At 38.4% G+C, this 144,179-nt stretch overlaps 1 pseudogene across 1 annotated transcript; it reads left to right on the plus strand.

The window, feature by feature from the left end:
• The first annotated feature begins 40,800 nt into the window (after window positions 1-40,800).
• On the plus strand, window positions 40,801-41,434 carry LOC311615372 (large ribosomal subunit protein uL16-like; annotated as a pseudogene). The gene has a single exon. The product of its transcript is annotated as a large ribosomal subunit protein uL16-like (transcript).
• Window positions 41,435-144,179: the final 102,745 nt, after the last annotated feature.

Below are 144,179 nucleotides of genomic sequence, written 5' to 3' on the forward strand. Positions count from 1 at the left end.
AGTGGCTTCAAAGGAGAGGATGGTCAACATTTATTGGTAGTTAACGCATAAGAAAATACAGCCAAAAATATTTTGTCCAATCACCCATTGAACATAAAAAACATGGTTCTTATGGATTTAACAATTTTATGAAAAATGTTCAAAAATCCAGGGAACTTCTGGTTCATACATAACTTAGGTTTATAAGAAAGACAAAAATCACTTGTTTATTCCTCATTATTGTGCGGATAGGCTACAAAACAGACAAGCAAACAAAAAACTCAATAGTACTTGTATTTCCACTCTTGAAATGATTTCAAGCCCTAATTCTTAGATGGTTTTAGCTTTCACTTGATAAATATGTCTTTTAATAGTTTAAAAGACAAAATGGGTAGGCAGAGGCATTTTCTTCTACCTTCTCATTTTAACAAATCCCTATACATCCGTTAAGACACAGGCCAAATACTACTTTCAAGTAGCACATCTGAGAATTATTTTTCCCTCATTCCTTAATCTTTTGGACACACATTAGCTTTAAAGTTTATCATATTGTTCTACAATTTTTGGATATCTTGTTCATTAAACTGTAACCAACCTTGAAAGCTGGAATTGCTTATTAATCTCTGCGTGCCCACTCATTGGCGCATGGTAGGGAATTAATAATTCTTGTCTAGAGTGGAGGGGAAGGAGAAATCCTGTCATAAAATGCTTTAGGCCAGTAAAGTACTTTGGAAGACAACCACCATAAATAATTAAATATATAATACAAAATTCCTCAATTTTTATTTGATTATTCAATATAAAATATATTTTAAAATTGAACAGGAATGCTAAGAAAGAGGATTGAGCAAAAGACAATTAAAGACCATCTATTGCCAGGGTAAGAAGATTTTAAAAGAGTTGCTGTAAGATGTAAGGAGTGGCAAACTGATAATGACCAAAAGTTTTAGATGGGAACCATTTGAAACCACTATGGACAAGAAAGTACCTGAAAGGGATACAGATACATAATATTAAGTACCTAACAGGATGAGGATAAACACTGTGTAAATAATAAATTTATGTTTTATACTTTTTTTGCTAAATAATTTAACAATAAGAAAATTGGTTAACTGTAATAAATTGTGCTGGGAAATTTGGTCAGATAGATGCAAAAAAAAAAAAAAAAAAAAAAAAAAGAAACTAGACCACCAATTTATACCATACACAAAAACTCAAAATGGCTAAAGGACTTGAATGTAAGATGGGAAACCATAAAAATCCTACAAGACTTCATAGGCAGAAAAATTGCAGACATATGTCGTAGCAATATCTTTACAGACACAGATCCTAGGGCAAGAGAGACAAAGGAGAAAATAAACAAATGGGACTACCTCAAAATAAAAAGCTTCTGCAACAAACAATTACAAACTCCATTGCATGGGAGAACATATTTGCCAATGTTATCTCCAATAACGGTTTAATCTCCAACATTTACAGGGAACTCATACAACTTAACAAAAAGAAGATAAACAACCCAATCAAAAAATGGGCAAAGGATCTAAATAGACACTTTTTGAAAGAGGACATTCAGAAAGCCAAGAGATATGAAAACATGCTCAAAGTCTCTAATTATCAGAGAGATGAAAATCAAAACAATAATGAGGTACCACCTCACACCTGTCACAATGGCTATCATCAACAAATCAACGAACTATATAAGTGCTGGAGAGGATGCAGAAAAAAATGAACCCACCTTTACTGTTGGTGGGAATGCAAACTGTTGCAGCCACTGTGGAAAACAGTCTGGTGTTTCTTCAAAAATTTAAAAATGAAATTGCCATTTGAACCAGTGATCTTACTTCTAGGAATATAAAAAAAAAAAAAAAAAAAAATCAAAAGGGTATTTGAAGAAAATAATGACAGAAAAATTCCCCAACCTGGTGAAAGAAATAGACTTTCAAGTCCAGGAAGTGCAGAGAACTCCAAACAAGAGGAATCAAAATAGGACCACATCAAGACACATCATAATTAAAATGCCAAGGGCAAAAGACAAAGAGAATCTTAGAAGCAGCAAGAGAAAAACAGTTACCGTGTTTCCCTGAAAATAAAACATCCTCTGAAAATAAGACCTACTTACAGGTTTCCTTCTGAGTGAAATATAAGGCATCCCCCCGAAAATAAGCCACCACCACCCCCCCCCCCCTTGCTGGCTCTGTCTCAGAATGAAAATTAATTTACCGTAAACTGGTCGCTAGGGCCACCCCGACTGGCCTCTAGCAACCAGTAACGTTACTCGGAGTCCTGATGTCATTGCTGTGTGGAGGCGGAGCAGAGGTCGGAGTGAGTGGTGAGCATGGGGCAGGAGAGAGGAGGAGACTTTCGCAGATGAGTGTAGAAGAACAGGAGGATTAGAGTGGACAGGAAGTGGCGAAGGTGGTGAGTGCTGGTCTGTCTGAGGTGATACTACCTGATGCTCACGGCCATCCTCATGATGACTGAAGATTCTCAGTCAGTGGCAGACCCTGGCAGACTCAGATCCAGGCCCCAGCAAGCCCAGTGACAGTCCCCAGGCAGGCCCCAGGGGGTAAATGTCTGATAAAGAGGTAGGGGGGATGTCTGGTGAAGTGGCAGAGTATCAGAGGGGGCAATCAAAATGACACAGGAGGATCAAAAGGGGTTACTAAAATGGTAATCCCCACTCTGATTCTCCTGTACCATTTTGATTCCCCCCTCTGATCCCCCTGTGTCATTTTAAATGATTCCCCTCCCCCCACTTGATACCCCAATTCCTTTTTTTTACCCCTAGAAATGGTACTCCGTGGAGTACAAGAAAGGAATTGTGGAAGACTCTTGGGGCCAAAATCTTACTGCTTTCTGCAAAGAGAAGATGTTGAGTATCCGATTGGTCTAAAAGAGCAGAGTATGGTAACTTCTTTGAACAAGTGGGCAAGGGAAATGCTAAAAAGCACAAGTGTGGATCAGGTCGGCAACCATTATTTTCTGAGCTGGAAGACCTGATCTGTGAATGGGTTGTTGACAGGAGAGTAAAGGCTTTGGTTGTGAATAGGGCTCAGATTCAAGAATTTGCCCTTGCAATGGCACCACAGTTTGACATAGCCCCCAAAATCTTCAAAGCATCACAACACTGGCTGGATAATTTCCTTCAGGGAAGTGAACTGTCTTTAAGAAGATCTATAACATTGTTTAGGTTGGAAGATACTCAAGCTATTAAGTGAGCACTTGCATTCAAGTCCTTTATTGATGATGCTGACTTCTCTAAATACAACCTTTCCAACATGATTGCTATGGATGAAACTGCAGTGTTTATGGGCCAATCATCTCAAACAACAATTGAACAGCAGGGTGCCTCCTTAGTGTACATTCCCTCCACTGCTTATGAAAGTGCAGTGTTTCCTGTATTTTGGCAATTCGTCTGGATGGCACTAAAATCCCACCTTCAATCATTTCTAAGGGCAAGAAGGAAAAGATTGAACGTGTTTTGGGTGTTTTATTCTTGAAACTGAAAAAGCCTGTGCCACACAAGCAGTTATAAGCAAGTGGGTCGATTTAATGCTGCCACTTGTTATGCGAGGGAGCCAAAGAGGTCTGCTAGTCTGGGATGCAGCAAGCACTCACCATGCTAAAGACATGAAGACATTTCTTCATGAAAGAAAAATAGATCAGATAATGATTCCTGCAGGAATGACAGCCTATCTCCAGACTCTTGATATTGCAATAAACAAGCCATTCAAAGACAATTTGTGCATGGAAATTCATGACTATATTGAAAATAGAATGGAGAGAAATCAGCGTGGAAACTTTGTGAAACCTAAACTGCAAGAAGTTGTGACTTGGGTGAAGAATTCATGGGAGAAAATCACTGACAGTTGCATTGCAAATGCATTGCGAGCAGGCTACCTTGACAAGAAGTACTCATTTAAAGACAGTGCTATTGCTAAACATGAGAGATTTGGTCCACTGATTCTGAAAGAAATGGAGTCACAAGAAATTCACCAGGAAATTCAGGAATTGGATTGTTATTGAATAAATGTTCCAGAAGATGATGACATGATTGTCTTTGAAAAAATGAGTAAATTCTTGATACTGTAGGATTCACAGTTTGTCTGGTTTGTGTTGACAACTACCGTACTACCGTACCATATACAGGTAATAAATTTTCTTTATTTTCATTAACAATAAATGTGTACCGTATTCTTCTTCATGGAAAAATAATACATCCCCTGAAAATAAGACCTAGTGCATCTTTAGGAACAAAAATTAATATAAGATACTGTCTTCTTTTTTGGGGAAACAGGATAGTTACCTACATGCGAGTACTCATATGACTGTCAGCTGATTTCTCAACAGAAACTATGCAGGCCAGAAAGGAATGGCAAGAAATATACAAAGTGATGAACAGGAAGAACCTAAAACCAAGATTACTCTACCCAGCAAAGCTATCATTTAGAATTGAAGGTCAGATAAAGAGTTTCATATACAAGAAAAAGCTAAAGGAGTTCATCACTATCAAACCAGTATTATATGAAATGCTGAAGGGTATTCTTTTTAAAAAATATATTTTATTGATTTTTACAGAGAGGGAAGGAGAGGGATAGAGAATCAGAAACATCGATGAGAGAGAAACATAGATCAGCTGCCTGCTGCACACTCCCAATTTGGGATGTGCCTGAAACCAAGGTCCATGCCCTTGATCGGAATTGACCCTGGGACCATTCAGTCCACAGGCCGGTGCTCTATCCACTGAGCCAAACCGGTTAGGACTGAAGGGTATTCTTTAAGAAGAGGAAGAAGAAAAAGGTAAAGATAAAAAAAAATTATGAACAGCAAAGTGACAAAAAATACATATCTATCAACAAGTGAATCTAAAAATCAAATGAATAAAAAATCTGATGAACAGCATAAACTGGTGAATGTAATAGTATCAGGAGCAGAGAAAAGGAGTGGACTGACAAATATCAGGGGGAAGTGGGTTTCGGGGTGCAGGAAGAGACTGGACAAAAATCTTACATATATGGATGAGAACAGTGGGAAGGAGGGAAGGGCATAGACTGGGGTGATAACTGGGTGGAGGGTGCTAATGGGGGGAAAACAAGGAACATCTGTAATAATCTGAACAATAAAGAATTTTTAAAAAGATGCAAAAAAAGGCATAGGGTGGCTGAATAAAAAAGAAAACAAGACACATATATGTGAAAGAGATGAAACCATGTTGTCTAACTGATGTCTCCAATGGAAAGGATGGAGATGCCTTTTTAAAGAAAGTGGTTATATAAACATTGTATATTGAAGTGCTGCTAGCCATCTTGGGATCTTAAAATTCTATGTGCAAAATCTCCCAAGCTCCTTTCATAACTAGATATCTTAATTCAACCATATGTATTCCTATAACTCCATAGCCCCCATTTTCACACTGAGGCTTTGCTTAAACAGACTCAGAGAAACATATAAACATATAAACACACACACACACACACACACACACACACACACACATACAGATGCAGGCACCACCACCACCCTTTGCTGCTTTTAACATATAAATCTAAATAATTATACACTTACAAAGTGAGCATGTGTTATAACTTAAAGTGTTGAGCTGTATGTCTCTGAAAGATTGCCAAAGGGGTGGCAATCTCTGTCAGCAATCTAGTCAAAGTTTCTTTTATTACAAGAAAGAGAGACCAAATTAAGTCATTTCAAATTAAGGGAACAACCAAATTAGCTGATTACATTCATTGGAGTCTTACTATTTAAAATCAGTGCTTACTTTATGCACTCATTTAATTTCACAACCATATGAAGCAGGTGCTCTTATTCAATTAATTTTAGAGGTGAAGCAACTAAGGTGTGGGCAGATAAATAACTTTAATAAGGTTACAGTAAATGGAAGAGAAACCATTTAAGTTCAGTTGGTCTGAGGGTATCACAACCTCATAGGAATTAAAAGATGCAAAATAAAGTGCAACCAAGGTTCATGACATTTAAAAGGGATCAAAGCTATTTCTTTTTTTATACTTGAGGCCTGGTGCACAAAATGTGTACATGTAGGGGCAGAGAAGGTATGTCCATCAGCCCAACCTTCACCCCCTCCAATCTGGGACCACTCTCACAATTCAGGATTGCTGACTCCCAACAACTTGTCTGCCAGCCTGCTCATCCCCTAACCACTCCCCTGCCAACCTGATCAACACCTAACTGCTCCCCTGCTGGACTGATTGCCCCTAACTGCCCTCCCCTGCCAGCCTGGTCACCCCCAAGTGCTCTCCCCTGCAGACCTAGCCACCCCCAACTGTCCTCCCCTGCCAACTAGATTGCTTTCAACTTCCCTCCCTTGCAGACCTGGTTGCCCCTAATTGCCCTCCCCTGCTGGTCTGATCACCCCTAACTGCCCTCCCTTGCCTGCCTGGTTGCCCCTAACTTCCCTCCTCTGCAGTCCTGGTTCCCCCCAATTGCCCTCCTTTGCAGGTCTGATCGCCCGCAACAGCCCTCCCCTGCTGGCATCTTGTGGTGGCCATCTTTGACCACATGCGAGTGGCCATCTTTGTGTGTTAGAGTGATGGTCAATTTGCATATTAGCTCTTTATTATATAGGATGGCACAGATTTCACCCATTTTCCATGGAATATAATGTTTTCCCTAACTACCAAGATCATGTGAGTTTTTGTAACTCCATCCTGGGTTGAACAGTGTCCCACTGAAACCAATATCCACCCAGAACTGCGAATGTGAGCTTATTCAGAATAGGGTCTTTGCAGAGGTAAACAACTTAAGATGTGGTCATACTGGGTCAAGGAGGGTCCTAACATAATAACTAGTATCTGTAAAAGAGAAAAATTTGGACCTAAACATTTAGAGAGGGAAGTTGAGCATGTGAATATGGAGGCAGAGATTTGAATTATACTGCCACAGGCCATATCAGATGAAGCTATAGAGGCCTGGAAGGAGCCTAAGAGAAATAAGGGCCTTGCTGACATCATATCAGACTTCCAGCCTTCAGAACTGCGAGAGAATAAATTCTCATGATTTTAAGCCGCCTATTGTGTGGGACAATGCTGAGCAGCTATAAGAAACTAATATAGCCGCTAAAAATAAGGATTCATTTTAGAAAGCAGAGGCTGCTCATGGTAGGCTAATAACCGATTCCAAATATATCCATGTTCTAATTCCTGGGCCCTGTGAAAATTAACTTATTGGGGGAAAGGGGGGAGATATCTGCAGATAAAATTAAACTAAAAGCTTTACATAGTTGATTATTTTGAATTATCAGGGTGGGCCCTAATGCCATCTAAGTTTTCTTGTGAGAAAAAGGTTGGATACACAGAGAGAAGAGGGTCTGAGACAGAGGCAGAGGCTAGATCAATGCTCTCAGAAACAAGGTAGCCAGCAGCCCTCTAAAGCTTGGAGAGGAAAGGAACAGATCTCCTCCAGGGCATCTGGAGGAAGCATAACCATGCTCACACCTTGCTTTTGGGCTCCTTGTCACTAGAAACTGTGAGAGAATAAATTGTTGTTTGAAGCCACCGGATTTGGGGTAATTATTTACAGCAGCCACAGGAAACTGATATACTATGTTTCCAGCAAAATTATATGTCAATAGGAAATACGTAATCACAGGCCATTGGAAGAGCTTTAGGGCAGATGTCAGAGGGCTCCCCCTAGGTCATGCAGAGGCCTGGCGTGGGCATTAGAGTGTAGCCTAAGTTACAATGACCCCTTAATTCTAGAAGTGGTATTGTAGAAAATGAAGTGATTGTCAGCTGCAAATATTAATGCCATCACAACAGAGGGAGATAATTATAAGGGATTCTGCTGGAAGGACATACAAGTGAGAGAAAATAGATAGACTATGCAACAGTTAATTTCTACACAGGGGAGGATATTCAAAATACTTCATGAGTAGGAGCTATGGATACCACAAGTTAGAATAGATACTAACTAGTTCTAGAAAAATGATATGTAAATAATGGTGCATACCAGATAAATATTAACTTTCATGACAATCAATTTTAATTTAGTGGGAAATATACTATGACTTCTCCAGTTTATTATTTTGAGCAAGGCCACAAAAATTTTGCGTCAGCTTATACAGGGACTTCCCCTTGGTCAGGTGCTCTTCCTATTTTGTTAGAGTAAGCAGTAAATAGTTAACAGTCTATATATGTGAGAAATGCCCCTAAACTGAGTGTTGTACACATTTCTCAAATATAAACCATCTTTTATCAGTTCTAAGATGCCATCAATTTTAAGACATGCCATTATTTTTTGCAACACTAAGAAAAACAATTAATGCTACCCATTTAGCTATGATGAGACATTTATTGTAATATGTATTCCAAAATGGGAACTGCTACAAATTGATAGGTGCTTGTTGTAGAATCAAAAGGCAAAGGGGGAAAAGTATGATTTGTAGGCATATTTTCAATGTACATTTTGGCAATGAAAAAAATCAAATAAAAATACATTATTCTATTTTAATTTTATTTTAAGTCCTATTTATATAATCTATAATATAATAATAAAAGTATAATATGCTAATTAGACTACACATTCTTCCGGACATCCTCCTGGATGACCTTCTATGAAGCTGGGACTGCAAGGAAAGCCCGGGACCCAGGTGCCAGAGGGAAGCCAGTGCTGGCAACCAGGGGAAGGAAGGCCTGCTCTTGCACAAGTTTCGTGCATCTGGCCTCTAGTTATGAATGTAATAGCTCAGCGTTTTTCAACCGCTGTTCCGCGGCAACTAGTGTGCCGTAGGTGCAGACAAGACAAGAATTTTATAATTTTTCACTATTTTGTTTACTTAATATTTCATAATAAAGTAATTATAAAATAATTTCTTTGTGTTTATTTGATTCCTATTCAAGAGAATTACTTTATATATAGTCAATATAGGCACAGAGTCAAATTTTTTAACATTTTCTAATGGTGGTGTGCCTCGTGATTTTTTTCATGAAACAAGTGTGCCTTTGCCCAAAAAAGGTTGAAAAACACTGTAATAGCTTGTTGTTGAAACAACAGAAAATTAAAAGGAAGCAATCAAAATCATGCTATAGTTTCATGGGCACCATGGAAACTCATTTGAATGAAAGCAAGATCTGGGGGAAAATATGTTTCTTGTCAAACTAACTTTGTCTCATGAAAAGGTTTTTGAAAATCATATCAAGATTGTTGTTACTGTTGAAACCAGTTTGGCTCAGTGGATAGAGCATCAGCCTGTGGACTAAAAGGTCCCAGGTTCAATTCCGGTCAAGGGCATGTACATTGGTTGTGGGCACATCCCCAATGGGAGGTGTGCAGGAAACAGTTGATCGACGTTTCTCTCTCATCGATGTTTCTAGCTCTCTATCCCTTTGTCTCCCTTCCTCTCTGTTAAAAATCAATAAAATATATATTTTTTTTTAAAAAAAAATTGTTGTTACTTTCAGTTTTGCTTAATAAATTCTTCTTGACTCTTTTGATACTGTGTATTTTTATTTTTAATCAATAGTCTAATTCATAGCACATTTATATCATACATGAACTAGAGGCCTGATGCATGAAAATTTTTGCAAGAATGGGCCTTCCTTCCCCTGGCTGCCAGCACCACCTTTGCTCTGGCTGGAGCCACCTTTCTGCCTTCCCATGCTGCCCAGAGGCCTGGAGTGGCTGGAGCGGTGTGGAATGCCTGTGTTGTCACCATGGCTATGTCACAAGTGTCCCACCCTGTCCCTGGACACTTGACACCTGTGTATGCAAATTAGCATGCTATCTTTGTTGGGTTAATTTGCATACTCACTCCTGATTGGCTGGTGGGCATTGCGAAGGTACAGTCACTTTGTATCTTACTCTTTTATTAGTTTAGATGACTGGTTTTTGACTGCACTGGTCTTTCTGAAAGTATTTGCTAACTTGGCACAGACAGTTTTCACCAGAATTATTTCTACAAACTATATATTTCCCTTATCTCTGCTTAGCCTTGCTACAATTTTTAAAAATAAATTTATTAGTGAAATAATGTGTGTAGGACTTCTAATTCCATGTCTGTTATGTAGTACATGCTCAGAAAATGATGGTTAATATTGATATTATTAACAAAAATGTAGGATTTTAAGTAAGTTCTGCAAATTAGTGATATAGAAATAAATAAGACAGACCTGACTTGGCTTGTAAGTACATTATGTATTAATTGTGGAAACATGTACAAGCAACTATAACTTTATGAGTTTTCTTATATTTAAAGAAGACAAAAATTTTTTATAAATCTTGAGAAGTAGTATTAACTGAATTAAATATATGAAAATGCCTATAACAGTACTTAACAAAGTTAGCATTCAATATTAGGTTATGCCCCTTTCCTTCCTTTCTTGTTCATTCCGCTCTCTCACAGAGTAGCCTGCTAAGTTTTATAGCACACAAAATAACTTGACTCTAAGCACCATAAGGGTTGAGAGAAATTAATTGCTGTAATACAGTAAAAGGTACACTTGTCAGGACAAAGTAAAGTGAATGAATGAATGAGTCAATGAATGAATGAATGACTCACACTTGCTGCTTTTATTCCAAGTTTATGTCTTAGAGATAGATGGATGGAGAGGTTAGTCCAAGTGATGTACCTAGATATGTTAATTGTACATGGCTGCATGACAAATTACCCAACCATACTGGCTTTAAACAACAAACATTATTATGACAGTTTTTCTGGGTCAATAATTCCAGTGTTCTTTAGCTAGATACCTTTGGTTCAGTGTTTCTCATGAGATTGCAGCCACACTGTTGATCTTGGCTGTGATCTCCTTTAGAGTTGACTCGGTCGACTATTGCTAGCTCTTGGTCCCTTGCCATGAGATTAGACTTTGTACAAAACTGCTGCATGTTATGGCAGCTGGCTTTACCCAGAAAAAGTTCCAAGACACAGAGGAAGAAACTAGGTGGACTAATATAACAGAAATGTATTCTCTCATAGTTCTGTAAGCTGGAAATCTGAAAGCAAGGTTTTGGTGGGCCGTGTTTCTTCTTAAAGGCCCTGGAAAGGAATCCTTTTTGGCTTCTTCTTAGCTTCTGCGGGTTGCTGGCAATTCTTGGCAATCCTTGGCTTATAAATGCATCACTTCTAGTTCTGCCTCCATTTTTCTGAGTCTTTGTGTCCAAAATTTGTTCTTGTAAGGACACTGGTCATGGGATAAGGCCACCCTAATTCGGTATGGCCTCATTTTAACTTGATAATACCTACAAAATTTCTAAGTCACATTTCCAGGTTTTGGAGTGTAAGATATACATACATATATACACTGAGTGGCCAGATTATTATGATCTCTGAACATATAATAATTTGGCCACTCAGTGTATATATTAGAGGCCCAGTGCATGAATTTGTGCATGGGTGGGGTCCAGCCAGCTTGGCCAGGGGAAGGGAACATGGGTGGTTGGCTGGCCTGACTGCTGGTCAAACTCCTGGTCAAGGGGACAATTTGCATATTAGCCTTTTATTATATAGGATATACACTGAGTGGCCATATTATTATGTGTTCAGCATTCAGAGATCACAATAATCTGGCCACTTACATATAATTAGGGAGGGGGTGACAGATTTAATTTTTATCAGGTGTAATATGGACAATTTGGCATGTTAAAACCTCCTGGGTTCTTACTAAAATTATATATAAGTGTTGAATTTTGGCAAGAAATGTCTTCATAATCAATGTTCTTTCTTCATGAGTCTGCCTCCTGGGCATGAGACCAAGGGAAAAAGTGGAGATGACGATAAACCATGCAGTGGACTTCAGCTAGAAGCAAAAATGTCAGTTCACGGTGCTTTCCCCCACTTGTCAGTTACAATGAGCAGGAAACAGGACCACAGGTCTCTCATTAGGATCTGCAGAGACCAGTCAACAATTTCTGGCACACTCTTTCTTCATTCTTACATGGTTATAAAACACTGGAGACATTCATAGATATCCATAACAAGAGAAAGCAAACAGAAAAAATCATTGTACAGATGAGGAGATACAGCAGTTCAAAGGAGGGGAAGATTATGAAAATTCACAGTAAACAATTCCTTCTGATACAGATTTACACTAAAAAACAGGAGAAAAATTTAACAATTTATGATTAGTTCTTTAACCAAAATTATTAAAGAGCACTCATTTTGAGGGAAAATAAATCTGACATCAAAGAAATGCAAATGAAAATTTAAAAATTAAAAATGCATTAAAAGTATTATGGAATTACTTTTCCTAGGACAAATTTTGAGAATTTAAAGTAAAATAAAATGAGAGAAAAGGTGAGAGATATACAGATTTTATAAATACAAATCAATATTTTATAGGCCTTCCAGATTAATAGAAGAATTCTTTCCAGTAAAGTACAGAGTGTAAAAAAATTAATAAGTACCAATTAAATTAAGTAAATTGGTAAAAAATTTCCAATCTAGACTTTTTAAAATTTTAAGCTAAAAAAAGTGTCATGGATATATAATTAGAGTGGGACAGGCCTTTGTTCTTCATTGTCAAATAGTGTTCTATATTTCTATAAATTGATTTATCTATTTCAATTCAAATTTTCAAATTGTTATTTATATGCAAATCATTAGGGAAACAATATTTCCCAACAGAAGGTGCATAAAACATATCAACATTGGACCCTCTTGAGAAAATGTGATTTTTAGCCAACCAAAATAATAATCAACTAATTTAAGAGTTGGGAAATAGAATAGAGCAAAATTAATAGGAGCAAATAAAGTCAGTTATATGAAGAATAAATTATTAATATTCCCTTTTAGAAAATTGTGAAAATAGAATGTTATTTGAAAGACAAGTGCATAATTTGATATCAACAGTGATGCCATTTGTTAAGGGTTTATAATGGGTTAAATACTTTAATTACATAATCTCACATTACAATTTGGACCTAAAATCCAAGATGACTATAATAAAATAAAACAATTGTCAGTAGAGGTGGAAGAAGAAATGGAGAAATAAACATGTTATATTTCTTCCACACATATGACTAAGACAATAAATATGGTTTCATTCCTTGCTGTTGTCAATGTGGGATAAAGATCATATATACTAATACAAATACTTACATAGATTATATACATTCACATAAATATGTGTATATATGAAATATATGTGTGTGTAAAAAACAATTAGACTCATACATTCCAAGTCACAATTTTAGAAAAATGAGTAAAAAATCAATAGTTCTAAAGAGACAAAAATAAACAAAAGCCATTTTATTGATCCACATACTCTATGTAAATGACCATCCATTTTCAGGACTGCCCACAGACCTATCATTCTAGAAGCAAACACATATATTAGAAACTACATCAATAGAATATTAAGGAAACAGTGTACCCTCTCTTTTTCCTCAGAGGTATTTGGTTCCTGCTAAGATGTTTCATTGTCAGGTTTTTCTGTCCTTTATACCTCTGGTCCAGCCTAGAGCCATTGAAAAGTAAACGTTAGTTTTCACTAAATCGGGTTAAACTTCAGCATCCTGGAAAAATGACCCCTGACTAGATAATCTGTCTGAATGGGAATCAAATATTGAGCTATATCAAGCAATTTAAAAATCCATTCCTAAAACCCAACAGTGCAAAATCAAGGAGTCAAGCAAATAGAATCCAATTACTATAAACAAGTTATCATAAAATATATATAATTTTAATAGTGAACCAATCTATTTCTGGATAGAACTGCATTTAAATCATCTCTAAATGACTGATAACTCTAAACTATGTTGGGGATTTTATAATACACTCCAGTGTCCAGAAACTTTCATGTTAATTTGAAACTTTGAAATTATTTAGGTTGCATCTTAAAATATGATGCTGTCAGAGGAGCTGAAGAATGTCTAGCTATTATCTTCAAAGTCAAAGATCAACTCCAAATGAAGTTGTTTATTACTTTTTTCCTACAATAACCAATAGAGTTGAGTCTTATAGCCATCCTTATGGAAAATATTTTTTAGAATTAACCTTCCATTTATTTTTGTTGGTATTAGGTATATTTCTTACTATTGGCTTATTAAATCCTGCCTTCTTCAACCTCTGAGAATAATCCTAGGAGACTGAATAAAAGAGACAAGGTGAAGAGATGACCACTTGAGGTGGTACTATGTGAACACAGGGAAATGTGTGGACTTGGCAATCTGAGCCAAGAAGTGTGTGCTTTCTCACTGGACTCAGAGTAGAGCTACTATTCCTGTTCTTGTAATGAACTTTGAAATGGATGCCTCTTGACTTGAAATAGGAACTTAGTGGGAGCCCCCAAAAGGATAGAGCTTTGGAATGGGAAGAGATGTGTGTTGAAACTATTTGTGAAAAGTGATTAAAGTATTCAGAACCTCATGATATTACATAGATTGCAGTGAAATAAACCCAAATAGCAACTTAATGAATATTGTTGAAAAGCCAAGGTCCACCTATGAGAAAGTTATATAGGAGAATAAAAATGAATGGAAGGAAAAGTTAGGACTTCAAGAAGTAATTGCAAAATCAGTCTAATGAGTTCTTAAAAGTTCTGTTGTCTAGCATGTAGTGGGTCCTCATTACTGAACTATACATATATCCACAATCTGTGTGTCTGCAGTGGTTATCTGAAGATCTTATGGAAATTAATAAAGACCTTGTTGAAATGAAGTTGAGGCCAGAAGGGGGAGCTCTCATATCCTATGTTGATTTCAAAGCCCAATAGGAAGAATTCCCTTTGTAATAGCTCTCCCAACTTCCTCTTCTCTTCTGTTAAAAAGTATTTTCCCTCCTTTGTTTCTTGGAACTTGCATATGTTTTGCCTTTAGACCACATGGCCTGATTGTGATTCTTTGTTGTTCTTGCAAGAAGTCATTTTGCTGGAGAAATATCTATCTGCCTAGATCCCTAATAACTCCAAGGTTGGTGAGCTAGCAGGTGCAGTACCCACTGAAATACTGCTCCCTCACTTACTCAAGAGTTTGAGGGAAGTCTTTTCTCTGGATCTGAGCTCCTACTCTTATTGCATTCTGAAGCTATTATTAGAACCCCAAGACATTCTTGGTTTGACTCTCTGGAAGCTAAGGGACATCATCTTGTTGACACTTCTGTAAGGAATGCTGCCCTATGGGAACCAAGAGCAAATAAAGCCCTGTCATGATCCACAGGCACATTTTCCCAAATGGTAACTTAGAAAAACTGGGTGTAAAGCCCAACAATTGACCTCAGAAAAATAAAAACAAAATTGAAAATCCAACAATTATTGTTTTAACAAAAAAAAAAGCTGTTGTTTGGGGCAAATAACAGCCCATTTCTACTGGAGACTACAGTGCCTACTTCTACAATTGCACATGCATTAAATCGTTAGTCCACAGCTAAAATGATAAGTTAATTAATCAATATTGGTGGGGAAATATAATAAACCTAGGAAAGTGCCTACCACTTGTTGCATTAGTCAAAAATAGAATCCAGAGCCCTGGATGGTGCTTCTCAGTGATTAAGGCACCAGCTCATGCACCCAAGGGTTACAGGTTTGATTCTCAGTCAAATGCACACACCTGGATTTAATCAGCTGCCTGGTCAGGGCACAGGGCAAGTGCAGGAGGCAACCAACTGATATTTCTCTCTCCCCCTCCCTCTCCTTCCCTTTCTGCCTTTTAATCTTTCTAAAAAATATGGGGAAAATATCCTTTGGTAAGGATTAACAACAAAAACAAAAATGTACAATCCAAGGAAGTCTATTTGCACTGTCCTTGCACATTTTCAATTTACAAATCAACCATTTAATACAGCTTTCATTATATCATGGATATAAACATGTTTTACTTATGGTCTGTATGTAAGCAGACAGAATACTGCCTATTTTGTGGCTAACATGCTTTTGGAAAGTATTACCTCTACCTGGGGAAGTTTGCTTGAACTGCATAGTGAGAGGGGAACTCATTTTACTGGTCAGGTGCTTCAACAAGTCTGTGCTGTTTGACCAGTTTTATAACACTTTCACTGCACTTATCACCCTCAATCCCCAGGTTTAGTCATACACATTTACAGCATTATTGAGACTAAAATGGCAAAAATAATAGAGGCTCTCCAAATACTTTTGTCCAAAACATTGTTGTTCATATCTCTAAATCTTAGATTTAACCCCTTCTGAAATCATATATTGGCATGCTTTGAGATAGTCACAGGAAACCCAGTACATATGGATCCTGCCTCTTTTGATCCACAGCTGACAAAAGGATACATATCTCAATGTTGTAAAGACCTAATTGCTTCTATCAAAATTAACTATATTCTGGTAGAGCAATCTTTTTTCACAGTGTGCTCCAGGGAGATGAAGAACTTAAGCAACACACTTGTAATAGAGATTTTGTTTACTGAAAAAAGCACCTCCAGAAAGATTCTCTTTAACCTTATAGAAAAGGCTTCTATCAGATACTGCTAACCAACTCTTGTGCTGCCATACTCAATGAAATACACTCTTAGTTGTATGTGACACACATCTAACAATAGCACATTAAATCTAACTGCACCCACATACCACCTGGTAAGTTGAAGGTAAAGATTTCTCCAAAATTAAAGCAGATAGTATCTGGTGCAAAAGCTTACCCAAGATGCCAGGACCAGACATGCTGCAAGTTGTCTACCAAACTTTTGAAGCTGATTGTATGCTTCAGAGGATTTCCACTGTCTATGATTATTTATAATATACTAGAGGCCTGGTGCATGAAATTCATGTATGGGAAGATGTCCCTCATCCCAGCCTGCACTCTCTCCAATCTGGGACCCCTCAAGGGATGCCCAACTATCCATATAGGCCTGATGTCACCGGGACTGCTGGCTCCCAACCACTCACTGCCTGCCTGCCTAATTGCTGCTAATTGCTTCTGCCTGCCAGCCTTACCACCCCTAACCACTCCCCTGCCAGCCTGATCAATGCCTAACTGCTCCCTTTCTGGCCCAATTGCCCCTGATTGCCCCCCCTACAGAACTGGTTCCCCCTTAACTGCCCTTCCCTGAAGGCCTGATCCCCCCCCCCAACTGCTCTCCCCTGCTGGCCTGATTGCCCAAAAACTGCCCTTCCCTGCTGGCCATCTTGTGGTGGCCATCTTTGACCACATGGGGGCGGCCATCTTGTGTGTTGGAGTGATGGTCAATTTGCATATTATCTTTTTATTATTATTATTATTATATAGAATGGACTTTAGATAAAAAGTTGCTGTGAGTTCTTCCTTCTACCCCTCCTTGTTCCTCAAATATGATCACAATGGGTTTTCAATCTGTGCAATTTTCATTTGATGTGGGACAAAACACTGAGGAAAAACCATTCCTGGCATTGAGGAACAAAAAGCTGATGAAACCTGAAAAAACATGATTCTTAAACAACAATCCTCTCAGAAAAAGATCTTGATCAAAAGGGAGAAATATAAAAATAAATGAATAGAAATCTCATTTAATATAAAGTCGGGAGGCCTGAAGAGGGAACTTTTATGCCCTGTAGGGATCACAGCCCAACAGGGAGAGCTCTGTTTACTATAACTCTCCTAATTACCATTTCTATTCTATGAAAGAGTTCCCTCTTTGTTCTCCAGACTTGCACATTGTTTGCCATTAGCCAAAATGATCTGAATTATAATTTTTTATTATTTCTGAATAAACCTATTTTGTTGCAGAGATATCTTGTCTTTTATTTGTTTAAAGTCAACAATCCTTTCTCAGATATAAACAAATATGTAAATCATCACCCTGTAAATGTGCCAACCAGAGCCAAAGCACACCAGGTTAGTCCTGCTTATCCACATATCTTAGCAGTTCCCACACCACAGAGAGGTGTTTATGAAGAGGTACTCAAGAATGCAGATCTAACGACAACGACTTTAGAGCAGATCTCTATGATACTGTGTAAGGTTTTTTTTGTTTTGTTTTGTTTTTTTTTTTAGTAATTATTTCAATTTTAAAATACTCCAGAATAGTAGCTTGTATTAAAAAACAAACAAAAAAAAAAAAAACCTCTCCTAAAACAATTTATGTTTGCTTCAGAGAGACCTAGTTGGAGGAAACGTGAAGAGGGTCTGATCTGAGGCACAAAGTTTCTGGTAAATATCCAAGGGTCTGCACATGCACAGACTTGTTTGGAAAGGTCAAGGGACAATTAGGATCAGGAGCCTTTAGCTAACTCCCCTAAGTAGAAATTCTGATAAACAGGGCAGGCCACCTTCAGCCAACTTCCCTCTTTGGAATTTCCTCCTTACAGGCTTTCCAAATAAGTCTCCTGTGCTCCTCCATATATTTGTGTTGCATTATTTTTTTTTTTAAATTGTTGAGTAGTAGTAGTCCATTGTTTGAATATATCCAATTTGTTTATCAGTTTACCTGTTTGATGGCATCTGGATAGGAAACTATTTGGAGTTTTGGCAAACAACTCTTCTGTGAACTTTTAGGCACAAGTTATTGTGTGGACATATGGTTTTATTTTGAGTGAACAGATAAGAATGGAATGAGTGTATCATATGATAGGAAGATGTTTAACATTTTAAGAAACATTTAAACTTTTCCAGAGAGTTTGCACCATTTTACATTTTTGCTGGCATTGTATGAGAATTCTTCCACATCTTCATGACTGCTTGAAATGACTAGTCTTTTTAGTTTTAGCCATTTTTGTATGAGTGTAGTGGTATCTCATTTTGATTGTAGTTTGTGTTTCCTTAATAACTAATAATGTTGAGCATCTTTCATTTGCTTATTCACTATATATGGTCTTCATGTCATGTCTGTTCAAATGTTTTATTTAATTGTATTCTTCTTTTAGAGTTTTGAATTTTTTTTTATATATTCTGGTATCAAGTGTTTAATCAAAAATATATTTTATGGCTTTTTCTTCCTGTCTGTGGCAGGTCTTGCCATTCTCTTAACAGTGTCTAGCAGAGCAGATATTTCTAATTTTGATGAAGCCTAATTTATCAAATTATATTTTATAAACTGTGCTTTTGGTGTTTTTATTAAGAAAGCCATCCTAACCCAATGTCGCAAATATTTTCTTTTATAATTTTTATAGATCATTGTTTTATTTCGTTATGAAATCCATTCTTAGTTAATTAGCAATGTGGTATGAGATAGGAATTAAAGTTCATCTAATTTTTCTCCAGCTGGCCAATCTCTCACTGTTTATTGCAAAGACTATCTATCACCTTTCTACTAAATTGTGTCTGAATTTTTGTCAAAAATTAATTGATCATTTATGCTTAAATATATAGACTCTTTTTAAAATTTATCTTTATTATTGAAAGTACTAGCGACCTAATGCACAAATTCATGCACGAGTGGTGTCCCTTGGCCTGACCTGGGGGATCAGGCTGAAACCTGCTCTCCAACACCCCCTGAGGGGTCCTGGGTTGTGAGAGGGCACAGGCCAGGCCTAGGGATCCAACTGTGCACTACCAGGGCCAGGGAGGGAAGTGGGAAGTTGGCCAGCTGAAGAGGGATTGTGGGAGGGCTCCAGGGTGTGTCCAGCCCATCTTACTAAGTCCTGATCTCTTGGACCTCAGCTGCAAGCTAACCTACTGGTCAGATCGAGTGCCTCCTGGTGGTCAGTGCACATCATAGCGAGCAATTGACTGGCCTTAGCATACCATTAGCATATTATACTTTAATTGGTTGAATGGCTGACCAGTCGACTGGACACTTAGCATATTAAGCTTTTATTATATGGGATTGTAGATGTCCCATTTTTTCCCCATTGATCCCTTCTAGCTTGCATCTGCCCTCCACTCCAGGCCTTTACTATTATCTGTGTCCATGAGTTATACATATATGTTTATAAATTCATTGGTTGATCTCTTCCCCACCTACCCACACACCCACCCATGTCTTCCCTCTGAGATTTGACAGTCTGTTCCATGTTTCTATGTCTCTGGATCTATTTTGTTCAGCAGTTTATTCTATTCTTTAGATTACACATATGTGTGACATCATGTGATATTTTTCTTCCACTCAATGGTCTATTTCACTTATCAGTTCCATTTATCAGTCTGTCTGCTTTATGCCAATGCCATGTTTTGATTTTTTTGAGCTCTACAATAAGTCTTAAAATCAGGTTATGTTCATAGTTATCCCACCTTATTTTTCTTGTTCAAAGTTGTTTCAGCTATTCTAGGTCTTTTGTATTGCTATTTAACTTTTAAAATCATTTTCACTTTGTCCAAATGTCTGCTGAAATTTTCATTGAAATTATGTATGATACATAGATATATTTGTGGAGGACTGACATTTTAACAATAAAGTTATCTGATTTATAAACAGAATATTACCCTATTTATTTAGATAGCCTTTAATGTCTTTTTTTAAAATATATATTTTATTGTTTTTTTACAGAAAGGAAGGGAGAGGGATAGAGAGCTAGAAACATTAATGAGAGAGAAACATCCACCAGCTGCCTCCTGCACACCCTCCACCGTAGATATGCCCGCAACCAATGTACATGCCCTTGACCAGAATCAAACCTGGGACCCTTCAGTTCAGAGGCCAGCACACTATCGACTGAGCCAAACTGGTCTCAGTGCCTTTAATGCCTTTAAAAATAAATTTTGTGCCGAAGCTGGTTTGGCTCAGTGGTAGAGCGTCAGTCTGCAGACTGAAAGGTCTCGGGTTCGATTCCGGTCAAGGGCATGTACATTAGTTGCGGGCACATCCCCAGTGGGGGGTGTGCAGGAGGCAGCTGGTCGATGTTTCTCTCTCATCAACATTTCTAGCTCTCTATCTCTCTCCCTTCCTCTCTGCAAAAAATCAATAGAATATATTTTAAATAAATAAATAAATACATAAATAAATAAATAAATAAATTTTGTAGTTTTTAGTGGATGGTATGGTATTCCATATATTTGGACATTTTTATTTCTCAATATTTCATATTGTATGATATTTTGAAGGATATTTTCATTATTGTTTTGAGTTTGATGTTAGTATTGAGTAAAAGAATTATCCTATATAATAAAAGAGTAATATGCAAATTAACCATCACTCCACCACACCCACAAGCATGCTGACAAGCCAATGAGGAGCAAATATACAAATAAACCCAACCAAGATGGCTATGGCCACAGAGGGCTGGAGAAAGGCATGGCTTTCCCCAGTAATGGAGGAAGCCAAGCTTTCCACTTGCCTTTGCTGGCCTAAGCAGCCTGGGCTTAAGGCTACAAAGTTTCAATTAAAGATGATATATGAGTCCCAACAGCAAAAGGCTTGGCTTTGCTCCAGGCTACAAAGTTTCAACTGTAGAAGATAAATAAACCCAGATACCAGGGCCTCCACTTTAGTAGCCAGGGGGCTTGGTCAGCCTGCAAACCACCACAGGTCCCTCACCCAGGATGCCCCATTTCCCAAAGGAACCCCCACCCTGATCTGGCACACCCTTCAGGGCAAACCAGCTGGCCCCCACCGGTGCACCAGGCCTCTATCCTATTTAATAAAAGAGTAATATGCAAATTGACCATCACTCCAACACACAAGATGGTTGCCCTTATGTGGACACAAGGTGGCCATCAGGGGAGGGCAGTTGGGAGGGACCAAGCCTACAAGGGAGGGAAGTTGGGGGCAATCAAGACTGCAGGGGAGGGCAGTTAGGGGTGACTAAGCTGGCAGAGAAGGGAAGTTGGGGGTGACCAGGCTTATAGGGAAGGGAAGTTGGGAAGGACCCAGGCCTGCAGGGGAGAGCAGTTGGGGAGGAGGGAGGGATCAGGCCTGCAGGGGAGGGCAGTTAGGGGCAAACAGGCTGGCAGGGGAGCAGTTAGGCATCAATCAGACTGGCAGGAGAGTGTTTAGGGGCAATCAGGAAGGCAGGCAGGCTGCCTTTACTAGGCCTCAGTGGAAAGGACCAATTTACACATCAAGTCTTGTTTTTACTAGAACCTGTATCTGGGGAAGATTAACAAAAGTTCCAAGACACCCCCAAATACCTTTCACCTTCCTAGGCCTGCTTGTTAGGTTCAGTCAATGAAAGAACATCTGTTTGTACTAGAGTTTTATGATGTAGGTTCACAGTAAGTCACCAGGTAGGTAGAGTGTTGTTCACCAGATTGATAGAGATTCAAACTCGGGGCCAGTGGTGGGTCTGAGGCTACTCACTAAATGTCCTAAATGTCCCGGGGTATTCCAAGTCTAGTTACCACCCACTGGTTGCGCAGGAGGCAGCTGATCGATGTTCCTCTCTCATCGATGTTTCTAACTCTCTATCCTTCTCTCTTCTTCTCTGTAAAAAATCAATAAAATATATTTTTTTTTAAAAAGAACCTAATGCTTTCTCTCTGTATTTGTCAAATTCTGCTGATGTGTGGATATTGAAATGGGACACATGGTTTAATCACATGAACAGAAATAATTTGAATTGAAATGTTTCATCTCCAAAGTTATTTGAAATATAACATTTATGACTGTCTCTTGTTTAAATAATTTTTGGAGTGAAGACATGGATGACAGAAAGGGGCAGGGAAGGATTTTGGTCAAAACTTTTAGGAAAGTTCTCAACCAGTCATTGAGAAATGGTTCCTTGGTCTAAATACCCACCCCTCCTCAGAAGGAGAATTGAGTTGTCTATGAGGAAACACCTAAACTATAAAATAGAAAATTTCCATGTGTTTAATTCTGGTATAATGACATAATTTAAAAATAAGGCAAGTATTCACATATATAAATGTTTATTGAAAAAAAATCTCATATTAACAAAAAGATACAACTTACATACTTTAAAATAGGTTATTGGTCAAATTTATGCTGTTGGGTCCATTCAGTGGATAAATAGAATATTGTGTGACTTTTAATATTGATGTCATAGAATAATATTTAAAAGCACAGAAAATTATTCTTGTATGAAGTTAAATTAATAAATAATGATCAAAACCCTATCTTGACACAATTAGATAGTAAGAGATCTGGGCAATTCTTACAAAATTCTAATTAAATATTGAAATATAGCATAGTATTTTGCAGACCATCTATGAACAGTACACACTTCACAGGAACCTACCCCAATAAGTGTAGCCAACTGCAATGAAGAAATTAACATGTAAGTAATTAAATAGTTTATATAAGGGTTGTCTTAAACTCCCTGGGAAAGACAGAGCTGTGGAAGTAAAGGCTCTGCCTTCTTTAAGTGCTGCAGGTATATAAAATTACCATGTGACAACTATACCTCATTCTTGAATACAACATCCCTGGTGGAGAACCCTTTGAGCTAGGTAATGACACTAATATTAAAAAAATAACAATGAACAATTTTTTAAAAAATCACCAAATTATAAGCTGTCATAATCTATTGGTAGTGTGGTTTTAGGTTAATTTTATACTCAACTTTTGTATAATATACTTTAATTTTTTTAAATAATGAGTATGTATTATATTTATACTCAGTAAAATAAAAAAATGAATACTTATAATGAAAGAATATGATGACTCAGGCTAGCAGTGAACCCCAGCTCTGGTGCTTCCTGGCATAAATCTGTTATTTATTTATTTATTTATAACTATTTTATTGATTTTTTACAGAGAGGAAGAGAGAGGGATAGACAGTTAGAAACATTGATGAGAGAGAATTATTGATCAGCTGCCTCTTGCACACCCCCTGCTGGAGATGTGCCCTCAATCAAGGTACATGCCCTTGACTGGAATCAAACCTGGGACCTTTCAGTCTGCAGGCCAATGCTCTATCCACTGAGCCAAACCAGTTTCAGCTATTTTCTTTTTATAGTATATTTTATTAATTTTTTACAGAGAGGAAGGGAGAGAGATAGAGAGCCAGAAAAGTCGATGAGAGAGAAACATTGACCAGCCGCCTCCTGCATACCCCCTACTGGGGATGTGCCTGCAACCAATGTACATGCCCTTGACTGGAATCGAACCTGGGACCTTTCAGTCCGCAGACCTATGCTCTACCACTGAGCCAAACTGGTTTCGGCTCAGCTATTTTTAAAAAATCAATTTTAGAGAAAGAGGAAAGGAGAGGGGTAGAGAGATAGAAACATCAATAAGAGAGAAGCATTTATTGGTTGCCTCCTGCACTAGGGATCCGGCTGGCAACTCAGCCATGTGCCCTGACCAAGAATCAAACAAGTGACCTCTGGGTTCATAGGTCCATGCCCAACCACTGAGCAACACTGGCCAGGATAGGATAAATCTTTAGTCATGTTTATCTTTTTGTTTCTACTACCCCTGCTGAGAGGGTTTGCTATCTTCATCACTGCAGCTGCCCATCCCAGCAACATAGTCATCACTTTCTTTTTTCAGAAAAGACAGCAATCTCTGCAATGAAGTATGGTCCTTCTCACATGCATACCTGTCTTTTGCAACTTTTCTGAAAAGCTACCTCAAATAAACTTTGAAGCATGGATAAAGTATAACAATCTGTAATTAAAAGAATATCTGACTAGACACTCAGGGGACCTAATCAAGAGCAAGTGAATGCAGTCCTTCTACAAGCAAGTCCAGAGCTCCCATGGCCCAGCTGGTTATGCCGTGCAGGGAAGCAACCAAAGTTACACAGGGTATTTTCTGTTTTGGATATTAAAATGTATTCTGTTTTGTCATAATCTTGGAAGCTGTTAGGAAAATTCAGCCCTTGTCATCATTAATAAGTTTCTGGAAGGATCTCATTGTTAGGTGCAGTGTAGGTGAAGTATCAAATTCCACTGTGATTGAACAGAGGGGTGGGAGCTTCTCTTACTATCCTTTGCCCTACTCCAGTGTCTCTTATGCTTTAGAAATAAGAAAAAGGAATTTTCCTTTTTGACACAGTCTATTCAGGGCCTCACATTCCTGCAGGTGTAAAATATGAATAAATTTTAGTTCCTTTATTTTCTGTCAGACACAAACCTGGGATGTGCGTGGGGTGTCCTTGGCTACCTTGTTTTCCCTACCCTTCAGTTTCCCCTCATCAGTCAATCTTGCCTGCTTTTGCATTCCTGATCCCCAAAAAGGCCTCCATACCAGGCTTTTGAATGTGGTTGTATGAGGAAGAGGCTGGAGGAAAGGCAAGCATCTGTGATCAGTTTCTTAGCAGAGGTTATACATATTTTTTTTTTTTACCTTTCAATAATAACTTTATTTCATTATTTTTTAAATAAATCTTTATTGTTCATATTATTACAAATGTTCCTCATTTTTTCCCTTCCATTTCTCCCCTCCACCAGGTTCCCACCCCATCCTCTATCCTAGGGGTGTCGAACTCAATCAGAGAAGGGGCCAAAATCTAAAATCCAGCCTAAATCGCGGGCCAAATGGTTTACTGAACAGTCATAAACTGACAATGTCATAAACTGACAGTGGAGTGCAGTGATGACAGCGCGGTGCGGGCCACATTGCAAGGCCTGGCGGGCTGGATTTGGCCCCCGGGCCTTGTGTTTGACACATGTGCGGTCTATCCTATCCCCACCCCCCATTGTCCTCATCCATAGGTGCACAGTTTATGTTCAGTCTCTTCCCGCACCCCCCTCCACTTCCCTTTTCCCCAAGAATCGTCAGTTCACTCCCCTTCCATACCTCTGATTCTATTATATTCTCCAGTTAACATTATTCACCAGATTTTTTAATTCCCTTGGTTTTTAGATTCACTTATTGATAGTTACCAGTTTGTTTTTCATAATTTTTATCTTTATTTTCTTCCTCTTCCTAAAGAACGCCCTTCAGCAATTCATATAATTCTGGTTTGGTGGTAATGAACTCTTTTAGCTTTTTTTTTTTTATTTGTGAAGCTCTTTATCTGGCCTTTGATTCTGAGTGATAGCTTTGCTGGGTAGAGTATTTTTGGCTGTAGGTTCTTGCTATTCATCACCTTGAATATTTCTTGCCATTCCCATCTGGCCTGCATGGTTTCTGTTGAGAAATCAGCTGACAATCCTATGGGTGCTCCTTTATAGGTAACTACCTGCTTTTCTCTTGCTTCTTTTAATATGTATTCTCTCTTTGTCTTTTGTTCTTGGAATTTTAATTATAATATGTCTTGGTGTGGTCCTCTTTGGATTCCTTTTGTTTGGGGTTCTGTGTGCTTCCTGGACTTGTAAGTCTATGTCTTTCACCAGGTGGGGGAAGTTTTCTGTCACTATTTCTTTCAGTATGTTTTCGGTTTCTTGCTCTCTCTCTTCTTCTGGGACCCCCATATTTGATATTGGTTCACTTGAAGTTGTCCCAGAGGTTTCTTACATTATCTTCAACTTTCTGGATTCTCTTGTCTTCTTGCTTCTGCGAAGGAGTATCTTCTGGCTGTTTATGTTCCAAATCTTTGACTTGATTCTTGCTATTTTCCATTCTGTTTTTAGGACTCTATATAATATATATATATTTTTATTTCAGACAATGTATTCTTTATTTCTAGTTGATCCCTTTTCATATCTTCATAGGTCTCATTTATTTTATCAGCCTTTTCTAGGAAGTTTTTGAAAAACCTTATAACTGTGGTTTTGAACTCTATATCCAGTCACTTTTTGTCCTCCATTTCTTTTGTTTGTGATCTGTTTCCTTGTCTCGGCATTTTTGCTGCTTCCCTGAGTTGGTAGGGAGGCTTTGTGTGCTAAGGTGTCCTATATGATTCAGTGAGTCAGTCTCCCAGTTACCTGAGGTGGACACTCTTGGTGCCCCCTTTTGTTGACTGTGTGTATAGCCTCGTTGTAGTTAAGTCTTAATTGTTGTTGGTATCACTGGGAGGAACTGACCTCCAGGCCAATTGGCTGTGAGGATCAGCTGTGTCTATGCCAGGAGACAGCCTTATTCGAGTAGACTTGAAAAATTGCAAAAGCCTCTGTGCTCAGCTTGGATGGGGCAGAGTTTCAGGGTAGAGCCTACAGCCTTGGCTTCCTGTCAGCCCCACCCTAAGAGGCTCCTAAGTCTCAGTGTTCCTCAGTGTCCTTTGGTACTCACTGCAAGCACCTCTGAGAGAAAGGTACCCTTGAGTTTCACCCACTACCAAACAGTCTAGTCTCTCCCCCAATGAGCCCGGAACTGGGGTTCAGTGCAATTGGAAGTGGCGCTGGAAGTGGGGTTCAGAGCAGTCTGGAGCTTTTGTCTCCTTCCTGCTAGGGAAATCCAGACTGTCAACAGTCTGTCCTCTGCGCACAATGTGCACGCCTCCAGGACTGCCTTTCACCACTCCCCGGAGTTTTCGCCTTATAGCCCGGACTCCCTCTATATGAGCCTGGGTTCCCAGGGTCACACCCAAAACTGGGGTTCAGTGCTGTCGGAACTGGGATTCAGCACAGTCTGGAACTTTTATCTCCTTCCTGCTAGGGAACACCAGCCAGGTACTCAGCCGCCCCCTCCTCTCCGGCTCCTTTCTCTCCCTGCGCGCACCATGTCTCCGTACCTTAGGCTTTTACAGCTCCTCTGATTTTCTCTTTCCTTCTAGTTGTAGAATTTCCAGTCAGTCAACTTCCCTGTAGTTCTGGATAATGTACATTTTGTATTTTAGTTGTATTTTTTTGAAATTGTTGTGTGAGGCTGCACTTAGGCATTTACCTATGCCGCCATCTTGGTTTCTCTCTCCAAGGTCATACATATTGAAGTGGCAGAGATCCTGTGTAATTATTCTCTTTTCCTTTAAGCTCTATCCCTGTGCCTGTGCCTCAGTGAGCTGGTATTCTCTCCCCTTACACATTCATTTATTCTGCATGCTGCTCAAAATGCGCACACACCATTCATGAAAGCACCATCATTTCCCTGGAAATAAAACATTAAAAAGGGTCTTCCACTTCATCCACAGCTTAAATTCTTAATGATCATCTTCCTGCCTTACCATATCCATGTCTCTTTATACTTTATCTTCAAATGCACTCCATCTATGAATCATTCATCTTTTAGGATCATGTAGTAGGACAGCTTTGAAGATCAGATATTAGGATAGACATGAAACTGCTTTGAAAGTGACAAACAGCCCATATGGGTATGTTGCATTTGTATTGTAATTTTATAACTTTGAACACAATAAGGAATTCTCAGCTCACTCTCATCTACTACCTTTGGAAATTGACCTCCTCAAGAATGCTGGGAAGAGAAGGAGAAGATGGGAGAGGCTACCTCATGTTAAGCAAGGTGCAATCCAGTCCACCTCACAATCTTATAATATTAGCATGACTACCTTTTCTAATGAGGATGCTAGCATTCAGGATGGAGAGGCCAAAGTTGGAGAGTCAGGAAGTGGCAGAATGTGAAAGAGCATAATTCCTCACAGCTCCCACTAATTCTGGGCAGTGCTTTCCTAAGATACTGATAGTGCTGCTTCTGTGATCCCTCATTTTATGGATGTGTGCACATATGTTTACAGATGTTTCTCTGGGGTGCTAATTGACAACTTCCCTTTGCCTATTCTCTCACCAAAGCCCTTAGCCAAGTGTTTTTGTATCTGTGCTGACTGAAAAAAAGTATTGCTAATGTAGGAGCAGGAAAAAAACTCTTCCTCTACCCTCTTAGAGTTAGTGCCTGAGTCCAGTCAATCAAACTGAGAAAATACAAGAAAAAAACCACATGCTTGTTTATACATACAATTTACAGACACTCAAAGGAGCTTAGTGATCTATGGCTGACAGGGAAGGTTAGAATTTGGAGCTTATGTACATTTTAACAATGGGTAATAAGTGTGAAGTGACAAGGCAAAGGTAACCAGTATTTACTTTAGGTATTTGAGCTCTAAAGGTGGTAAGTTGTGGGGAGGTAAATATACGGGGAAACTACCCATATAAGAAACTACCTCATCTCCAAGAGGACAACAGGCTCATGTGATCATCTTTGTTTCAGTAGAGACTTACTGTAAAAATTGCTATTATAGACTACTCTTGGAAATTGACCAAAATTATGTTTTATGAATAATGTATTCAGATGTAACAAAGTAAATATTTTAACATTGTATGTCCCCACAAAGGACCTAAAATTCTAAAGTATATCACATGTAATTTTTTTTTTTGTGGTAAAATAACTTTTCAGATACCTTCATCTAGTTAATGTGACTTCTACAAATATATTCCATCTGTCTGGTATTTTATCTTGTACTTTACCTGTGACCCTCACCCCTTTAAAAAATCCAGTTATATTTTCTTTTTCTCTAAGGCTTAATTGAGAAATGCTTAGAGTAGAAGAAAGTGATTTGAATACTTACATAGAATGAACATGTATTTAAAAAGTCAATTACCGTATTTTTCGGACCATAAGACGCACTTTTTTTCCCCAGAAGTGGGGGGAAAAAGTCCCTGCGTCTTATGGTCCAAATATAGCCTACACATATACTGTAAAAAAAAAGTTTTTTTACTTGCCCGGCTCTGTGTGGTCTCTGTGTGCTTGCCCAGCTCTAAAATGGTTCTAAATGCTGCTGTTTACTTTACAGGGTTGATTACATGTGTTTATGACTGTGATGTTGGGTTTTAATGCACATAAAATATTTTAGGACACTATTTGTTTCAGAATCTTTTTTTCTTCATTTCCCTTCTCTAAAAACTGGTGCGTCTTATGGTCCGGTGCATCTTATGGTCCGAAAAATAAGGTATGCCGAAACCGGTTTGGCACTATGGATAGAGCGTCGGCCTGCGGACTGAAGGGTCCAGGGTTTGATTCCGGTCAAGGGCATGTACCTTGGTTGAAGGCACATCCCCAGTGGGGGATGTGCTGATCCATGTTTCTCTCTCATTGATATTTCTGGCTTTCTATCCCTCTCCCTTCCTCTCTGTAAAAAAATCAATAAAATATATTTTTTTAAAAAGTCAATTATATCAAGATCAACTAACCAGAATCTTCCATTAATAAGATTTTAACATATATTCTGCTTCTTTAAAGAAAATGATATTTTGTAAGAAATACAGATGAAATTGGATACAATGGGTCCGAGGTCACATGTCAGTAGTTGAGCCAAATTAAGCAGAAACAGGGTTGAATCATGTATGAGTGTATTCCAATAATGCTGGCAGTATGGGAGAGCAGCCTGTCATCCTGAAAATTCTGCTCTCCTACCTCCTACTAGCTGGCTGAATAGGCAGAAATATGGAAGAAAGGCTAGGTGGAAAGAGGGAGACAGGCAGGATAAAGGCTGCAGAGTCCATAGTCTGTGTGCTTCCTTCCAGGATCTTGAAGTCTGATAACAAGGTAGTTAATGTCTATAATGTCACAAAGAGCTCAGCCTTCTCCTAGGACCAGAGAATCGTCAACATTCCTGAGGCATACTCCCTGAGGAGGACAGGGTCCAGGAACAGCAACCAAATCAAAGCTCAAAGTGAGTCCTGTCCTTTGTCTGTTCTCAAAATTCATTTTCTTTTCTGAGCAATGGACCCCAAGGTATTTCTTATCTTTGTACAGCTCTGTTTTTCTTCTTGCAGCACATCCTCCAGTTTTCCAGGATCTGTAAAAAAAAAAACAACCCTCTTATCTATAGTTAATAAGGTGAATAATCACTAAACATCTATGGCCCTATTTCTATTAGGTGCCCTCCTCCCTTTCACTGAGGTTGGCATTAAGAAAAGGGAATTCAGGATGTGATATGAATTAATAGAAGCCCCTGGATATTTGCATCCTCCTGACCATTCCAAGATCACTGATGATGGCTAGAGTCATTTACTTACTTGTGTGTTTTCTTGACTGCAGCTGAGCTCCTTGCAGATTGGGTCATGGGTCAAGTCCCCGCACCATCAGCCGACAGCACAGTGCCTGGCTCCAAGTAGGTTTTAGGAAGAACTGATGGTAAAATGATGACCTAGAAGTCACATCTGATTCTCATTCATTAAAAAAAAAAAAAAAAAAAAAAGTCAATTCTGGTAGCACCATGTTAATTAAGGTAAGTAGAAACATCATCATAGGGGAAATTATAAGGAACATAACTACCAGTATATTGCTGTGGGATTTCCAGGGGTTAGTGGGGCCTGGTGTTCTCTGAAATCTTCCCTCATTAGAATAAAAGCTCTCAGGCATTTTCTACCCCCAGCACCAAGGATGGTATCTCCCCCTGGGGAAAACTTATGGCTCATTGTGGTAATGGATCTCAATGAACAATGAGGTGTGCCTGCATGTGTGCAGGGGGGCTCTCCTTCAGTAAAAGAAAGTGGTTAAATGCCTAAGGTCTGGATTTGAAATGCCTGGGACTAAATTTCTGCTCTACTAGCTTGTTCTATAGTTTTACTTAACCTTTCTGTGCCTGTTTGTCCATTGGACATTGGCAGATATGTTACAGGGCAGTGAAAACCTAGGAAAATTCCAGGCAGGAGAAATAGGGAAACTAAGACAAGAAAGTTAAAATAAGGCCAAACAGTGTGGGCAATCTGCAGCCAGCTTGTAACTAAAAAGTTCTTGTCTTCCCCAGCCAAAAACACCTGAAAGCAAATGGTTAAAAACCTCCTTAAGGAGAGAATGTGGGAAAGGAGGGGGGGAGATAGCAAGGGAAAAAGGACAGTTTTACTCCCTAAGCAGAGAAACCAGCAGTCTCAAGGCTTGGCAAGATAAAGTTGCCAGGTGCTTCTCATGAATTCTAGGAAGGCCACAGCAAAGTAATAAAAGGGACCTTGAGAATTAATCTTTTTTAAAAATATATATTTTATTGAATTTTTACAGAGAGGAAAGGAGAAGGAAAGAGTTAGAAACAGACATGAGAGAGAATCATCGATCAGCTGCCTCTTGCACACATGTCCCCACAACTAAGGTACATGGCCTTGACTGGAATCGAACCTGGGACCTTTCAGTCTGCAGGCTGAAGCTCTATCCACTGAGCAGTTAGAGCAAGAATTATTCTTTACCAAGCTATTCAGAAGATGGATTTTGAAGCCTATAGACAGCAGGGTATATAATGCTTCAGAACCCCACCCAACTTGCCCTCTGCACTTCAAAAGCCAGATGTATGGGTTTGTTTGCCTTCTTCAATAAAGATGCATGCTTTAATTGTTTTTAATTAATTGGCTTTTCACAACCCAGTCAAGGTCTCTCATATAAACTCATTTACATAAGAAGTCAAGGATCAAGGTTGGGGATGGCCCTCTTTCTCTGACTCAGGGGCTGTCAGATGACACCTCTCTGGTATCTGTGAGAGGTGCTGGTCACAGTAGCCATGGGTTGGTGTGCAGCTTAAAAGAGATAAAACCTCCCAAAGAGCCTAGCACACTGCCATGTGCATCCCCAGGGCTGTTGGCGTGGGCCTAGTTCATTTCCTCCTTCACTACCCTTGCTGATTGGGCCACCACCTCTGTGCAGCCATAAGTTTTGGGGGCAACAGGGTCTCAGGTGCTTCCATAGGCATATTGTTACTGAACGTCTGTTCACATTTCAGCGGGCTCCTTAGGCTGGATTCTCAAAAGTAGACTTACTGAGTTGAAAGTTAGTATCAGTTAAAAAACCCCTTTTTAAAAACTTTGCTCTAATGAGTCCTTCAACCAGAAACCCTTGTATTTCTACATCATTACTGTGCCATATACTTTCCCTTTCTCTGAGGTTGAGAGTATTCTACGTGGAAATGTGTAAAAATAAGGTCAAATCTAGACACAGAGTCCATTACAAACTCCTATACAGAGTGAGTGCGCAGACATGAGGCTGGGCAAGGGGCACAGGTGAAGGTGAGTGAGTGTTACGCCCAGACTTCGTGATCCCCAAGGACCACCAGGGAGCCAAGTCCGATGCAATAAACAAAAGAGCCTGTACCATGCTAGCAATGGGCTCCTCCCACTCACGCCAGCAGCATGGCTGAAGAGAGTGAATTTCTCCCAGTCCAGGGGTTTTGAGGGCTAGGGATAACTCCGCCCTGCGGGGCGGAGTTGGGAGCTCATCCTCGCCCCGCCCTGCCCTCTCATGAGCAGGTGTAGGCTGCACTGGGAGGTGACTGATGCCCTCCCATCTCTCACCTTGCATCTTCTCTGATCCAAGCCACTTTCTGACTCTAGGTGTTTTATTTTCTTTCTTAACTTTATAGTTGGAGCAATTCCTTCAAAGAGAGCTGAGTGTTTCTGCCCTGGAGTGAGACAAAACTCCTTGTTTCCTATGTTTAGATCAATAAAATAGGAAAAAATGATTTAATAACTATTGACCTTCTTTGTTGATGGCACAGATTATTTTCATCTTTCTGTACATTTGCAGCCATAGGGATATCAAAAATAAAAAGGGAATGGTAAAAACTATATTTTTATCTCACTAGAATCTCCCTGTTGCAATATTTCAAATATTTGCCTATCGAGAAAACGCACTAGTTCTTCATGAGAGGAATGAAGATTTATGTCTTGTCTTTGTTCTGTGCACACCAATCACAGCTCATGTCTTTAATGAGCTCCAGAGGTTAGACACTTCAAAAATGACTAGCTGAAGGCAACAGATGTTCTCTGAATCCAATCAAAGGGCAATCCAATCAGAGGAGTTTGGTGTTTTCCAAGTTTCCTCAGCCTACACTGAATTGATAGAATCATGTCTTTCCAAACCCAATAGGCCAGAATCCTTTAGCTCCCAAAGACAAATGCCTAGCGGAGCTGAACCATCCCTTCCTTTGACATTATGTGGCTAATTTATAAATCAGCAGCCCCTGAGTTGAAGGCCTGTTAGTAAAGTGTAATTGTTAGTGACTTTGAGGCCCCAGAACATAGCCCTCAGGATGAAATCCGCAGAAAGCCTTCTTTCATAATCAGAAGATGCCATCAGCTCCTTTTTTGCATCAATGGTTTGATAATCAAGCTTTTTGTTCCAAATAGTGCTCTCAGGAAGAAATGGGCTATCAATCATTTTGTTCACTCTCTCATCTGACACTTACTGGTTCCTTGAATATGCAGTTTCCATGAAAGGCCCTTTGTCAGACAAAGAGACAAGTTGCCTGGGGTTTCTGCCTTGCCCAGTAGTCCTAGATTGTGCTGTCAGTGCCTGACTGATGAAGGGCAGAATGGGGTGGATGGGAAAGGACTGAGTCTGCTTTGCATATTACAGGGGATCCCAGAGAAAGAACACACTGTGGGATATACTGGTGGAGGTGAGTTAGCAGTACAAGTTCCTCATATTTCAATGATATTTTTGGTGTCTTATTCATGCTTTCATTAAGTTGGACAGTTGTGAGCTAAATACACTATTTTTTTGTTATGCATAGCATATTTGACTTTAAGATTTACCGAGTCCAGTGTAGTTCAATGAATATTTATTGAGCATCTGCAAAATGCACACTGATCTTTAAACGTACAGACAGGAATTCAGTGATGATGAGAGCACAGAACACATTCTCAGGTATCCCTCAGCCTAGGCAGAGGGATAGATTAGTGTGCATGCAAATAACCAGAATCTGAGGCCGACGGTGACAATCCTCCTAAGAGGGAATGAAGATTTGGGAAGAAGTGACATCAGAGGCATCAGAAACCTTAATGAAGAATCTGGCATTTCAGACAGGATCAAGCAGGTGCTGCCAAGAACAGCATAGGCAAGGGAACAGGGTGGTGGGTGAAGTTTGTTTGAGAGTATGTAAAGAAATGGGTGGGAGACAAAGTTGGAAGGACTGACACTATCCACTCCTAGACTTACCATAAAGATCGGCAATTGAAACTGTATCAGTGAGAGAATATACAAACAGATCCGCAGAATAGAATGGAGAGCTCAGAAATAGACACCCATAAATATTGTCAACTGACCTTTAACAAGGGAACAAAGGCAATACAATGGAGCAAAGAAAGTCTTTTCAACAAATGGTCCTGGAACAACTGGACATTCACTTGCAAAAAAATCAGTCCAGACAAAGAGATTACATATTTCAGAAAAATCAACTCAAAAGGGACAACAGACCCAAAAGGAAAATGGAAAACTATAAAACTCATATTATAGAATATAGCATAGGAGAAAATCTAGAATGTTTGCATCTCTATTCATCAGAGATATTGGCCTGCATTTTCCTTTTCTTTGGCATTTTTGTCTAGTTTTGGGATTGGGGTAATGCTGGCCTGGTAAAATGAGTCTGGAAGAGTTCCATCTTCTTTCTTGCTGGAAGATTGGTGTTAATTCCTCTTTCAGTGTTTGGTAGACCAGGGAAGCAGTCTAGCCCTGGACTCTTGTTTGTGGGAGGTTTGATTACTTTTTAAATGTCCTAACGAGTCTTCAGTCTGTTCAATTTATCTATTAAACACAATTCCATCTTGGAATGTTGTATATTTCCAGGAATTTATCCATTTCCTCCAGGTTGTCTAATCTGTTAAGTGTAAAATTATTTATAGTAGTCTGTATTTCTGTGATATCAGTTGTAACATCTCCCCTTTCATTTGTAATTTTATAGAGTGCTCTCTTTTTTTCTCTTGGTGAGTCTAGGTAAAGATTGGTTATTTTAAATCTTTTCAAAGAACCAGGAAGAGTGTGAAGGCAGTGCCTGCTCCCTGAGGGCTCAGATCAGGATGAGTCAGCCTCTAGAAGGCTCTTGAATTAGAATCACACCCCTCAGGCCAGGATTGGTGATTAATTAAAAGGCTTTTGGGCCGGGACCGGTTTGGCTCAGTGGATAGAGCTTCTGCCTATGGACTGAAAGATCCCGGGTTCGATTCCGGGCAAGGGCATATACCTTGGTTGCGGGCACATCCCCAGTAGTGGGTGTGCAAGAGGCAGCAGATTGATGATTCTCTCTCATCGATGTTTCTAACTCTCTATCTCTCTCTTCCTCTCTGTGAAAAATCAATAAAATATCTTTAAAAAAAAAAAAAAAAAGGCTCTTGGGTCTGTTGCCTCTGGCTGTACCCCGGGGGTAGCAGCCCTTTAATAACTCTCTCCATTAGTTACAATACTGAAACCCTTGAGCACAAGCACCACTGGCTTTGCAGAGCCAGGCCATGTAGTGTCTCTGGCAGCAGCAGCAGCTGCAAAAATTAGGGTGCCAGATGAGTAAGGGCTCCTTTCTGGGACCAGGAACTCAAGCTTCCATAATCTCGAGAGCCAGGAGCTGGATCAAGAGCCTTCCTTCCCATCGGCTCCAAGTGCAACTGCAAAGACCAGGGCACCAGCTTGTGCAAAGCTCTCTTCCAGAGATTTCAGTGCTCCTGAGCGTGGCAAGAGGAGCAGCAGAGAAGGTGCCCATACGCCTCCATCTCTAGAGTGGTTCCAGCAGGCTCCCAGATGCGGGTGCTAAACTAGGTGCCTACCCAGGAGGCCTTTGCCTTCATAAAAAGCAGGTGAGTCTCCTTCGCTTTAAATCTGGTCCTATGGCTGCCTCTGAGGAGCACCCTGGGCCAGGTGAGTCTGAGCTGCAGGCACTTTAAGGGCAACTTCTCAGATCAGGAGAGGCTTCTCAGGGCCCTTCTATCTAGTGTGTTTTTCAAATTGGGATGCCCGATGCGGGGTTCCAACCCTCTGCTCCTCAGGGTCTGGTCAGGTTTTGAGTTCCTTCTCGATTTGGGGGCACTATACTAGGGGTAGTGTTTATGGGAAGATTGTGGCCCAGTCTTTTCTACTAGCTTTGATGTGGTTTCCTTCTTGTTTGTCCAACATGTAGTTGTCACTCGCCATCTTGAGTTTCTTTTCTTTTTTTCAACACAAATGTTCCTGTACTTGTGGACCAGGAACTTGTGTATCCTGGGAGGACCTTGTGTTGAGTGAGTGCAGGATCTTCCTGTGGCACCATCCAGAACTAGAACTCCACAAAGACTGTTTTTCGTTTTTTTGTGTTTTTTTTTTTTTAATTTATATTTTTTATTGATTTCAGAGAGGAAGGAAGAAGGAGAGAGATAGAAACATAAATGATGAGAGAGGATCATTGATTGGTATCTCTCTTTTTCCCTTCCCCTACCCCCTCATCCCCAACCCTCTTTGGGGATCTAGCCCACAACCCTAGCATGTGCCTTGACAGGGAATCAAACCTCTACCTCCTGGTTCATGGGTCATTTCTCAACCACTGAACCTCAATGGCAGGCCAAAAACTATTCTTATTTGAACGATGTGCAACTATATCAAGAAATACTATTTTTTTGTTGTTTTCATAGTTGTTTTTCCCTGAATGGATCAGATGGTGTTACTACTATCAGAAAACTCACAATTTCTACTTTAAAAATAAATCTAAAGTCCTATGTAGGATCCGATGCTCACTCCCTTTCCTGCCTCCTTTCTGAGGTGTCTCCCAACTGCAGAGTCTGGCTTTTAACCACCTCTCTTTTACCAACTTTGACTACACTGAACCCTTGCATAGGGCCATCATTTAGCCATCTGAAATGCTTTTTGCCAACAAACCCACTTTTCTACACTCTCAAAAAAAGACCTTTAAGGCATCATTCAAATGCCACTTTATCTGTGGAAATTTTTCTGAATGCTTCAAGAGAATCCAATGCCTTTTCCTCTGCGTTGTACCTCTGCTTACATGAATGTCATTTTCCTTGTGTATTGTGGATAGTTCTTTAAATGTATTTTTTTTCAAGGTGGGTTCTGGGTTTATTATTTATATTTCTTCCTGTGCTATCATGGGGTCTGGTGTAAACACATTACTCACACAGAAAATATCTGAATTGAAATAAAGTCATATGGCCATGGTTAACTTGCTTCTTCTTTCTTGATCTGCTGTAGTATTTGGCCTATATTTGGTTAAGGTTGCTGCCCTCCCACATACTTATAGAAGCAAGTACTCAGGAGAGCTCTGGCTGGAGAAAACCCTGCCTTACAGCAGATTCACCTTTCACCAATGGGATGACTGTGTCCCTTTGTTATTAATCACCAACTAATTATTTTCAATTCCTAACTCATTGTGAGTCAATTACTTTTCCTTAAACTTCAATCTCGCCTGCCTAGAAATCTCACTGCTGTTCATGCTGATCACTGACACACAAATATTTCCTACTTTCTACTTAGATTTTGAATCCTTTCTGCATCTTAGTTCTTATACATTTACTAGAGGCCTGGTGTATGAAATTCATACACAGTGTGTGTGTGTGTGTGTGGGCGCACGTCCCCGAGGCCAGCCTGCACCCTCTCCAATCTGGGACCCCTCAAGGGATGTCCTACTGCCTGTTTAGGCCTGATACCTCCAGACATCCCTCTTACAATCCAGGACTACTGGCTCCCAACTGCTCGCCTGCCTGCCTTCCTGATTGCCCCTAATTGCTTCTGCCTGCCAGCCTGATCATCCTTTAACCACTCCCCTGCCAGCCTGATAGCCACCTAACTGCTCCCCTGCTGGCCTGCTCAACCCTAACTGTCCTCTCCTGCCAGCCTAGTTGCCCCTAATTGTCCTCCCCTGCTGGCCCAATTGTCCCCAACTGCCCTCCTCCGTCAGCGTGGTCACCCATTACTTCCCTCCCCTGCAGGCCTGGTCACTCCCAACTGCCCTCCCTTTTAGGCCTGGTCCCTCCCAACTGCCCTTTCTTGCTAGCCATCTTGTGTCCACATGGGGGTGGCCATCTTGTGTTGGAGTGATGGTCAATTTGCATATTACTTTTTTATTATATAGGATACTTTCTCATTACTACATGCTTCTTCTAGTTTGAAAATGAAACTGGTCTCTCCAGAGTGACAGGAAAGCAAACTGGAAGGAAAGAAATTATAAACACATATATTTCCAATAGCAATATCAAAATATACACTTTTGGATGCTGTGAAAAAATATTTAGGCAAACACATATTTAAGAGGAAACTTTTTAACATATTTAAAAATGTATATTTTATAACATTAATACAGGTAAATATTTAGAGAATGTTGTTAAAATTTCTTTTCTAATTTGGATATTGTAATTTTTTTAGAAATAAAAGAAAGACAAAAAATAATTTTATGGACATGTACTTTCAAATGTCATCTGAGCAGAAGCTTGGATGTAGTCTTTCCCAAATCCCATGAAAATACTTGTTTAATATGTAAAGTAAAATTTTGTTTTTTCTTAAACAAAGTATAGGATATAAGATATATCCCCTGAGCATACAGTTGATGGTGAGTTTTGTAATTCTTTTCTTCCTTCCAGTTCAGAAATCATAGCTTTTATACAAACAGTAGTCAGTTGCTTCTTTATGAGTGGATGTTGGTGTCAGAATATTTTTCTTGTTCTCCTTACAGAAAACTAACCCTCATGACCCCACCTTTGCTGCTCCCCATGCTAAACTATTTCTGTATTCAGAAGACACAATCCAGGAAAACAATTGGGTTAGAGTTGTGCTAAGATTCTGATTTTGGAGAGTTATAATTTCAACATGCAAAACATAATATGGAGAAGTGGAGACAAATCAAAGAAGCCTGGTTGTATTGAGAACTGTAGATTTTGGAAAATTTATTGCACAAGATGTGACAGAACCAGTAGAGGACTTCAGGGAGATCCTTTAATCCCAACTAATGCAAGGTTAAAAATTATAGGCCTAACATTAGAATTTGGTCTAGACACTGGATATATATATATATATATATATATATATATATATATATATATCCTTGTTATCCAGCTGAAGATCTAGAGAGTGAGGCTAAGAATAATTAAAGCATTCTTAGCAGCACAAATCTCTTTCATTCACAAGAAAAAAATAGAAAATTATCATCTTGAAGACTCAAATGAAGATCAGACATCTGAAAATGACGTATCATGGCAAATAGACAACTTTGAAAAGTTATTTAGCAATTTAGTACCTTCAATATAAAGGGGGAAGAAGAAATGTCTTTAATAAAATAAGAACAGAATGTTAAGATGTTATATAAATTAGGAAAAGGTATATAAAGAAGAGTCTTCTAAATAATTGAGTGTAACTGAAAAGTATAATACATTATTTTACATTGGTTACAACAATCAGCACAAATGATGCCATTGAAAATTTAATCACTAACATGGTGAACATTGTTATGAAACCTTTCAAAGTACAGATGCAAAAAAGGATATGTGTGGACATCCATTTTGGAAGACAGAGTGGCAACTTCTAACAAAGCTAAGCAGAGTTAGCCACAGAATCCAGCAATGGTGCATCTAGAAATTACCAAATTTAGTTGAAATTTTATGGTCAAACAAAAATCTGCATTAAAATGTTTGTAGAAGTTTTATTCAAAATCACTACAGATGAATACAACCATAATGTCATTCAATAGATAACTTTTGTGGTGATTCCATACAATAGAATATTATTCAACAAAGAAATGAGCTATAAAGCCACAAGAAGATATAAGTGAATATTAAATGCATATTAGTAAAAGAAGCCAGTCTGAAAATATCCCATACTGTAGAATTCCAACTATATGATCTTCTGAAAACAATAATATCAACAAGACTATAGAGATAATGAAAAGATCAGTGGATGCTAAGGGTTTGAGGAGAGCAACTGAGGGTTGAATAAATAAAGCACAGACCATTTTTTTAGGGCTGTGAACTATTCAATATGATACTACAATGGTGGATACATGACATTATACATGTTTTTAAACCATAGAACTTATATAACAAAGAGAGAAGCTTAATGCCTACAGAGTAAAAAACAAAACTCACTTCCAGGAAGGAATTAAGACAGTGACAAAATAATCTAACTGCATTTATAAATGTGTGAAACACTCTCACTGAGTGAGATGGGAGAAATGCTATGGACCTGAGTAACTTTGGAAATAAGTGAAGCCTATGAGTAAAGGCAAAAGGAACTGCACAAAATACTGTATTGCAGTCGATAAAATTGTTTCCTCTGGGTATGTGTTAACAGTCCTGACACTGCTATATGTGTATACCAGAATTAGACAATTAATCAAATGAATATCAGGTGTTAAAAGACAGGTTTTGCACTCTTGGACTGGGAGTTTATGGATAAAGACAGGAGGTCAGAATGGACTGTGTGGTAGTAAATTAGAGTTGGAGGCAACAGTATGAAAACATGTTTAGCTTAAGGAGATATAGTACAGGTGGTAGCATATATAAATACAGTTGACTCTTGAACAACACAGAAGTTAGCAGTACCAGCCCTCCAGTTAAAAATCTGTATATAGCTTTCCCTTCTGCATGCCATTGAAGATCCTGGTGTTGCCCTGCAGGTATTACCTGTATTGTAAGAACAGCCATACCCAAAGTCTCCCTTCTGCCGAGGTGTCCCTGATACTAAGATCCTCATCTTTGACCAGGAGCAAAAGAAGGCAGAAGTGGATGAGTTTCCACTTTGTGGCCACATGATGTCAGATGAATATGAGCAGCTCTCCTCCAAAGCACTGAAACTGCCCATAATTGTGCTAACTACATGGTGGAAAGCTGTGGAAAAGATAGCTTTCACATCTGAGTAAGGCTACACCCTTCCACATCAGCAACATCAGCAAGATGTACTGTGCTGGCGCTGGCAGGCTCAACATAGGTATGTCAGGTGCCTCTCAAGGCCCCAGGGCACAGTGACCAGGGTCCACATTGGCCAAGTCATCATGTCCATTCACACCAAGCTGCAGAACAAGGAGCATGTGACTGAGGCCCTACAGAGAGCTAAATTCAATAGAAGGTCTGCAACTCCAAGAAGTGGGGCTTTACTAAGTTTAATGTGGATGAGTTTGAAGACACAGTGGCTGAAAAGTGGCTCATCCCAGATGTCTGTGAGATCAAATACATCCCTAATTATGGTTCCCTGGGCAAATGGTGGGTCCTTCAGACATGACAGTCTCCATGCTGCTCCCACCTTACACTCACCAATAAATCTTACCTCCTGTAAAAAAGAAAAAAAAAATCTGCATATAACTTTTGACTCCCTACAAACTTAATAGCTTACTGTTAACTGAAAACCTTAGTGATAACATACATAATTAACACATATTTTGCATGTTATGTATATTATCTACTGTTTTCTTATAATAAAGTTAGCCATAGTAAAGGAAATCATAAGAAAAAATACATTTTTAGAAAAAAAAATTCTCCTACAAGTGGACCTGTAAAATGCAATCCCTGTTTTCCAAGGATCACATATATTTGTGGATATGTGTATGTACATGATTAATCTGTACAGATGTATTTATTTAATCTGTCATATGTAAGGGCCCAAAATTCATTACATTCCACTAGCAAGTAGCACAACTAAGTGCCAAGATCTTGTTTTTTAATACCATTGTCCATTAAAAAGAATCATGGCTCTTTGGAGAAATGGCTGATTCTAGGACCAGGTGTGAAATAAACAGGATGAGTCAGGAGCACCCTGTAGTGTCAGAAAGTAACTGAGTACTTCACGTTCCTCCCCCAAATCCTACATTATTGGATAGTCTGTGTCAAAGAGACACAGGAACCAACATAAGGAGCTCCAAATGGTCAAAGCTAGAATAAACGAATAAACAGAGTGCAAAATAAAGTATTATTAAAATATAATCCAAAGTATTAAATAATACCCGAGTCTATACAGACATAAATTGTTAAATAAATAAATAAATAAATAAATAAAGGAGTAGAGAAAATTTTTCCTTATACTAAAACTCCAAATTATTTATGAAAATACTCCACTCTTAAAGAAGGAGAGCATAAATCCCCACTCCTTAACTGTGGGCTGCAAATATAAACTTCTTTCCAAAGAGTAAATTGTCGAAAGGAATAACTCAACAGTGTAATTTGCCAGGAAATCTTGAGAACTGCTGTCTCAATCAGGTTGTTTAGGTCACTGTCAACAGTGGTAAGTCATGCTGAACTGCTGTCTCAATCAGGTTGTTTACGTCACTGTCAACAGTGGTAAGTCATGCTGATTGCATGTATTTATTTAAAATAAATCTGTATTGTACAGATAATTATAATCGCTCCCCTCCTCCTCCATAGGTGTAAGATTTTTGTCCAATCTCTTCCAACACCCCCTACACCTCCTTTCCCCCAAGAATTGTCAGTCCATTCCCTTTCTATTCCCCTGATTCTATTATATTCACCAGTTTATTTTGTTCTTCAGATTTTGTATTCACTTGATTTTTAGATTCACTTGTTGATAGATATGTATTTGTTGTCACTTTGTTGTTCATAATTTTTATTTTTATCTTGTAATAAGCTCACTGTCTGAGGAGCCAATTTAGACCTAGAAGTGAGCTGTTGTCCCACTATCATCCTACTGAACAAAGTACTGGAAGCAGTCTTATTTCCCCATTGACCAGATGGGATCCATGCCATCTGAGCCCTTGGTAATCAGCCTACCAACCACTGATCTGGGATTACAGTGGTAATTCCATCTGCCAGGTGAATAGATAGGAGAAGGTGCCTTCTGAAACCAGTCTGTAAAGATTGGACACTGGAAGAAATGTTTAATTCCTCAAATGCACAGATGTGAATGCACTGCTACACAGAAAATAAAAATCAGGCAAATATGACAGAAGCAAAAAAAAAAATTAATAAAGATCTCATAGCTGACACCATAGAAATGGAGAATCGGTTTAAAAAATCTGGATAAAATTCAAGAGAATATAGATAAACAAGTAAATAAAATCAGTAAATAATGTAGGAACAAAATGAGAATTTTAATTTAAAGAAACAGGAATCCTGTAGCTGATGAATAACATTACAGAACTAGAAAATTTCATAGAGAGCTCCAGTAACAGACTTGATAATACGTCAAAAAGAAGCAGCAAACTTGAAGACAAATCAATTGAAAGAAGCCTGATGGAAAGCCATAAAAAGAAAAACAAATGAAGGAAGCCTATATGAATTATGAGGCATCATCAATCAAAAAGATATTTGCATTAAGAAAATCATAAAGAAAAAGAAAAATTATTTAAACATTTGCTTTATACAAAGGACTCTTTACAAAGCTATCAGCAGATTTTTTCTTCTTTTTTTTTTGTGTGTGGAAATCTTAAAGAACAAGAGGGAGTGAAATGACATATTCAAAAGTGTGGGGGTAAAATTTCCAAGAATACAGTACCCAGCAAAATTGAAATAAAGGAGAGATAAAGACAGTTCCAGAGAGACAAAAACTAAGGGAGTTTATCCCACTAGACCTGCCTTACAAAAAATTATAATGCAATTTCTTCAAATTGAAATAAAATAATTCTAAATAACAGTAAGAAAACATGTGTAAGTATAAAGCTCACTGTTAAAGGTAAATATATAGTCAAATTTAGAATACCTTAATGCTCTAATTGTGATAAGTAAGTCACTTATCTCTAGTATAAAAGTTAAAAAATATTGTTAAAAGTAACCATAGCTACAGTAATTTGTTAAAAACTTCACAATGTAAAAAGATATAAAGTTTGACACCAACAGCATATTTGTTGGAGAAATAAAATAGTGGTTTTGTATGCGATTTAAGGTAAGTTAGCAATTTAAAATAGACTGTTATATTTATAACATGTTTTAGGTAAACTTCACTGTAACTACAAAGATATAACCTATAGTAGTTATGAAAAAAAGAAAAGAATTAAAGCATAGTACTACAAACTAATAAAATACAGAGAAGAAAAGAAGAAGCAAAATAAATAAATAAAAAAACAGAAAACAATTAATGGAATGCTAATCATAAGTTGTTATGTATAAACAATTACTTTACACAGTTGGGCAAAATTCTCTAATCAAAAGTCACAAAGCGGTTGAATAGATAAAAGAAAAAGATCCAATAACGTACTTCCTACAAGAGACTTACTTTATCTTTAAGAACACACAGGTTGAAAGTGAAGGGATGGAAAAAAGATGTTCCATTCAAATGGTAAACTAAAGAGAGCAGAATGGCTATACTTATATCAGATAAGTAGACAGTAATGAAAATATCTCACAAATACAAATAAGGTTACTCACTACATAGATAAAAGAAGCTATTCATCAAAAGGATATAATAATTATAAACATATGAAACCAACAATGGATTACCTAAGTATTTTTATCCCCCCAGTTTTATTGAGAAATATAATTGACATAGAGTACTATATAGTTTAAGATATACTACACAATAATTTGAATTACATGTATTATGAAATAATTATCAGAATAAGTTTAGTTAATATCCAGAATCTCATATAAACACACACAAAAATGATTAAAAGATTATTTTTCTTACTAGAATGGGAATGTAAATTAATACAATCAATGAAAAATAGCATGGAAGTTCCACAAAAAAATCAAAATTAGACCTACCATATGATTAATCAAATATACTTCTTGATATATATACAAAATAAACAAATTCATCATCTTGGAAAAAAAATTGCATCCCATATTTATTGCAGCATTAGTTGCAACAACCAAGACATGGAAAAAATCTATGTGCCCATCAATGGATGAATAAATAAAGATGGTAAATGCATACACATATATGCAAAGGGATATTACTCAGCCATAAGGAAATCTGGAAACTAAGGAGAAAATAAACAAATGGGACTACATTAAAAAAAAACCAAAACAGCCGAAACCGGTTTGGCTCAGCTGTAGAGCGTCGGTTTGTGGACTGAAAGGTCCCAGGTTTGATTCCGGTCAAGGGCATGTACATTGGTTGCAGGCATATCCCCGGTAGGGGATGTGCAAGAGGCAGGGGATGTGCAAGAGGCAGGTGGTGGATGTTTCTCTCTCATAGACATTTCTAGCTCTCTAGCTCTCTCCCTTTCTCTCTGTAAAAAAAATCAATAAAATATATATTAAAACAAAAACAAAAACAAAAAAAAAACTTCTGCACAGCAAAATAAACCATCAAAAAAACAATAAGAAAGCCCACTGCATGGGAGAACATATTTACCAAGGTTATCTTCCATAAGGGTTTAATTTTCAAAATTTATAGGAAACTCATACAACTTAAAAAAAGGAAGATAAACAATCCAATCAAAAGTGGGCAAAGGACCTAAATAGACACTTTTTGAAAGAGGACACACAGAAGGCCAACAGACATACAAAAACAGGCCCAAATTCACTAATCATCCCAGACATGCAAATCAAAATGACAATGAGGTACCATCTCACACTTGTCAGAATGGCTATCACCAATAAATCACCATATGATGAGTGCTAGCAAGGATATGGAGAATAAGGAACCCTCGTGCACTGCTGATGGGAATGCAGACTGGTGCAGCCACTGTGAAAAACAGTATGGAGTATGCTTAAAAATTAAAAACGGAACTGCCATTTGACCCAGTGATCCCACTTTTAGGAATATATTGCAAGGAAACAGGAATACCAGCCATAAAGGACATAAGCACCTCTATGTTCATAGCAGCACAATTTACAATAGCTAAGATTTGGAAACAGCCTAAGTGCCCATCAGCAGATGAGTGGATTGAAAAAAACAGTGGTACATCTACACAATGGAATACTATGCTACTGTAAAAAAAAAGAAGAAACTCTTAAGATTTGCAAGAGCAGAGATGGACCTGGAGAGCACTATACTAAGCGAAATAAGCCAGTCAGAGAAAGATAAATATCACATGATCTCACTCATTTGTGAAATATAATGAACAACATAAACTGATGAACAAAAACAGATCCAGGAACAGAGAAACATCTACCAGAATGTCAAACCTCAGAGGGAACCAGGGGAGGAGAAAGACGGGTAAAAGGTCAAAGAACTAGTATGCATGCACATGAGCTTAACCAATGGACACAGACAATTGGTAGTATGAGGGCAAGTGCTGGGGGGTGGGGGTCACTGGGAAGAGGTATAAGGGAAAAATGAGTCTTATGTAATACTTTAAACAATAAAGAACAAAAATTAAAATAAAATACATATGCCCCCCCAAAAGAAGGAAGAAGAAGAAGAAGAAGAAGAAGAAGAAGAAGAAGAAGAAGAAGAAGAAGAAGAAGAAGAAGAAGAAGAGAGGAAATTATGACTTTTGCAACAACCAGGATGCAGGTTGAGGGCATTATGTTACATGAAATAAGTCAGATAGAGAAAAATAAATAATGTATAATATTACTTATGGATGAGATCTAAAAAAAAAAATATTAAACTCATAGAAATAGTAGAGTAGTGGTCACCAGTGGCTGGGAAAATATAAAATAAGTAGATATTGATTAAAGGATATAAATGTTCAGTTATAAGATGAATAAGCTTTGGAGCTCTAATATTCATTGTTGGTGACTATAGCTAATAATATTGTATTATATATTAGAAAGTTGCAAAGGAATAAATATTAAATGTTTTCACTACACTCACAAAAAAATGAGATAATGTGAGATGATGGACGTGTTAGCTAACCTTATTGTGTTCATCATTTCACTATATATGTATAAAGTTAAATTTGTACACCTTAAACTTACACAATATATATAAACTAGAGGCATGGTGCACAATATTTGTGCACTGGGAGGGTGTTTGTGGGTCTCTCAGCCCAGCCTACACCCTCTTCAATCTGGGACCCCTTGAGAGATGTCCGACTGCCCATTTAGTCGGGCCTAAATGGGCAGTTGGACATCCCTCTCACAATCCAGGACTGTGGCTCTCAAACGCTTGCCTGCCTGCTTCCCTGCCTGCCTGATTTCCCTTGCTTCTGTCTGCCAGTATGATCACCCCTAGTCACTCCCTTGCCAGCCTGATCAATGCCTAACTACTCCTCTGCTGGCCTGATTGCCCCTACATGTCCTCCCCTATTTGTCTAGTCATCCCTAAATGCTCTCCCCTGCTGGCCTGGTTGCCCCCAACTGCCCTTCTCTGCAGGCCTGGTCCCTCCGGCCCCAATTGTTCTCCTAAGCCATCCCGATTGCCCCTAACTGCCCTCCCTGCTAGCCTGGTCACCCCTATCTGCCTTCTCCTGCCACCCTGGTCGCCTCTAACTACCCTCCCCTGCAGGCCTGGTTGCCCCTAACTGTCCTCCCCTGTGGGCCTGGTTGCCCCTAACTGCCTTCCTCTGCTGACCTGGTTGCTCCCAACTGCCCTCCCCTGCCAGTCTGGTCACCCCTAACTGCCCTCCTCTGCAAGCCTGGTCCCCTCAAACTTTCCTCCCCTACAGGCTTGGGTTCCCTCCAACTGTCCTCCCCGGCAGGCCTGGTCACCCCCAACTCCCTTCCCCTACCAGCCTGGTCACCCCTAACTGCTTCCCTTGAAAGCTTGGTCCCTCCCAACTGCTCTCCCCTGCTGGCCATATATTGGTGGCCATCTTGTGTCCATATAGGGTGGCCATCTTTGATCACATGGGGGTGGCCATCTTGTCTATTGGAGTGACGGGCAATTTGCATATTATCTCCATTATATAGAATATGTCTCCATAAAGTTGGAACAATTTTAATAAGAAAATGTACACATGCATATTTACACATATATGGAAATAAAAGACTGAATGAAAATTTTCCAACATATTAAGAGTTTTATCTGGCTTACAAAATTTTCAATTTTTAAAAAAATGTTTAGATGTGCCGAAACCGGTTTGGCTTAGTGGTAGAGCATCGGTCTGCAGACTGAAAGGTCCCAGGTTTGATTCCGGTCAAGGGCATGTACATTGGTTGTGGGCACATCCCCAGTAGGGGGTGTGCAAGAGGCAGCTGGTCGATGTTTCTCTCATAGACATTTCTAGCTCTCTATCTCTCTCTCTTCCTCCTCTCTGTAAAATATCAATAAAATATATTTAAAAAAATAAAAATAAAAAATGTTTATATGTGTATTTGCAAAATTTTGAAAATAAGCATATATCCACATTCATTAAAAATTAAATTTTATTTTTGAAAAAGAAAACACCTTGAAATTTTGAGGGGAAAAAAAAAGGGTACTGCAAGAATTTATACTTAGCCAAAGTGGCTTTTTATCTGTAAAGCAAAAGAAAATTGTTTTCAGTTAGATATAGACTCATATTATTCACAACTCATGCGTGAAATATTGATTGAACCCTTACCCTGGCCAAGAGAGATGAGTAAGAAGCAATAACTGACAAATGGGAAAATTGTGCTATGAAAATATATCAATGCTTTCTTCTTTGATTCTTGGAATATACTTTTAGAAAATAGTATCAAATTTGTGTTTTATTCATATTATTATACATCATTAGATATTATCCTTAAGGTGACAACAAGTTAATGCTCTTATAATGACAATGAATAATGCCATTATAATGATGATCTACATTACTATTTTTTAAAATATATTTTATTGATTTTTTACTGAGGGATAAAGAGTTAGAAACATCAATGAGGGAGAATCAAAGATCAGCTGCCTCTTGCACATTCCCTACGGGGGATGTGCCCACAACCCAAGTACATGCCCTTGACTTGAATTGAACCTGGGACCTTTCAGTCTGCAGGCCGACGCTCTTTCCACTGAGCCAAACTGGTCTCGGCTGATCTACATTATTGATGAAGGATTTCTTAATGTCACAGAAAGCATTTTAAGTAAAATATCAAATTAACAGAAATAATGCATATTTATATACAGACTCAGATCTCACCATAATTATTTTTAAGTCTTTAAGAAATCCAAACACTATATGATCTCACTAATATGTGAAATCCAATGAACAAAACAAACTGATGACCAAAATAGAACCAGAGGCATGGATGCATGGAACAGATTGACAAATGTAAAAGGAAAGGGGGACAGGAGTGAGTGCATAAAATATGGTGAAGAGATTATTCAAAGTACATATACCTACCCTGTTTCCCCGAAAATAAGACAGTGTCTTATATTAATTTTTACTCCCAAAGATGCTCTAGGTCTTATTTTCAGAGGATGTCTTATTTTTCCATGAAGAAGAATACGGTACACATTTATTGTTAAATGAAAATAAAGGAAATTTATTACCTGTATATGGTACGGTAGTATGGTAGTTGTCAACACAAACCAGAAAAACTGTGAATCCTACAGTATGAAGAATTTACTAATTTATTCAATGACAATCATGCCATCATCTTCTGGAACATCATCATAACAATCCAATTCCTGAATTTCCTGGTGAATTTCTTGTGACTCCATTTCTTTCAGAATCAGTGGACCAAATCTCTCATGTCCCAGCAATAGCATTCTGAGACAGAGCCTAGGGGGGCCTTATTTTCGGGGGGATGCCTTATTGTTGGGAGCTGTGGAAAATTTTAGCCCCTGTAAATCAGGAAGCTCAAAACAGCCCACATCCTGGTTCTACTTCCTGTGTTTCAGCCAGTCAACCGTTGCCTGTTGAATCAGAGCCCGCGCCCACCAAGTTAGAACACAGCCCTAGCAGCCAGCCAATCCTGTGTTGCCAGATATCTTACCACCTTGTCACTCAGTGCCTAACTAATCATACACTGCCAAATACCCCGCCGCGTAGGCAACCCTGCCCCCCTTTGTTCCTGCTGTATATGTACGGATGTTCCAGAAATAAAATTTGAGGCTTGATCAGAACCCTGTCTTGCCTCCATTTCTCCGCATCTCCTGTCCTCCTTTCATCCTCCACAGGTTCTCCCTCTCCCCCCGTTGTTGTGCCCTGCGGGTCGGGGCACCTTATATCTTATATTTCACTCAGAAGGAAACCTGTAAGTAGGTCTTATTTTTGGAGGATGTCTAATTTTGGGGGAAACACGGTATGCATAGTCCATGGATACATAGACAACAGTGTGGTGAATGCTGGGGAAGGGGAAGCAGGGGCTGGGTGAGGTGGGAAATGGGGGTGGGAAATGGTTACATCTATTATAGTCTGTTGGATTGCAATATGCCAAAAATCATAAGCTGATAATCATTTTAGGATAGTCAAATATAGGTTCATGTACATGTTAGGTATTAAGCTAAACTGCTGTAACAAAGTGTGAATTCTGCATCCATTTGCAGCTAGGGTTCAGGTTCTATAAAAGGGCCATGCACAAATGAAGTCACTAGACAAGAAATATGAATTTAGAATGCATGGGGGGCGGGGTAGTCAGAAAACCCTTCTCTAGTGGAAAGACTTGATTGGGGCCTAAGCTCTGTTAGCTTTTATTCAATTTTAGAATACACATTGTGCCCTTAGTTAGGCAGGCAATCTGATAGCAGACAGACTATCTTAAAGGTCAGTAAATATTAGTAAAGATTTACTTTGAGACTATTAGGTCAGGAAATTACTTGAGCCACCATTGTCTACATTGAACAATAGATGCATAGCTTTTAGTCCTTGCTAAAGCTCAAGGTCTATCAGCCTTCTAAGTCCCCTGTTGCACTTTCATGATAATGTAGATAATGAATAGCTTCCAGCAACAAAGCAGCCAAAAATATAGTTGTTCAAACAAGACAGAAGAATATTTATTTCTCATATAATATTCTGGAGGCAGACAAATCGTTAAGAGTTGATAAGAGGCTGTGCTCTTAGAGCTCTTTCAGGAACCTTTGTTTTTCTCTACCACACCCTAAGTGTGCTTCTTGTCCATTTTTGACAATCTGTATTCTATCCCATAGTAAGTATGAAGAGAGAATAGGCTAAGTAGTTTCCTAATAAAAATATGATATAGTATATATCACTTTTAGTTGGATACCCTCACCTAGCTACAAGAGTTCCAAGGGAAGATTATCTCAAGCCTGGGTTCAGTACACCCTAATCCAACAGGGGTGTTCTGGTACTAACAATAGAACAGACAAAGAACACAGCATGGTAATTTAGCCATTGCTATTACCAGATAACTTCTCTCTTTTTCTTGATACTTTCCTATCATCTGAATTAAAAATGGGTAGGTATTCAATTTATGATTTTTTCAGGTACACACACACACACACACACACACACACACACACAACTAGGACAAAAAGTTTTCACCAGATTTAATCTGTTATCTTTTTTTTAAGATAATGTATTTTAGGGTATCGGCATCCTTCATAGATATTTCACTCTTTTAGTCAGATTTATGATTTGAATGCCAAGAGAGAACAATGAAATTAATTATCTAACAAAACACCTAATTTCAAAATAATTTCTCTAGAGCAATCTAAAACAGATTGCTGTTTTTATTCTACTTATTATAGTTTTAGAGCAGATATGCCTTCTTGAATGTATTATAGTTGTTAGTTTGAGTAGAAAATTAAGAATATATTTACTTAATTAAGCACAACTTAGCTGTAGCAGGAATTGGTTGAAATGCTCTAGGCACTAATGAGAAGTTATCTTGGTTTAGAAACTCCCATAGATAATCCATATTTGCTACACAAATTTTTTCTTTGGTCCCTGACCATATGCATTCTAATTAGATGGATAGAACACTTCTCCTGCTGTGGAATAAAGGAAATACCAAGGTCAATTGGGGGGAAAAAGAGACAGATGTACTATTATTTGTAATATTTTAAACAATAATAATAAAAAAAGAAATATCATGAAGTTCTCCAAAGAGTGTAAAAACTTCAAACTTATTTTTCCAATTATAGGCTTTGGCTTATACATCAAAACTTATGTTCATTTTGAAACAATTGAACCATCAATGAACTTTAAACTATTGCTAATTTCCAGAGGCATAAATGTTAAAGTGTTGAAAGTATTAAAAGTGAGCAATTTTTTGAAAAATTTATTAAATTGTATTTCTTAACTAATGACAATAAAATTGTGGCTGTTATTTATTGTAGTTGTCTATTTTAACTGACAAAGGCATATAATTCAATGACACATGAAAAACAAAGATAATTGATAAAATATGAAAGCTATTGAATGAAAACAATGGGACATGAATGGGATGATTTCATAACTGGTAGAAAATATTCATTTAGGGATAAGATAATTGTTCTGTCAGTCTAGAGCCTGTTAATTTAAGTCCACTTGGATATTTTGTTGCTATATTTTCCCTATAATTGTGGTAGCAACTTTTAAGTAAACAGAAATACTTAATAATTTTGATGTTAGAGGTCAATATTAGTAGTCACTTATGGGATAAAATTTTACCTCAAGCACAAAAGGAATGAATAATACAGGCATATTTGAAATACATAACCTATGTGAATTCATTTAATATAACAGTTCTCTGAAATACATACTATTATTATCTCCATTTTAGATTAAAAGATCACTTAAATTTCTTTAATCATTTTTCTGGGTTCATGGGTGTTTTAGAATAGTTAGAAGGGTGTGTGTGTGTGTGTGTTTGTGTGTGTGTGTGTGTGTGTTTGTGTGTGTGTGTGTGTTTGCTATAGAAGCTAGCAGAAAGTAGATCGTATAGAGAAGCAAATGATTGAAGGTACATGCCCAAGAAGTCAATTATAATCCCAAAGATGTGGTTGCATGCTTGTTGAAGAGCCTCTGGCAGAGGAGGTCAATGGTGTTCTTAACAGGCCAAGAATGAGCTTTGCCAAAAAAATGGAAGGTAATGCCTTCTGGGAAGGAAAGGTATTCTGAGAATAGTAATGAGGGAGGAAGAAAAAAAGAAGAAGGGCAATGCAAATGATCGTTCACATTGATTGGGTGGCTGCTGGGGGGTAGACACTATGCTTGGATTGCAGTGACCCTCTCCATGAGCAGAGAAGGACATGAGACAGAGATTGGATCCTGCTGAGGCCAATAAGAGCAGAACAGGGCTCCTACCCAGGTGTCCTGACCTTGGAATGAAAACTTGAACACATGAAGGTGCCAGTACATGGGAACGTGTTGACAAGCAACACCCAATTATGCAATTTTACTGCTCCTCAACTTATACATAATACCCACCTCAGGCTCCTCTCTGGTTTGCATTCTCTCTATAAATCCAATGTCCACTTATTATTTCCATAGGTTCCGTCATGGCACCTGGCATGCTGTGGTGCTCACCCACCCATCTGGAGGTCTTTTCTTATTTTCCTCTCTGCCTGTAAACACTCATGTATCTGCAAGGTTTGCTCTCTCACTTGATCTTAGCCTTCATCAGAAAGGCCTTCCTTCTTGTGTTTTGCAGAAGGCAACACTGGGAGATGAATTAGAAGGCAAATAGTTTTATTTGGTCCCAGAAAGTCTAGGTAGGGGAGGTGAGAAGTGAGGGAAAACAAGAAAGGGTATGTTGTCAAGCAAGCGGGCAGCTGGAGCTCCAGACACAGCATAAAGTTAGTCTGTCCTATGGGAGAGAGAGCTAAGTTATTTATTTACCACATCCCTATTGGGGCAATCCACTCTATCTATCATCTATCATGTATACATGTGTAAGTATACAGTGGTCATGAAGTACAGAATAGTACTGACTGAAAGTTCCTTAGATACAGCTGTTTTGGTTTAGAGGTGAGCAAATTGATACTGGAATGTTTTTATAATGCAATCAAGGTCTTGTTGCTAAAAAGACTCATACCAACACTAGAATCCAGATCACCTGTCTTCTAGAAGAGCATTTTTCTTACCACACACGGAGCCTTGCATGAACTGCTATATTTTGTATGAGCCACTTTCCTTTTGCATGGCTCTGATTAGAGGAGCTTTTTAAACATGTGTTCCTTCCTGAAGTGAACATATGAGCTTGAGCTATAGGATTACTCTTTTCATATGTGGAGGGAGACATCTGTGTGAAACTGAAGAACTGGTTCTGAGACACAAGATGATTTTCTAAATTCAGAGGCCTTGACTAGATGCTGAAGCAGCCTTTTCTTATGGCTCAGGGATCAAAAAGTTATGCAAATCAGGGAGCCATGTTCTTACTTCCACCCATCTGGACAGAGATTAAATCATAGCAATTTTCCCATAACCCTTATTTTAGCATGTGCTTTCTCACTTGACTTGAACTATTTCTACATGAGACCAATTCAGTTTGAGTGATTTTTCCCCAGTTAATGGACTTGACTTTTGCCTGGATTGATGGGCTAATTCTACACTTAGAATAAAAATATTTAAGAAGTTATTTTTGGAGGGGAAACATTGAAATAAATGTGTTATTATAGGGTGTTGAATTGAAGTCACCATATACATTGACTTTGCCCTTGTCTCCTGTAATCTAAACTCTTCCTTTTTAATACAAAACATGAGGAAAGATAAACCAACATGATAGTTGCAGAGTTTACAGAGATAGCTCTGTTTACAGAGATAAAATCACCAAATTTAAAGTATTCTGCCCAGATGGCAAATGCTATAACCTACACTCAGGGCTGAAAATGTGTCCTGAGTGTGTGCTGTCCTGGTTGTCCTAGGCATGCACTGTGTTTTTCTCCTTGTTATGTACAACAGCTCAAAAGCCATGGCCAGACTTAGTCTGCTAGAACATGAGCATAAAGGTTTAAATAGTCTCCAAAATTTACTTAATAGATTATTTCTATTTTTATACATTTATGTCTTGGGAAGAAGTCAGAGATTATAAAATTTCACTTAAGCAAAGGGACAGAAGTTTTCCAAAATCTGAGTGTGTGTGTTTCTGAAATATAGAATATGTGCTTTAGAGAAACACACACAGAGAGAGAGGGAGGGGAAAAAAAGGAGGGGAGAAAGGGAAGAAAGAGAAAAAGAGGGAGAGATTGGGGAATTGTTTCTGTTGGACTCTTGATTGATTAAACACACACACACACATAAAAACAACAACAAACAAAACACACACACAAACAAAACAAAACAAACAAACAAAACAACAACAACAGAGAAACAAAAACAAAAACAAAAACAAAACCGTCACCTTTCCTATCTGGGTCGGCTTCTTTAATTCCTCTCAGCTTACCTTGGGGATATTTGACTATTCTTTTAGTAAATCCTAGATTCAAATGTTTAGCTCATTATTTTACTTTTCAAATTCTCCTTTTTTCTAAGATAGGCATTAAAGATAATTTCTGTGTTCTCCTAAAAATATTCTTTAATTCTTGAGTCTGATCAGTTACCTCCAAATGCTCACACAGGTAGACTTGGATCCCTGCAGGACCTTCAGGTTCATTGAGACCAGTGAAGATTCTGACCACTAGGCAAACTTGGGTCACTTTGGTAATCCTGTCTCTGGCCTCACTGCTAGTGAACAATGGCCAGTCCTTCCTGATACTTTGGTTCTGTCACATAGGTACCTGCCCACAGAAATCAGACCCCTGGAACAGCAGAAGCAGCTGCCACTACAGGTTTGTCATGAGAGGGCAGGGCGGGGCGAGGATGAGCTCCCGACTCTGCCCCGCAGGGCGGAGTTATCCCTAGCCCTCACCCAACCAATCAGGGTTAGCCGAGGCAGTGACATCACCACCCACCGGAGTAAAACTCCTGGACTGAGCGAAATTCGCTCTCTCTTCCTCCATGCTGCCCACGTGAGTGGGAGGAGCCCATGCTAGCATGGAGAAGGCTCTTTTGTTTATTGCCTCCGACTCGGCTCCCTGGTGGTCCTTGGGGATCACGAAGTCTGGGCGTAACAGTCACATGAGGTCTTACAGGTGGTGCCCTGTGCAACTCTAGGGAGTGACAGGCACCTCATCACTTGCATAGATATCATATATTACTACAAGTCATTTTCAGCTTATGGGGAGTGAAATGTCCCAAAGAAGTGGTGCCCCTTTGAATTTGCACAGCATGTCCACCTGGACAGTCCACAGGCCTGCTTCCTTTGCTTGCACAAGAAAAATTCTGAAAGCTCATCCTTCCTGCTAGCTTCTAGTGGTCTTCAGCCAGCAGCCCTCATTCACACACAGGCCAATAGGGGGAGACCCTCTCATTCACTTCTTGCTCCCCTGCTCATGGCTTTAACTTTGTCTCTGCTATACATTCTCATACCAGACACATGCATGCACCACATGCACATGCATCACACATACATGCACATCCAAGTGCTGCAGTTGCCCCTCTGAATTACATGTAGATCATGCATGCTCCTACCAGCTTTGCTTGGTGATTACACCCTAAAGCTCCACCAGGCTGCCCATTTCCTTAATCCTCCTGCTGAAAAGGGCTCAGGTACACATTCCTTGATGCTGGGTCCTCTCCTCTACTTCTAGAAACTCTTGGGCCTCCACAATTATTCCTATTTCTAAAATATAGTTATAGACTGCATTACAGAGAGCAGTTTAAACAACAGTGTTCTGACACAGGGTAGTGGCCATTTTTCTACTTGAAATTTTCCACTTTTCCTGGTTCGGTTTGACTCCCATTATTTTAAAACCAGTCAGTAGAGGTGTCAGATTTGGCAAAATATGTAAAATGGACTTACGTGCTTTTATGATGAAAAAGCAGGTGTTTAGGTTTATTTTCCAGAAAATATTCAATAGCAGAGAATGTAAAAAAAAAAAAAAAAAAAAAGCCCCCATACAATAATGTAAATTAAAAAAATAAATAAATAACATGTTGCTTATGAAGACACTGTTCACAGAGTTGAATATTTTATATCTAAGTCATTTGCTGAGCCATGAGGTTGTGCGAGGTCAGTAAAATCCACTGACTTGTTGGGCTGTATCAATTCTGTCAGGGCCCTTTGAGATTCAAAATGAGGGTTCTGCTAAAAGTCACACACACACACACACACACACACACACACACACCAGAGAGTTGGGGAGCAACATAAAGGTTAATATCCATAGCTAATCCACTGGAGTCCTTAATGAAAAGAGATGTTTTGTCTTCTCATATTGTCAGCCACATCCTGAGAAGTATTGCATTGGATACATTTATGTGGTCTGTTTATCTATGCATTTCTATGACAACGATCCGCGTAGCACCGATATTCTCATTAATCCTCTCCACATCCCTGTTTGGGAGGCAAACCACCACCAACATAATCTCCATTCAATGGAGAGTGAAACTACCCTCATTTGTCAATACAAGGATGAAATGTTTAAAATCTCTATAAACAGAAACAGCATTGCATTAAAAGTTTGAGTGAAGACACTTGTTTTTGTTTACTGTGTTTCTCTCTATCTTTTTTTAGGGCTCCCCTTTGTGCCTTCATTCCTCTAAATCCAGTTTTCAGAGCCCCTTCTATTTTAAACAAAGATATAGAGAGACATTGCTCTGATTTTCTTTTCTTTTCTACTAGAGGCCCAGTGCAAGAAAATTCTGTGCAATGGGGGCGAGTGAGGTCCCTCAGCCCAGCCTTCCCCCTTTCACAGTCTAGGAGCCTTCAGAAGAATTCCACAGTCTGGCCTCCCTCTGTGGGAGGTGACCAGGCCAATCAGGGGAAGGCACCACCTCCATCACTCCCACTGTTGCTGCCACTGGCAGCTGCAGCAGCTTCCTGCCCTCAGCCCTCACAGCCACCATGGCTTTGCACAAAAGGATGTCTGGAAGACATCAGTCTATCCAGTCTAATTAGCATATTATCATTTTATTAGTATAGATGTTTGTCAGTAAGTAGGTGGGGGTGTCCCCCAGTGTTGCTGGACTTATGATAACATAACCTTTGCCAAGTTCAGGATGCACTTTATGATTGTGACCGGGTTCTTCACAGAGGCAATTTGTTTGACAGCATTACTTTTTCTTTTAGCATTTTTTAAAAGATTCTATGTATTTATGTTTTAATCCCTGCCTGGTTCAAAGATTTAACATTCACTCAATTGACATTGATCTCACTGAAAATGCTTTGCAGAGCCCTGTCCAGAAATGTCAAAGGCTTCCAGATGAATACAGACAGTGTTGGCTGGCCTTCATAGGGTGAGGGGATAGACAGCCTTTGACATGTGGAGGACATTGGGGACTACCCAAGAGCACAGAATAATTTTAGGTAAAGGGATACCTAGAATGAATAAGTATTTGGTGACACCATTACCAACTTGCTAGATGTATGCATTAGTTATCAGTACTGCTCAATCTATTTATTGAAATATTAAGTTAATGTCAATATTGTTTCAAATGTGGGAAGATTTAAGTTATCCAAAGAATATCTGTTCATAAGAGGTGGAGCTTTTTTTGAAAACAGTATTCCAGGAACTCATCCATTCACTTTCAACAAACAGTATTCTTATAACAATTAGATATGATGAGATGTGGTAGCACTTAGAGTGAGATTTTCCTACAATACTAGTATATAAAAATATGAACATTGTCGCTAAGTACACTGTTCTATGTTACTAGCATTAATAATGAGAAAAATAATAACAGACTAGCATAAACAGTTAAAATATCGTTTAGTGAGTTTAAATATGCCCCTAACTTAAAGCGATTGAAAGAACTTCAATCAAATTAGAAAATTATGATCATACCTTCAAGTGAAGAAGCCTCCATAAAGATACCAGATATAAAAGTCTTTAGTATTTAGAGAAAAAGAAGATTAATTTTTGTCTGTATTTGAGTCTCTATATTTCTTTGTGAAATTCTTTTTAAAAAATATATTTTATTGATATTCTACAGAGAGGAAGGGAGAGGGATAAAGAGTTAGAAACATCGATGAGAGAGAAACATCGATCAGTTGCCTCCTGCACACTCCCTACTGGGGATGTGCCCACAACCAAAGTACATGCTCTTGACCAGAATTGAACCTGGGAACCTTCAGTCCATAGGACAATGCTCTATATACTGAGTCAAACTGGTTAGGGCATGTGAAATTCCTAATTCTCTTAGTTACCCCCATCCCCCCAGGTGGGAAGCAAACATAAGTAATAATTATAATTTTAAAAGTGAAAAACAACATCCAAGAGAGTCCTCAAATCCCCAAGTCCTCCCTGGGCCTTCGGCAATGCGCTGCTCATGGGGGCTACTGCACTTGCACTTGGAGCCCCATCTTCCCCTTGTCTACCATTTGGTGCTTAGTTATGAACTGGTGCTTTTGCCTCTGCTGGTCCCTCTAAATGCTAGGCTGTCTATGCCCCAGGGCATCTCACCCAAAGCTGTTGAGATGGTTCTCAGAGAGGCAGGGAAGCACGTTCTTTCCACAGGACACTTTTTTCCAAACAGTGAGTTCAGTCTTGGCATGCTATTGTATTAGCTTCAGGAATTGGGAGCAAAACCCTCTAGGGAAGAGGTTTGAATCTTGGAGTTCCCTTCACCCATGATTAAAATGTATCTCAAGATAGAGCTGTAGTCTCTTACCTCAGAATAAGGAGCTGGATATTGTAGGAACCTTTCTCAGAGGCTGTGGAACTTGAGGATTTTCATTTCATCATTGGAAGTCTCCATTATAAATCTCAAATCTCCTCCATTGTTTGGCAAAAAAAAACAAACAAAAAAAACCCAACAAAAAACAAACAAAAAAAACCCCCACAACCAAATAGCTTCACTCAGAGTCTTGGTGATTATTTTGGACTGAATTGTCCTCTTCCCCATTTATAGGTTGCAGTCCTAATTCTCTATACCCCAGAATATAACTTATTTGAAAATAGGATCTTTGAAAGGGCAGGGCGGGGCGAGGATGAGCTCCCAACTCCGCCCCGCAGGGCGAAGTTATCCCTAGCCCTCACCCAACCAATCAGGGTCAGCCGAGGCAGTGACATCACCACCGACCAGGAGTAAAACCCCTGGGCTGGGCGAAATTCGCTCTCTTCCGCCATACTGCCAGCATGAGTGGGAGGAGCCCATGCTAGCATGGAGAAGGCTCTTTTGTTTATTGCATAGGACTCAGCTCCCTGGTGGTCCTTGGGGATCACGAAGTCTGGGCGTAACAATCTTTACAGATGTAACCAAATTACAATGAAGTATAGAGTGGGCCTTAATCCATTATGATTGGTGTCCTTACAAGAAGAGAAAGTTTAGACCCATTCATAGAGAGGAAAGACAATATGAAGTCATGGGGAGGAGTTTATAGAGAAGAAAGACAATATGAAGTCATGGGGAGGAGTTCTCTGCAAGCAAAAGAGAAAGGCCAAAACAGATTCTCCCTCACAGCCCTTGGAAGGAACAACATCTAGCCTCCAGACCTGTGAGGTAATAGATGGGTGTTTAAGCCACCCAGTCTGTGGTACTTTGTACGGTGGCCCAAGAAGACTAATAACATGGTCAACTAGGCCACACTAATTAGGATTCCAAATCCTTTATTTTCTTTATAAAAATCAAATATATTTGGATCTATGACAGCTTGTCTACATACTTGTTATTTAATACAGGCAGATGTGTAAGTTGATCATATCATCACCATACAAATGCTCTGAGAGTGATCCTGGTGCTGTCATAATTACTCTAAAAAAAAACAGAAGGACTGGATATTTTATAGGGAGCTCATGACAATGAAATAAAGATTCAGTGCCCTTTGTATTCTCCTTCTCATTTTCTTCATTAAAGAAACCAGGTCATTTGTCATTTTCCTTATGAAATTTTTTACAAGGAGGTTTTGCTATTTGCATCCCTGTGATGTTGTAAGTATATCCTTTTAACCCCTCATTTCCTTTTGACTGTTAGATTCTGGAGGCTTTATTCAGGTTCAATTAGTTTTGAAAGAACACCTCATTGGTAGTGCTTTGTACTTCCCATAGTGTGCCATCAGGAAGCACACAACATCCAGTCGTCTGTTCTCTTGTGATATTGAGGTTGAACAAAGGATTCATGTAGTGATGGCCTTACCAAGCCCTATAGAGTTCCATGAGCCTTAAGGGAATTGTTAACTGCTAATGAGTGTAATGTAGGACCCTTATTTTCCACTTAGATTTGTAAAATGATGACATTCAGCTCTTCCTTCTGTATTTATCAGTTGGACTTCTATTATAATGAAGAAATTTCTTAATCAGATATTTTGTTACTCTGCTGAACAGTTTAGAAGAAAGGCATAGGATGTTTATTCTTTCTCTTTATTTGCCAGTTTTCAGAATAAAGTAATGGCTAAATGACTTCCAGAGTTGACCAGAGTTTGGGTTTATTTACTTTCATTAGCATCTCATAAATTTTAACATACTTGATGTGCTTCAATTCACTGTTTTTAATATTCTAATTACCCTAGCTTGAGGCCAGTTAGAGCTCTTTCAAGTTGGCTCATGTGTGCTTGTAACTCCAGAATTTTTTATTGATGTCTGCTTTTAGTTACAAGATACTTTAGAAATAACTTGTATGTTTTCCGCCCCAGAAAGAAAATTTGTCCCAATGAGCCTTGTTTCTTTCCCCCCCCCTTTATTGCTTATTTATTTATTTATTTATTTATTTAAATTTCTTTATTGATTACGGTATCACATAATTGTCCTCATTCCCCCATTCCCATCCCAAAGCCCTCCCCACGTTTTCCCCCATCCCCTGTTGTCCTTGACCACTGGTTAGATTATGTGCATGCATACAAGTCCTTTGGTTGGTCTCTCCTCCTTTCCCCCACCCTCCCCTACCTTCCCTCTGAGGTTTGAAGGTCTGATCAATGCCTTGTTTCTTTTAATGGGAATCGCTATTTAGAGACAACAACATAAAAAGTAGGCTTTCTCCTTCTATCTGAGTTAATCATTGCTGCTGGGCCTTTCTAGTAGAGAGAGGTATAAAATGCATATTTTCAAAAGAAAATTATATAATGAGTTCTTAATGATTTCTCCAATTCAAATGTAACATTAGTATTTCTACATATCATTTTTTATTTTATATTAGGAGATTGTTGGCTCCTAATATCATTTACATAATTATTTATTTGCTTTATCCTATTATGTATAATAATTCAAATCAGCAATCTAATTTTATTCTTAATAATCCATTAGTGGTTGCATTTAATATATCATTGTCAGTTTATCTATCTTTAGATCTTTCTGTAATTTTACTAGATATTGTGATATTCCTCTCTATGGTTGTTGAATTAATTTACACCTCCATTACAAAATATTACAAAATATGAGCATAGTGTATACCCAAAGCTTTTTCTCAGAGTAAGACATGATTCACTTTTAGCTTTTAATCTGATTGAGGGAAAATTATATTTCAGTGTAGTTTCCCCTTTTTTTCTTGCTCACGCACAGACAGATTGCTGGTTGGTTTAATTCCTGATCAGGACACATGCCCAGGTTGTGGTTCAATCCCCAGATAGGATTCTCTCTCTCTTTCTCTCTCTTTCTCTCTCTCTCTAAAACTCAATGAAAACATATTTTTTAAAAAAATGCTTTTCTTTGTAAACATATATATTTCATTTTAATCATGTCAAACACTACTATGACAAAGGTCCATAGGTTAGGCCCTTGTCTATAGGTGTCTTGTTAACAGTTAGGACATTTTAGCAGGAGGATTCTGCCAAGGAAATGATTGTGAGTGGGGAAGGCTCTTCCATGGCAGTAAGTCAGTGCATTTTAAATTTCTCTTAAATTAATTTTTCTTAAATTAATTTTTCTCATAATGAGATAGATTGAATAGCTATCAACTTTTAAAGGCCATTTACATATCTTTTTTGTGTGAATTGTCTGTTCTTGACTATTTTTTTAATACATTTTTCTTCTACTTTTGTAGTTTTCTGGTACTTTTGGAAACTTTCTTAGGACTAGAAATACTCTTGTGATATGGCTTACAAAAATATTTTTCCATGTTTTATTTAGATACATTGTTTATTTTGTCCCCCCCACCCCCACCCCCCAGCTAAAAGTGTTTAAGTATTTGTTTATTTGTATTGGAGCAAAATGTATCCATTTTACTTCTGACTTGTTAGGATGGATATGAAACATTTTCCATTCCCAGGTTTTTAAGCGGTTCGTCCATATTTTTTTCTAATATATTTTATGCTATTACTTATTTGTTCATTAGTTTTTTAATTTAATTCTTGGAGGCATGTGGTTAATTATTCTGTTGTGTTTGAGGAACGAATCCAGTTTATTTCTTCCCTCATATAGATTTTCCTATTCCAAAATTTTCTTATTCAGTTCATCTTTTTTTCACTGAGGTAAGATGTAGCCTTTTTATATCATATTATAGAAACTTCCATGTGCAGTAGGATTTTTTTATTTTGTTCCTTTCTTTCTATTATTTATACTTTTAATTGGTATTTTCATATTATTTTTATGTCTAGTAGTATTAGCCTTCTCATTCAATGTTTTCCTTGTTACCCTTGCTTGTTTGCTTTTCCAAATTCTGTGTAATAAGATCAATGGATTTAACTTCAGAATAAAAATATATCTTATAGTATTTTTTCCTGGGTTTGTATAAATGTATGAATTAACTTACTGTCTTTTTCTTTATCTATGTCTCCCTCTCCTCTTCAGTGACCTTATAATTTTTTCATTAAAATTAGCATACATTCAATGGAAAATAATCAATTAATGCGGAAAATGTAAAACGAAAAGAATCCTCAATTTCCAGATAGAATAATTTAATTAAAACAATCTTTTTGTTCATCTTGTATATTACATTTTAAAAGTCAGTTATTTATTTTTTACTTGTAGTGGAGGAAAAAATAAACTGATATGAAACTGACAAAACTATTTCTTGATCAGTTGAAATGTTAATTTTATGTTATTTTTAAGATTAGAGGCAATGTTAAAATAATATTAAAATGTTAGAGTCATTTTGGAAAGAGTTTATCACTTGTATTACCCTTGATCTTAGCCAAAAGGCCGAGAAGAGATTGGAAAGAGTTTATCACTTGTAATGATGAAAAAATTAGCACTCTCATACTTCTTTCTTAATCCACTTCTTCTGCTTTTTATTTTTCTTGTTTGTTTTTTATTAGGTATAATATATATTTTATTTAATGTGTCAAGGTTTATAACATTTTATATATCCTATAAATAAGTACCTGCATTGTTTAATTTTAATTCAATATTCAAGTTGGTTCAGATATCTCCATTTAATTATTTTGAGTTCTCTATTTTGATTCATCTCCCAAATGGATATTGTCATGTAGCAGTTTTGAAAAAAAAGTACTCTGGGAGTCTATTGATTGAGGTTTTAATATTGGAGACTCTCTGATGTTTGCCTTTAATCTTAGACACATTGATTACTTACAAAGAAAGTGGGTCATGTTAATAGAAGACAGGTTCTATTGCAGAAACAAACTAACCTGAAAATCTCAGTGTGGCAAAGTATTTTTCCTGTTCCATGCAACCACTCCGAAGGTCAAGTCTGTGGAGTGCCCGCATTTAGTGCCTGTTACATTTTAATATGTGGTCACTAAGTTAGCCAGGGCAGGGGGTCAGAGAAATCGAAGACTTGACAATCACTCAATTGCCTGGACTCTAGGGTCACACACGTTTCTTTGTCTCTTGTCATTGAGCCAGAACTTGTCATTTGGCTTCAACCTAAGGGATCTGGGGAACACATAGCACATTTGGGCGTTACAAGTACCTAAACCTAGGAGTCAGTGTTAGCATTGCTCTTCTGACAACAATCTTGTCTTTCTCATGTACTTTATTTAATTTTATTTCTTATGTGGCTAAAAAGTTTTTCTTTATTTTTAAAATTCAGATCTTAGCAATAATAAATACTAAGTAATATTGTAATTTTCAATTTTCCCCATAGAGATTTTTAAAAAACCAAATTCAGATTTCTCCTATATTTTAATACATGTTTATTCTATTAGACATTTGAAAATTTCTGTTTCATATGTTGTTTCCTCAACACAAATTACCCTTTTACATCCTGTCATTTATTTTTACTTTTTTCATTTCCTTTCACCTGCTTTTTTCTTCTTTTGAAATCACAATAATCTTTCTTATTTTTTATTAGATTAAAATTCTGATGTCTCTAAATTATAATTAGTATTATAAAAACAAAAGTATAATTCTTTAAAACACTTTACAATCTGTTGTTGAATCAAATCTCCTATAAGCTTCAGTTTCATGATAATATGCCCTCACTAAATTCTTCTTGAACATGAACAACTCAAAGATGTATTTTTTCCTCATCTGTTTTTTTCAAATCAGAGTTTTGCTCTGTATTCTGTATATTGTTTTCCTCCCTTTCTCCCCTTTTCCCCCTTTTTTTCTTCCCTGTTTAGAATGTAAACAAATTTGCCAGGACATTTCTTTTCATCTTGATTAGGCACTAAAGCATGCTTCTCTAATTTAATGCATGCTAATTTATTGTTCTTCTTACAGGTATTTATGCAGACAGGCTATTTTCTATTTCACCCACTTTTTTTTTTTTGAGCTCTAAGCTGGGTGTTAGAGCTGAGTGTGGTTGTGGGGAGCTCAGATCAGATTATGACACTATTAGAGGAGTGGAATCTATAATTACTTCTGAGATGGTGTGCCAGGGTTTGTCTTATCAAGTGAGATATGTATTTAATTTTTAAATAGATATACCTATTAGCTTTGAGTCATTTCTTAAATCTAATAAATCCAAACAGCTTTGCTTCTGTAAGAGAGAATAATACCCTCTACTTACCTTCTTTTACCTATTTCTCATTGGCAGCATTTTCATTTCCCATATTAGGAATCTTTTTTTTTTTTTTAAGAGGGTACTCTCTAAATTCTTTATATTTACTTTAGGTTTCTTTATTAGATTTAAGATCAGTCATTGTTTTATGTGTTTTCTTAGCTGCCACTTTCACAAGTTTGCAGCAGGAGGCTGCGCTCCTTGTTTGCATGCTGCTGGCACCTGTTTTTTTTTTTTTTTTTTTTTTTTTTTAATATATTTTTTTACAGAGAGCAAGGGAGAGAGATAGAGAGCTAGAAACGTCGATGAGAGAGAAACATCAACCAGCTACAGGAGCCTGCACACCCCCCACCAAGGATGTGCCTGCAACCAAGGTACATGCCCTTGACTGGAATTGAACCCTGGACCTTTCAGTCCGCAGACCAAAGCTCTACCACTGAGCCAAACCGGTTTCGGCTGCTGGAACCTGTTTTAAAACATTATTGTGTTCTCAGTAAATGCTGGGGAGACAATTGGGTGTGGCTAGTGGATATAGATGAGTGGTGGTTAATTTGCATATTAGTACTCTTTTATTATATAGGATAACTTTGCCAAACTAAGAAAACTAAGAAAAAATTAAAAAGTAATTTTATAAAACTGACAAAAAATATCTAAACATCCATTTATCTGTAAGAGAAATTTAGTTTGTTTTTTGGTTAATCCTCACCTGAGGATATCTTTTCCCCATTGATTTTTTTTAGAGAGAGTGAAAGGGAGGTAGGAGGAGAGAGAGAGAGAAAGGTGAGAGCCACACCCACTGGCTGTCTCTCATATGTGACCTGACCTTTCAGTGCATAGGCATATGCTCCAACCACTGATAAATACTGTCCAGAGTGAGAAATTTAGTTTTTAATCAACAACTTTTCCAGAAGAAAAATTCCAGGAGAAGATTGTTTTTTCAATGCTGAAATCTACCAAATATTTTAGGAGATATAATACTAGTCTTATACAACTCTAACTGTGACTTGAGAAGAAATGAATATTTACCAATGCACTTTATGAAGCTGGTTCATATGTAATACAAATATCTCAATTAAATATTAGCACATTAAATTCAAATATAAATAGAACGGATTATGCATTATGACCAAATGTTGCTTACATCAGGAATGCAAAATTGGCTCAACATTTAAAAATAAATCAATATAATTCATCACACTATGTAATTAAGAAAAAACTCATATAATTAATCTCAACTGGTACAGAAAAGGCAGTTCATAAAATTCAAAACCCAACTATAAATTTTTTCAATTAATTGGAACATGAATAAAACTTAATTGGATAAATAACATTTATTAGAAACTTATAACCTATCATTTTTATTCATAAAATTGTTTCTCTCTTTTATCCACTCTCTATACCCTTTATCATTAATTAGTGATTCTTTTGTTCATTTGAGTTATTTCTCCCCTGATATCAGCTTTTTATTTATAAGACTTCATTTATTACCATGGCTTATTTTTATACTTTTTTTCTTTTACCTTTGAGTAAATTCTATATTATTTTTGTATATTGTTGTCCATATATGTATCTTTTTCTGAAAGAGATAATTTTATCTCCCTTGCTTTTATTAATAGAATATATATTTTATATTAATCATACAATTGATATTTTTTTATGTTTTCTTCCTTAGTTTTCTATCATGTGAGTCATTGAATATCTTCGTATAAAATGTGGTTGTGCATTTATCTTAGAAACTAGTAAGTTTTATATTTGGTATTGTGTTATTTTGTGTATCAGTTAGGGTTAACTTGCAAGAAATGCAAATGTATCTGGGTAAGGAGAATGGTCTAACATAAAGCATGAAAATTAATAAAATGGGTTGGAGGCGTTTGCTCTAAGCTGCGCAGGAATGATGCCCAGAACTGCCCCTCAACATTGGTTGATAACATTCACTGACAACTGTAACAAAAAGGAGAGCAGTGAGAACCGACCATTGTGAACCCTGATTAAAAGAGCACTTTGTCATCATTGGAAAGCAAGGAACAGGAAATAACTACTCTGACATATAGGAAGAAAGGAAGGAACACTGGGATGTTGCCCAGAAGACCTTAGTGTCTCCAAAACTACTCTTGCTAACCACAACTACCAAAATTCTTCCAACTCTTGAATGGGTGCTTCTACTTAGTGAACCGAACTTTAGGGAATTCAGGGAACTGTAGCTTGCAGCTGTCTTCTGCAGAGAGCACAGAGAGGAGTTGAAGTGGATGGTAATTATAGAGCCAGTGGATGGGTTGTTTTCCAACTGGTAATTAAATAATACTTACATGTCATATTTCCCCCAAATCCCCTAATTAATGTACATAATTTCTCTAGAGCTATACATTTAACCAGAATTATTTCATTCAGTTAGTTAGAGGTTTTACAACTAAATAATTTTATATAAGCATTCTGGCCTGAATTGTTAATACTGACTTCATTTCAAACTTATATTTCATAAGTATTTATTTAGTTGATATATTTAAATGTTATTATTTGATATTGCTTTAGTCTTGTGCTGATTCAGAGGAAAACTACACTCTCAACTATCCTGGTTTTTCCTCCCCATTATTGATTTTAATATATATAGTTTGAGTTATGTATTTTGTTAAAACAACTTACCTCAACTGCAAGACACACAAATCCCCCATGAGGCCAGGAGGTTTGAGGTGATCAAGCACCATTAGAAGTTGTTCTTGAAGCCCTTGGTTCCAAAGCACAGTGAGGAGAGCAGATTGTGGCTGCCAGTGCCTTAGCTTAATGACTCCAAGCACATTCTAAGTGCTAGTCCTTAATCACAAATAAAAGGGAAGAGAACTTTGCTTCAGGTTATCTGGAGTGTTGTAAGGATCTGCAGTATTTCAGGGGAAACGGCTGATTGGCACAAAAACAATTCAATGTTTTCCTCATACATTTTTGCTTAACTATACTGTGAAGCCTAAATTATATTAAAATGACTCAGAGAATCAGAGAAGGTTTCTGCAGGCAAGAAAATATCCTGTATAACTGAAAAATAAAAGGCTGTATTCTGTGTTACTCTTATGTTGTCTTAAAATATGTAAATTTAGGGAAAACTAAGTAGAAAGAATAAGAAAGTCAAAAGTCTATAATTTCTTTTGCATTTTCAGTAGAATCAATATTTCTGCTCTTGGTTGATAGAAAATTATTGATCATGACTCTTCTTTGGAGTGTTCTGTGAACTATCCAATGCTTAGTTAGCATTCACTAGTTTTATAAAAGCTCACTGATGACCCATGTTTCAAACACTTTCACAAATAAAGCTCAAAGCATAACTATTAAAAATCTCCAATTTGTGAATCATCCAATTCTTTAATCTCAGTAGGTATTGACTATGCCTTACACATGAATAATATTAAATTAAGAACATCAGACAATCTTTCTGCCTCTTTTAAGATTAATGTTGAATAGGATATGACTGAGGCTGCCCCAAGAACTGTTATTGGCCAGCAAGGGAGCTAAAATAATCAAATTTACTGCAGATATGTACATGATGCCAGAAGCATCATTTATATTTTACTATTTTTATTTTTTAAATGTATTTTATTGATTTTTCACAGAGAGAAAAGGAGAGGAATAGAGAGCTAGAAACATCGATCAGAGAGATACATCAACCAACTGCCTCCTGCACCCCCCCCCCCCAACCCGGGGCTGTGCCTGCAACCAATGTACATGCCATTGACTGGAGTTGAACCTAGGACCTTTCAGTCCGCAGACTGATGCTCTATCCACTGAGCCAAACCGGTTTTGGCTATCATCATTTATATTTTATAATAAAGATAATTAAGCTTGTGAGAAGAGAGTTAAAGTGCAAAGACTGGGTATGCTCCAGCTCCCTCAAAGCTAGTTATTCTCTTGGTGGAAGATCAAGATCTCTTATGACAAATTTTGAATTACAAGAGAGAACTCTATTACAGGTCATATTAATTATGTATTAAGTTACATTTGAACATAATCAAAAATTAACTGGATTGACTCTCAAAGAATCCTAAGAGATATTTTAGGATACAAGTCAGAGGAATGGGAAAGTATTTGTATTAAAGGGTAAGATGGGTTGGTTGAGGAAAGAGAAATATAAACCTGGAGGAGGGTTACATTCGGGTAAAACATAGCTTATTCTTGGAGGATGGTTTTTCAAAGATCAATACTATGCAATTTTTCCAGGATACATTTTTTCTGGAACAGATCTGACTCTTGGGAAGAATTGAGAAGGGGTGATGGTATGGTATCGTGCTATGGTCCTGTTGAAACCAAGTTTGACTAAAGACTATTGTTGATGAGTTTGCTACCCCTCTGCTGTCTTTAGTTTAGTTTGTAGTTCGTTTAGTTCAGGTCTAAAAGTATCCCTGAGCACTGCCCCCCTCCCCTCCCCTCCCCTCCCACACAAACACATGCCACTTGCACTGTGTGAACTGTGTGTGGGGCACACAGAAATGAAGATTCAATGGTCCACAGTCCGTTAACCAACTGTGAAGTCTGTTCACCATTCTGTAACATGGACAGATGGCTTCCCTCTCATGTGGTAAAGGGACAGGGATTTGCTCAGGGATCTAGGGAAGATTGGAATCCAGAGTGCCACTCTCTGCTGGGATGATGTGTCTTCTGTGCTTCTCTACTATCTGGAGTGCCCAGGGCATGACCTAAATGAGGCTTTTTCTGAAGAAAAAAAAATACACAGTTCAAGTATTTCAAGGGTAGCATGGGATGGTGGCTGGAAGCAAATACTGCTAAAGGCTACTGGTGAATCCATCTGAAAGTGGAAAGAGTTATCAGTAGCAGTCTTTGTTATCTAGCACTGGGAAGACCATTCTCCTATTTTTTTTTTTTTTTATCCATAACAGTTAAACGGAGAAGGGGATGAGGGAAGAGAAACCCTATCTCACTCAGGTCCAAAGTGAACACAATGAAAGCCTGTTTTAACCCTACCAGAACTTTAAAATATTTTATATTAATAAAACCATCTTATAATATTTACCAGTATTCTGTCTCTATATTATTATCACATGTGGAGGAATTTTTACTTTATTAAAAGACACAGTTTCTAAAATGTTAGTACTGAATCTAATGGTTTGTCCCTGCACACCTTCCTGTTACTCTCTAGCTAGCAAATACTAGTGGACTAATATAACACTATGGGATATGGTTTCTACATAGGCATCAATGTCTAGGCACATTAAAAGGCTTGATATATGGACATAGCTTTAGAAAATGTTTCTTGAATGACAGAATATTGAAAAATGAGGCTTCAGAGTGGAAACATGCTGCTTATCACAAAACTAATCATCTCATTTTAAATAATAATATAATCATGTTCTTTTAATTCATTTAGCTGATTATTAAAATGTTGCCTAATTATTTTTAAACTAGAGGCCTGGTGCATGAAATTCATGCACTTGGTTTGGGGTGCAGGTGCCTCAGTCTGGCCTGCACCCTCTAGCAGTCTGGGAGCCTTTGGGAGGATGTCTGACTGATGGCTTAGGCTCACTTATCAGGGGAACAGGCCTAAGCCAATAGTCAGGCATCCTTAGTGCTACTGTGGAGGCAAGAGAGGCTCCTTCCACTGCCGCTGGACTTGCCAGCCTTGAGCCCGGCACAGGGCTCTGGCTGAGTGGCACTCTCCTGCATTGAGGCTGCCCCCTGGTGGTCAATGTTCGTCATAGTAATTGGTCATTCTGCCTTTTGGTCGATTTGCATATTGGCCTTTTATTATATAAGATGTCAGATTAATATAGTTTAAACTGTGTTTTTATTCTTTTTTAAATTCTCACCAAAGGATTTCATTTTTTCTTTTTAGAGAAAGAGGAAAGAAATAAGAGAGAGAAAGAGAGAGAGAGAGAGAGAGAGAGAGAGAGAGAGAGAGAGAGAGAGAGAAAGACTTTGATGTGAGAAACATTGATAGGTCACCTCCCTGTGCTTCCTGACTGGGATCAAACTCACAACTTTTTGGTGTACAGGATGATGCTCCAACCAACTGAACCACTTGCCTAGGGCTGTGTTTTCATTATTTTCTTAAATTGGCAAGCAACATACACATGATAGTTGCTGTGATAACTACCCAATTGTGGGCACTGCTGGCACAGCACACACCTCAACTTTTTGCTTCATGGGCATAGTGGAACTGCAAAACTCACAATGCCATGTTCCCGAGTCACTCAAAATTCCACTTTTGAAACCAGGAAATTTACGGTGTGGAAACTGAGGTCTTATTCTACTTGAATCTGATGTTAGAATAAATGTATTTGAAACCAAAGGTTGAAAAACCATTTAGGAGATATTCTTTCTATTAGGATAATCTCTAAATATTATGTGACTAACATTCTTAATATCTGACATTGGACTAAACACAACTTCAGCATAGAGGAGCTGCTACAGAGTTGGTAAAGGATATGGGTTATTCCAATGAGATATTGAAATTTTAAGGAATTGTTTTTACTTCCCTGAGTAGTGTTCCTTTTAAAGGTGTGCAGAGCTACCTCATTGCTCTATTGCCAGGTAATTAATTGTTTTTGTCTATTAATTGTTACAAATATTTGTTGACTATCATTTATATGCAAGGCACTGGGCTAGTTACTAAGTACCCAGTGGTTAATAAAACACCAAGATCCCAGTGGTCATGTAGATAGTGCAATGGGCTAGGTAGACAATAAACAGAGAGATAAATATTTAATCATAAACTGTATGATTCTAATTGGGAATCATAAACAAGGCAGTGATAGAGTGTGTGTGTCTTGGGGGGGGGGAGCCCTCTCTTGCTTCACTGAGTCTTTTTTAAAAAAATAAATCTTTAATGTTCATATTATTATAAATGTTTCTCATTTTCCCCCCTCCATTTCTCCCCTCCACCAGGTTACCACCCCACCCTCTGCCCTTTCCTCACCCCCATTGTCCTCATCCATAGGTGCAGTTTATGTTCAGTCTCTTCCTGAACCCCCACTTCCCTTTTCCCCGAGAATCGTCAGTCCACTCCCCTTCCATACCTCTGATTCTATTATATTCACCAGTTAATATTGTTCAGCAGATTTTTTAATTCCCTTGGTTTTTAGTTTCACTTATTGATAGTTACATATTTGGTGTTCATATTTTTTATCTTTATTTTCTTCCTCTTCCTAAAGAACCCCCTTCAGCAATTCATATGATTCTGGTTTGGTGGTGATGAACTCCTTTGCTTTTTTTTTTTTGTGAAGCTCTTTATCTGGCCTTTGATTCTGAGTGATAGCTTTGCTGGGTAGAGTATTTTTGGCTGTAGGTTCTTGCCATTCACTGAGTCTTTATCTGTCTGCTCAGCTCTTCCCTGGAGAAAACATGCAGATTATACCCCAATAGTTCTGTGAAAGTCCCTTCTTTGTCTAACTCAGAGCTTTTCATAGGTCACTGACTACAAAAGCTAGTTTCTAGGTCCCAACCCAGACCAACAGAACTATAATCTCTGGGTGTGGGGTCCAGGCATAAATGGTTTTTTTTTTTGTTTGTTTTTGTTTTGTTTTGTTTTTTTAATCCTCAATTGGAGGGAGAACCAAGATGGTGGTATAGGTAAATACAATACCTATACTTGCTGCCTCTCACAACCCATCAAAACCACAACTAAAGGCAGAACAACTACCAACCAGAACTTTGGGAAAGCTGGCTGAGAGGAAGTACCACAACTAGAGAGGTGAAGAAAGTGCATTGAGGCTGGTAAGAGGTCTGGAGGCACAGAAAGTGCTGACACCTAGATGTGCTTTTTTTTTTTTTTTTTTTTTTTTAACCATACAAGCTCCTGCATACTTCGAACTCTAGTTCCAGGGAAGACTCTGGGGGACCCAGAAACATATGGGAAGAATCTGTACTGTATGGCAGTGGGACAGGAATGCAAAGACAACTTTCTCTAAGAGGTTCAATCATTGTCCCTGCACGGGGGCATGGGACACAGAAACCCGGAGGCCTCTCTGGTGCAGGGTGGACTGGCAGCCATTGCTGTTTACTCATCCCTGGAAGCCATTGCTATTTTCTCACCTCAGAGACTCTGCCCTTTCCAATTTACAACCCCACCCAAACAGTGTGAATTGGATTTTGCAAATTAATGGCCTATCCTTTCTCCTCCTAAAATCTATGAAACTGCAGCTGGGTCAGAGAGCCCCAGAGCTTCTGAAAGAAGGTCCAAGGCCTGGCAGCAGCAGCCTGCCTTACTTCACAGCTGTGCCTCATCTGGGCACTTCCAAAACCCCATACAAAGAGGAGGAATCTGCAGATCTTTCTATAGCTCCTACTGGGCAGCCCCAGACAGTGGCTAACCTTGAAACTCTATGGAGATCCAAGAGCCAGTGTACCCAGTGGTCAGAGTGAGACCATACCAGATTACAATTCATATCACATCCATAAGAGACACACTAAAGGGGAAGACTCAGTGAGCACCAAAGCCCCACTGAAACAAGTCCTGCCCCTAAGGGTGTCTCCTGCACAACATATCTTCCAGTGTAAACACAACTGGTCATCACAGCCAATTGGCTTGCAGGTCAATTCTTCCCAGTGATATCAACAGCAATCAAGGGTTAACTACAAAAAGACTGTGCAAACAGCCCACAAAGAGGTGACCAAGAGCATCCATCTCAGGTGACTGGGGAGGCTGAGCCACTGGGCACTATAGAACACCTACCACACAAGGCTACTCTATCAACTCAAGGAGAATTAGCTGCTGTCCAGTACATAGAAACAAACACAGGGAAGCAACCAAAATGCGAAGACAAACAAATCACAAATGAAAAAAATGGATGAAAGCAAAATACTGGATAAAGAGTTCAAATCCATGGTTATAAGGTTACTCAAGAATTTCTAGAAACCTCCAAGACATTTAGGGAGACCCTCAAGGATATGAAAAAGGACTAATCAGAAATTAAGCATACACTGAATGAAATAAAGAACAATATATAGACATCCAACAGCAGACTAGAGGATCCCAAGAATCAAGCAAAAAATTTGAAATATCAAGAAGCAAAAAACACCCAACTGGAAAAGAAAAAAGAATCCAAAAGTATAAAGATAGTTTAAGGAGCCTCTGGGACAACTTCAAGCATACCAACATCCAAATTATAGGGGTCCCAGAAGAAGAGAGATCTCACTGAGTCTGCCCCTTGAGCATATCTCAGAGATGTGAAGAGTTGTAATCTGGTAAAAGATATAAAAAAAATTTTTTTTTGAAGAAATAATGACAGAAAACTTACCCAACTAGGGAAAAAAATACACTTACAAGTCCAGGAACCCCAAACAAAAGGAATCCAAAGAGGACCACACCAAGACACATAGTAATTAAAATGCCAAGGGCAAAAGACAAAGATAGAATCTTAAAAGCAGCAAGAGAATAACAGTTACCTACAGGAGAGTGCCCATATGACTGTCAGCTGATTTCTCAACAGAAACTATGCAGGTCAGGAAGGAGTGGCAAGAAATATACAAAGTGATGAATAGCAAGAACCTACAACCAAAATTACGCAGCAAAGCTATCATTTAGAATTGAAGGTCAGATAAAGAGCTTCACAGACAAGAAGAAGCTAAAGGAGTTTATGACCATCCAATCAGTATTATATGTAATGCTGAAGGGTATTCTTTAAGAAGAGGAAGAAAAAGAAAAAGGTAAAGATAAAAATTATGAGCAACAAAGTGACGACAAATACATATCTATCAGCAAGTGAACCTAAAAATTAAATGAATAAAAAACCTGATGAGCAGAACAGACTAGTGAATGTAATAGAATTAGAGGCATGGAAAGGGAACAGATTGACAATTCTCAAGAGGAAGAGATTGGACAAAAAGCTTATATCTATGGATGAGATCAGTGGGAGAAGAGGTCATGATTGGAGTGAGAACTGGGTGGAGGGGGGCTATGGGAGGAAAAAGAGGAACATCTATAATAATTGGAACAATAAAGATTAAAAAAAAAAGACCCTCAATTGATTTTTTTTTTTAGGTAAGTGGAACATAATTTTAATTAGATTGTACATTTTCTTCCCACAAATTTTGCTTTGTATTAGGAAAGGGGGTTGTGATCCATGTCACTAGCAGACTTCCATCAGTGGTGCCACAGTAAGACCCTTCTGCTGGGTCCCTGCTAACAGGACCCCCTGCAGCACCAACCTCAGCCAGCTGTGCAGCCTAGGGCAGACCAGGCTTTCAGTCCTGCAGAAGCCAGTTGCTATGGCTTCTTTCTGGTTGTGACTAGGGTTTTTGGAGCAGGATGCAACCTAATTCACACCTTATCCCTGCTCATCAACCTGCTTCAGAAATAAGCAGGTAAATTATGCCAAGATAAGAAAAAATAGTGGACATCTGTAATACTTTCAGCAATAAAAATAAAATTTAAATATATATATTTACAACTGAAAAAACTCTTTCACCTCCCCAGATTTTCTACTGTTCTTATCACCACCTTTCTGTGTTTTTATTATCGTTAAATTAAACAAATAGTGCAGTGAAGGACTGGGGAGGGGAATCAGGGTGGGTTGGAAAGGAGTCAATGGAGAAAAAGGAGGGGGGAATCTATAATACTTCCAAAAATAAAGATAAATTATTTAAAAATAAACAAATTTCTTAGAATTACAATGTTTGAGCATTAAAACTATATTCAAAAATCAGTCCTTGCACTAATTTTTAAAATGTTCTAATGAGTAGAACATTTTAAAAAGCATTGAATTGCCCCTTTTCTTCTGAGAAAGCATGATGTACTACTCGGCCACTATTATCTGACTCATTACCCATAGTCCATTTCATATGCTACTTTCTCTGTGGAGTCTTCCTAGATCAAAGAAGCAAGAATAAAGCTGTTTTTCTCACTTAAACTCCTTAATCATGCAGTCTTTAAATCTTTAGGAACTCATTAAAAATAGCCTCTTACTGCAGATGTTCTTATAGGTATAGGACATTTCTTCTCCTCCCTATTCAACTGTAGGTTTATTGAGGGCATTCACCACTGTGGTTTTTGTTATTTTTATTTATTTATTTATTTATTTATTTATTTATTTATTTATTTATTTATTATGGCAAACAGGTATTTTTCAAATAAGTGACTCAATGGATAAGTTCATGGATTAAAATATTAATCTAAAATATAATACCACCTATGATCAATTATTTAAGCCAAATAAATTATATATTTCAGCAATGTACAAAAAAACCCCATAATAATTACTTATAAACTCATTATTACCAAAGTCTGCATATGATAATTCAACTAATATTATTAAGTAGTTACTATGTTCTAAGCACTGTGCTAGGATTGTAGAAAAAAACAAAAATAGAAATTATCCTTGATCTTAGGAAAGGTATAAATCATTGGGGTGGGGAATAAGACATTAATTAGGTTATCAAACAAAATAAATAATGACATCTATATAAATCACTTGGAAGGATTTTTTTTTCCTTTTTGAAATCTTACCAAATAGCATAATTGATGCAGCCTGCAAGTTGGGTTTCCCAGATTGCTTGATCAAGACCAGATGGGAGGGAAAGGCATTACAGAAAGAACAGCAGTTTCAAGTCTGTCAAGAAAGGGAGAGCAGGAAAGTAAAAGAAACTGAGAAAGTGCCAAATGTGACTTGGGGTCACTGTGAGAAGTGAATGAGAGGTGTGGATATGGAGGAGGCTGGTATATGACATGATCAGATGTGTATTTTGTGCAGGGCACTCCAGCTGTAATATTAAAAATGGATCTGTGGGCAAAACAAAACAATAAATGGATTGAAGGCAGTGTGTTGAGTTGGTGCAAAACACCCAGTCAGGAGAGCACTGTGGTTGAGAAATGATATGGTTTGGATTAAGCTGGTGGTGATGGAGAGGAGTGGATAGATTGAGTGATGTTAGGGAGAGTCCCAGGATATGAAGTGGGTTTTTAAACATGATATAATGAGTAGCAGGGAGGTTTCCAAGAAGCTTCCCAGGTTTCTGTCCCACTTGGCTGTTTGACATTCACTGAGAAAGGAAACACTGAACCAGAGACTAGATTTCAGGGGCCATGTGAAATATTAGCAGTCCAGTTTTGCACATTGTGACTATCAAGTTTAAGATATTACTTGTCTTTGTTGAACTTATTCTATTTACCTCATATAGTCACTGGTCTCTTAGAGAATGTAGAGAATGAATGAATGTGATGAATGTCCCATAGGTATTGAGCATTTAGGTTAGAGCTGATGCTCATTCTCAGTGCCCACACACCTTAGGTGTTTTCAGGAGGGCTGATAATCTTGACCAGGAAGATTCTAATCCTGTAGTAGAGAAAATAATGGCCCTGGATCTCTTAAGTATTAGTAAAGAGAAATTTGAGAGCATAGATAAATAATTGAATGTCATAAAATTGATCTGAGTGAATTGACTTTGATACAAGCAGATTTATGTGTGATTTCAGTGAAATTTGAACTTAAAAATCAGAGCTAGAAACAAGTAGTTTTTAAAGATAAATTTTAATAGGGCTATTGTCCCTTTAATAAGATGACAGGATAACTTTATGTCTTTTTACTACCCGTTCCAAACTTTTAAAGATCAACATACTTTAATCTTATATTTCAAATGATTTTAAGTTAATAAAACTTTAGCTCTTGACTAAGCTCTACATAAGTTATACCATTGAGAAGATAAATGTAGTCCTCCCATATGACATTCACACTGGGAAGGTGATGTCAGCCACTGACATTTTCCCATCTGATTTCTGGTTAAGGAAGAGTTTGACAGCAATGCTTCATAGTAGGGCATATCAATACTCCATTGACATAACTGGATAGATCTTCCAGATAAAAAAATCAACAAGGAAACAGCAATCCCAAATGACACATTAGATCATATAGAATTAATAAACATTTTCAGAATATTCCACCCTAAATCTATAGAAGATACAATATTCTCAAGTGTACATGTGACATTTTCAAAGATAGACCACATATTAGGACGCAAGCTAAAACTGCAAGTCCAAGAAGATTGAAATCATGTAAAGCATCTTCTCAGATCACAATAGCAAGAAATTAGAAATCAGCTACAATAAAAACACTCAACAGAATTCAACCACATGGAGCCTAAATAGCATGTTATAAAGATCAAAAAGGTTACCAAAGAGATCAAGGAAGAAATAAAAATCAACCTGGAAACAAAAGAAAATAAACACACAAAAACCCCAAATCTATGGAACACAGTGAAAGCAGTCTTGAGACGGAAGTTCATAGCATTATAGACCTACCTCAAGAAACAAGAAAAAATTTAATAAACTATCTAACTCTACAATTTTAAGAATTAGAAAGAGCGCAACTAGAAAAGCCCAGAGTAAGTTGAAGGAAGAAAATAATAAAGAGTGGAAATAAAATAATATAGAGACCAAAAACAAACAAACAAATAAACAACCAAAAAATCAAACCAACAATACAAAAGATCAATAAAACCAAAAGCTGGCTCATTGAAAATGTAAGCAAAGATTGATGAACCTCTAGCCAGACTCATCAAGAAACAAAGAGACAATACCAAAATAAACAAAATCAGAAATAAAAGAGGTGAAATAACAACTGACTCCACAAAACTACAAAGAATCATAAAATAACATATTATGAATGACTATATTTCAACAAACTGGACAACCTGTATGAAATGGACATATTCCTAGAAAAAGACAATATTCCAAAATTCAAACAAGAAGTATAAAAAAACCTAAATAGGCCAATAAGTACTCATGAAATTGAGGCAGTGATAATAATAATAAAAAAGAACAACTCCCAGCAAACAAAAGCCCTGGTGGAGATAGATTCACCTGGGAGTCTTACCAAACATTCAAAGAAAAATGAATACAAATTCTTCTCAAACTATTCCAAAAATCCAAGAGGAAGCAACACTTCCAAGCTCTTTTTATAGGCCAGCATTACCTAATTCCAAAGCCAGATAAAGATACTCCAAAGAAATAGAAATACGGGCCAATATTCCTAATGAACATAGGTGCTAAAACCCTCATCAAAATATTAGCAAATCGGATCCAGAAATATATTAAAAAGAGCATACACTATGACAAAGTGGGATTTATTCCAGGATTCAAGGCTGGTATAATATTTGCAAATCAATAAATGTGCTAATCACATAAGTAGATTAGGAAGACAAAAATTATATGATCATTACAATTGATGCAGAAAAAGCATTGAACAAAATCCAACATCATTTTTTTTTATTAAAACTCTCAGCAAAATCGGAATAGAGGGATCATATATCAACATAATATAGGTGATATCTGACAAACGTACAGCAAACATCATACTTAATGGGCAAAAATTAAAACAATTTTCCCTAAGAATATGAACAAGACAGGGATCTCCCCTTTCACCAGTGTTATTGAACATAGTACAGGAAGTCCTACTCATAATGATCAGACAAAAGAAAAAATGAAAGGCATCCAAACTGGAAAGAAGAAAGTAAAACTGTCATTATATCCTAATGACATTAAATTATACATAGGAAACCATAAAGACTCCATAAAAAAAAACCCTATTAAGGTACTAAGGAATAAACTTAACCAAGCAGGTAAAATACATTTATTCAGAAAACCTCAGGACAAATGAGAAAGAGGAAGAAATAAACAAGTGGAAGAATATACCGTGTTCATGGATTGGTAGAACCAACATCATTAAAATGTCCATAGTACCCAAAGCAATCTATAGATTCAATTCCTTTCCTATTAATATACCAATGTCATATATGACAGATGTAGAACAAACAATACATAAATTTATATAGAAGCATAAAAGATCCCCAAAATAGCTGCAGCAATCTTGAGAAAGAAGAACAATCCAATTTAAAAATGGTCGCCGAAACCGGTTTGGCTCAGTGGTAGAGCGTCGGCCTGCGGACTGAAAGGTCCCGGGTTCTATTCCGGTCAAGGGCATGTACATTGGTTGTGGGCACATCCCCGGTAGGGGGTGTGCAAGAGGCGGCTGGTCGATGTTTCCCTCTCATCGACGTTTCTAGCTCTCTATCTCTCGCCCTTCCTCTCTGTAAAAAATCAATAAAAAAAAAATGGTCAAAAACTAAATAATACTTCTCCAAAGGAGACATACAGAAGGCCAGAAGACATATGAAAAAAATGCTAAAAGTTACTAATCATCTAAGGGATGCAAATTAAAAGGACAAGGAAGTGACACCTCGCACCTATCAAAATGGTTATCATCAACAAATGTCAAGTGTTAGTGAGGATGTGGAGAAAAAGGAACCCTGTTCACTGCTGGCAGGAATGCAGACTTGTGCAGCCACTGTGGAAGAGTATGGAGTTTCCTCAAAAAATTAAAAATGGAACTGCCATTTAGTTTCATGTATTTGTGTGTTTTTCAGTTTTTTTCCTTGTAATTTATTTCTAGATCCATATTATTTTGTTCAGAGGAGCTGCTTGGTATGATTTAAATCTTTTTATTGATACTTGTTTTATTGATACTTGATATTTATTGATACTTGTTTTTTTAAAATATATTTTATTGGTTTTTTACAGTGAGGAAGGGAGAGAGATAGAGAGCTAGAAACGTCAATGAGAGAGAAATCAACCAGCTGCCTCTTGCACACCCCCCACCGGGGATGTGCCCGCAACCAACGTACATGCCCTTGACCGGAATCGAACCTGGGACCCTTCAGTCCGCAGATCGACGCTCTACCACTGAGCCAAACCGGTTTCGGCTATTGATACTTGTTTTATGTTTTAACATGTGTGTGGTCTATTCTAGAAAATGTTCCATATGCACTTGAGAAAGATTCCTATTCTACTGCTTTGGCATGAAATGATCTGAAGATATCAATTAAACACATCTGATTTAGTTTGCCATATAAGGTTGCTGTTTCCTTGTTGCTTTTCTGTCTGGAAGATCTATCAGTGATGTCAATGGGGTATCAAAATCCCATAGTATGACTGTATTACTTTTTTTTTTTTAATGTTTTAATTCTTTTATTGTCTAAAGTTTTACATGTCTTTTTTCCCTAATTGACCCCCTTTCTCCTGGGCAAGCCCACACTGCCCCAGTGTCTGTGTCCATTGATTATGCTAATATGCATGCATACAAGTCCTTTGGTTGCTCTCTAACTATACCTCCCACCCCACCATTTGTCTCTGGATCTATTCTTGTTCATCAAATTATGTTGATCATTACCGGTAATCCTACATGAGATCATGTGATATTTATCTTTCTCTGACTGGCTTATTTCACTTAGCATAATGTTTTCCACGTCCATCCATGCTGTTGCAAATGGGAAAAGTTCCTTCTTTTTTATAGCAGCATAGTATTCCCTTGTGTAGATATACCACTGTTTTTTAATCCACTCATCTGCTGATGGGCACTTAGGTTGTTCCCAAATCTTAGCTTGTAAATTGTGCTGCTATGAACATAGGGATACATATATCCTTTCTGATTGGTGTTTCTGGTTTCTTGGGATATGGTCCTAGAAGTGGAATTACTGCATCAAATGGAAGTTCCATTTTTAATTTTTGGAGTAATCTCTATACTGTCTTCCACAGTGGCTGCACCAGTCTGCATTCCCACCAGCAGTTCCTTTTTTTTGCACGAGGGTTCCTTTTTTCCCATATCCTCACCAGCACTTGTAGTTTGTTGATTTGTTGATGATAGCCATTCTGATAGGTGTGAGATGGTATCTCATTGTTGTTTTGATTTGCATCTCTTGGATGATTAATGACTTTGAGCATGTTTTCATGTCTCTAGGCCTTCTGTAAGTCCTCTTCCGAAAAGTGTCTATTTAGGTCCCTGGCTCATTTTTTTTTTTTTTTTTTTTTTTTTTTTTAGTGCAAAAAACTTGTTACTTTAATTTGAATATTGGAATTAGTTTGATATTTTTTTTTATAAATTTTTATTGTTCATATTATTACAAATGTTCCTTCCCCCCCCTTCTCACCCCACCCTCTGCCATTTCCCCACCCCCCATTGTCCTCATCCATAGGTGCACAGTTTATATTCAGTCTCTTCCCACATCCCCCTCTCCCCTTTTCCCCAAGAATCATCAGTTCACTCCCCTTCCATACCTCTGATTCTATTATATTCAACAGTTAATATTGTTCCTCAGATTTTTTTTTTAGTTTCCTTGGTTTTTAGATTCACTTGTTGATAGTTACGTATTTGTTGTTCATAATTTTTATCTTTATTTACTTTCTCTTCTGAAAGCACCCCCTTCAGCAATTCATATAATTCTGGTTTGGTGGTGATGAACTCCTTTAGCTTTTTTTTATTAGTGAAGCTCTTTATGTGACCTTCAAATCTGAGTGATAGCTTTGCTGGATAGATTATCTTTGGATGTAGGTTCTTGCTATTCATCACCTTGAATATTTCTTGCCATTCCCTTCTGGCCTGCATGGTTTCTGTTGAGAAATCAGCTGACAATCATATAGGTGCTCCTTTATAGGTAACTACCTGCTTAGCTCTTGCTGCTTTTAATATTCTCTCTTTGTCTTTTGCTCTTGGAATCTCAATTATGATTTGTCTTGGTGTGGTCCTCTTTGGATTCCTTTTATTTGGAGTTCTGTGTGATTCCTGGACTTGTAAGTCCAATTCTTTCACCAGGTGGGGGAAGTTTTCTGTCACTATTTCTTTCAGTATGTTTTCGATATCTTGCTCTCTCTCATCTTCTGGGACCCCCATAATTCTGATGTTGGATTGTTTGAAGTTGTCCCAGAGGTTTCTTACATTATCTTCAATTTTCTGGATTCTCTTGCCTTCTGCTTCTGCAGAGGAGTGTCTTCTGGCTCTTTATGTTCCAAATCTTTGACTTGATTCTTGCGATCTTCTATTCTGTTTTTAGGACTCTGTATAATATTTTTTATTTCAGACAATGTATTCTTTATTTCTTGTTGATCCCTTTTCATATCGTCATAGGTCTCATTTATTTTATCGGCCTTTTCTAGGAAACTCTTGAAAAACCTTATAAGTGTGGTTTTGAACTCTATATCCAGTCGCTTTTTGTCCTCCATTTCTTTCATTTGTGATCTATTTGATTTAGGCATTTTCGCAGGCAGCTTTCCTGATGGGGCAGGGTTTCAGGGTGGAGCCTACAGCCTTGGCTTCTGTCAGCCCCGCCCTATGCGATTCCTGAGACTCAGGGTCCTTCAGTACTTGTTGCAAGCACCTCTGAGAGAAAGGTGCCCTCGATTTCCGCCTGCTGCCAAACTGTCTATGCTCTCCCCCAATGAGTCCGGTATTGGGGTTCAGTTCAGTTGGTAGTGGGATTGGAGGTGGCATTCAGAGCAGTCTGGAGCCCCTGTCTCCTTTCCACCAGGGCAATCCTGCGGCACAGCTGGCTGGCCCTTCTCTGCGTGCAGTGTGCGCGCTGCCAGGACCTCTTTTCGCGCCTCTCTCCTGGGGTTCCGCCTTACAGCCCGGCTCCCTATGGATGAGCCTGGGTCCCCAGGGTCTGGCCTAGAATTGGGGTTCAGAGCAGTTGGAGCTGGGCCCAGCACAGTCGGAGCTTTTCTCTCCTTCCTGTTAGGGAACGGCAGCCAGGCACTCAGCCGCCCTCCTCTCCGGCTCTGTCCTCTCCGCGCGCCACGTGTCTCGGTACCTTAGGCTTTTACAGCTCCTCCATGCTTCCTTCTGGTTTTCTCCTTGCTTCTTGTTGTAGAATTTCCAGTCAGTTGACTTTCCTGTAGTTCTGGGTAATGTCCATTTTATATTTTAGTTGTATTTTATTGAAACTGTTGTGTGTGGCTGCGGCTAGTTGTCTACCCGAGCAGCCATCTTGGATTCTACCCCATATTACTTTTGATCTCTTCCTTTATGTTCATTAAGATAAGATATACTTTATATATTTAGGTGCTCCTATGTGAATAAATCTTTACAAGGGTTATATCTTATTGATGGATTTCTTTCTTTATCATTATGTAGTGTCCTTCTTTGTCTCTTATTATAGACTTTGTTTTAAAGGCTATTTTGTTAATATCAGTATTGCTGCTCAGCTTTTTTATTTCCCACTTCCATTTGCATGAACTATCCTTTTTCATTCCTTTACTTTTAGTCTGTTTATCTTTTATTCAAGGTAGGTTTCTTGAAGCACATATAAGGGTCTTATTTTCTTATCTATTTATCTATCTTATGTCTTTTGACTAGAGCATTTAAGCATTTAAATTTAAAGTAATTATTGTTAGGTGTGCATTTATTGCACTTTATTTTTTTTTAACTATGTTCCCATGTCCCATGTATTTTATTTTTTGTTTGTTTCTTTCTTCCTCCTCCTCCTCCTCCTCCTCCTCCTCCTCCTCCTCCTCCTCCTCCTCCTCCTCCTTCTTCTTCTTCTTCTTCTTCTTCTTCTTCTTCTTCTTCTTTTAAAGAAAACACTTTTACATTTCTTGTAATAATGGTTTATTGGTAACAAAGTCCCAAATAGCTTACCATTTACCACTAGATTGTAACTGACAAATAGTCAGGAACATGTCAACCTTGTTCACTATTACATACCTAGTGACTAGCACTCAAATGTTTAACATATATAGGCACCTACAGAATATTTTCTAAAATAAGTAATGCATAAAAGAGTAATTTGTTATTGATGGATTTTAGACCTCTTAGTTGCTATACCTATTTTCTGAACTTAGATAGACTCAGACAGTTACCATTCCCATTTCTTGAGCTTTTTGGTTCCTGTAGTGGGGAGAGAGTGTACTTGACTTTTGCTAATACTCCCACAGCCCTGTTTCCTTGCCCCTTAATGACTAAGCAATTGTCTTGCATGCCCATTGTCACCCTATAGATACATTTACAAGACTGAGGAATTGAATATAGATAACAATCAAGAGAAAGTTTATTACTCCCATATAGTTGTATTTGTTATTGTTGTACCTCAGGAAGCTACTATACTTGGCAATCCTCCAAAGTCCAATGCTTGGGCCTTTCACACCCTTGGCCTGGAGAGCTGCGTACTTTTTTTTTTTTTTTTTTTTTTTTTAAATAAGCCAGCTTGTTGGTACCTGATAAAGGTTATTGTTTTCTGTAAATAATGGAACTATTTTGATTATTAATCTTAATATAAAGAAAATACAAAAAATGTTTAAAAACTTCTAATACTTTGCTTAGTTATCCCAATAGTATTTAATTTATGTATGTTAGCAGATATTTATTTTGGCCTATTATGGCCTGTCCTGCTAGTGGAGGAGACTATTACCTGTATATGAGTTAAATTGGAGGCAAAATTGCTACTAGCAGTCATAGAAAATTAGCTGGTATGTGGGGGTGGGTTGAGCCACTAGAGGTATTGATAATGGTGATGTGGCAGTTTTAAAGATAAAAAACTAATTTCTACTACTAAATTTATTTAAATATTGAAAGCTTGATTTTATGGTACTATTTCAATAATATAAAATATTCTAGCATAGTTGAATCTTTGTACTCAGATAGATCTTACTAGACAGTGCACTGTAATAAATTAGACTCATTCTTTAGCATAATAACAAACATGATGTCTGATATTATAATGCAGTGTTGGAACAATGATATTTTGAACCATGCAGCCATTATTTATTTTCTGACAGTACACTATGTCCATGTCACAACTTTCCTGTGTATGGGCCATCATCACTCACTGCCACGGGCAGACACAGAACTTAAAATTATAAAGATGGAATGTCAATAGGATGACAAAAATGATAAATGTAATTGACAATGCCCTTCTTTCTGACAGAACTTCACTGAGACTCAAAATCTGAAAAGATATGGTAAGATTGAGTGAAAATTAAAATATTTTAATGTATGATTCTCTCCCAACTAAGGATTATGTGTTATTAAATATCTCAAATTCACACTTAAAATTTTAATGCGTATAATGAAAATGGGAGAATGTTTTGTTTATTCACAATTTCATGTGCATTTAGAATGCTCCACTTTTTGTCTTGTATAAATAATACTACTATAAACATTCATATACCAGTTTTTATAAGAACATACATTTTTAGAGGTATATGCTGTGGAATTGCTAGAATATATGGCATTAGGGATTGAATTGTATCCTCCCACCCTAGTTCATAAGTTGGAGTCCTAAACTTCTAGACTTCAAATATGACGTTATTTGGATGAGGATCACTGCAGGTGTAATTAGTTAAGATAAAGTCCTGCTGAAGTTGAGTGGACTCTGAATCTAAAGCACTAATGTCCAATAAAAAGGACAAATTTGAAGAGGTATAAGAACACCATGTTAACAAGAAGGCAATGATTGGTGATGCTTCAAACCAAGGAACACCAAAGGTTTTAACAAACCACCAGAAGCTAGGAGAGAGGACTGGAACAGATCATCCCTCAGGGGCCTCAGAAGAAACCAAGTCTGTGAATACTTTGATCTCAAACTTCTAGCCTCCAAAATTGGAGAGAATAAGATTCTGTTGTTTTAGTCATCCAGTTTGTGGTACATTCTTTTTTTTTTCTTTTTTAAAAAATATATTTTATTGATTTTTAACATCAATAAAATTGATGAGAGAGAATAGAGAGTTAGAAACATCAATGAGAGAGAATCATCGATCAGCTGCCTCCCCTACTGGGGATGTGCCTGTAACCAAGGTACATGCCCTTGACCACAATCAAACCTGGGACCTTGCAGTCCCCAGGCTGACGCTCTCTCCACTGAGCCAAACCAGTTTTGGCTTGTGGTACATTCTTAAACATAATGTAGGTCACTATTTATTTCTTCTATTAGACCTGTTAATATTTGCTTTATTTACTTAGGTCCTTCAATTTTGGGTGCCTATAATATTAACAAATGTTATTTCTATTTTTGGATTGGCCTCTTTAACATTATACTAGAGGTCTGGTGTATGAATTCATGCACCAGTAGGATCCCTTAGCCTGGCCTGTGGGATTGGACCAAAGCCAGCTCTCCGACATCCCCAAGAGGTCCCGGACTGTGAGAGAGTGCAGGCCAGCCCAAGGGACCTCACCGGTGCACAATCAGGACAGGGGAAGGATGTGGGAGGTTGGCCAGCCTGGGAGAGGCCACTGGGGGGCTCCAGGTTGTGTCCGGCCTGTCTCTCTCAATCTCAATCATGCAGACCCCAGCAGCAAGCTAACCTACTGGTTGGCGCAATTGTCCCATGGTGATCAGTGCCCATCATAGCGACTGGCCAACCGGTCAACTGCCTGCCCCCTGCTGGTCAGTACACATCATAGCAAGTGATTGAGCAACCTTAGCATATCATTAGCATATTATGTTTTGATTGGTTGAAAGGCCAACTGGACGCTTAGCATATTAGGCTTTTATTGGATAGGATAATAACTTTGACTTTTTATTTTACAGTGTTTGACATAAAATTGTTTTTTTGTTGGTTTGTTTGATATAAGCATAACTTGCCCTGCATTTTGTTTATTTGTTTTTAGTCTCCATTTACATGGAATAACCTTTTCCAACCATTCACTTTCAGTCTAAATGTATCCTTGAAGCTGAAGTCAATCTCTCATAGGCATCATCATTTGTGTTTTATTCATACAACCAGCCTGCCTTTTGATTGGAGAGTTTAAGCTATTTACATTAAAATTAATTGTTAATAGGTATGAAATTACTATTGCATTTTAATTTTTTTCTGGATAATTTGTAGGTGCTTTGTTATTTTATTTATCTCTTATTCAGAGAAGTTTTTAATGTTATGCTTTAATTCCTTTTTTCTTTATCTTTTATGTATCTACTATAGGATTTTGCTTTGTGGATATGTCCCATAACTTTTTTACCCATTCATCTATTTTTAAAATATATTTTATTGATTTTTTACAAAGATGAAGGGAGAGAAATAGAGAGCTAGAAACATCGATGAGAGAGAAACATCGACCAGCTGCCTCCAGCACACCCCCCATCGGAGATGTGCCCTCAACCAAGGTACATGCCCCTGACCCAGAATCAAACCTGGGACCGTTCAGTCCACAGGCCAAGGCTCTATCCACTGAGCCAAACAGGTTTTGGCCCACTCATCTATTGATGGGCACTTCAGATATTTCCAAATGTTAGCTATTATAAATAATGCTAATATGAACATAGGGGTGCATACTAGTATATCCTTTCTAATTGGAGTCAGGTTTTTTAGGATATATTTCCAGAAGTGATAATACTGGTTCAAACAGAAGTTCCATTTTTAAGTTTTTGAGGAAACTCCTTACTGTTTTCCATACTGACTGCACCAATATGCATTCCCACCAACAGTGAACTAATATTCTCTTTCTCCACATCCTTGTCAGCACTTGCTGTTTGTTGGTATATTGATCATTGCCATTCTGACATAAGTGATGAGATATCTCATTGTAGTTTTCATTTGTATTTATCTGATGATTAGTGACTTTGAGCATTTTTTCATATGTCTCTTGGCCATTTATATGTCCTCTTTGGAGAAGTATCTATTCAGGTCCTCTGTCCATTTTTGAATTGGATTGTTTGTCTCACATTTGTTGAGTTGTATGAGCACTTAACATATTTTGGAAATTAATATCTTAACAAATTTTCATTGCCAAATATGTTCTCCCATACAGTGGGTGCTCTATTCATTTTGATGTTGGTTTCTTTTGCTATGCAGAGCTTTTTATTTTGCTATAATCCTATTTGTTTATTTTTTTTCTTTTTTTGTATTGCCCTAGTAGATGTATTTGGCACAAATTATGCTATGTGAGATGTCTGAGATTTTATTTCCTATGATTTCTTCTACAATTTTTATAGTTTCATGGATTACATTTAAGTATTTTATCCATTTTGAGTTTATTCTTATATATGGTATAAATTGGTGGTCTATTTGCATGTGTCTGTACAGTTTTCCCAACATTTGTTGAAGAGACTGTCTTGACTCCATTGTATGTTCTGGCCTCTTTTTTTAAATATTAATTAAGCATAATGGTGTGGGTCAATTTCTGAGGGTCTCTATTCTGTTCCATTTGTCTATATGTCTGTGCTTGTGCCAGACATATAGCATGAGCTCACTAGCATGAGTTCCTCCAAGAAATAGAGACCCCCCAGGATATTTTTATAGCTTTTGTGATCCCAGGATATTTTGATGGATTTTGAGGATTTGTGATCCCTCCCAACCTTGTTCTTTCTCAAGATTACTGCAACTATTTGGGTTCTTTTATGATTCCATTGAAATTTTGGAGTAGGTATTCTAGTTCTATGAAATATGTCATTGGAATTTTAATAGGGATTATGTGGTATCTATAGATTGCTTTGGGTATTATGGACATTTTAATGATGTTAATTCCTTCAATTTATGAACATGATATACACTTCCATTTGTCTGTTCTTCCTGGGACTTACTCTGGTGAGACACTGTTCCTTTCTGGCCTTGGGAAAGAGGTCTGACAGGTTGAAGTCTCTAGTAGTCCAGTGGGCCCAGGCTCCTTAGCCCAGAGGCTGGGTCTGTCTTGAATCTCATGCCTTATTTGTCCCTGTTCTGAGATATAATCCCTTCCCCCACATAACTTGGCTGTGTGGGGATATCCTAGTGTTGATAAGGATGGTTTGATCAGACTCATGTGGTGGATGGTGCCAATAGCTTTAGGAGGGGGAGAAGGCAAGCCCTTCCTCTCTTTCTAATGCTTCAGTTCAGCCTGTTTTCTGGCACTTGCTCTCTGTCACCTTCAGGGGAACAGATTTCCTGCCCTAGGATGTTCTCCCTTGCCTCAAGTCACTGCAGACTAGGCCAGAAGCAGTTTTGCCTGTGGGAAAGAGGACACTTCCTCTCGTTTCCAGATGGGCAGAGCTGATCAGCCCTCCTGGTCCTACTGTCCAGTCCCCTTTCTGCTCACTAGTATGAGTTCCTCCAAGAAATAGAGACCCCTCAGATTCAATGTTAAGTGTGTCCTTCAAACCCCTCCAGTGTAGGCTAGCCCCGAGTTCTACTGCATGACCCTTTCAGTGGTCAGGAGGAGCTTCCCAGGCTGCACAATGGGGATTGGGGAGTGCTGGCCTACTCTATCCAGGGACTTCAGCCCCAGGCTTCCATTGCTGCACCCACTTCACGGTATCCACAGCCAGTGCCCTCGGGGCCTCCTTTCTCAGCCCCAGGCCCTCCGGTCTCACTCATGTATCTTTAGCCTCTTTAGTCTCCTCATGTTCTTAGTTCTCATAGTTCCAGGTAAGGAGAGGCTACATCCACATCCCAGCCTTGAGTGCAGTTCCTGCCCCTGAGCCCTGGTGGAGGAGCTGAGCAGCTAGACTCTAGGGAAGTGGTAGCAGCAGAGTATCAGTGGCAATGGGTGAGGACTGTAGGGGTGAGAGTGCTACCAGGTCAGTGGTAGTTGCAATTCAGTTGTAAAGGGTCCCTGTCCAGTGCATAGGGTGCGGCTAGGTGCATGCCAGGTGTGAGAAGGCCTTGCTTATGTCTGATGCAGGTATGTGGGGTCCCATCCATGTCTGCTTAGGCATGCAGTCTGGGTGGTGTCTGCGGCAGGCACCCAGGGTCTAAGTTGTGTTCTCAGGGTATACATGAGTTCAGTCCATGTCATCTAGACGTTGCTGTCCTCATAGCCTCCTCTCAAGAAGGACCTTGTAAATCCTTCAAGCTGGTGCCAAGCCAGAGCCAAACTCATGGAGTGGCAGAGGCAGTAACAGTGGCTCCTTGGCCAGGAGAGCCTGAATTGCAGTCCTCTGAGTCTTTTGGCACAGACTGCCTCACACACATGTAAATCCACACAATCAGCCTCTTACTCACACTCTCTCCCTTGCTCAGGTCCTGCCAGCTGCCATGTTGGAATTTAACTTTTTACTTATTTTTTAATGAGATTTTTCTATGTTTCTTTGTTCTGAGAGCTTTTAAAAAATATTTATTTATTTATTTATTTATTTATTTATTTATTTATTTATTTATTTATTTTAGGCTTAAGGCCTTTTTAAAAAAATATATTTCATTGATTTTTTTATAGAGAGGACGGGAGAGGAACAGAGAATCAGAAACATTGATGAGAGAGAAACATCCATCAGCCATCTCCTGCATACCTTCTATTGGGGATGTGCCCATAGCCACATTACATGCCTTTCACTGGAATCAAACCTGGGACCTTTCAGTCCACAGGCTGACCCAATCCAGTTAGGGCTATTTCTGAGAGCATTTTTAATCAACTGTGAAAGTATTCGGTGTCGTTAATCCTAAATTTCTTGTCAGGTAATTCCAATATCTGACTTATTCATCTTTACACTGGCCTCCCTGACTTCACAACAGCAGTGGAGCACTAGCTTCCAATGATGTCAGAACAGCAGTGAAGTTGCTGACTCCTGGTGATATCACACAGCAGTAGAGTCCTGGCTCCCAGTGATGTCACTACAACACACGTGGAGCACTAGCTCCCACTGCCAGTTTAGAAGCAGCTCTGCTGATACCTTCCCTTCCCAGCAAAATTGAGCACCTATCTGGACCCTTAGTATCTCCCAATGGGATGATAATTTGTACCTCTAAGTGATTTTTATAAAACACTAGAGGCCCTATGCATGAAGATTCATGAAAGAATGGGCCTTCCTTCCCCTTGCTGCTGGCAGCGCCTTTACTCTGGCTCAGAGCCACCTTTCTGCCTTCCCACACTGCCCAGAGGACTGGAATGGCTGGGGCAGTGTGGAACCCTGCATCATCGCCATTCCTCCATTGGCCGCTTGGCACCTGAGTATGCAAATTAACCCACCATCTTTGTGGGCATCAAAGATGGTACAGTCAATTTGCATCTTTCTATTTTATTAGTGTAGATGTCCTTGTTTGGCTGGTGTTGCTCAGTAGTTGAGTGAAAATCTATGAATCAAGAGACTGCAGTTCAATTCCCAGTCAGGCCACATGCTTGGGTTGTACACTCAATCCCCAGTAGGAGGCATGTGGGGGACAGCCAATTAATAATTCTTTCTCATCAATGATATTTCTGTATCTCCCTTTCTCTTCCTCTCTGAAAAATTTTAAAATATGTTTCTAATTATTTAAAAAAATAAGTGATCTATCTTTACCATTGTGTTCCTCCCAAAAAACCTACCAAGAAAAAAAGGGTTGTCTTTTTCTCTAATATTATCATTATAACATTTATAACACAGCATAATTTCTATCTTGAATATAGGGAAAATACACATGCATTTAAATGCTGAAAATTCAAAATCATCAATCTATGACTGAGATGTGACATTGGCAGAAGGAGGCAGAGGAAGGCAAACCTAAGAAGGCACCGCCCTGCCCAGGATAACCCGATAGTTCTCAGTCAGTACTTTCACCATGCAGCCAAGTTTGGCAGTATAAATCACTAGAGGGCCAGTACTGCTGTTTCTCATGCCCCTGGTTTTAAAGTAGAACATTCTCATGCTAAGTAAGTGTGCATCCCTGCTGCTGGATATCATTTCTTATTCTATGACTAGACTATTCAAAATAAATATTTGCAGCTCATGTGATCATAAAAAAATAAAATAAAATCTCAACTCCAATGAAGGCAAAAGAAGAAAAACATTAAAGTGCTGATCTATTTTTTTTTTAAGATTAAAACAAAATCATTGGTTTGAAATGAATTATTTGCTAATTAGGAATTTATTTTAAAATTAATAGTATCTAGTTAGATGACCACATATCTTTTTTAGATTGGATACACTCAATATTACATGACTGTATGGAACTTTACTAATTAATTGTCAACTAGTGCCAATAAATGCCCTTAACACACAGCACAAAATAAAATTACCAAAGCTAAGCATGGTTTGTTTCCTTAATACCAACTTGGAATCAACCAAAATACACACAGCCAAGACTTCATTTCCATCACATTAATTTGCTTTTACATGGTTTCATACAATCAGAAGGAGGATGGAGAAGAAAAAGAAACTATTTTATTCATAATATATAATAACAACTTTGAAAATTAAAGATTTAATGTATCAAGAAGAGCAAAGCAAAGAAAAGACAAATGAGTGAAGAATAGAGTCCCTAGCTTGTTTCATGTCTCTGGCCTTCACCAGACCTGAGAGAAATAGAATCAGTTATCCTGCCACCCCTGGACTGCAGCTTGATCTCCAGTATAAATGAACTCTCTGAGCCAGCGTCCATGAATCCAGACTCCGTTATCTTCCTGATTTGGTCCCCACCTGACTTTGACCTTACACACTTACTTCCCTTTCCCATCATTGTGGGTTTTTTTTTTCTTGTTTGTTTGTTTGTTTTTTGTTTGTTTGATTGTTTGTTTTGTGTGTGTGTTTTTTTCATATCCTCAAAGTGGAGATAATGGAGATTGTGCATTTCTTTTAGGGAAGTGCAGTGTGACCCTGTATAATGCAGGTGAGTTTGGAAGCAGGTTCTCCTATTTTGTAATGGGGCCATTAGTAAGGTAGGTTGTACTGAAGAGGCACCTTCCAGTGAGCTATTTATAAGGCATATTTTTAAAATGCAATCATATTTTGTTATTAACTCTCCTGATGTAATAAACATTTTATTCCTATAAGGAAAATAGACATTCTCCAGAGAAACATTTAGATTTTACTTATGGTTATTTGTTATGCACCAAAACTATGCCTCATAATATGTTAAAAATAGGCACAAACTTCATGAAATCTAACAACCAGTTTCACAATAATCATGTAGTTACTACATTCCCCCTGTCCCCCTTTTTTTTCTTTTTACAAATAAAGATTTGGGAGCTTAGAGTAGTTAAATGACTTCCTGAGGTAATAGATCTAAGAAATGGCTCCTTGGAGGCTGCAAATTGGGCCCTTTCCTGCATATTTCCTTTGTTGTAAACTCACTGAGAAAAGACAGGTACCTCACAACAGCCTCACAGCAGGTGGCATCCAGTAGCCTGGGCTGGCCTTGGCTGCATGTTTTCAGTCTCTCTCTGCCTGTGTACTGCTCTGTGGTGCTGACATTGTTTTCCCTCAGAGCTGTCACCTGGTCTTACAAATTGTTGTTGTTGTTGTTGTTTTTTAATCCTCACCCAAAGGACATGCTTTTTAAAGTGATTTAAAAGAGAGAAAAAGCCAGAGGGGGAGAGAAACATTGATTGGTTGCCTCCTGTACATACCCTGACCAAGGATTAAACCTGCAACTGGGGTATGTGCCTGACTGGGAATTGAATCCAAGGCCTTTTAGTGTGCAGGATGAGCTCCACCAGAGCCACACCAGCCAGGGCCAAATAGTATCTTTATCTAAGCATGTGTACCAGTTGCTGCATTAGATATTGGAAATAAAACACTTCCTGACAATAGGAGTCTAAGTAAGAAGATCTGCTGATGAACTAACAGTCCCTAGTGATTGCCAAAGTCACAGTGTAGAGACAAATGTAAAAGTCTTTATGTGGGAAGAGACAACTCCATAAGTCTTCATGGTCAGTACAGTTCATGATATTTATCAATATATCATTATAATGACATTTAACCATTTACCCTATAATCAAATTAATTATCTTTACTTATTTATAAGAAGATTAAATGATTACATGTATTGATTTGTGGAGGAGCTGCTAACCTATCCTGTTTTCATGGCTCTGCAGGAGTGCCATGGGGGGCCTACAAAACTAAAAATCCACTGCTCTGAAGATCTCTAAGTTTGAAAATTTAGATTCTGCAAAATTAAAGTTTTGTACATCAACTTACAATTTATAACCACATTTATATTGTTTTATATTAAGAAACAAAATAGCTTACCATTCTCCAGAAGAGCAAATCAAATGAATAATAGGCAAATGATACATTTAACAAACCTCCTCTTATCTTTTTCTTATCAATAGATGCTTCCTCTCCTCAACAATATGGAGCTGCAGACCAGTTGACTTCAAGATTTCCTGAAGTGATAACTCCCCCCTAATTCTCTGTATAAGAACATCTGATGCTTCCATTTATGATAATCAATAGTAGATATTACCAACTTTATCAAAATATCATTATAATGACATTTACCCTATAATCAAATTAATTAGCTTTACTTATTTATAAGAAGATAAAATGATTACATGTATTGATTTGTGGAGGAGCTGCTAACCTACCCTGACTTTCCTTTGTATTTGGCTTACTTTCCAAGTAGTACACACTTTTAAAATACAATTTTTGTCTGCTTCATCCTATGATTCCTCTTTAATGCCTATGTATTGATGACCTAGAAAAGAATATAAAGATTACAAGGGGAAGAATTAGGCATTTTAATATTGGAGCTCTCAAAGGGAGCCTGGACTCTGGGAGTAAGGGAGCCTGGACTCTGACTTCATTTCTCCTACAAATTAGTGACATGTACAGAGGCAGTCACTCCCACCCTGTGTCTCAGTTTTCTCATCTTGAAATTGAGAGGGCTGACCTATGTTAAATCTAAGATTCTTTCCAGTGCTAAATCTCCTACAGTTAATTTACATTGTTTCATCTATTTAATTGTCCATTATGTGTCTTCTTAAAAGACTGTCTCTAAGAGCTCAATTCAGTTTAAGTTAGACCTTAACAAGTTACTAAATGCAAAGGGAAAACAGTGGGAAATGAGATTTTGTTGTTACTAATGGACTCTTATAATCCCCTGGTGTGTGTGTGTGTGTGTGAGGGATATTGTTATTACTTGGATTTCTGCTGTTTCTTTAATATTTCAGAAGTATTTGTAAAGTTCTATTCTATTTTTTGGTTATATTATGCCTAAGAAGTTAATACATTTTCCTTTACATGCTAGTAGTATTTATCAACTTATTTGGAAATGCTTATTCAACCTACATTAATACCAAAATAAAGGGTGATGTACTCATATCTGGGAGGCATTTGTTTAGAAATTACAAATGCCTCCCAGATATGAATATAACCTGTATGCCAGACAAATCAGGTTAAAGTTAGCCAGGATGGAGCACATTGGAGCAAGGCTTTAGCCACTCAAAGCCTACTGCCAACACCAAAACCCAAAGAGCTTCCTACTTTACTGGAGTGCAGAGGCAACTGGGAATGTTTGACAGAGATTTAGGGCAGAATCCATCCCCTATGAGCTCACATTTCCCTATTCCAAATCCCTAAAGTCACACATACTTCAGAATTTAAAAATTTTCAAATTTTAGAAAGATAATACTCTATTTAATGAAACTCCCAAAATGGTTAGGGAAAGCTCTGCTTATTTAAACCTAGTGATATTTCTGCAATCTTATCTAATAAAGAGGGAATATGCACATTGACCATCACACCGTCACAAAGATGGCAGCACCCATAGCCACGAGATGGCAATGTCCACTCCCCTCAGCTCCACTGGAGTCTCACAGTCCTTTCTGCCCAGCCAGGGAGACAGTAGGTACACAGTGTGGCTGGACCCACCCTCAGCGCCATAGCTACCCAGGGCCAGCCCACGGTGCAGGCAAGCCTCAGGTAACCAGGTAACCAGGTAACCATGGCCGGCCGAGGCTTGCGCTGTCAGCAGTGGCAGCCACAGAGGTGTGATGGGGGTGTAGCCTTTCCCTGATAGCCAAGTCACCTCCCGCCCCTGAGGGCTCCTAGACTGTGAGAGGGGACAGGCCAGGCTGAGGGACCCACCAGTGCATGCATTTTCATGCACTGAGCCTCTAGTGTAGCATATAATAATTTACAAATAAATAGGGACTATAAAAAGCCTCACATCAATGTAGAGCAGGTTTTGCCATTAAATAGGTTTTCTGCAAACTCTTTTTATTTTTTTATTTTTTAATAAATCTTTATTGTTCATATTATTACAAATGTTCCTCATTTTTCACCCCCTCCATTGCTCCCCTTCACCAGGTTTCCCACCACAACCTTTGCCCTTTCCCCACCTCTTTTTGTCCAAATTATCCCTTTATATAGGGATGCCAGAATTATTGGATTAGGACCTATCCTAATGACATCATCTTGCCTTAATCATCTGCAAGGACCTTATGTTAAATTAAGGTGACATGGGATTTAGGACTTCAGCATGTCTTTCGAAAACTCTTTTTAACTAATAAATCTCCCAACATCTACTATTATTCAGCTTTTCTACTATGATAACTTAAAAATAACATCTCACAATTTCAAATTGCATTTCTTTAATTCAGATGGATTTGTGGATTTTATATTTTTTCTTTTTATTTTGAAATTAATATAGACTCACAAGAAGTTGGAAAACTAATACAGATTCTCATGAATTTTCACCTAGCCTCTTCCACAAATGACATCTACCCTGTTTCCCCGAAAATAAGACAGTGTCTTATATTAATTTTTGCTCCCAAAGATGCGCTAGGTCTTATTTTCAGGGGATGTCTTATTTTTCCATGAAGAAGAATATGGTACACATTTATTGTTAAGTGAAAATAAAGGAAATTTATTACCTGTATATGGTACGGTAGTATGGTAGTTGTCAACACAAACCAGACAAACTGTGAATCCTATAGTATCAAGAATTTACTCATTTATTCAATGATAATCATTTTTCATCCTCTGGAACATCATCATAACAATCCAATTCCTAAATTTCCTGGTGAATTTCTTGTGACTCCATTTCTTTCAGAATCAGTGCACCAAATCTCTCGTTTAGCCTAGGGGGGCCCTTATTTTCAGGGGATGCCTTATATTTCACTCAGAAGGAAACCTGTAAGTAGGTGTTATTTTCGGAGGATGTCTTATTTTTGGGGAAACACGATACTATAACTGAGTACAAGATCAAAACCAAAACACTGACACTGATAGAATATTGTTAACTGGACTTTAAATCCTATTTAGTTTTCTTCAGTTTTTACATATACTCTGTGTGTGTGTGTGTGTGTGTGTGTGTGTGTGTGTGTGTGTGTGTGGTGTTTGGCTGGGTAATTGCTCTCTGCAATTCAATTATAGATATAGCTCCCATGTATAGACTTGTATAATGACCACTACAATAGAGGTAGAGAAATGCAAAGAAACTCCCTCATACTACACCCACATCCATCCCTTTACCCCAGAAATCAAGAATCATTCTCCATCTCTCTGATTCTGCCATATGATATCACACAGTACATAACCTTTAGACATTGCTGTTTTTGTTTTTTTACTCAGCATAATGAATGGCCATATGTTGTATGATACAGCTGTACATATCGATACATCATTCACTCATCCCTTTTATTTCTGAATAATATTCAATTTAATTATTTTTTATATTAGATATTTATTTTTTTTGTGTGTGTTTGAATTGTCTATCCATAATTAGGCCTGTTTAAAAAAAAGGTGGTGTTTCCTTTTGTTGTAGTCTTTGTCTTCCATTATTCATTTTATTCATTTAGAATTTCCTTTGTAATGTAAACTGTATCAATCATTTGTTTTATTTGTTCTTGATTTTCAGTCCTCCAGTCTTACTCACAGAAAAGACTCCCATTCAGGAGTTGAAACATTAAAATTCTGCCTATAACTATTGTATCTGTGTTTCAGAAGTGAGGTAGGAATTCAGATACTTTGTGGCTCTTAAATTTTTATTTCATACAGAAATTCTGTGCAAACATTTGGTGTAACTTTAGTGTATATGTGCATTTGGAACTTGCACAATCAATACACCTTCTTTGCAGAAACATGGTTTATAAGCCCTAGGTTAATTATTACACTAAACTCCCTCAGCTGCTAAAAACTATTTTACTGCTGGTTCATAAAAAATTGCCCAGGATTTTAAATCTAGGAGAAAAATGGGAGTGTAGGGAGGTGAAGCTAGACTTCAGGAAAACATAGAAAGTGTTAACATGCAAAATACATGGTATAGGTTTCCAAAGAATGCAAGTTTATGAGATCCCAGTTATATTCCCAAGGTCAATATAGCTAAATCTATCATCCATTTTTTTAAACAATAAATTATCCCTAAGCTGAAGACTAGTAAGTAATGTGGATATTGGGAGGATATAGCATAAATAGAGCTTTCCTAGGGATGGCACTACACTCTCAACTGAGGACAGTAAGTTGCCCATCATTGTCTTCATGAAAGGGGCCAGCCTAGAGTGTCGTGACCACTCTGAGTGCCCCAGCAAAGACAAATATAGTCAGTTGTTTAGGTTCCAGCCTGGCATGGTGATAAGTGTCTGGTGATTTTTCTTAATGCTCTTTTCCTGTTAGCCATATAATCTTTCATGTCCAGGAAATATTTCTATAGGGAAGTTGCCAGCACATGCAAGAGCCAGTAACTGGGAGAGGAACCCTAAAGGGGTGTTGAGAGAACCACACACTATGAAAATTATGGCTAGCTCCATCCCACAAATAATTTCTGAAGACCCCTGAGAGTGTGTGTCTCTTAGAGTTGGAAGGCCACCTGAGTCCACTCTCCCTCTCTGCACAGGTTCCCTCTGTGGCACCTGTGCTGGTGCAGCCTGAAAGTATACACAGACTTTGAAATCAAGTAGTCTTGAGTGTAAATCCTACTTTACAACTTAATAGTTGTTTGATCTTGAATAACTTACTAAATTTCCTTCATCATAAAGTGGGGATAATGAAAGTGTATGTATTACAGCTTTCCTGAGCAGATTAGATTAGATGATTTAGGTAATGGACCTTGTGTAGTGCCAGGTGCATGCTACTAAATGCTGAGCAGCCATCATTATTATCTCTGGGGTTCAGACACCCCTCTTCTCCTGAGGCCATCTGAATAACTCAGGGATAAAATGCACTCAAGCTTCTGAATTCATTATCATCTTCTATGGAGTCCACAGTACAAGATTAATCTCCTCAAAGGTCAATTCATCCCCCCCCCCCCCCCGGACTATTAACTGAACCCACCATTTCAGAAACACGTTACAAAAAGCAAGCCTGCCCTGGGCCAAATGACAAGATAAAATAGACAATCTGAAAGGCTCTTTCCTCATAAGGTGTACCAGTGATAATGGCTTAATGTGGCTACCTTCCCATGTAACATATTTGCCAATTTAAAAAGAACCCTCAATGCCTATCCTTCAGGAGCAATTAACAATGTAGCTCCTGTGTCCAAGGGACACCATTTGGAAGGGGGTGAGAAATGTTGTTTTGTTGTTGTAATTTCCCTCAGATTATACAGGAATGTGCATTGCTATAGAGCAGTGTTTTCCAAAGCATACCCCCTGGGGGTAAGTGTTGCACTGGAGTTTGGAGTTTGGTGGGGATATGCACTGCACCATGCTTAGCTGTGCCTAATTCTACGTTCTCATGAGTACGAGGGGTACTCAGCGTTACAAAAATTATAGAAGGGGTACACATATGTCAAAAGTTTGTGAAACACTGCTATAGGGGATATCTGTTTGTGTGTGTTTGTCTGTGTGTGTGTGTGTGTGTGTGCGCACGGGCGCGCTGATTTTTCCCTTATATTGCAAGGGAATGAACTCATATTTTGGGGGGGAACTACACTTTAAAATTTGATAGAACCATCAAGCTCAAGGTTCTCCTCTTATTTCCAATTAGAATTCCCCTGACTGGTGACTAGACCAGTGGTGGGCATATGACCAGAGCTGATTCTGTTACTGTGTATCCATATGAGCCTAGGAATAGGGAGATTAATCTCCTTCTGGCCAGGTGAACTGGAGAATCATTTATGCAATCACCTGTAGAGCAAAGCAGAGTTGGAAGGTGTAATGAATGAGAGGCATATTTTTATGACAGCTTTTGAGCATCTAGATATAATGATGTCTGATGTAGCTAGGTATTGATTATTTCCATGACACAGTAACACCTTCTGCTTCCATATTCTTGGCATATATTTGTCCTTTCTTTAAGTAGGTTTTAGGAGGTTTATATTACAAACAACTAAAAGAATTTTAATTAATATAGCTGGATATAAATGGATATCTAGTTGAGGAGTGAAGAGCTATAAAAATTTACTACCGCTGTTGAACAGAGAACTTGCAATTTAAGCTATAATGATAATATGCCAATAGCATAAACAGACCTTATCAATGTATCACCACTGCACACAAACTCTCTGATAGTTATTCACTTTTTTATGACAATCATACAGCCTTCTTTGAATCAGACGAAGGACTCAGTTCCTTATGTCATTCTCCATTCAGTATCATTCAGGTGCATCTTCTTATTCTATCTATTTGTAATGTCACTTCCTGGCTTTATTCAGTTAATGTGAAATTTAAGACCTCAGGATTTGGAATTCTAAAAATTTATTTTACCATTTATCACTCACTACATTGGCCTTAAGCAAGTTCCAACACTATCTAAACTTCACTTTTTTTAAACAAAATAATTTGGGAAATATTAGTAATTACTGCATAATATTATAATATTCAAATTAAATAGTGAGTTAGTGTCTGGCCTATAGAACGTCTCGGTGACTATTAATTATTGTTATTGCTGTTTTTATCTGCATGTGATAGTATCTAGATAAATGTTTGTTGAATTAATAAACAAATATTTCCTTAGCTTTGAAAAATTCTTCATTACACATTTTCTCTGCTCTATGGAAAATTCCTTGTTTTATGGTCAACACAGTGAGTAGAATGTAAAACCAGTAAAACAGTTGTTGAGTTTGTAAATGTTATTATTTTATTTATAGGACTTGGGCAAGTTACTCACTTAATTGGACTCTCAGTTCCCTTGCCTGAACCTAGTGATAATGAGACTGCATACTCTTAAGGTTATTGAAAGGATAAAATAAAATTATTTAGTAGGTTGCATGAATTAATAACCTGTCAATCCTCCCTTTTTAGTGCCTGTTGCCTAGCATATACCAATATAGTAATCCTTGAGTAAGGAGATATTATTAATATTCTTTTAAATGTTGCTTATTGGCTTGCAAATAACAAAAGAAAGACAAAAAATAAGCAAAACTAGCTTCATTTGTCTGTGAGTATCTTGTATAAGCCTGATGTCTAATATGAAAACTATCTATCTTGGTTTACATGTAATGGGAAATAGAATAGCAGGGCTTTTACCAACAGTCACTGAAAAGATCAACTACTTTTCATGGCTGCTTGAAGTCACCAACTATCCACTTTTTGTTGAAGGGCTTTCCCCAAAACTGTGCTCCTATGTCTTCACTTTACTTTTTCCCAGCTATAAAATCATGCCAAATCTTCAGTCATTTCAAATCTTGAACACAGCAGCCACCTCTGCTCTAAGTGCTATGCTTTGTGCTTACACAGGAGAGAATCACCTAGCATGGTGTTCCTGTTACATCCATGGCATATAGGGGATCAGAATGAATGAACCCATCCATTCAAGGGCATTGCCTGGGTAACCTGGATCCCTCTGTCAAGGAAGGGCACATATTTAGCGTAGCCTATAGTCTATAACATCTGCAGTTTTTATGGAAAGTGTGACATAGGTATTAGGGCTAGGAAATCTTGGAGTAAAATTGCTCATACCATCTTTAAAAGGCTCAGGCCACATGCTTGATTTTCCAAGGAGTTGCTCATGAATATTCAAGTGATGGTACTTCATAAGAATACAGATAAGAATAGTCTCTACTTACTTGCATGTATGTGGTATTATGCTTTTATATTTTCAAACATGTGATGACATTAAAAGTGAATAAAATACTACAAACAAGTATATCTTTGTGACTAATAACGTATTTCTCATCTCAGTAAATAGGCAGTGTTGGTAATGATGAAGTCAATAAGGGTATTCCTTTTTCTTTTCTAAGAAGCACCAAGTTGTAGAGAAAACATCATGAGGGCTGTTCAATTTTCATAAATTTCTAACCCAATGTAGTCAAAATAAACAACATGGATAACTTGGAGATTTAATATTGGGAAATGAAAAACAAAGCATTGGATTTAAAAAAATAGATTTATTCATGCAAGTTTGTAAAGTTGGGATAGCATGAAATGTAGTAATTAAGAACATAAATATTAAAGTCAAATTACTTGGGTGTGAAATTCTACTCCATTGCTTTCTAGCTGTGTAGTTTATTTATCTTTCCACACATCAACTGTAAAATAAATGCAATAAAAGCAACTCTTCATAGTGATGCTGTGATACTGAGTTTATATAAGGTATCTATTATGGTAGCTGGCACTGAGAGCTTAATAAGTATTAGCTATTGTGATTTTGAATCAAGGATTTAATAGCCAATCCTTGATTATTATATGAAAAACAGGATTAGTATGCATGCATTGCTGAGGCTGATGGTAACTGAGATTAGACTCCATAGGTCAGTCTCATGAGCCTGGACAATAGTTTGTAATAGAATTATCACATGTATGGGAACAGTTTATGGCCTGTTTGTGAAATCATTATCTATATTCCTCAAGAGAAACCTATGCTCTACATGGTTTCACATTAGTCAGTTTAGCTCCATCTTCTGTGAAAGTAATTAGAACAAAGAGAACTGCAGGCAGTTTTTCAAATTTGTCTTTAACTTCTGTCACAGATAGTGACACACATTGATGGAGAACATTTTGGAAGAAGCACCATACGCTCACCACTGTTTGGGTTCATATGAACAGCTTATAGAAGCTTTCTCTGTGCTCATTTACTATCTATGTCTCTCTGTTGTCATTGCTAGTACCTCGCCTCTCTGCATTAACTTCAAATGATAGGTTTTTCTTAACTCATCTCTAAACAAAGCTTGAGATAACTACTATGTATGAGGTTTGATTTCACTCCAGTTTAGAATTAATAGTCTAATTTGTAGACTGCCTAGCTGAACAGAAACAATTTAAATGGCCATTTGGTTTGCTATGTGCCATGCCTACCATTTTCATGTATCCACCAACATTGACTACCAACTGGTGACAAAGGAACTTAAATCCTTTGTTTGCATCATTAAGGGAATCTCTAATAGCTTATCTCTCACATGGCCAAGTTGAGCAAGCCACATTTAGAGACCAAGGTTAAAAGATATTCTGCCCTGATGGGTTTGGCTCAGTGGATAGAGCATCAGCCTATGGACTCAAGGGTCCCGGGTTCAATTTCGGTCAAGGGTATGTACCTTGGTTGCAGGCACATCACCAATGGGGGGTGTGCTGGAGGTGGCTGGTTGATATTTCTCTCTCACTGATGTTTCTAACTCTCTCTCCCTCTCCCTTCCTCTCTGTAAAAATCAATAATATAGATAGGTAGATAATAGATAGATAGATGATGGGTAGATGATAGATAGATAGATAGATAGATAGATAGATAGATAGATAGATATTCTACTGCCCTTTAGCCCCTCCCTTAGGCTACCAAGATACAGTAGACATTTGGGCTCTGATGACCTTGAAATTAACCAAGTAACATGAGATCCTGGACAGTATTATCTTTCACTTTTGAGCAAACAGACTTTGGAAAACACAGAATATGAAGTATAGCTTTATCATTGCATAAAAGGCTGTCCATGTTTCCTTGCAATGCACCATTTCTGTTCTCAGAATATTTTTAGAGCCAGTGAGGGCTTTGGGGAAGGACAGACAGAGAGGGTTTCATGCAGTGCACTCTCAGCATCATTCTATTTCTGTTCTCTGGATGGAAGAGCTTCCAAGGTCAATGTCCCCCATCAGTCTTTTCTATAAAATGAAATTTCACAAAGAAAGAGAGAGAGACTTTAAAAAAAATTGAAAGTAAGAAGATAAAAGCAACTGTTAGGAAACAAAATGGTTTCCAAAAACTTCAGCTGGGGTCTGAAGCTGAGAAGTGCCCTTGCAGTGGATTGGATGTATAAACGAATCTCTCCATTGTGTCTTTCAACTGAATCTTTTTGAAACACACCTAAATGTCAAAAACAAAAATAAAAGTGAAAGCAAAAACAAATCGAAGTATATTGTAACTCCTTAGAAAAGTATTCTTGTTTTGAGATTGTTAAAGCAGCTTCCTGGAGTTATCCTCTCTCAAATCCTTCTCCCAACAAAAGAGAAAACAAAACAGTACACAAAATAAGGGAGCTGGATAAAGAGCTCCAGGGTCTTGCAGCAAACACCTCAGTGTTCAATCCTTTCAGTCTATTTTCCCAGTGCTTCAGCTGCTGAATTTCCTTCTTTAGAACCAGTAGCATTTTCATCTATCCTTTTATATTCCATGTACATGAGACTCCATTCATGTTCCCTTCTGTCCCTGGAACAGAGAATTCTATTCCTGTTCTCTTAACAATGAATGACACATCTTCTTTTCTGGTAACCAAAATAAAAAAAGATGACTTCTACTTTCTGAATTTCACAAATGATGAAACAGCATGTATCTAACCCTGTAAGAGAGACTTCAGAGACTAGAAGAGCTTCACATAAAGAACAGAAAGGAGATGCTGAGTTTGTGGAGGGGCCGCTGTTGTTTTGTGTATCAGTGGTTACCTTCAGCAGGATGATCCACAGCCCTGCTGCCAAGGCTGGGCCCTGCTTGAGTGTTGGCCTTAGAATCCTGTGTAGGGGAAGTCTCCACAAGATCTCTGCATGACAAGCAAAGGCAACGAGAACAAATGAAATACTTTGTTACTGGCACTTGCAATGTTATGAATTTTGAGCATCGGAGGTGGACCAAGAGCTTGCTGAGCATAGGGAATCCTCCTGATTAGATGAGGTCTCTTTTTAACTGGACCCTGACACAGTGCAGAGTAGAGAGACCACACTCTTGGCAATTTGGAGCACACTCAGAGGTACATCTCATCTAATGGGAACATAACTCAGCCTGTTATGGAATGAACTGGGACTGAAGGAAAACAAAGAAGAAAACACAACCCGCAGACTGCCAGGGCTTTTATGCACCTTTCTCTGCCCTGAGCAAGAGACTAGCGGCTTCCTCATGCTGGGCTTCTTGATGGAAAACTGCAAGTCTCTATCCTATCTAATAAAAGAGTAATATGCAAATTGACCATGCCTCTACTATAGCCACAAGCCATGCCCATCAGCCAATCAGGAGTGAGCATGGAAATTAGCCCAACCAAGATGGCTGTAGCCATGGAGTGAACAGGAGGCTTGGGTTTCCCTGGCAATGGAGTTAACCTCATGGGTGTCAAGTACGAAAATTGGGCCTGATATAACTATCTCCCTTTCAAAGGCTGGGTAATTTAATCCCACAGAATAAACCTCTAAGGTAAAATCATATTTTATGGCAAATTATAAATATCATTTTAGAGTTAATAATATTTAGTGGCTATTTTAGGGAACATTTTATAGTTCCCTCACATCTTCATGTCCCTTCACAGAAGTGGAAGCCTATCCTATCCACCCCATCACAAGGTAAATCTGGCTACTTTCACCTTGGTAACAATCAAATGACTCAAGCATTGTGTACTTGGAAAGTTTTAGAATATTGTTCCCTAATAAATGAATGGAATTTAGTTTTATTTTCTGAAATAAGTAAAGTATATGGAGTTACCCTGACAAAAAACACATACCCATTTTAAAATAATTGCCTCATTTTAAGACATCCTTGTAGAGACTATTAGAGCAATATAATTTTCATTTTATCACTTAATGAGCACATCTGAGCAATTACATAAAATGCTTAAATATAATTCCTTTTTCCAACAATTGGAAATAACCCTGTAAACTGTAGAATGTCAAACCCATTAAGCTTGAACATGGAAAGAAGTACAAGCATAATGCAAGATGCATGATTGTGGAGTGTATAATGACCCTATTAACTAGGAAAATAAACTATTCAACCATATGGAAACATTGTTTTTGCAACACAGTGTGAAGAATACCAAGTAATGATTTAGCACTATTGTACTAATACCACTTGGAAGTATATATGGCTATTTAGATTTCACAGTAAGCTGGGTCTCAGGATGAAAGGTGATTCTAAAACAACTTCCATTATTACCAGCATTAATGTTTATTGAGAACAGTGTTTGGATACATTTCATTGTGTGTTGCTGTGAACACAATTATTTTTAAATTGTAGGCTGTATCCATTTGTCACACTTAAATCTAATCCTACACTACTCAGTCCAATACTTTTGGAAATATTTAGAGGGTAATAATTACCTATTGCTTTATAAGATATGGGAATAAAACACATGAGCCTTAAATTAAGTGAACAACTTCAAAATCTGATACATCTTAATCAAAGGCAGACATATTATATAATATTCCATTATGTAAATGTGTAACTTTAGACAACCAGTTGGGGCACCAGAAAGTCTTTCTCATTGACCAAGATATTGTCTGGGGAGGTTCTTATATTGAGTGCATCAAAACCTGGAAAGATGAATGGATAGGACCAAAGCATGCCAAAAGCTAGGAAGATAATTGAATAAGGGGGGGAAAAGCCCTGTCTTCTCTATCCCTATAAGAACTGTGGGCTTTAGCAAAAAGGGAAGATGGTCTTTGAGTAGATTGCACCTACTTTCAATTTTATTTTACAACACAACACAGCATTCCCAAAAGAGTAATACTATTAATAAATTTGATGGGAAAAATTTTTCTTTTTCAGCATCATCTGTTGAATTGATGTAATCATCACTTAAATAGGTGTGAAAATCTCGATCGAGTATATCCAAAATTTCTTCATTTAATTTATGAATGTGCTCATTTTTAGGTAAAAGAATCACACATTTAGATATATTTTTAATATTATCTATAGATATACTATTTTCAAAGGTAGCTTCAATAATAGATTGATTACAAATCATTTCACAGAGTATTTTAATAATACCCATTCCTAAATAAAAATTGCTATCAAGTTTGCCATCTCCAAGTTTTACTAGCCATTTGCTATAGGCAGAATCCTCTGATCTCACATTTGTTTAAAAAGACAACTTTCTGAATCATCCCCAAACATTACAGTACTTTAAACTTGTTTGTACTATGGCCCATGTGGTACAATACTGAAACATTGTAAAAAATCCCCTCCGAGAAGGAAAACTTTCCTACCAAATGCAACATTCAAATTAATAATTTATCTTAGTAATCTGTCTATGGCATTTATAACATGACTGGATGCCATTGTGCATTCATCAATAATGAGAAGTTGGGCCTTTTTAATGGATTTAGCAACTTCACTCTTTATATTGAGTCTATAAATTGAAATTTTATTTAATGAAATTTATAATTTATATTGGTAATGAAAGGTTTTTCCATTCAGAAGTAAATTTACAGCAATTCCTGTAGATACTGTGGGTAAAATAGTACCATCACAACTTCTAATATAATGTATTAAAACTTTATAAAGATAGGTATTTCTACTACCACCTGGACCATCCAAGAAAAAGCATTTGTGGTGTACAGTTTGATCTTTGATGGCTGAAGTTATAGTCTGAAAGGCTGCCACTGGTTCATCATTCAGAGAATTTATCAAAACCTCTGCATGTTGTCGTGTGTAAGATTCATCACTTGTATTTGTATGCCTTAATAAAGGATAGTCCGGAAATTTGAAATGGAAACATTTCATTCCATAGAATGTGAATACCTCTTGAATTTCGTTAAGGGCATGCATTTCACAGTTCACACAGGCACCTGCTCTTCGGTGTAATTTCCAATAAAAATCTTCAATAAAATGAGATTTATTCTCATCCTATAATTTGTCTGCATCAAAAGGACATCCAAACACGCATATATATGCAAAAAGTTACCATAGTTGTTTGGTCATATTAAGGATGATTGCATCGCCAATCCTATTTTTTCAGATAGTGTCATTGATTAATAATTCTCAATGTTTAGAAGCTTTATAAAATGTATCATAAACTACACCTCCTACAGTTTGCAGGTCTGCAAAACTTATCACAGCACCTTTATCAAAGTCCAAATTAGTATCATTCTGGTTCTTTAAAGTGCATAGTGAACAGTCTACGTGCTACTTTATTCCAATCCTTTTGGAATTTTCTCCATAAAGAATTATTAAACACATAATGCTATGGAAGTTATCAATAATAATACCGGTAATTATGTGCATCAGAATCCTCTCTTTTCAATAAGAACCAAGCCTTCAAAGTCGAGTTATGTCTTTTGTAAGTATTTGACACTTTTAATCCATGTGCAGACTTCAACATTGATGACAGTTATATTTAAGGCACAAATACAGTTTATGAGGGACAATCCAAGTGTTATTGACAACTTTATTTCCAACAGACATGGTGCTACCAGATCTTCGTTTGTATTTGGGATATCCATCAGTATTTCCAATGGTTGTGTTTTGAAATTCTTTTGGATATCCCTTTGAACATTTTTCATTTCTCATACATGAACTATTTGGATTTTGTATTCCACATGGTCCACGTACCATATTTAATTTTACAATTTGAAAAAGTCAAGGACACTGGTCCTCACCTGAAATTTCTGCCTTAACTATATGGTCATGGTTGGAGTAGTCCTGTCAATTCCTCTCTGTGGCCAGAATCCACATGGTTTTAGAGTTGTTTCTGAAAATATACAAACATATTCTCGACCAAATTTAATAAAGAAATATTTTCTATAAATTTGACTTAGGATTCTTTTTCATTTTTTGCCCAAATAATTTTCCTCTTGCTTACTTTGACACCATGTGTGTTTTTCATGGGTGTCTTGTTGATAGCATTACAATTAATTTTCTAAAGTACACATTTTCTAGATGTAATTTACTTTCAGGATATTTTTTTCTTACATGATATTCTTCTACTTTCCCCCTTTTTTTGATTTAAATATTAGGATGCTTTTGAAAATTTTATAATGTAGGCTTGATAGCTTTTAAATTTTAATTTTTTGCACTATAATATGACTGCTTTAGGTTCATTTCCTGTTGTGAGATTTTTATCTTGAGATGAACTACTAATAAGACAGAAGAGAAGCAGTCCAGAGATGGAAGTTGCTGATGACGCCTTGCCATATAGCAGTCAGCAGCTGTGTATCACTGCAGGTTGCCCAGGACCAAACCAGAGAGGGTTGGACCTGCATTACTACCATTTGCCCACCATCCAGAACTGAAATATCATTGCTGACATGTACACATAAGGAACTGTTTGACATTGAAATTGGGTCTCAAAAGAACTGGTGGCCCAGAAAGAAGCTCACTACAGACTGATGCATATGCCTTTCAGCATAGTGATTATTGCTTGTCTCATTTTTTATTCTTATATTTCCAATAGGACATGATCTCACTCATCTAGGGGAAATGGCGAACAACATAGACTGATGAATAAGAACAGACCCATAGATAAGGATCCATGGGTCAGAATGTTGGACTTCAAAGAGAGGGTGGAGATAAAAGGGAGAGATCAACCAAATGACTTATGCGCACACATATGAGCCTAACCAGTGGTCAAGGACAATAGGGGGTGGGGACATAAGGGAGGGTAGGGGATTGGAATGGGGAGTTGAGGACAAATATGTGATACCTTAATCAATAAAGAAATTAATTACAAAATAAATAAATAAAATAGGATTGAACCTGTCACTCACAGAGAGATAAAATCCAAAATACTGTATTTGTGTGACTCATGTTCTTACATTTTGTCAAATATTATCATCAATTACACTGTTGTCTCTGAGTCTTAATGAAATATCCATTCCCCAGACTTTTTTTTTTTTTTTTTTTTTACCACGTAGAAAAAGAATAGGATGCATCATTGCATCTAATGTAGGAAACAGGATACTGATTTGTTTCGTTTTAGTGGCATTCAGATTATTGGGATCTGGTTTACAATGAATGAGCAAGTCCTTTTCAAAAGGAGGTTCTTCATCTTTGTTTCTGAATATGACAACAACTTTGATTACATGGGGCTAATTATATCACTTGGATCACTATTACAATCATATTTCATCGCCATTGTTACTTCCATGGGAGCAATACTTTCCATTGCTGCTTCAGATTGTGCTTTCTTTTCTACCTCATATAGCATCTTGTTTGATTTTTTAAATTTATTATTTCATTTATGAGTTTGCTGATATTGATCATGAGTCTTTCTGAGAAACATTGGTTTTTCTGGCATTGCTAATATTTTACTAATTGCTTCCGCTGAATCTAAAATATAGAGTTGAGCACACTTCTGAGAAACACCATCTGAAAGATGTAAAGTTTATGGTGATAAACTTGTCTGAGTATTCTAAAACAGTATGGCCCATATCGTGATGGTAATGTATTATTTGTACCCAATGAAGCAAAAGCAAAAGAACTATTTATGGAATGGATATTTTCCATGAAATTTTTATTGTCAGAAACTTTGTTTATAATTATTTTTTAAATATGCCAGTTATTCTGAAAAATGTATATAATTTTGAAAAACTTTACCCTTGCCACAACATCAAGTAAATTTTCCATCAGATGGTTTTTCATTAGAGAAATTTAGTAATAGGCAAAATTTTCATCTAACAGTCATTCCACCATAACTATGTTTGATAATTACATCCTCATTTACTTCATTTTTGCTGTAAAGGCAGTTCCTACCAGTATTGGTAGTACCTGTTGATGACTGTTCTTCAGATACATTCTGTCAATGACGCTGCTTTCTTTAGGCTGCAGAGGTATGTTGTGCCAATATTGGTTTTCAGATACATTCTGTCAACAATGCCAGATTCTTTCTGCTTCAGAGGTACATTGTGCCGATAGTTGGTCTTCAGGCTTATTCCCTCCTCCCTCCGGTCTGGGTCCAGAGTGAGGGTGAAACAGAAGTGGGGCTGACAGGATCTAGCAGCAATCTAACTTACCAGTTGGAAGGTCTACCCCCTGGTGGTCAGTGTGTGTCATAGCTCCTGGCCAGTTGTCCAGTTGCTTAGGCTTTTATATATATACCAGTGGCTCAGTGCACGAATTCCTGTATGAGGGGAGGGGGGGATGTCCCTCAACTCAGCCTGCACCCTCTGAAATCTGGGACCCCTCATGGATAGGGCCTAAACTAGCAGCCAGACATCCCTCTCACAATCCAAGACTGATGGCTCCCAACCACTAGCCTGCTTATCTGTCTAATTGTCCATAACCGTTCTGCTGGCCAGCCTGATCACCCCCTAACCACTCCTCTGCCAGCCTGATTGATGCCTAACTATTCCCCTGCTGGCCTGATTACCCCCAACTGCCCTCCCTCCCCTGCAGGCTCAGTCACCCCCAACTGCCCTCCCCTGCAGGCCTGGTCCCCCCAAATGCCCTCCCCTTCCACCTGGTCACCCCTAACTGCCTTAATCTGCAGGCCTGGCCCCTCCCAATAATCCTCCCTCCCCTGCAGGTCCAGTTGCCCCCAACTGCCCTCCCCTGTCAGCCCAGTTAACCCTAACGGCCCTCTGCTGCTGGCCTAATCACCCATAACTACCCTCCCCTGCTGGCCTGATCACCCACAACTACCCTCTCCTGCTGGCCATTTTGTGGCGGCCATCTTTGACCACATGGGGACAGCCATCTTGTGTGAGGGTGTGAAGGTCAATTTGCATATTACCTCTTTATTATATAGGACTGGAGGCTCGATGCACAAAATTTGTGCATGGTTGGAGGGATTCTTCAGCTCACCTGCCGCTTCTCCAATCCAGGACCACTCAGGGGTAGTCTGACTACCAGTTTAGGCACAATCTAGGACCGCTGGCTCCTAACCACTTACCTTCCTGCCTGTCTGATCACCCCTAACCACTCTGCCTGCCTGCCTGATGCCCCTAACTGCTCTCCCATGCTAAGCTGATTGCCCTAACTGTTCTCCCCTGGCAGCCTGATTGCCCCTAATTGCCTCTGCCTCGGCTCAACCACCGTAGTTTTGTTCAGAAGGCCATCCAGAAGGTTGTTTAGAAGATGTCTGGTCTAATTAGCATATTACCCTTTTATTAGCATAGATAGATACTTATAGTCAAATACAGACTATAGAGTGAAAAAATGTCTTTATCTTTCCTAATCTTTGTCTATGTTTTTTTTTAAATTTTTTATTATTATTTTTTTAATTTCAGAGAAGTAGGAGAGACTCAGAAACATCAATGATGAAAGAGAATCATTGATCGGCTGCCTCCTATATGCCCCACACTGAATTGAGCCCACAACCTAGGCATTTGACTTCTCCAGGAATCAAACTGAGACTTCCTGGTTCATAGGTCAATGCTCAACCACTGAGCAACACTGTCCAAACTCTTTGTCTTTCTTTTAATAACAATTCTGTTCACTTATATCTGCCGTTCTTTTAGCTTATGGAGATATTATCTGCTAAGTGGTATTATCTGTGACCTTGAAACTGTTTTCTGTTTGACATTAATTTTATGTCTCCTATTTTTTATAGCAATAGACATTCCTTTCTCTGCCTTGGGTTGGTCTATTTCAAATTTTATCTGCCATCAGTTTTTTTTTTAAAGATCATCAATGAACCCAGATGAAAAGTTTTAATAAACAGCCAAATAAAAAGTGATCTTTATCAGATTTTTATTTATTTATTTATTTTTTTACTTTAGAGAGAGAGGAAGGTACAAAGAAAGAGAAACATCGATTGGCCTCCTGCTACATGAAGGCTGACTAGGAATTGAACCCATGATCTTTTGGTGAATGGGCTGATGTTCCAATCAACTGAGCCACACCAGCCATTGTCACATTTTATATTTTGAATATATGCATTTAATATTATGTTTCATTATTGTAGGAGAAAAATAATATTGCCAAGTGCCCATGATATGTGATAGGGGAAACCCTGGTACACATTTGCCTCTTTGCAGTTCTCTACATTACTGAAAAGTACCATAAAGGCAAGAGTTTACCCTCCTAGAGAGACAGAAAACAGCACTCAGTGGGCAGCAATGCCATTTTTGGAATCACCATTGGTGTCATAGCTAATTGCCTTTCACACAAGGCAGTGCAGAGGAAAGCAGTTTCCCATTAGGTTTAGCAGGTGAGGTCACTATCATAGTAGATTAGCAGAGGTAACTCAAGGCCTTTCCCAGCCTTTAAGAATGGATCCACATAAACTACCTTGCAGATAACAACATTCTCTACTTTATATGCTTCCAGAGGACAGACAGGTCCACATTTCCTCAGGACAGTCGAAAAGATGAATTCATGATTTATCTTTATTGCCTATAGATAAAAACCTAGATATTATAGATTTATCTCTAAGGTACCATAGATTTCAAGGAGAGAAGTTACTTATTCCATTAAAAGCTAAGTTCTTTCTGCCCTCCAATCAATAACTGAAATTAAAGATGTTGGAATTTAGGCTACTCACAGCTGGAACAATAAGTAGATAAATTCAAATATACTACTGTAGTAGAGCCACAATTCGAATGTCATACACTTGATTTGTCTTGATTGGGTATAGGAAACAGGAAAATGCAGTAGTTATGTAGATACATAGCCAATTCCTTCTATGTGTTTAAAATGGTATTGGTTCCTGGGATGTCTTTTTCTTGACTTGTAAGTTGAACTATTAGCCATATATTACTTTTAACCCATTTCTTGTAAAAACAAAACAAAAAGGTGATACTAGGGTGGATCTGGTGAAAATTAATTAGATATTGGGCCCACTGGTTGATGTTATATAAAAGGCTGGTTTAGTTTTCCCCTCCCTGTACAAAATGTTCACAGAGCGCTGTCAGAATGCAGACTGTTTCCAAGGCATTTTCAAAAGTGAGACAAGGGCAGTACCTAGATTGATACATTAAAGTACTTGGGATTCTTGATTAGCCACTACTTCCCCCTGGGATGCCTGGAATTGTTCACATTTTATCTCAGAATAATCCAATTCAAAGCACTCAGTCTCTAGGAATCTCCTTAAACTGCTTTGGCTTCTGTCTTCCTGGTGTCCATCAGCTTTCTGTCTCACTATAAGTGGAATGAAGGGAATTTGGTACAAGCTATTTTTGAGTGGACAACAACTCTGGCAGTTCTTGATAAGCTGGATAATAAAAATAAAACTATCGAAAGTTCATTTTCTACTTTTAAAATAAAGAATAGAGCCTAGAGTAGAGTCAATATTTAATATTTTCAGTAGCTAAATAGATTGATGAATGCATTATTATTGTACAATTGATACTCTTTTATTCTTAAATGTTAGGTGTGGTTTTTTTGTTGTAGTTGTCGTGTCTCCCCCCCCCCCCCCGCCCCCCGTGGAATACTGTAATACTTGTTTAACTGTTCGGCTGCCACATAGAGATGACACTGAATGAGAGAGACAGACTCTGATTGCATATTATCCTATTTTAGAGGCCTGATGCATGAAGATTCATGCAAGAATGGGCCTTCCTTCCCTGGCTGCAGGCAGCACCTTCGCTCTGGCCCAGAGCTACCCTTATGCCTTCCCAAACTGCCCAGAGACCTGGAACCTCCTGTCCCACCCCCTACTGCTCAGCACCTACATATGCAAATTAACCCACCATCTTTGTTAACTTGCACACTCACACCTGATTGGCTGGTGGGCATCCCTAAGTTATGGTCAATTTTCATCTTACTCTTTTATTAGTGTAGATAATAAAAGGGTAATATGCAAATAGACCAAATGGTGGAACACCGAACAACCAAACTACTGGTCTCTAAAATGTGTGCTGTTCACCAGGGGGTGCACGCCAAGCATGGTATACATCGGCAACAGGTGGAAGAGTGCAGAACACGGCTGGGAGTTAGCTGCAGTGGAGCAGGTGAGTGAGGGTATCAGACCAAGGTGGCGCTGGTTGCTGTCATCAGGGTGAGCCTCTGGTGGTTACTGAAAATTCTTTGCTCCCATGCACCAAGGTCCCTCCTGGCACTCTCACCTGCTGCTGGCCCCAGCTCCACTCACATCCACTGTTGGCTCCAGAGCCAACATTTGCACCTACTACCGGCGTCTGACACTGGCCCTGATTGCTCAGTGCTGTCAGTGGGTGCGAGCAGCAGATGCCAGCCCTGATCACCCCTCAGGGCTTCTCCACCTCCTCTGCTCCTAATGGATGACTAGAGCATGCAGCCACCTCTCACACTTGCTGTCAGTGCCAATGCTGCCACTTGCACTGATTGCTGGTGTCAGTCCCACTAGCACCTGCAGCTGGTGCCTGGCACTGGCTCACTGGTGCCAGCTCCAATTGCTCCATGCCATCAGTGGGTGCAAGTGGGGCTGGCACTGTCAGTGAGTGGAAAAGGCAGCAGTGGGAACAGGGCTGCTGGAGGGAGAAGAAAGGGCCACGGCAGGAGGGGCTGGGCGGGAATGTAGAGGATGGTCCAAGACGCACCCTGTGTCCAGGACAGCCTTGCAGCCCATGGTTCCTATCGAGGTGCACAAATTTGTGAACTGGTTCCCTAGTTTAAGTAATAAAACATGTTCCGAGTAGGTCTCTGCAAAGTTTAAGTTGATGCTTTTGCAGAATTTGGTTTGGCTAGATGGATAGAGAATTTGTCTCTGGACGGAGGGGTCCCAGGTTCAATTCCGGTCAAGGGCATGTACCTTGGTTGCAGGCATATCCCCAATAAGGGGTGTGCAGGAAGCAGCTGATCGATGTTTCTCTCATTGATGTTTCTAACTCTCTATCTCTTGCCCTTCCTCTCTGAAAAAAATCAATAAAACATATTAAAAATTCTAACCCACTTACCTGATTTCTTTAAGACTTTAACAGTTTTTAATATTTTAAAAGAGAAAAAGATGGGCTGTCAAGGCTAAGAAATCACTAAAACACCTAATATATTTTCACTGGAGGAAGTTCTGGCAAGGTTGAACATGTGGTTTCTGTTTTCTTACTCCTTTTCTCTAGTTTTTTACTCCTGATTAACAGAGACTAAAAATTGAGAAACATTTACCCCTTGGTATGACAACTGCCTAACTCTGAGCCTTGCTTTCTATCACTCTCCCCCCCCCCCCCTCTTTACAGCAGTTATCCTAACTTCCTCATCTACTCACCAAGCCTAATCCCTTCTTCCTATCTTGCCAAATGCATCACATCCTAAGGAACCTGTCCTGCCCCACAGACTGACTCAGCCTGTCATCACAGCCATCCTAGCACAGTGTGTGTCCACTGCAAAAAAATAAAATTCTCTAAGATGTCCTTTTACATTTTTGTATCTGTGTGTGTATTGGGCAATTGTTTTCCCTACTAGGCTTCAATTATTATGAGCAAAGGGCAAGTTCTATTTTTCTAATCATTATTTTCCAGCTGCTCTATCACAATACCTGGCTCATTGCAGGCACTTAATAAATATTAATTGATTGAATAAAATGAATTAAGTAACATTTGAAAGAGGGATGTGGTGATCTCAAACATAGCAGGTCTGAAAAAGCCACGCAATGGCTTCAATAATAAATTGCTTATACAACAAGATTAGTTAGACATCTCCTTCTTTTCATATGCATCCATAGAAATGTTATAGAGAAGGAAAAGAAGGGGAGAGAAGAGAGGGGGTGAGGAAAAGGGAGGGGAGGGGAGAAGAGGTAGAGAGTCAACTTTGAGGGAGAGTTGACTAAATCAATACAGACTCAATATAAGTGTCCTCCTTTCCTCCTCACTCCACTAAGACTTTAGTTACTAAAACTGTCAGATAAAGAACATATATTACTAGTTATGAAATTATTGAATAAATAAAAGACACCATTTTAAGTAATGAACAGCCAGCATGAGACCATCAGAAAACACCATACAAATATAAAAAATTATTTTGGAGACTACAAAAGTATACCTGAGTATGAAGTATTCTTAACAGGCAGAGCCTGTCCCATATGCTCAGTGTTTTCCTTATTTAAGTGTATAGGCCCTCACCTGATAGAATTTTAGAACAAAAATATATCATATTCCTGCCCTACCCAGTTTAGCTCAGTGGATAGAGAATAGGCCTTCAGATTGAAGGGTCCCAGGTTCAATTCTGGTCAAGGGCATGTACCTTGGTTGGTGGCACATCCCCAGTAGGAGGTGTGCTGGAGGCAGATGATCAATGCTTCTCTCTCATAGATGTTTCTTACTCTCTATCTCTCTCCCTTTTTCTCTATAAAAATTAATAAAATATACTTTAAAAAATAAAATAAAATTTATCATATTCTGTGACCTGCCCCAAATTTCTGTCTCCCTAATTCTTTGGACATCTTCATTGAAATGTAAATGTGTTGTCTGTTAGGGTAAGACTCTCTGCCATTAAGTTAGGGCTCAGGAGAAGAAAGAAGGATCTGGAGCATGATATAGGCCACAAATCTAGCAACTTTGGCCACAAGTCTATTTTTACACATGTTGAGTGCCCTAGAATATTGTCCCTGTCTCTTCTCACCCATTAATATCCAGTTCTTCTCACTTGTTTAGTAGATTTTAAAGGTTTGTGTTTTTTGTTTGTTTGTTTGTTTGTCTGTTTTTTTCTGATGAAAGCTTTAACATATGGACCGTGCCATCCCTTTCAAAATTCTTTCTTTTTCTTGGATTCTATGGCACCCGTTTCTACTAAATGTTTTACTATTTCTCTGTCATTTTGCCTTTCCTTTCACTATCTATTTGTGTTGGAAACGGTTCACTTATTGTATTCAATTCAGTTTTATGTTGGTTTTCTACTATTCTAGATTTGTATGTTTTCCTGGACGACTTTATCTCTGGTTTTCCACACCCCCCACAACTGAATTTACAAATATATTTATGTCTACAAAATTTACTAATTTTCTTTTTCATCTTGAAGAAAAAGTTACCCTTCCATTTGTTTCAGATTGAGGTTTTCACATTCCTTCACCCCCCCTCAAATCACTCCCTCTGATCCTAATGATTATTTCCTTCTACTTCTATAACTTTATCTCTTACTCTTCCCTTCATCTCTCTCTCTCTCTCTCTCTCTCTCTCTCTCTCTCTCTCTCTCTCTCTCTCTTTCTCTCTCTCTCTCACACACACACACACACACACACACAGAGAGACACACAGACACACAGACACACAGAATTATAGTTTTTGATTACACACACACACACACACATATGTACATATATGTGTATATATATATGTGTGTGTATTACACTGCAACTCACCATTTATTCTATCATTACAATGAGACACCCATGCTCATTATTTTGCTTAAATTGTTCTGAGATCAACAGTGATACCCCAATCAATAAATCCAGTGGATAATTTTTACTCCTTATTACACTTTATGTTTACATAAAATTTGATTCTGTTGGCCACTTCTTTCCTGATGCTGGTTTTCTCTACTCTCAACTACCTGTTATATATGCCCAGGTCATTGGAGAACTGAGTAACTTAATAATTCTGAAATGGTTGATGGTTTGCTTTACCTCTCTTCCTTTGCCTTCTTCCTAACCTACATAACCCAACTTTTTTTCTGGACAATTTCTAACCAGGTGTCTGAAATCTTTATGTTTCAAAGGCAACTTATTCATTATTTGCATTTTACAACAGGAATGTAAATTTTCTGAGGACAAGTATCATATTTTTTAAATCTTACAGCGGATGTTTAGCCCATAGCTACAGTGCCTGATACAGGAGGACCTCAATATTTATTCGGTGAGTGAGTATAAATGAAAATGGGAACTCCCTACACTTATTATTAATGTTTTCTTTTGGGTTTGGGCATGAGTGGCTATGTTCCATATAAACATGGCATCTAGAGTCAGGGTCTGGAAAATATATAAAAGAAGGAAACTTCTGAACAGATAAAAGATGTCTAAAGAAAATTGACTATTCCTTTATGTATGGATTAAAACTAGAGATTCTTTCTTTCTTGGGACATTCAAGATATCCTGGGATCCTCTGCTTTTGTTTCCAGGATAGATATGAATAATACCACACTGGTAAATTCTTAATAACCCTCTTTGAAATTCAGAAGAGCCTTGATTTGTACCCTTATACATAGGAGAGTAATCCCTGCTTATCCAAGGGATTGTTTCTCCTTATTTGTTATCCATGTCCAACCATTGTCCAAAGAAATAAACAATTCATAAGTTTTCCATTAAGTCTATTTGGAGTAGCATAATGAAATCTCATGTCTTTTCTATGTCTCACCTAAGACATAAATCATCCCTTTGTCTAGCATGTCACACTGTATAAGCTACTTCCCTTTAGCCATTGCAGTTATCAGATGGACTATCTCACTGTCACAGTGCATGTGTTCAAGTGACCATTATTTTACTTAATGGCTCAAAAGCATAAGAATAGTGATGCTGAAAATTCAGATATGCCAAAGAGAAACCACAAACTCCCTCTATTTTACTATCAGCTATTATTGTAAATCTCTTACAGTGCTTAATTTATAAATTAAATTTTACCATAGGTATATATCTATAGGAAAAATATAGCGTATAGTATTTGTAGGCATCTACTGGGTGTCTTGAAATGTACCTCATGGATAAATATATAAATATCTTATCATGGCTGATTTAGGCTAATGATGTGATTTCAACTAGCTTCCTAAGTTCCAAAAAAATTAAATTTGTCTCTTTAAAATTGACTCTTGTGAGCTGGTACAAGCTGGCCCCAGCACACTACTAAATATATAAAGTATATACATAACTATAAATATACTTACTTTTTTAGTTCATAATATTTTTCTGATTTATCTGGAAGACAATATTATTATCTATAATAATAAAAACATAATATACTAATTAGACAGACAACTGAACGCCCTTCTGGACCAAGCTAGGGCTGTGAGGGCTGAGCCCCTTGCACAAATTTTGTGCATCAGGCCTCTAATTTATGTGTAATAAATTAGGAAATTAAAAGTCAGAGACTTTAAACACTTATAATATCAGAAAGGATGAATTTGGCAGCCAATAATAAAAATCCCTTACTTAAGTTGACTTAAAGAATTTAATATCTTCCATAATGGATAAACCAAGAGGAAAAATAGGTTTTCCAAGTATTTATATGACTCAGATGAATTTAAGAATCCTGCTTTGTTCCTCTATCTCCTCAGACTTTGTCAGTGTTGGTAAGACTTTTCACCTGCTTTTCTAGGCTGGTTTAGGCAACCCAACTAACTTTGACAATGTCCAGTACAAGGATGAAGACTATTCCTCCTGTCCCATGATTTAGGGTCAAAGGACCTTTCCCAGGAACTACCCCTATAAAATGACCTTATTTCTCATTGACCACAACTGAGTCACCCTACAAGGTTAGAACACTTAGGGAAAGAGGATGAAATATGTTGGCTGGGAGTGGATCACTCTTCTTTGAGATCCCTTGGAGAAAGATGCATATCCAAACACATTTGGTATTCTGTTAGAGAGGAATCATGGTTGGTGGATAAGAAGCTTACAGTGTCCATATACTAGTTGGTTGCAAAGTCATAATCTAGTTGGTTGCAAAGAAGGACCTAACTTCATAATCAAGCACCACCTTCCTAAACATAATATCTAGCTTCTTTATTTATTTTTTAATGTATTTTATTGATTTTTCACAGAGAGGAAGAGAGAGGGATAGAGAATTATAAACATCAATGAGAGAGAAACATCAATCGGCTGCCTCCTGCTCACACCCCACTGGGGATGTGCCTGCAACCAAGGTACATACTCTTGACTGGATTTGAGCCAGGGACCCTTCAATCTGAAGGCCAGTGCTCTATCCACTGAGCCAAACTGGTTTCAGTGATATCTAGCATTTTTTTCTTAATGTAAAAATTATTATATATTTCATTGAGCTCTATAATATTATACAATGCTCTTGTCTTTGTTTATAAATATTTTAAAATATATTTTATTGATTTTTTTACAGAGAGGAAGGGAGAGAGATAGAGAGCTAGAAATGTCGATGAGAGAGAAACATGGACCAGCTGCCTCTTGCACACCCCCTACCGAGGATGTGCCCGCAAGAAATGTACATGCCCTTGACCAGAATCTAACCTGGGACCCTTCAGTCCGCAGACCGATGCTCTACCACTGAGCCAAACCAGTTTCGGCTGTTTATAAATATTTTCAGTTATATAAATTGCTTACTACATTTCAGGTTCTAGGTGTAGGCATGTGCATGTGTGTATTTATTGTATGAGCGTCCTATCTAATAAAAGAGTAATATGCAAATTGACTATACCTCCACTACACATACAAGCCATACCCACAAGTCAATCAGTAGTGAGTACGCAAATTAACCCAACCAAGATGGCTGCAGCCACAGAGTAAACAGGAGGCTTGGGTTCCCTGGCAATGGAGGAAGCCAAGCTTCTTGCACACCCTGGTCAGCCCTGGAATCCACTCAAGACTACAAACTTTCAATTACAGAAGATAAATAAATCCCAACAAAAATGTTTGCTGCCATGGAGTGAGCAGAAGGCAATGGAGAAAGGCAATGTTCCTGCACACCCTGGCTGGCCCAGGGCTCCACTCAAGGCTACAAATCTTCAATTATAGAAGATAAATAAATCCCAGATGCCAGGACCTCCACTTGGGTCAGTGGGGGTATAGACAGTTTGAAAACCACCACAGGTCCTTTGCCCAGACTGCCCCATGCCTCAAGGGAACCCCCACCCTGATCCAGTACATTCTTCAGGGCAAACCAGCTGGCCCCCACCCATGCACCAAGGCCTCTATCCTATCGAATGAAAGAGTAATATGTAGATTGACCATCACTTTACACACAAGATGGCTGCCCCCATGTGGTCAAAGATGGCTGCCCCCATGTAGACACAAGATGGCCACCACAAGATGGCCAGCAGGGGAGGACAATTGGAAGGGATCAGGCCTACATGGGAGGGCAGTTGTGAGAGAACAGGCCTGCAAGGGAGGGCAGTTGGGGGTGATCAAGCCTGTAGGGGAGGGCTGTTAGGGGTGACCAGGCCAGCCGAAGAGGGAAGTTGGGGTCAACTGAGCCTGCAGGGAAGGGCAGTGGGAGAATATCAGTCTGACAGAAGAGCAGTTAGGCATCAATCAGGCTGTCAAGGGAGTGGTTAGGGGGTGATCAGGCTGGCAGGCAGAAGCGATTAGAGGCAATCAGGAATGCAGCAGGCAAGCAGTTGGGAGCCAGCAGTCCTGGATTGTCAGAGGGATGTCTGACTGTCCATTAGGATCAAGCTTAAACAGGCAGTCAGACATCCCTGGAGTTTGGAGAGGGTGCAGGCTTGGCTGAGGGACACACCACCCTATTCACAAATTTTGTGCAACAGGCCTCTAGTATTTATATATAGACTCTATGTAACTGAGTAGAAGACCTCTTACACTATCAATTTGTGCTCCATTATGTGAAAAAGAGTAAACACTATATATTTGAAAAATAAAACCAAATTTTCCAGGCTTCTCTTCCACAAGAATCTTTCAACTACGTCTCTCACACTTGCCAATATTATTCATCATTCAGTAGTTACAAACTTTAAAACTGGAACCCTAGATAAGAATTTTTTTGAAAAGTATCACAAGCAATAGATAAGAAGTTACAGCCCCAAATATCTCACAGCTATAAGTATAGAGCTCACTGCAGTGATTACTATAATGTGAAGTGTGGCAGAGTTACAGTTGCCATGGGAACCACAAATTTGATTTTGTGCAGTGTTGGGTGTACAATAATCTCAACTATAATACTGCCTTCACATTTTGTCTTTTTCATCTGCTATACATGTACTTAGATCCAAACTAGGACACCTGAACTAAAGACAGAAATGTTGGCTGCTTTATTTAGATATTTCCTTAATACCTCAGCAGTACCAGAGTGAATTTTAAAGGTGCATATATAAAAATTATTTTTTATCTTACTTCAAACATAATAGATGGGCCTCTTCTAACCAGCTTACACCGTCCCTTGGGATAAAAATTACATCCCCCAAGCTTTTGACCTATGTTTAAATGTTTGTATGGTTTGGTGCTATCCATGTAGATGACAGATTATTATTTTTTATCAATGTTATATTGGTTATATTGAATTTTCTAATAATTCTTTTATATACTATTTATATATAGGTTATCTCTTGGATTCAGCCTTTTAATAGGATTAAGCACATCTTATTACCTGATATGGAACACTTTAACTAATACTTGTGCTACTGCAGTTCTCTCCACCACTCTGCCTCTTCTATTATTCTTTTCTGTTTATTTGAGCTCTATGGAACACTGGGAACCCAAATAGCTATGACTTTAATTAAAAGAAAAATTGAATTGCTGTGGAAATGCATCCTGTTAGAGTCTAGATTTAGCCTTTACTCTCTATTATAGGTCTGTTTTGGCAAAGCAGGAAATGTTAGCTATATCATTAACTCTAGAAGCACACAAAATGTAACAAGTTTATTTGGCTGTAGTGAATTAGTATTGCTTTCATCTTTACTTTCCTTGTGAGAAGTCAACAGTAATTTCCTTCCACTACCATGTTTCCTCGAAAATAAGACATCCTCCGAAAATAAGACCTAGAGCAACTTTGGGAGAAAAAATTAATATAAGACACTGTCTTATTTTCAGGGAAACAGGGTACTTGCCATGGCTAATAGCAGAGGCTAATGTTATTGAGTTATTGGGTCCAAATCTCATTGTGGATAAGGAATTTTATAATTGTTTATAATAAACATGAATACTATGCTGTTTTACTTTGAAGACATCACATTGTCATAATAGTCTATTTCTTTTTATTTTTTTAAATTTTATTGATTATGGTATTACATAATTGTCCTCATCCCCCCATTCCCATCCCAAACCCCTCCCCACATATGCCCCCACCTCCCTGTTGTCCATGGCCACTGGCTAGGCCCACTTGCATGCACACAAGTCCTTTGGTTGATGTCTCCCCCTTATCCCCACCCTCCCCTACTTTCTCTCTGAGGTTTGAGAGTCTGATCGCTGCTTCTCTTTCTCTGGGTTTGTTTTTGTTCATCAGTTTATGTTGTTCATTATTTCCTCTAGATGTGTGAGATCATGTGATCCAAGAAATACCCTTGTAAGAACTGAAACTGAGACAAGCCATAATGGTTATGCTGAGAGGCCAATAAATCAATCTGTAGTGAGTTCCTTTCTGGGCCAACAGTTCTTTTGAGTCCCAATTTCAATGTCAAACAGTTCCTTATGCGTACATGTCAGTAATGATATTTCAGATCTAGTTGGTGGACAATGGTGGTGATGCAGATCTGACCATCTCTGGTTTGGACCTGGGCATCCTTCAGCAACACACAGCTGCTATCTGCTAGTATGGTGAGGCGTCATCAGCATATTCCATCTCTGAACTGTTTCTCTTCTATCTTCATAGCTGGATCACTTTTGTCTATTCCTCTCTGTTACAGGAATCCAGATGGTCTCAAGTTGTTTTCTGAAAATATACAAACATATTTTCTACCAGAAGTTAATGAAGGGATATTTTCTATAAATTTGACTTGGGATCCTTATTCTTTTTCTTTTTTTTCCCCAAATGATTTTCCTATAATTTGTTTTGACACCATGCCTGTATTTTCATGAGTATCTTGCTGTTAGCGTTTCTAATGAAGGTTAATTTCCTAAAGTAAAATTTTTTTAGATGTAATTTATTTGCAGGATATTTTTCCTTACATGATATTTCTTTAATGTAAATAGAAACAAATCTAAAAGTTATCACTCTCAACAGAGCTCTGGAGCTGTTAATTAAAACTGTACTTGATGGAAAGTGTGTGTGTGTTTTTTAAACAATTATGGAAATAAAAACATAGAAAAGAATACGTTAGTTATGTAGATGTCAGCTTGAATGAAAGATTAACATGTATTCTGACTATTTGCCTAGGTACAGGTAATTCAAAACATCAGAGACAAGAAGGCATGGTTAGAAAAACTCAGGAATATTGTAGTGATGAGATGATGGCCATCGCAAACTAGTGAAAGACAAGGGTGACATTCCTTGAGTCCACATGTCTACAGAACTACTTTTGGTATCAGTTGTCTACAACTGATGTGTGTAATTTACTGTATAATCTTCAGAAGCCAGTGAACCACAGTGTCAGCCCAAGGCTGTACAGTTGCCCAGTTCAATTGAGTGCTTTACTCTTCACAAAGGTGTTAGCATTTAAATGTATATATTAAGAGGGTAAAATAGGATTATTTTTGTCTACCAGTTGTAGCCTTGAATAATCCAGGAGGTCCCTGGGAGGAAACAGGATTTCCAACACTGTCCCTTTCCATGCTTCATTGTTAGAAGAGTTCTCACCCCAGGGCATCTCTGGGAGGCATTTTCAATCATGCATTGTGTCCCCTTAGAGGTGCCAAGAAATCTGAATCAAGTTCTCAGAGTTAAATCCTTCCTCCTTGTATTAGATACCACCTTTCAAGATTTTTCTAAAAAAGAAAAGAAAAAGAAATCCTTGGGTTTTTACTTTGAGATACACAAACTCATCTCCTTTACAAGGCTTTGCTAACCTAAAAGAGAAAATAACCTAAATGAGAGGCGGCATGTGTTTGCTTGAGTTAAAAGAAGATTAGCAATTGGGAGCCACGGATTCAGTAAAAAACCTAAATTATCTTCCAAATATGTGATAAAGCTAGAGGTTTTTATGAAAAAGGGAAGGAAAGTGGTTATATAAATAAAATAAAGAATTTCCATTGGTGTTAAGCTAAATTACTCCTTAGTTTAATGTCCAAATTATCAGTTGTGTGGTCAGGAGGCTAGCTCTCCTGTTAGCTTTCCAAACAGTGGTCTGTAGACAATATTGGTTTGGCCCAGTCCAAAGGTGATTTTTCCCAGTTCAGACATTATAATGGTTTAAGGAGTAAGTTACACAAGGCCATTCCTCTGGGATGGCAGCTTTGACTCCATTTTAAAATGGCTCCATTTATATCAAACTTCTCACCCTGGATAGAAGAATCCCTGACACTTAAGATGATGGGAGTATTTGTCACACTTATGTTTTCCAACTTTGGGGATTTCAGAAAGACTCTCATCTTGTTTATCCATGCAATCCATGTGATGCTTAACACAGTCTGGGTTTGAGTGATTAGGATCCCTCATTGGGTATTTTACCTTAAGGAAAGTGTCTCTGTTGCTAACCTTTCCACTCCATCATAATTCAGATGGCATATTGTACGTTTTTGCTCACATCCTCCTCTTATGTCATTGTGCAAATCCATCTGATCTCCAATCTTAGGATCATCTCCACATTCTCCATCCTTAGTCTTCATCTCATTCTCCTTTACAAATGGAGGGAAAATAATGGCTACCCCAGAAACTTGCTTTGGCCTTTACTTTAGATGATGTTGTTTTTCTGCTCCAATGCCCATGTCATGTCCCCATCTACTAAGCCCAATACTTAACAGAAGCATCCTGGTTATTAACCACTTTATTGCAGTGGTTTTCAAACTTCATGGTAAAGGTATCACATGGATAGCTTCTTTCATCAGCAGATGACTAGGCTACACTGAAGACCTACCTAATCCAGCTCTTGTGGTTAGGTCAACAAATCACATTTAAAAAAAAATAAAATAAAAATAAAAAATTGGGGTGGAATAGACAGATGGGTTCTGAGCCTTGTCCTGGAGCAGAAAGAAAGGAACAGCTGAAGTTTGTATGGGAAGTATTTGTTAGACAGTTAAAGGACAGTTAAACTCCAGGAGAAGGTGGGGGACTGATGGTAAGGGTTCCCCTGACAGGGCAGCCCCCACTGCAGCTGGGTTCCTTCTCAGAACAACTAGCTTGGATGCAGGATGCTTGGATCTTGAAGGAGAAAGTGGATGTAATTAATCGGAAGCTTGAAAAGTTACAACTGTGGTGACCACCGAACAGCTGCGAGCTCTAGAACACAGATCCACAATTGGCGCAAACATGCATTTTCAGAGGAGATCTACGCTCCAATAAGGAAAGGTCAGATTTAGTCTGGGATAAGGTGAGGTCTCTGGTCCCTGCAGGAGAGAGAAACACGTGCACTGTGAGAACTGGAGGATCAGAGAAGGTCTGTGCCTAGAAAAGTCCATGGCTGTTAGGGCTGGCATGATCTGTAAATGTGAAAAGGGGTCCTCAGAGCTGTTATCAAAAGGGATCTCTAAAAAGCAACCCATTTTGTTCTGATACAAAAGAAAAGCCTAAGTATTTTAAAAGTTAGCTGGCTGCTTGGACCCAAGGGGGAATGGTGGATATGCAGATGTGCCTGCAGCCCTGCTATTCACACACTTGGGCTTTTTCCTCTTCAAATCCTTATTTCAAATTGGTAAGTCCAATACATAGCATCACCAGTTGGGACACCCTGGGAGACTGCAGGGAAAGTTGTTTTTCTGGAACCTGGGAAGTGACTTTTGGAGAGCTGGTTCTGAGGCAGCCCATTTCCACAAACCAGTATTGAGTGCCACAGGGAAAGAAGGCTAGAGAGACCATATAGACCTGGAAGTCAATCCAGAAACACTGCCACCCAGGTGCTGAATCACAAGTTGACTCTTGTGTAATCAAAACTAACAGAATAGAAGAATTTAAGACACTGCCTGCTTAAAAATCAGAACTGGCTTACAACACTGAGGAGCAGTGGAATGCAGGGATCTGCTACACTGTTCTGACTGGGAAACAGGCATGCTAAACATAACATTAGAGAAAGTGAATGACCTTCACTACTGCACATTTTATTTTTTTAACTTTTTATTTTTATTGTTTTTTATTTTTATTTTCTTCATCTTTTAGTTAACTATTTTTTTCTTTTTTCCTCACTTGATTTTACATTTTTAATTATTACATTTTTATTTTCAATCAGTATTATTACTACTATTAAGTGTCATTTTATTTTCACTTTATTTTACTTTGGGATTAGTGTTCTACATTCTGTTTTCATCTTTCCTTTTGCATCATTTTACTCTATCTCAACTCTAACTTTATGCCATCACTCTCTTCTTAACCTATACCCTTTTGATGACCTGTTTCTCTTGCCATTTCCTGCTTTAGATTTTCCCTATTCTTTCTCTTTACTCCCTGTTAAAAAATTCACCCTGTATATCTAATTTCCAATCCCCTGCTCCAAGTCCATATACATGTCTCTCTCCTCTGTCTTAATTATCCAAAAAATTGTTTTTCTCTCTGTCCTTATGTTGTGGTTTGCTTGAATGTTGATTATATCGATATTTTATACTTTTTTGTGAGATTGTTTTGCTTATTATTTTTTTTAGTTGCTTTGTTTTTTGCTTCTCTTTTTTCCTTACATCACTTGATATTAGTTGTTGTTTGTAGTTTGTATTTATCTCCAGGTACTTGTTGCTGGAATTTGCTGGAATTAGTGGCTGTTCTATTGGAGTGTTATCCCCATATATATAGTTTGTTCCCCTTTTCATTCTTAGTCTCTTTTCTCTTTCACTTTTTTTTTCTTTTCCCAATTTCATTCTGACACTCTTTTTTTTTTTTAATTTTCTCTTCTTTTTTTCTCTCCTATTCTCTAATTTGCCTTTCTCTGGTGGTCACCTCTATTGGGGATAATCAATAGCATGAATACATTTCTGTTCTTGTGTTTTGTAGCTGGTTTGTTGTATTTTGTGCCTTTATATCAATGCAGGAGAGAGAGAACTACATAACCAGACATCCAGAGAAGAGAGACCATGGGGAGACAAAGTAACAGCCTGCATATGAAAGAAAAGCAGGCATTACCAGAAAAGAAAGTAAACAAATTAGAGGCTAACAACTTGTCAGAGAAAGAAGTCAGAAAAAAATTGAAACTGAGCAAGGAATAGAAAACTTGTTTGAAGAAATAATGACAGAAAACTTCCCTGATATAAGGAAGAAAAAAACCACACAAATCCAAGCTCACAGAGTCCCAAGCAAAATGAAACCCAAATACTGACTCCAAGGCACATTATAATTAAATTGGCAAACACCAATGACAAAATAAGAATATTAAAAGTGGCCAGAGACAGAAAGAATGAAAAAAGACCCCGAATAGCCACATCAATCCTGAGAAAGAATAAAGTAGAAGGGATCTCAATACCAGATACCAAGCTGTATTACAAAGCCACTGTTCTCAAAACAGCCTGGTACTGGCAAAATAACAGACATATAGACCAATGGAACAGAATAGAGAATCCAGATATGACCTGAACAACTATGCTTAATTAATATTTCACAAAGAAGGCATGAACATACCATGGGGCCAAGACAGTCTCTGTAATAAATGGTGTTGGGAAAATTGGATAGATACATGCAAAAAAAATGAAAATAGATCACCAACTTACACCATACACAAAAAAATAAACTCAAAATGGATACAGGACTTAGTCATAAGATGGGAAACCATAAAAATACTAGAGGAATCCACAGGCAACAATATCTCAAACATATGCCAAAAGAACTTCTTCACTGATATTGCTCTTATGGCAATGGAAGCTAAAGAGAAAATAAACAAATGGAACTATATGAAAATAAAAAACTTTTGCATAGCAATAGAAACCATCAACAAAACAATAAGAAACCGCACTGTATGGAAAAAAAACATATTTGCAAATGTAATCACTGATAATGGTTTAATCTCCAACATCTACAGGCAGCATATGCAATTTAATAAACGGAAGATAAATGATCAAATAAAAAAATGGGCAACAGACCTAAATAGAATCATTTTTTCTTTTTTATTTTTTCTTTTTTTTATTGATTTTTCACAGAGGGCAAGAGAGAGGGATAGAGAGAAACATCGATGAGAGAGAATCATCAATCAGCTGCCTCTTGCATACTCCCCACCGGGGATGTGCCCACAACCAAGGTACATGCCCTTAACCGGAATCGAACCCGGGACCTTTCAGTCTGCAGGTCGATGCTCTCCAGGGGTCTTCAAACTTTTTAAAGTGGGGGCCAGATCACGGTCCCTCAGAGAGCTGGAGGGCCGGCCTATATGAACTACTAATTCCTACTGTAATACCTCGGCTGCGCTCACTGCCCAAAAAACCTGGCGGGCCGGATCAGACTCCTCTGCAGGCCGCATGTGGCCCGCGGGCAGTAGTTTGAAGACCCCTGCCTGAGCCAAACCAGTTTTGGCCTAAATAGAATCTTTTCAAACGAAGACAGAAGGAAGGCCAAGAGACACATGAAAACATGCTCAATGTCACTATCCAAGAGATGCAAATCAAAACGACAATGTGGTAGCATCTCACACCTGTCAGAATGATTATTATCAACAAATTAACAAACAAAGTATTGGCAAGGATACTGAGAAAAAGGAACCCATGTGCACTGCTGGTGGGAATGCAGACTGTTGCAGCCACTGAGGAGAACAGTATGAGTTTCCTCAAAAAACTGAAAATAGAACTCCTATTTGACCCAGTAATTCCACTCCTAGGAATATATCCTAAGAAACTGGAAACACCAGTCCAAATGGATATATGCACCCCTATGTTCACAGCAGCACAATTTACAATAGCAAGATTCAGAAATAGCCTAAGTGCCTGTCAGCAGTTGGCTGGATCAGAAAACTTTGGTATATCTACACAATGGAATACTATGCTGTGATAAAAAAGAAGGAATTCTTACCATTTGCAGCAACCTGGATGGAATTGTAGAACATTGTGTTAAGTGAAATTAGACAATCAATGAAAGAAAAATACCACATGATCTCACTCATTTATGGATAATAAAGAACTTTATAAACTGATGAACAAAAAGATAGATACAGAGACAGTAAAGCAACAAACAGGCTGTCAAATTACAGTGGGAGGGTAGGGAGATATGGGGGAGATAAGAGATCAACCAGAGGACTTGTATGGGTGTGGTTGAGGGCATGTATGAGAGTGGGGAGGGGCAATGGTAAGATATGTACACATATAATTCCTTAATAAAAAATGAAAAAAAAATCACATTTCAACAAGCCCCCAGGTATCTATTACTCAAGGCACTCCCAAAGAAGTATTGCCTGTCTTGAGCAAACACAATCACCTTCTTTTGAGTCTTCTCAGCTCTCCTTTATGATCTGCATCTTCTCACATTCTGATCAGTATTCATTGTGGCAAGGATTTTTTTTTTAAATATTTTTTATTGATTTTTGAATAGAGAGGAAGGGAGAGAGATAGAGAGTTAGAAACATCGATGAGAGAGAATCATCGATCAGCTGCCTCTTGCACACCCCCTACTGGGGATATGCCCGCAACCAAGGTACATGCCCTTGCCCGGAATCGAACCCGGGACCCTTCAGTCCCCAAGCCGACGCTCTATCCATTGAGCCAAACCGGTCTCGGCCATTGTGGCAAGGATTTTTCTCAACAAATTAGAGTCAGAGAATGAGCTCTCAGGTTGCTCAGTTTTTCAAACTGTGAAATAACTTATTAAACTGTGCCTATCCCTTACCTAACAGAGATTTCATGCAGACTGTGCTGATACTTAAAAAGCATTTGAAGTCTTAAATATGAAAAGACATTATGAAATATTGATTATCCATCTGTTTTAGAAACCTTAACTTTAGTCAAGAGATTTTCCTCCTCTGTACCCTAGACAGTATTCTTTCTGAAGACAAATTATTCCTTTCAATAATGAGAAGTGTGTATTAAATTTGTAAACAAAATTTATTTCAGCAATTTATTCCTATGTTTCCCAAGCTCTTCACCATAAAATAATAGAACTTGAAAAGATGTGGGTATAAAAAGTAATACAACTATCTTGCCAGGCAGAATTGTTCTCAGATCACTAAGCAAACGATAATAGTTCATTCTCCTTTAAAATACTTTTTATTTCAGTAAAAAGAAAATATATTTCTTATGTGTAAAAAGTGTTGTGAAATCCCACAGTGTAGTAAAAATAGTGGCATTTGCAGATAACCGGCATAAAAGAAGAAAATTCTAAAGGAGGCAAAATAAATTGTGCGAGTTCCCAAAATGAGCTCTAATACCATATATTACGATAAAGTGCTAAAAAGCAAGCATCATGGTATTCTGTAATAAAACAAGTTTGGAGAGCACAGTATCAAATACACTGAACTACATTAAATAAAATGAAATGGGATGCTTGGCAGTGTTCCACAGAATTTATGATGCAGATCATGTGCACTGTGAATTGCTAAGAGTGAGAAGTGCTAGCTGCCCATATTGCCTAGATTTAAAGCTGCTTGGTCATGTAAATTTACATTGTAACTAATAGAAAATTTGATAATAAGTAATGGACAGGGAAGAATTGAGAAATATATCTTCTCATACCTGTGGCTGCTCACAATATCTGCCATTCTACCTCCTCTATTTTTAATACAATATGTAACCAATCACTAAAGAAAATGATGGTAATAATGATAAGATAATAAAGAAAATGCTTACATATTCTTTGAAATTATTACAGCTATTTCCTTATTTCTGTGACTAAAACAACTGTCCATGTGATGTTCCTTGAATAAAGTTTTGAAAACTCTGTTTTCAGTTCCATCTCTACCACATTCAAAGACTTTCTATAATTTGGCAAAAGGTACTACTTCCTCAGAATACTTTGATGCCATCTTCCAGAGAAAATGCCATACATTGTCTTCCAGCCTTTCACAGCTACACATCGGTGAACCTCAAGATTCAGATTGGTGATCCATAGTGGACAGCCCTGGGTCTGGGAAAGCTTCCCATAGCATACCTATTTCATGCACACAATCTCATGTTTCTCAAACTTACTGAAAGTGAATTTACTTTTTTATATAACACAATGACTTGTGAAAGATTCATATCTGTTGGCCACACCATGGAGAACACCCTCATTTGGAAGTCAGAGTTCTGAGAATATCACCTGCTAGAATAGCAATACCCTTGGAAAAATAACTGAGAGCCCAGAGCATGGACTATGGTTAAAAATAACACAAGACAAAGATAGCACATGTTGCGTTATATGGGTTAGTTTTACTAAGTTAGAAGAATCTCACTGGCAGAAAGAGACTGAAAATTCAAATGTGACCTAGCAAAGGCTGAGACAAGTAGCAGAAAACACAGAATAAGAATGAGAAGTGTCAGGATATAACAGGAGGGAGCACGTACAGTGGCAAAGAAGAGAAGATAGAAAAGCAAGAAAAAGCAGAGGTGATGAGCAGCAGAGGAGAAACAGATTAGAAAAGAAGATGATAAATTAGGCTGGTAATAGCAGTGGCAAGAAATCACAATTCAGGAGAACACTGCTCATGGAAGGAAAAAAAGTAAATTAATCAATTAAGTAAAAGCAATCTGATCTCACAATTCTGCATTTTAGGAGCAAATAGCATCAGTCACTGTCCTCCCCGCATGCATCTCTGCTTCAGGGCATGGACATGAGGATAAATTCTCACTTTCCCTGAAAATGTCCTCATGCTAGCACTGAGAGTCCTGTATCCCAAGAAATCACACAGTAGCAGTCTATTCAGGACTGTTGGTCACTGTGATTAGCTCTTATTCAAAATTGCAGTGCAGTCATGCTAGTATATAAAGCTTCATTTAGTCATGCTTACAGTTATTGTTATTTTATATCAACCATACGCATGCTACCAAAAAGCCTGCAATGGACATAATGAAAATTCTTCCTCTTCAATAATCTGTGAAGGAGGCACCTTGCACTGGAAGCTAGTCCATGAATTGATGTTCATCATAATGCTTTTAAATCCATTAAAAAGTTAACATTCTCTCTGTGCACTATTGTAGAGAGTAATATGTTTTGGGAGAAAAAGAAAATACTTAAAATAAAAGTTTCCATGTTTATAGTGTTTTTATCTTCAGCTATAGAAAATTTAATCTATATGGAAAGGCACATTTTCTGATGATATTTTATAAGAAGCATTGTTCTATTCTATCTAGTAAAAAAGTAATATGCAAATTGACCATCACTCCAACATACAACATGGCCGCCCCCATGTGGACACAGATGGATGCCACAAGATGGCTGGCAGGGGAGGGCAATTGTGGGTGATCAGGCTAGCAGGAGATGGCAGTTAGGGGTGACCAGGCCTGCAGGGGAAGACAGTTTGGGATGACCCAGGCCTACAGGGGAGGGCAGTTAGGGGAATCCAGCCTGGCAGGGGAGGGTAGTTAGGGGCAATTGAGCCAGCAGGGGAGCAGTTAGGCATCAATTAGGCTGGCAGGGGAGTGATCAGGCTGGCAGGCAGAAGCGGTTAGGGGCAATCAGGCAGCCAGACAGGCTAGCAGTTGGGATCCAGCAGTCCTGGATTGTGAGAGAGATGTCTGATTGCCTAAACAGAGAGTCACACATCCCTTGCGGGGTCCAAGGTTGGAGAGGGTGCTGGTGGTCTGAGGGAAACTCCTCCCCTATGCACGAATTTTATGGACCGAGCCTTTAGTCTTACCTAATAATAGACAAACATGTAAATTAACCATACCTTCACTACACCTATAGCTAATCAGAGTGACTATGAAAATTAACCCCAAAAAAGATGGCAGTTAATTTGCATACATAGGCATCCAAGGCCTGTGTCCCAGGAACATCCTAGCACCCAGGTCATTGTGAGGTAAGGCCTGGGCAGGAGCAGACCCCTTGCAATCGATCGCAGGGAGCTGGGGGTCGGCTCTTGCCCAAGAGGCTTTCAGCCTGCCCAAGGCCTGGGTAGGGGCTGAGCCAGTGATCAGAGGGAGCTGGAGGGGACCTGCCCAGGCCTAAAGCTTTGGCAGGGCTCAGCCCACAATTGGTATGAACTATAGAGGAAACACCTTTTCTGACTGCACATTGGCTAAGCTTCCTGTATGCCACTGATAATATTCTAAGTAACTTGGGTAATAAGAATCCAAAAAGGTGATCTAGGGTTTTTCTACCACACTTCTGGAGAAAAAAACAAAGGTCTACTCCTGGAGGGCTGAGAAATGTCATATCCTGCCCTAGCAGGTTTGACTCAGTGGATAATGCCTCAGTCTGCCAACCGTAGGGTCTGGGTTTGATTCTGATCAAGGGCATGTACTTAGATTGCAGACTCCTCCCTGGCCAGGGCCCAGATCAGGGCTCATGTAGGAGGCAACCAATCAAAGTGTTCCTCTCACTTTGATGTTTCTCTGTGTCTTTCCCTTTCTCTTACACATTCTCTAAAAGTCAATGGAAACATATCCTCAGGTGAGAGAAAAAAAGAAAGAAAGAAAGAAAGAAAGAAAGAAAGAAAGAAAGAAAGAAAGAAAGAAAGAAAGGAAGGAAGGAAGGAAGGAAGGAAGGAAGGAAGGAAGGAAGGAAGGAAAGAAAGAAAGAAAGAAAGAAAGAAAGAAAGAAAGAAAGATGAAAGAAAGATGAAAGACGCATCTTGAAAGTGCCTAAAAAAAGTTGTCATTTTTTCTTGATGAAGGGACTGGAGTTCATGTTGATGAAAACACCTTGGTGGCTATGGTGACTGGTAGTGGCTTGGTGATGGGCCTGGTGCCTTCCCCTGATAATCCCAGTTGATTTCCACAAAGGGAAACCACACTGTGGGGAGTGGGCTTAAGCCATCAGTAAGACATCCCCTGAGGGCTCCCAGTATGTGAGAGGGGGCAGGTTGGGTTGAGGGACCCTCCACTCCCAGTGCGCAAATTTCATGCACTGGGCTCCTAGTCAATATATAATGTTACAGCCCTTCCTGGGTGGCTCAGTTGGTTGGAGCATTGTCTCAATGTGCCAAGGTTGTGGGTTCAATCTCTAGCCAGGGCACATATAGGAGGCAATCAATGAATGCTTAACTAAGTGGGACAAAGAATCAATGTGTGTGTGTGATTTTTCCCCCTCTTTCTCAAATCAATCAATTTTTAACTAAAAAATTAAAAAATATTTTACAGCCCTAGCCAGTTTTGTCCAGTGGATAGAGCAACGGCCTGAGTACTGAAGGGTCCCAGGTTCCATTCTGTTCAAGGGCATATGCCCGGGTTGCATGGGGGCGTGCAGGAGGCAGCTGATCAATGATTTTCTCTCATCATTGATGTTTCTATTCATAGATGTTTCTATCTCTCTCTCCTTCTCTCTTCCTCTCCGAAATTGATAAAAAATATATTTTTAAAATATCCTATATAGTAAAAGGCTAATATGCAATTAAACTGAACAGCAGAACAACCAAAACAACCAAACAACCAGTTGCTATGATGTGCACTGACCACCTGGGGTGCGCTCTGAACATAGTGAGCATGGGCAGTAGGTGGCAGAGAGTGGAACACGGTAGAAGTCAATCGGGCAGGATGGTGGAGCAGGTGAACAGGGGTGCCAGACCAAGGTGGGGTACTGGTCGCTGTCACCGGGCTGAACCTCTGAAAATTCTTTGCTACCATGCTACAGTCTCACCTGGTGCTCACATCTGCTGCCGGAGCCAGAGCTACCACTTGCACCTGCTGCCAGCACCTAGTGCTGGCCCCAGTTGCCCCTCAGGGATTCACCACCTCCCCCTGCTTCTGAGGGGTGATCAGGGCTGGCAGCCCCTTCTCACACCTGCTGCTGGAGCTGGAGCCGCTGCTTGCATCCACTGCCAGCGCCCTGCACTGGTCCTGGTCGCTCAGCACCATCAGCAGGTGTGAGCAGCAGCTTCGTCCCTTAATGCCTCTGAGGCTTGGCAATTGGGACAGAAGCCGCTGCTCGCATTTGCTGAAGGTATCCACCCCAATCACTCTGCATCTGTGGGTGAAAACAAAGCCAACACCATCAGCGCATGGGACAAGCAGCAGCCGGGCCAGGGTTGCCAGCAGACAGGATACTGGGGCCCATGCAGGAGGAGCTGAGCGGCTGTATAAAGGATGGGCCTAGACTTGCCCCTGCTCCCAGTGCAGCCTCCCAGCCCATGAATTCATGCACTGGGCCCCTAGTATAATGATGACATCTATTGATATACTTTCCAACTCTCCTTTCTAATTATATGTTAAGAATGATTTTTAAGATAGATTTATATTTTTTAATCATTCAATGATTCAGATTTTGGAGCAGATAGTCCACAAACATGCATAGTGGTATGGAGAAATTATGCTCGGCTGTCAATCTGTACCTTTAAGTCACTATGGGGAATCCTGTGCCTGTGTCCTGGACCAAGATAAGATTTATGTGTAAAATATGATTGTGTTCTGCAATGCCTGAAAGGAATAAGGAGAAAAGGACACCATGGGCAGAAGGGTTGCTTCTTGGGCCAATGATCACAGGCAGAAAGTACTGCTTCCCCTCTCCGTAAGAAATGACACTGAGATACTGCCTCATCTCCTGTATTTCATCTTGTGCTCAAATAAGGAGAAAGCTCAGTATGCAGAATTTTTAGAGGCAGCAAATTCCTACTTTTCTGGTTCATCATGAGAGGTAGATAGAGAAGAACTAATGACAAGTGGATAGGATAGCAGTCAGAGAATAGCTAGCTGTGCCATTTTAAGTTTCCAGAAGCCAGCCTTTGGGCATTATTGCGCAGCAAGAACATTGTGCATGTGAAAAGGTATATCTTATATAACCACTGGGGTCTTATGACTTCTAACATTCTTCAGCCAGCCACACATTCACCATTTTCATTTTTTTTTTGCAATTGATCTGGAGACAAAATTCTAAGGATGTGGAAAAGTAGAAGTAATTTAGATAGTCCCACTAGCCCAGAAATTAACTTTCAATGGAACACTGAATAACACACTAGTAACTTTTCATATAAAATAATATTTAGCCCAGCCAGTGTGATTCAGTGGTTGAACTTCAACCTATGAACCAGGAGGTTCTGGTTCAATTCCTGTCTGGGGTTGCAGGCTAGATCACTAGTGTGGGGTGTGAAGGAGGCAACCAATCAATGATTCTTTCCCATCATTGATGTTTCTCTCTCTCTCTCCCTCTCTAAAATCAATAATATATATATATATATATATATATATATATATATATATATATATATATATATATATATATAATATTTGTTTTAATTTAAAATTATATTGCGAAATATATTTAATGAATTATGAATAGCTCATTTTAACAGTTAAAATTAGACAACCCCCAAAATTATAAAGGTGAAAATATAGATCATCCACAACCCCACCACTTATAAATAACCACTGTCATCAAAACACAGGATCATGTGTTTCAATCAAGTCTTTTACTTCTTTTTTTTTTTTTAACAGACTATATGACTACTATAGCTTTGTAGGACATTTAGAGAAATCAGTGAAAAAATCACCTTAACCCTATCAACAAGAGAAAATTTTCAACAATTTTTTATTATTTTAGTCAAGCACTCATAAATACACATGCTATGGTTTTTAGTTTTACAAAACTAAAATTATACTATCCACTTTTTGTTATTAGCTCTTTTTTACTTGTGAAAATATTAAATGGTTCTTTTTAGTCCTGGAATTTATTCAGTGCCTCCTCACTGTGACACGCCATAGTTCCCCTTTGCCCACTTAGAAACCACAAGGCAGAGCATGTAGCATCCAAGAGTGAGGACACGACATGGAGGTAGGTTAGTGAAACGTAGGAGGGGATCCTAAATGGTGTTTCATCCTTACACAAAGCACTTCAGGGCCAGAGAGATGAAGGGAGCTTCTATTCTCTGGTGCAGTTTTATATCATGCCTCCTTTGTAGAACTTCTCACATACTTTAATTACTCAGCAAAAATGATGAATCCAGAGTCACATGTGACTACATTCCTTGAATTTGGTGAAATATCATGTAGGCCACATTTTGATGGAGAGGGCTGACATGTTATTTTTGAATCAGAAACTTTCTCTCAGCTTCCTGGTAAACTCAAAGTGAGCACAACATTCATTTGCCCTGATATATCCTCATTTCTTTTCTGAATAGCTAGTTTCCCTAAAAGTGGCTTCTTATCCATTCTTGTTTTGAAAATGGGAGCTATGTGGGAAAGACTCACAACCCAGAGTCTCAGGAATAAAAATGGTACTTCTTATGGGAAGAAAATGGAGGAAAGGAGAACAGGGAGGAAGATGTCACCAACTAATGTGGTGGGCCTAGATTTTCTCTCTCAGATGGTGTCTTTACCACTCTCCCCTGTATTGTCTTTAAACACACACACACACACACACACACACACATTTTTATTGACTTTAGATAGAGAGAGGAAGGGAGAGGGAAAAAGAGAGAAACATTGATGTGAGAAATATTAGTGTGTTACCTCTCAGATGAATTCCGATGGGGGATCAAACCCACACCCAGGCAAGTGTCTTGACTGGGATTTGAACGGACAACATTTTGGTGCATGGGACCATGTTCAAACAACTGAGCCACACCAGCCAGGTTTTGCCCTTATTGCCTTTCCTCCCATCACCCTTCACTTTTCAATAGATCTCTAGGATTTTCCATCTTGCATACTCAACTTTTGCTTTTTTTTTTTTTTTTTTTTTTTTTTTTTTACTAGTACCAGCCTATTTCCTCATCCCTCTAGCTCCTGGCAACCACCATTCTACTCTACTCATTGCTTCTATGAGTTTGACCATTTTAGATTTCTCATATAATTGCTATCAAGTAGTAATTGTCCTATGTTATGTGGCTTATTTCTTTTAGAACATAACCTCAAATGCCATCCATAGATCTTATAGCAAATAGCAGGGTTTCCTTATTTTTTTATGGCTGGACACATTTCATCATATATATTACCTTGAATGTCTAAAAATAAATGTGTCCCCTAAAATGGGAGCACAGGAAGTATGCATGAAGCAGTCTCCCCCTGGAGATTCTGCAGGAGGTTAGGGGATTTCAGATATTGATTATAAAGAAGACAGAGACCTTCTCACTGGTTTTTACAACAACAGCATGCCAGCCTTGTAGTTAGTGTGTGAAAAAAATGGGGGAAATGTGTCAAAAACAGTTAAATATTGGCAGTTTCATATGGCTCAACCCATTATAACAGTTCTATAGATTATAATCTATAGTCACCTAGATTCTATCTAAATTTAGGGAAATGCCAGTTAAGCCCAGTGCTGCATAGTGGTGACAGGCAATGAAACAGTTCAATACAGTTTTTATTTCAGGAACTAGGGCAAAAAGGAGAAAACTCACTACAGCCCTAGAACTATGGTTGTCAGGGTTTCTCTTTACCAATGATGTGTGAGGTCATTAGAATTTTGTTATTTAGAGACTAAATATTTGCCTTCCATATTCAATAAGCAACAGAATTTTGGGAAACATGAAATTCCCAAAGTAAGCATTTGATTACTGAGGCCACTGTTCTGTAGTGTTGCATTTCTGCTTGGATCTCTGTGGAAAGCCTGCTCCACAGCATCACCACCCATCAGCCAGCTTTGTTTTGCTGACAGAGCCCCAGCACACTTCTACTTGCTGCAAAGAAGAGATAAACACATCAGCTCTGCAAAGACATGTCACACTGCTGTGTACTGAGAATACCATTAAATCATCTTCCACCATAAGACTCTGTCTCACTGCACTTTCATGTTGACTCTAGCTCTCTATTTGTCAGAGTGCTATTACTGTGCCACATTTAGTTGCAGCCTGCCTACAATTCACCACTGGTTTTGTTTCCTTTCTTTGAAAGCAGAAATCAGCCTCAAAGTAAGCTTTTATACCAGTCTATCTTTGCATATATAATAGGTTAAAAGTCAAAATATGTGTTTTTTATGGACTGGTTATTGATATTAAAAATCTTAGAAAATACAGGGTATCCACAAAAATGTATACACACTTCAAGTCAATTTTTAAAATGAAATTCATTTTAATAAACACTGCTTTTATAATTATTCAAAGTGTGTGTATACTTTTTTGGGGAACACCCTATATACACACCAATTAAGTATCAGTATAGACAATAAAACCACCCACATCTTGAAGTAATCCTTTGGCATTCTTTTCTCTTCTGGAACTCAGGGAAATGGCAGCAATCATGCACTGTAAAGTGAAGTGCCAATGGGTGAGTCTTGATGAGACATTCAGCTGCAAATGTAAATCATTTCATTTGTCTGAGCCATGGTTTTCTCTTGGGTAAATAGAAAAAATAATGTGTACTTTCATCAAGGAATTGAAAATGTCTATTGATAGAATTAATAAATAGCATTTAGTAAATGCTAGCTTATCATCATTGTTTTTTATTTATTTTTTGTGTTTTATTTATCTTTATTGTTGAAAGTATTACAGATGTTCCCTTTATTGTTTTGTGTTTTTTTTTCCATTTGCTCTCTCCATCCCGTACCCACCACTTCCAGGCCTTCACCACTCCATTGTCTGCCCATGGGCTATACATACATGCATATATGCACATAAATTCCCAAGGTTAATCACTCCCTAGCCAACTTTCAACCACTGCCTTTCTGAAATTCATTAATCTGTTCCATGCTTCTAATTATAACTTGGCTTTCTAATAACCAGGAGCCATCCAGAAGCCCAATTAGAGTTGCTTTGTTAAAACCAAAGACTCTCCTATCACCCAGAAAATTACAAGGATTTTAGGACCCCTATGTTAGGAACCAGGGTCAAAGAATAAATAAAGGGGGGCGGGTAAAATGCTGCTTGTACTCTTATTACTTAGGTAATTACAAGGGTTTCAGGTGCTTTGTGCCAGGAACCAGGGACAGAGGCCAATGTATATTTTTTATTATCTCACAGGTGATTTGCTATAATGTTCTCTTATGTTCACAAAAACTTTACAATATAGGCATTTTAATCTTCATGCTATGAATCAGCAATCAGTACTTTAGAGATATTAAATAAGTGCGTATTACTACAGAGCTAATAAATGATAAACACAGAAAGTGATCATAAGCCTGTTTTGATAGCTCTTCCTATCCTCACTCCATATTTCCTAGCATCCAGATGACTAAGGGAAAGATCTGGTATCTGACAATACTGGCCACCTGCTAAATGATGCTGTTGATTGAGAATAGTCCAAAACAGAAAGGCAAGTAATCTTACCCAGGATCAAAGCAGAAAGACTAGCAGAGGGATTTGAAAGGCAAGCTCAGCATCTCTTCATTTTGCCTGAGTCTGATGCTACTTGGTCTTCAAGTCACACATGTATAAAAAATACATTTCCCAAAAGAAGGAAAAAAACATCTATAGATTCTTATGTCTCACTTATATTTCTGATGAGACACTGATCTTACACTTACCAACTCTCTTATATAATACTTGAGGCCTGGTGAATGAAATTTGTGCAAGTGTAGGCCTTCCTTCCCCTGGCTGCTGGCACCAGCTTATTTCTGGCACCTGAGACCAGGCTTCATTCCAGCCCTGGCTTTGTCCAGAAGGACATCAGTCTAATTAGCATATTACCCATTTATTATTATAGATATTTCAATTTTAAACAATGTTTTTCATTTGATATACTAGAGGCCCGGTGCACAAAATTTGTGCACAGGGAGGGGAGGTGCTCCTTTCCAATCTGGGACCCCTCTAACAATCCAGGGTTGTTGGTTCCCAACTGCTCACCTGCCTGCCTTCCTGATTGCCCCTAACCACTTTTGCCTGCCAGCCTGATTACCCCCTAACCACTGCCCTGCCAGCCTGATTGATGTCTAACTGCTCCCCTGCCAGCCTGTTTGCCCCCAACTTCCCTCCTCTTGCAGGCCTGGACCCCCTAACTGCCCTCCCTTGCAGGCCTGGTCCCTTCCAACTGCCCTCTCCTGCTGGCCATCTTGTGGTGGCTATCTTGTGTCTACATGGGGGCAGGATCTTTGACCACATGGGGGTAGCTATCTTGATCTTGTGTGTTGGAGTGGTGGTCAATCTGCATATTACTCTTTTATTAGATAGGATAGAGATCTGGTGCATGGGTGGGGGACAGCTGGTTTGTTCTGAAGGGTGTCCCAGATCAGGATGGGGGTTCCTTTGGGGTGTGGGGCAGCCTGGGTAAGGTGCCTATGGTGAATTTGCAGGCTGGACATGCCCCAGCAACCCAAGTGGAGGCCCTGATATCTGGGACATATTTATCTTCTACAATTGAAACTTTGTATCCTTAAGAGGAAGGCTGGGTTGGCCCGAAAGCTTGGCTTCCTCCATTGCTGGGGAAACCCAAGCCTCCCTCCTGCTATCTCCATGGCCGCAGCCATCTTGGTTGGATTAATTTACATAATCACTCCTGATTGGCTGGTGGGCGGGGCTTGTGAGTATACTCTCTTTTATCCAACAAAAGATAGGATGGAGTATAAAAAGCTGGGACTCTTGTTTGGGTCCACTATAATAACGTATGTGAAATATTCTGCAATGTATAGTGTTCAGAAAATGTACACTGTTATTAATTATAACAAAATTTATCTGAAATGAATGACATCAAAATTGGTAAGCATGACATAATATTGA

Source organism: Pipistrellus hanaki (assembly GCF_964339955.1).
Source record: "Pipistrellus hanaki genome assembly, chromosome: 2".
NCBI classification, from domain to species: Eukaryota; Metazoa; Chordata; class Mammalia; order Chiroptera; family Vespertilionidae; genus Pipistrellus; species Pipistrellus hanaki.